Consider the following 144179-nt stretch of genomic DNA (forward strand, 5'->3'; position numbering starts at 1 on the left):
AGCTGACATGCACAATTGCTCGTGGATGAAGTTGGTGGTGGAATCCCCTTGTGTCTTTCCCCCTCTCTCACCCAGGGAAAAAGAAAACAGTGTTTTTGGAGTTCAAGCTAATGCCTTATTGAGTGCTAACTTGTTTCTTAAAATACTAGCCAGAAAACAAGAAATCTAGTATGCTAAGAGATTTGTTAGTAAGGAAGATGTTCAAACATAAAGAGAAATGCCTAAACTAGAGACTGGGGCGAACCCCTTAGTTAAACACTTATTTCCCAAGAGGAATAGGGTAATGTTGCTGAAAATTCCTCTTTTCTCTTCTTTGAGTTCTACATCAAGAAAGTGGGAGAAGAAGAATGTGAACTTAGGTAGGAAAATTTCAATGGATTTACAATCTGCACCACTTATCTTCTCTTTCCTTCGAGCTAAGACCCATCTCAGGGTTTTTATGTAAATATCACTCCCCAATAAGGAGGAGTATGGCACACATCTGTTAACTTGCACTAAGAAGGCCACACAGACTTTTCTACCTATTTCAATGCATACAGTTACATAACTATAACACGAACATTTGGAAAATGTATGACTAAAACTTATGGCTTAATAACCTCTTCATAGCGGAAACCAAAGATAGGATACATAGCCAAAACATAACATAAAACTGAATCATCATCATGAACACGAGGAAGCAATATAATGAATCCCTTTTTATGCATCTGTACCTCTCACAGGAAGTATCATGGAACCTTTATGAATATACATGAGCATTTGACATGAGACATGTCACTGCTCAACAAAAGAATAAGGATCTATACTAGCTCCCACAGATGATAGAGATAGGTTCATCAAAATAGAAAAACTAAAGAGATGGCACCTAGCTCGTACCGTCAGCTGTCACAGTATTTGCAACATACTACAAAAACAACAATGCCCGTGGGAGCTAGGTAAATTGTACCATCTAGATATTTTTTACTCTTCCTGATAAGGTTGAAATGATACTTTAAAACACGGTAATGCATTAATAGCAAAATAACTTAAAGCATTTCATAAAGATCCATTTATGGAAAGCAATAAACATTTGAAAGTTGTACTAATAAAATTCTAATATAACTAAACACAATATTTCTTTAACTGGGCAGTCATAGCATATATGCCACGTGGACATCATGACGGACGACTGACACCCGGTCGCAAGGCTGTCTCACCATAATGTCGTATTGGTTCAACGATAAGTGCAAGCACAAAAAATACTTCCTTTTAGAATAATGTGAGCAGCCGCCCTTAAAATGGCATGAATAGCATGAGTAGTTTCTAGATAAATGTTTCCACCCCAGGGAATGAATACCCTCTCAGTTTCTAATGTAACTTAAATATGTAACTTAAACATGTAACCATCTTAAGGTCCTGTAATCATTCAAATTTTGGCATGTTTAGCTCATGAGTCATTTAAGACTAGTTGTAATATAAAACTTCAATTTAGATATTTGAACTTGAAAATAAATCACATATTTGAAATCAAGTAAAGCATGCAAGCACGAGTCTTTAACATAAACATGTTCATCATGTTCATAAGGAAATCACAAGTCATGTAGAAACTTGTTATAAATGCTATTTTCCGTAAGTCATTTCTAGCCAGCATAAGGTATAAAATGTACATAACATATAAGCTAGCATAAGTCACTCAAAGCATGGTTAGTATGCCTCGCTTGCGCCTATGAACTCATACTAACCGGTCAAACATTTTTCATGAATTTGGAAGTCATGCATTTTTAATAAAATGCCTTAAAGGGAGGTACATCTTAAATTACCTCGTCTATGTGAATAAATAAAAATACCCATGTAGGGTTCATATATTTCTTCTTCTATTATTCTGTTAGTTCATATTTAAATGATCTACCATATGATAGTTCCTAATCATTGGGGTTAATGGGATACTCAATTCATTCCCTAGCCCTGATTTACTATTTATTTATTTTCTCCCCTGGATATTATCTTTTCAAGAATACCTGTTTCCAGAGTTCACTTAATCCACAATTCAAATGGTGTTTCCAACTTCTAAATAGCTTCATTATATGATATATTTATCATGGTGGAAGGAAAAAAGCAAGAAATTATCTCTTGAAGAAACCCTAGAAATTTTCAAGTTCTTGATGAACCTTGAGTTTTTGGTGAATTTTAATCCATATAAGTGTTACATGTAATAAATAGACGAGATCTATCATAAATGAATTAATGCCGTACCTTGATGTAGCATTAATGGTGAAGCCCTTCCTCTTCAAAAATCTGTCAAAACTTCAATAAATGAGTTCCCATAATGAATTCTCAATCTTTTCCCTCACCGAAGTCCTGCCGGGCAAGACCCTTTTCTTTGGCGAAGGCCAGCTTCTAGTCACTTCCTCTCCTTGCAAGAATCCAATTTTTACTAGCTTCTTGCTAAATTTCACCATTAGCTTCTCGTTACTGGTTGTCAATGTTTTGGCTCCTGAATTTTCTTTCACAAAATTTCTCCTCACCTGACATGGGAAAGGTGAGGCCCTCCTTGGATTCTCTCTCTCCTCGCTAAGCAAGCTAACAGGTAGACCTTTCCTTGACACTAGAAATCCTCCTCGCCTGGTGAGCTATGTTGCTTAGACTGTTAAACATGTTGACAATATTGTTGGGTGCATGTCAGATCCTCAAAAGTAGTGCATTTTTGGAGCATCCGACACAGGTTTGGCAAAATTTTGTGAGAGTCCGAGCAACATAGCTGGTGAGCTTGTGGCTTGGATAGTCTCTACTTCTCCCTTCGCTATAGTTTCCCGTTTCCATTTCATTCATGATACCACTTCTCAATTTATCCAAAAAAAATTCTAGCCTTGCTACGTATGAGATATATAATTCCAGCATTCCAGTCTCACTCTGTAGCTTTGTTAACACTTCAAATATATTTTAAACACAACATTAGGGTTGTAATTAACCTGGATTATATGTTAGAAACACACATGACTTTACAATGAAGAAGGGACAACATTTTTTGCTAATTAAAGCTTATTGACTTAATTGAATAGAATATAGACAGTTAGGTCTTAGTGTTTAGAGAGAATTTAAACAATATTTTTTTAATCACTGAGAACTCCTGGTCCAATATCGGTCCACAGATCAAGTGCTTTGGAGTATGACCCAGCCCTCTATCCTGCTTTGACTTAAATAATACCCTCTTTTGTCAGCGAGGCAAAGGCAACTTGTCTGGTCTTGCGCTGCAGTAATTCTGTTATCAGAATGAAATGACCCTATCAAAAGCAGCTTTGAGTGGCTGAAGATTGGTTGAAATGCAGGCCCAAAGCTTTTAGCCTGTTCCATTGGAACATGTTTCAAAAATTTAACCATTTCCTATCAAATGGTCTCTTCCTTTTCATTTGCTTGATCGATGACCCAAATTATAGAGACGAGAACCATTAAAAACTGTGGAATTTACAGAGGAAAAAACTTATCAATTAGAAGATCAGAAAACTAATTACAATCTGAAGTAGACAAAAAAATGATGTAGGAAATTTACGTCATACCATCCACACGCTATCAATTTTCAAATCATAATCAAGCCATAAAATTAACAAGATAACAGCATCCACCATTTAATAGTACAAGCAAACACCATGAAGTCCACAACACATTACGATGTATTACCTTATCTTGCTTTTGTAGTTACCATCCATTAAATAGAAACTATAAATGACGTAGGTGGGGTTGAAAGGCGGCAGTTTTATTAGCTTCTAACTGTGGACAAGTTGAATTTCATTGGTGCACATCTGTCAAATGATAAACATTGATAATTATTAAACCTAGGGTTTGATTTGGTTTTGGTTGGCTAGGAGAATTTAACCATGGGTTTGGTCTGGTAAAGGTCAGTTTCAATTGTTTGGTGATTCTTTTAGGAACTTAGTTAATGAGAAGAACAATTGGGATCTATAAGATTTGAGGGAAAATTGAAATAATTTTGTTTTCCCCTTATTATAACTTTCCTCTGTTGGTCCAGCAAATGCATTTTCCATTATGTTCTTTCCATTAATTTTATGAGGGAACATGTTTTCTCTTGGTTCAATTTGGATAATTGGAAAGTAGTTAAAGAATTTCTTTCTTGAAAGATATGACGTGAAGTGAAGCAAGAAAGGAAAATAATTTTATTGCACGTTTTTTAAAACCAAGGTTGAGAAGAATGTGGTTGTTTAACTTTTTTTTATTAGATCTCTTTTTTCAACACTTACTATTGACAAGTACTTCCCTATAATAAAGTTTTGAGTGAGAGCTTTTCCTTTTTCAAATTTTACGGCAGTGGCATCTGTTCTAGTTTGAGTGCACCTCAACTTTATCTAGCAGGCACCATGTTATAAGCCTATAACCCACAAGGACATCTTCCAGATGATCTTGCTTACTAAGGTTGGAGATAGACGTACATCAATTGTTGTAGCTAGAATTTGGACCATGATTTTCCAGGTTGTTTGTTGCTCGTATATCTCAAACACTCAAGCCATCCCTGTGGACTGGAATAGGAGAAAATTCTCCCTAACCAATGAACGTTTCTTCTCTTTTTTCCATCAATCAAGCAAAATTCCTTACACTACATTATTGGATGGGTAACAGCCATTGTCTTTGGAGCACTATCTTCACTTCTGAAAAATTATTGCATCCCTTCCCAACGAATCCTGAAAGGAGAAAAAAACTGATTTGATTATCACCGTGAGGAACTTTTATCATCTAATTGCCAACAGTCCCAGATGACAAATCTTACTGCTGTTCGCTGCACTATGTATGCCTTCAGCTTATCCATTCTTCTGATGTTGCTTAAATTCTGCCCTCTATGCAGGAATGGAGATGGCTCAACTGATATGTGGAGGCTGTCGCACCTTATTGATGCATCCACGTGGGGCAACTAGCGTGAGATGTGCCTGCTGTCATACAGTGAACCTTGTGCCAGGTACAAATATTGGGACTTCTTCTCTTTAGAAATTATGAAATCACAGTCTAATTAACAGTTTTTTTTGATGAGGTTAGTAATTTTGTGCATTTAGTATCCAGAGCATACTTGCGAAGTACAGCAAAAAGGTATTATCTTCCCTTTCATAAGGAAAATAAAAATAAAGATACAGACTGCATGCAATGAAGTCTTCCGTTTCTGAATTGGAGTGGAAATCCCTTTGAAACATCTGCGTCCTGTCTCCATTATGTCAGTTGGATATAATAGGGATGGTATTCCATATATTCTTACTTTCCTTTCCTGTCTTCAGTTTTTCCAACGTTTGTTTTTTCTTTTACAACATCTATTTTCATATCTTCAATGTCGTTTGGTTTAAGGGATTAGGAAAAATATCTCAGCATAAAATTCACATAAAAATAGTACGGTGTTTGGTTGGAGAGATTAAGAAAATAATCCCAACATAACTAATGCAACTTGGCCCTATAAGAATATCTAATTCACACACAACTAATGCTACATTTAGTTGACAGTATTAAATAATATCTGCAATAAGTTATGCAGGAATCTTTGCTTATTTTACACATGATAGAATATAGAAAAAGAATATGTTTTACACAGGATAGAATATGGAAAAAGAATATGTATTAGCAATACGAGGGTAAAATTACTTAAAGACAAACATGCACTAAAAATAAGTTCTCCCTTCATAAATTCCATGTATTATTGTTCAACATATAAGAATTACTACATTATTATTCACTGCTTAACAATCCCTTCATTATTGTTCACCCCATAACAGTCACTTTGTCATTATTGACCGAATAAACAATGGATTGATTATAATCTCCATATAATTAGTATGTGAATAAAATGAGTTATTTTTTCTGGTACAAGAACCAAACGATCGTAAGTATATTAGTTTATTGACAACTAGTTAAGTGGGTATACTACATGATCTAAAATATATTTCATATGTTAAATAGTCAGTTTATTGGAAACTAGTTAATTGGGTGCACTACATAAAATAAACTTATATTTGATGCTGATAAAGATAAAAACATAAAATGGGAGCAAATTAAATACACTTCTCAGTATCCTCGGATATACTTCCGTACACCTCATGTGTGGGGTTATTTTACTTGACGTCCACAGTCCATCTTCTCCCCAATTAACTGTTACTAGAGGTTTATATGTTGTACTTGTCTCTACCAAATCTTTATAAGCATTTTCCAACAAGTAGACTTTGTCGAAGTTTCTACCACCTAACTCCTTTCATTCACCAGTTCCCCCTCGTTTTATTACTTTTATTTGTGGATATTTGCATATTTCTCTTTACAACAACAATAATTATACTTAAGTCCTAAACACGTTGAGGTCGGCTATATGAATTGTTACAACATATGAACTCATCGCAAGGCAATATTATCCAAAAATAAAATAGTAATAAAAATAAATTAAAAAGTAATAGTCCATTATATTTTCTAGTGACGTATGAATATCTGAAAGGCTAAACAATCCTTGGAAAAACATTGGACGTAAAGTAAAAGTGCTAACATGACTAAAACATATATTCAACTAATAGGTATCACCTATAAATCTTTTCTTTTATTGTGCCCTATCTTTCACTTAGTTTGTAGGAATCCAATTCCCAAGAGATTGTAGATCCTTTGAGACAACTTATTTCCCAGTGATTTTAGGTCTACCTCGTCCCATTTAACGCCTTCACTTACTATTGTTTTGTGCATCTGGTGGTCGACATAAAACATGATCAAACCATTTCAAGAGACCTTTTATTTTGTCCTTGATGTATCCTACTAGAAATTTTTTCGTTAATCTGGTCATTTATGATCTTGTCCATTCTTGTTTGAAAGAACCTCCATCTTAGCATCCACATTTTTGTGACACTCATTTTGTGGATGTGTTGGACTTCAGCTACCCAACGTCACTTCCATATAACATTGTTGGTCTACATATTTTCTCTTTACATAAGATAGTTAAAAATAATAGGAAATGAAGATCTATAAGATTTACATGTCTTCCCGAAAACAATTATAAGATGTCAAATCTATTAGTATAAAGAACTACTGAAAAAACAAAACAAGTTTAATGTACATAATATTGTACAAGTAATCTAGACAACATACTGCTATATGCTTAGGAAATGTGTATTCTATAAATATGTTCTGTCTTCTGTGTTTTTAAATATGTGTTCGTATGTGTGTAATCAATGAATAGATGTTCCAATGTTACACTGTATATGAAGAATTGTTATAAAGATGTAAATAGTGCTTTTATTGAATTCATAGGTGACTAGCACTTAAAGTTTGCAATTCTTATCATTTACTACAATAACAGGATTTAGCGAGCTAAATTAGTTGCGTCATTTCTGCTCGAGGTTTCGTGTCCGTATCTTCATTTTCTTAATTTGTCTTTGTTTTGGTTTTATGCACTTCTGGAGCAAATATAATTTTCTCTTGATCTTCAGGTCCTAATCAATTTGCTCATGTCAACTGTGGAAACTGTCGTACTATGCTGATGTATCCATGTGGAGCTCCATCAGTTAAATGTGCCATATGCCACTATATCACACACGTTAATGTGAGAATCAGTCCCTTTTTTATTTTGTTGGTGAATGTTTTTTGATGGTTTAATGTTTCTGTATGTACGTTTTAGTGGGCCTGAGCGAGAAAAGAGAGAGAGAATAAGAAAGAGGACAGAGAGAAACAGAGAAGTGAGATAGAAAGAGGGGCAGAGGGAAACAGAAGGAAGAAATGAGGAAGTAGAAAGAGAATAAGATACAATTTATATCCTAATCAAACTTTCACGAGTTTTTGAAGTGTCTCCGAAATAAGGGATAAGGCACAAGTACCCCCTTAGACTATGACCGTAATCCCAACGACACACCTTAACTAAACTAAGGTCCTGGACTCATTTTTTTTTTTTGTAATTTTGTACACCTTTGGGCTTACGTGGCACACTCCGTGACTCCACGCAATTGAGGCGCGTGAGAGTTATTTGGATGCCACGTAAGCCAAATAGGTGTACAAAATTACAAAACAAATGGGTTTGGGGGGGGGGGGGGAGGTAATAGGAACTTAGTTTAGTTAAGATGTGTCTCTGAGATTTCGGTCATAGTCTAGGAGGGTACTTGTACTTTTTCCCCCGAAATAATAATAGTCATTTACATATGAAAAGCTGGGAACAAGTCAAAACTCTTTAGACAATTTAAATTTTATCTCTAAAACTCTAACCAAAAGAGAAGAATAAAATTAAATTAGACACGTGATAATATTAAGGGATAAAATAGAGATCTATAGCTATAGTTAAGAGAGCTCATAATTGCTTGAAGGTTTTGAGTTGAATTCTTGCTTGATGCAGACTTTTTGCACCCAAGGGTGTGGCCTAGTAGTCTATGAAGTGGTTGAGAACTTTGATGTCTTGGGTTCAATACTATGTGGAGGGACCAAATAAAACACTAGGTGATTCTTCCCGTCTATTGGACAGAGTTACATGGTACATGTTGTTGGTGAGAGGTGATAGGTATCTGTGGAATTAGTCGAGGTGCATGAAAGTTGGTCAGGACACCACGGTCATAAAAAAAAAACTACATGTTAGAAAGGGGAGACAGGCGAGCGAGATTGTGAAGAGGTAGGGGAGAGGTGAGAAAGAGGTTGAATACATGTTGTATTAGGTCGTATCACGAACACAATTGATACACTTGATTTGTATCAATGAATATAATTGTATAAAAAATTATTGTATTTAGCTACATGTCAGAAGGAGGAGAGAGGGCGAGCGAGATTGGGAGAAGGAGGTGAGCAAGATATGGAAGAGGGGGGGATGAATACATGTTGTATTCATTGTATCAAGATCACGAATACAAATTATCGTAATACCATATTACCATTGACAGAGGATACAGACATGTTTGCCATATTATGTGGAACATTGTTTGGGCGGGGGGGGGGGGGGGATGTGAGTGAGAGAGGGCGGCAGGGAGGAGATAGCTGCGGGATAGAGGAGAGAGAAATTTGCTATAAAACCCTAACTAAAGCTATGAATTATTAATTCTTATTAAATTATAGTTGTGTATAGTGAATGCATATCACATGTTTGCCACATTACATAACTTTCCCTAAAATCTAGCCTTAAAAATCTAAGGAATAATCTATCTAAAAGATGAATATGAAAATAAATGTAAAATAACTCAAAAATCTATAAGAAAATCTCAAAACATACAATAGTTGATCTTTTTTCAATATAGAATCTTTTTCCAGTAGGATATTCCAATATAAAATCCCCCCTCCCCAGGAGAGAGAAAATTTGTCTTTCGAAAGTAGGTTTCTTCTTGGATCCACTCAAAAAGATCAGGATGTATTGCCACCCATCACTAATCATGTAGCATCTTGTGGTGGTTGATCCTTTAAGAAACAACGTGCACGTGCGAGCTATCCGTTTATAATGGTCCGGATTCACATTTGTATTAGGGTCTTACAAAACTTCAACATTGTCTCCAACTTTCTCAGGTTATCAGTCTTTTGTTTTATCATTTACCCTGCTTGAAGAAAAAGAGGGCCAGTTGAAAGGTATAAAATATTATCTAAAAGATCCAAGTATAGTTCAGTTGGTGCCTGGGATAGCTTGCGTGCACCTTGATCAATTCTACTGGAAACATGCTACCTCCCACTAGCACAAGTATCGGGTAACTATGTTTATTGAGGCTTGGATAGATGGGATGAAATCACCTAGTGTTTTTTCTCCTCCGCTGGGATTTGAACCTAAGACCTCATGTTGACATTTTATGACACATGTTAAGGTCTTACATAAAGAAGGGTAGGAAGTGGTTTCTCTGTCAAAATTTGGTCTTTATCGAAGTTATGGTTGGAGAGGAAAATTAAATCCTGTTTGCTGTTTGAGACCCCCTGCTTTTGGGAGTATACTGGGTTTTTGTTGTTGTTGTTTGCTTTTTGAGACCCATAATTTTGAGGTTCGGATACCAGTTACTGCAAAACCAGAGAAATTATACATCTGCTGATTGATTTCGTACTTCTCTTGGCATAAGTTCAGAGGCTATGTCACAGACTCGCAGGAAACTATTTCTGTAAAGCATTACTCATCTAATTCTCCTTGCTATGCTCATCTGTGTTAGAAACCTGTTTGGTTCAGTTACTATTCATCACTTAGGCTATTACCTTTCACATCCTGTTGTGATGATTCATTTTCAGTTTTAATGTGTCCATGTATCTCCATGCAGTCCGTAGATGGAAGAATCCCAGTTCCTGTGCACACCTCTAATAGCGGTGCTACATCCTCCGCAGGACCTGCTTCTTCAACAGTGAGTTCTTAATCTGCTAGACCTTACTATACATTTGCAGCTTGTGAATAACCAACGAGGATTCACTTCTGAAACATTGTTTATCTGTTATAGGCCACGGGCCGTTCACAGAACCAAACCGTGGTTGTTCAGAACCCTATGTCTTTAGATGAAAGTGGCAAGTTGGTGAGTTTCTTTAATTTCAACCTCTGTTTCTTCTATTTATCTTTTACTGTTCACATCTGATTCATTTCTTTCTTGTGCTTTATTAGAGGTAAGTATTTCTGACACACAATTTTACATCTGCTAGGTGAGCAATGTTGTTGTTGGTGTGACAACGACGACTTAGGAATTATCTGTAAGGATTAAGATTCCTATGTCTGTGAAATGCACCTAACTGAAGGCAGTAAGGTTTTTGCTTGCTTCCATTGGATCGATGAATATAAATGTGGTGCTATATAGATATGGTAATATTTAGTCCTATAGTATTAAAGCATTTCTAGATTGAAGAAGTGTACCAAAGGTCTGACCATTTGTGGTAACATTGCCAAAGTGATTGAACATTTAGGCTTTAGTAATGTTGATTTTCTGGAGTCAGTAAATGTTGCCAAATTAGATTCTGTGGTGTGAATACGCCTGATGATCCAAGTACAGAATGTTGATATGTACCATTTGTCCTGATGTCAATAAAATTTAATCAACTTGGTGGGTGTGATCTTGACGTAACTGCTCTTGCGACTACTTTTGAAAATAGAATGTCTTGGAGATGTGTGTAACTTTAGATAGTTGGGAATGAATCATCTATTCTTTTTTTCCCTCTACTTTGATTCAATCCCTCGTTTGATATAGTTTTTGTTTCAGGCTTCCTCAGGGGCGGGTCGATAGCCTTATAAAAAAAGGCACCTTTAAGCCCTCAAATTTGAAGTGTCTCATTTTCTTTTAGCGATAATAGATTATAGATAAAAAAAATATTGAGCAAGTACTATTTATAACTAAGATTATTTTTTGGAAAAATTATTTGGATGTGTATCTTTTAATAAATAATTACTGATTTTAGCGATACTTTTTATTTATTACCATTTAGAGCAATACTATGATAAATCTGCAATATGTATTAAAAGTGATTATGCATGCAATTGTAACTGTTTTAAAATATATTATGCTTGTTTGATAAGAAATTGACACATTGTGTTAAAATGTGTGATAAGTGTATTATCCATCAATAAAATTTGTATTATATGTGTTTTATAAATCGTTCTTTGTAATAAGTATTAAAAGTGATCAAGTGAAAAAAAAATGTTATTGTTATAAATGGTAACTATTTTCTTAATATAGGATATTTATGTAAGTCTGCCTTTTTTCATATAAAAGGAGAGAATTATTAGAAGAAGTTTAACATATTTGGAGTAAAGATTACTATTAAAAGAAATCAATTGTAATTTATTTTTTTAACAATTATGCATCTCAAAGAGCAGGACAAAATTCATAAGCAAATATATTGATTTATTTTTTATAGTTTAAGCCTTAGGTCATGTGCTTGAGCCCCCCCCCCCCCCCCCCCAACCCCACCTCGAGCTTCGTGGATTATTCGGCTACATTGATGAGTGTTTGGTTGATGTTTGTTAATCTCTTTCGCTTTTTTTTATTTTTTTTGGCAAGTTCTCCCATTTATTATTTTTGAAGTCTTTTATTATTGTTTTTTGTCTCGACCTTTCTTTATTGACATCATCATATGCTAATTATATTTTTGAGCTAAAAACTTTACTAGTTTTTAGTGTTTTCTATAGCTTTAAACGACTTATACTCATCAATTGTTCAATTATTATGAAACTCTTTTTAATTTGTCTTTTCACTATAAAGAATAAGGCTGTGCCGCCTTTAAATTTGTATCAATATTTGGAAGTCTAAGAATAAGGGACAAGGGGATTGATCAACAAATATCTTTTGTTCTTTTTCTATGTAAGATCTCCATTAAAATAAGGTATGCTACAAGTGAATATTGCAACAAGAAATGAATTTGAATTAATCCGGATATGCATGATCGAAAGATGGGGCAACTCTGTCTTCGCCTTTACTCGTGCACTCGTTTAAGATAGGATGAAAGATATACCGTGTTAATTTTATATAGTGTTGTTCATGGTATGATTTGGTCGATTATTTTATAAAATCTATATCTTACAATTTTTTGATTATTTTATTTTCTATAATTAAAATTAGAATTTTTGAAATTGTTTTGTCTCGATTTCTCTTTAGTATTGGTACGATTTGATAAATCTGTGGTATTTTTAAATTAAAAAGTAAGGTAAGAGTCGCAAGTAAGAATTAGGACATAATATCATTGTATACTTCTGTTTGGCCATGCTGTATGGAATCATGATATGGATTCATGATATAATATCATAATATGAAATCATGAGATGAAAATGAAGGTTTGTTTGGATATGCGATATGAAATTTGTGTGTTGTATATATTCTCATAAACATAAGAATCCTATAAGTTGTAAAACTATTAAAATAGCCCCAATTGTTTATTCAATCTTGCCAGATAAACAAAAATTTATAAATCGCACAATAAGTTATTACAAAGCTATTTGTTCTCCATTTAAGTAACTGTTTTGTCTAATTTTAATTGATCAAACTTTAATCAATAAAAAAAAATTGAACATAAAATTGTAGTGTACTAGTTTTTATATATAGTACGGACAATCTCCTCACGTTGAACTTGCATTTCTCGATCATATGACCAAGAAGACGAACCAATATTATTACTTTGAGCCATTTGTTGGTCAAAATCATCTGCAACTGTATTTTCATGCTCATAGACCATAAATATTTCATCACTTCTTTGGTATTCTCGCAAATAATCATGTGACACTGTACAAGCTTTGACAATTTTCACTTGTGTGTCAATATCATAGTGGTTCATGCGTTGTTTTACTTGTGTGCAATTACACATTTTCAGTGCATTATTCGTGCTAAAATCAAACATACTGGAAGTAATAATTATCAAACATACATCAACGATTTTGTCCTTTTTCATATTAAATTGTTTTAAACATTTTCATATGTAGCCGAAAAATAAGTTTTCTGTTATCATGAAAAAATAAAAAATTACTCCCTTGGTTCTTATTTGTATTCACCAAATCAATTCCTACTTTATCATTTATATTCACCAAATTTAAAGTGATAATGAATTTTATGTTGGTGAGAATAATAAATTTTAAAAAGTAATGATGTGATTATAAATTTTATTTACATATGAAATAAATGGTTAGTAGATATAATGTGGGGTTGTTTTAACGAAATATAAACTTGTGAGTCAATTTTTGTATTTAAAAAATCTCAAATCATGATATGGAATCTCAAATCATGATTTTTGGAGAATATGAGATTCTATCTCATGATACGAAATCATGAGATGGAATCATCATAAAATCGCATGTCCAAACGCTGATTCCATCTCACAATTTCATATTGTGATATGATATCGCATGCCAAATGCCTACTTAGGATATTGGCAAAATTCTCTAGACATTTAACTATTTATAAAGTGAGAATCAAGAGAATAAATATGACAAGAATAGAGATGCATCATCACTATTTTAATGTCATGTAAACAAAGTTAACCAATAAATAAATAAAAATTACACGAATAGAAAAATAAATCAAGATGGAACTCGAGAAGTAAGTATGTGAAAGATAAGTATTCAATAACATAAATTAATATCTGTAACACCCCAAAAATTTCTAAGTTAAGCCCAAATCATTCTTGAATTGTGTATAAGGTCGTATTGAGTGGCTCTTAATTTTTCTTAGGTGTTAAGGTAATTTTTTAGTGTGAGAATGACTTTGGATATCAATTAAGGTCACTAGAAACTCATAGCACAAAGTAGAGTTGAAAGTTTCCTTACCGATTAAGTTTTGACATAAGCTTTTACTTAGATCAAATTAAAAAGACCATATCTCTTACAATATAAAGAGTTACATGGCTCATAACTGATCAAATTCAAGATATTTGAATACTCTTTCCAACACCACCAATTTCGCGCCAATCCAATTTTTGAGTAAAAAGTTATGAACATTTTAGTAACTGGTGTAGTGCAGTTTCGTTTTAGCCGCGGGAAAATTCTAAATAAGGTAATTTTCTTCTCCTTATATCACTTGGAAAACCTTAAAAAATGATTTCTTAACTCCTATAAAGCCCTAAACAAGCCTATTTCCATCTTTTAATCCATCATTGTCTTCTAGGGGTGGGCATAAATATCGAAAAACCAAAAAATCGAACCGAACCGAAAAAATTCGGTTCTTCGGTGTTTCGGTTCGGTGTCGGTTTTTTTTTTTCGGTTCTTCGGTTCGGAGTTCGGTGTAAGGGTCCCGAAACTACAGTGCACCGAAGAACCGAAGTTTTATTAAATAAATTTAAAAGTATTTATTATATTACTTAATTTTTAACTTTACTTGGCCCATTTCAATTTTTATATTTAGATCCTAAACTTAAATAGCAAAAATCTTAATAACAAAATAGTAAACCCTAAAGACCTAAAGTCTAAACTAAACAAAACTCAATTTAATTCAAGTTTGAGCAGCAACTTGGTGTTTCTACTTTCTACTTTTTTTTATCATTTTATGTTGTTACTTTGAAGTGAGAACAACAAATTGATGTTCTTACCTTTTATTGTTAGACGGTTAGTTGTTACTTTGAAGTTTGAAGTGTGAAGTGAATAACAATTGTTACTTTATTATATTCTCTCTTTATTTTTGTTGACACCGAAAAACTGATTTTAAAACACCGAAGTAGAAAAAATCGAACCGAACCGATCTAGTTTGGTTTGAAATATGGTGCACACTTTTCTAAAATCGAATACTGAAGAACCGAACCAAAATTTGATTAAACCGAACCGAACGCCCACCCCTAAATGTCTTCTCTCTCAAACCCTAAGGCAAAACACTAAAGAAAAATCAAAGTAAAAGACTCCATTCAAGATTCTTTCCATCTTTTTCAAGATTCTTCTTCAAGGTAAGTTTTTCTCCAAGAATTCCATTATTTCCAACTCAAATTCCTCCATACAGTTATGAATCACTAATGAAAATCATAAGTCTTGGCAATAGAGATTTCAAGAAACTAATTCAAAAATTTCAAGAAATGTTTTCTTGATTGTTTACCTTCAAGGTAGGGTTTCAAGTCTTCTAATTAAGTTCTTCTTCAAGAAACTTGTTCTTTCAGGTACAAAAGACTATCATAGTGTTGGACTAGTTCTTCATCATGCCCTACATCTACTTTCAAATCAGTAAAAGAGAAATCTAGGATTCTACCCCTAGATTTGAGTATTCTTGAGATAAGTTGATTTTGAGTTTTTGAATTCCTGATTCTTTTGAAATTCTATTCCTAAGTATTGAGTTTCTATATTTTTATTGAGATTCTTGAGTTGAATTGTTCATGTCTATAATTCCGCATGAACCCTTTGAATTGAGTTATAAGTCTTGAGAGTCTTTGAAGGCCAATCATTGTGTTTCAAACTGAGTTTTGAGAAAAAGCTTAAAGGTTCTATTTCATAAAGACTTAAGAGTTTCTAATATTTTATTCATATATATATATATGTGTGTGTGTGTGTGTACCTATGTTAATTATTGGACTTGAAAGATAAGTTCATAAGTGTATGTTTTCAAGAAGGTAAACATGTCTCATGTTTTTGAAAAGTATTTCAAGTAATGTAAGAAGTCCATTCTTTGTAATGGGTGAATTGAGCACAAAGTTATATTATTTATTTTGGGAGTAGTATTGAGCACCGAGTTGGGTTAATGTCTTTTATGATTCGAAAGTGTAACAACCCGAAAATCTAGTAAGACCAAGCTAGAGTCTAATGGAAACTAGTAGGTGAAACTAGAGCCTAACGTGTGAGCTTTTGAGTTTGATGTTTGATTTTAGGTTGTATATTTAGTTCTCGAGCTTAGGTTGAGAAGTCTAGGGGTTAAACGTCAAAGTACAACCCTCCAAAGACCAACCAAGGTTCCTTGGGGAGGACCCTAAAGTCTAACCCCCAAGGCTGCCTAAGTTCACCAAAGTTGCCAGAATCTTGTGATCTACGGATGCAATCCACGGCTCGTGGTCTTGTCCATAGGTCAAGGCCACCAAGTCCATGCTGTATACCCAAACCACAAACCCACAATACGAGGAGTGGTCCCATCCACGGTCCGTGGATGGGGTCTCGTGGGTTGCACCTGTAAGTTGTCCAAACATCTCGACCAAGGTAATAATTTCCAACTAATTCCTTTTTAATTAGTTTCCATTAGGGGTCGTTTATTATGGTAATTATACATGTATATAAAGTATTTTAAGTCCATAAACACCTCATTAATTTATTATAACCCAAGACCCTAAATCAAAACCCAACTACTTTCCTCTCTAAGAATCTTCTCTCTAGAACCTCCATTGAAGAACAAAGAAAAAGATCAAGGAAAGCTTGAAGGAAGGAGCTTTTCAATACGAATTTGGAAGGATTCTACACCTAAGGTATAGGAGTTCTTCATCCTCGAGAAGCTATCACCCAATGAGCCCTTTCAAAAGCTTTTAACTCAATTCTAGAAAACTCAATTAGCTAGGGTTTCAACTCAACTCCATGGATTCCTTTTAAAGTTGCTTTTAAAGGTTGAATGACGTTTGTTTATGAATGTATGATTGATTTTATATGGACTTTAACTCGAAATCCTTCAAGAATCTATGAGACCCCCAACCCTAGTTATGGTTTTTCTTTACATTATGTGATGGTTTTGCAAGTTGGTCCAATTGATTGGATGTGAGTTAATTATGATGTAATTACATGATCTAAGTATTATATTACATGTATACTTGATTAACCTAGGATTTCTAGGGTGAATTTATAAAGTCTAGGGTTGTGCCATGAAAGAGACTAGTTGAGGGTTTAAAGGTAATCCTCCAAGAATGATGAATTTCTTCATGTAATGCCTTAAATTAGATCACCTAGACTTGAATTGGTTTTGGGTAATGCTTCTAAACATAAATTGACTTGATCATGATACTATATGCATGTTTATGAATATTTGGAGTATAAAGTGCCAATCATGATGTGACTAAGGTATTGATGAGTTGTTGGATCATGGTATTCCCTTATCTAATGTGCTATTGCTATATGTTTGGGATGAGTTGGTCCATAGCCCTTGAAGGGCATATTATGAAGGTTTGTGCATGTTGACAAGATTGTGTGTGAAGTTATGATTTATTTAGAAAGTGAAGGTCCTATGACTATTGTGTATATTGTGGTATTGTTGAAAGACCATTCTTCCCTTACCCTTTCACTTGATATTGTATGAATTGTCTAGGATGATGATAATGTTGTTGTTGTGTCATTGCAAGGACAATTACACACACTCTCCATGCATAAACATGATTATGATGTATCAATGGTGTTACTTGAAAGTATAATTCTCATATGCACCTTTACATATTATTATGCATGAAATGTACATGACCATGATGATCCTATTGTGTTGATTGAAAGTCCATTCTCATGAGAACACATGATCTTGGTGTAAAAGTTGTTCTCACATACTAATTATGATTCTAAAGTTGAAAGTACATTCTCACTTTAATGAATCTATGAGCTATTTTGATGAATTGTATTGAATGAAAGGTAGAGCACTCCTTCACACATGTAAATACAATTCAAGACTAATGATGTCTAAATTGGGAAATAATACTTAGTACCGATTGGATATGGAAATTGAGGTAAAAGCCCTTCCGCCAATGCAAGAGGTTGGGTCATCTAAAGTAAAATCATGAGATGGAAACTCCTCCGCCAATGCAATAGGTCAGGTTTCTAGAAGCAATCTCCCTGTCACATAGTTATGTGCCAACATAGGACTTAGCTAGTGGATCCACCTTATAGCTATACATTTAGTTCTACCTTAGGCAAGTAGGACACCTTCTTTCGGTGTGGGGTTACACGACACCAGATTCCGTGTAGCTCACATGGTCTATGTCGGTTATGACTATTTTTCCCTATATAATAAAGATAATGAATGAGACATGAATGATACTATGACTTCTTGGTGAGTTTTTACTTAGTAGGAGTGGGGGTGTTGACATCCAATTTTGGACCTCTATAATATAAATTAATCATCGAGCCTCTTAAATTCCGAACGATTTGAAATAATTGACTTTATAAAATTCAAAATATTTTCAAGTAAGTTTTATGTAATTTTGTCATTTTTTGGAACTTTTAATATATATATATATATATATTATATTATTAATTAGCATATTTTATAAATATTCGAAAATCATCTAAAAAAGAATTTGTTTTAATTAAATATTTGGTTAATTAGTTTAGTTATATAATAGTTTATATTTTTAAATCATTCGATTTATAATTAAGTTAATTATTTAATTTCGTTAAGTTTAAGAAGCTCCTTAATTAATCTTATTTAAATTCATCTTAGATTTTAGCCGAATTTGCAAATTAAATTCAATTCGGCTATATTGTGAATTCTATATGGCTATAATTGCAATTCATTTAGCCATTTTGTATTTGCAAATCTAACCCTTTCTATTATAAATTTTCACTACCATTCTGCCCCACCCTTAAACCCATTTGAAACTAAATTTTGGGCCAAAATTCATTCCCCACACCAGCCCAACTTCGATTAGCCCAACCTCAATTCATTAATCACAACAGCATACCAAATCCAGCCATTCCTATACATTTGTAGCGACCCTAAAATTGAACTAGTGAAACTAGAGCCTAATGTGTGTGCGTTTGTGGCTGTCATGAGGTTTAATGGTGTTTGATATTGCCCCGAGTCATGGTTGAGGGGTTTAGGGGTCAAATGCCAAGGTACGACTCCCCCAAGTACCACCCTAAGGGTCCTTGAGGAGGACCCCGAGTCTAACCCCCAAGACCCCTTGAAACTAGAAAGTTGGCCAAAAGGGGGTGACCTACGGAAGGGGTCCACGCCCCGTGGATGGCCTCCGTAGGTCAAGACCCCAAATGAGGGTCTCTGATCCAAACCACGAAGGGACAATATGGTCCCTTCAATCCATCCACGGTCCGTGGATGGTGACTCGTGGATTAGACCTGCAATCTAGTTTTTTGGCTTGGCCAAGTGAGAGGTGAATTGTTAAATTCACCCCAAGTCTTTTAAAGTTCATGGACGATTATTTTAAGTGTATTAAGGTATTTTAAGAGTATTAAAACATTAATATACTATTTTTAGATTCATTATTCATATTTCCCCAAATCAAAACCCTTCCCTCATAAAAAGTTCTCTCTAGAAACTCCATTGGAGATCAAGGTCAAGTTCAAGCTAGAGTTGGGGATTTCAAGGTGTTTCTTCTTCAATTTCGTGGGATTTTTCAAGTATAAGGTATGGTGATCCTTCATCTAGGGTTAATTTTCACCCTAGAGTCAATTTCAAAAATGTTTTCAAGGTTTTCAAGTTTCACAAAAACCCCAAGTTTCACTCAATCTCATAGGTTCTTGCATCAAATGTTTTCAAATGATAAATTATGATTACGTTGATGTTTAATTGATGATTTAAGATGAAAATACTCTATGAACCCATGATTTCTCTCAATTCCTAAATTTGGCCTTATGAAGTGGGTATATTGATTATGAATGAATAATGGTGGATTTATGCTTAGATTGATTTAGATTATTGAATTTTATCATCATCTATAACTAATTGTGGTGAATTGTTGGTGAATTGAGGATTTGTGATCATAGCCTTGAAAGTGCAAGTTTGACCTATTTACTTGTTACAGTAGAATTGTATTAGAGATGTTGATCCACTTGAAAGGCGGAGGTGTGTAATTGTTTTGTATGTGGTGATCATGGCCTTGAAGGCATAGTGTGAGGAATTGAAGTGTTATTATGATGGTGTATATATGAATGTGATATGATACATGTGTGTGTTCTAAATGAATGAGTGATGATCATGTCTAGAAGCTAATTGTGTTAGGATTGAATGTTATCTCTCTATTAACACTTTTGAATGATGATGATTATGTGAAAAGCTATTTTCATATACACACTTGTATAAATAATGAATGAGGTTCAATGATAATGTTAATGATGAAGTACTTATTGAAAATTTATTCTCAATTGTACTCTAATGAATGATAATGATGTGTTGATTGAAAGGATATTCTTGATCTTACACTAATGAACAATAATGGGATTATTAGATGAAAGGTTATTCTTATCTTTGAATCTACGAGCTATCCAATGAATGAATGTTGGGTTGAGATGCATGCCCTCACATGAGTTGAGGCGGGGTGTCTAGTAACAATCTCTTATCCCTTAATGTGATGAATGGTAAAATACTCTATATGAATGTAGGCTAAGCACCGAGAGGACATTGAATGAGATGGAAGTTCTCACGTGAGTTGATGCGGGGTTTCTAGTACTAATCTCTTGAAATAGATGCCCTCACGTGAGTTGAGGCGGGGTATCTAGTACCAATCTCATTGTCCCTTAACTATATACCCACATAGGTCTAGCTAGTGGATCCACTTAAGCTAATTACCGATTTACCTTAGGCAAGTAGACCAACTCTTACGATGTGGGATAGTACATCGAATTTCATGATCTAGCTCTCATGGTCTATGTCGGTTAAATGCGTATTCCCATCATGTGAGATATGCAGTATAGTTTAGGAGTTCTATGAAGTATGGGTAGTAGTATGGGATATCCATACATGGCATGAGTATGCTTCAAGATGAGTTCTCTAAGTCTTAATGACTATTGTATGAAAGTCCTTTAAATGCATGAATGTGTCCTAAATGAACCTAATGAAGAATGTTGGCTTAAATGCTTAAATGTAAAGATGCATTCTATAATTGAATTGTATTATGAGTTACTTCATTGTTATGACTTATTGTATTTGAATGTGCCTTGCCTATGGTGACTTCAAATGAGTACTTAGTGTGAGTAGTAGTATGAGATGCTACTTGCACATTGCACAAGTATGACTTAGAGTTGTCTTAGGTGATGGTCCCTTTGATGATATGGCTTGTGTAATGTTTAGCTCTTATGAGTGAGTATTGTTGAAAATGGAAAGGCAAAATGGTAAGTTCACTTTTGGTGACCTTAAAGTGGTACCTTGGTGTGAATGGTGGTATGGGACGCTATCCATACATTGCATAAGGTATAGTATGAGGGTTAGTTGAGGTGAAGGCTAAATGTAAAGGTAAAGAATCACATGTTGGTATTGTTCAAATGTGATGTTATGACTTGTATGATGATTATATTTGTATTTGATGTCTCTTATGCTATTGTTCATGATATTTCTAAAAAGTGGCATCATGCATGATTTCTAACCAAAATGTCCCCTTTTAAAACATGTTTTTGCATGGTGATCATACTTAGTACATTTGTGTGTGCTAACCCATATTTTCTCATTTTTACTACAAGTGTAGGTTCCGGCAAGTGATTGCATTCTCTAGGGAAGCTTGGGATTAGAGTTCTCTCAAGACCTCTATTGGTATGTCCTCATATGTCGAGGACAAGGACTTTATGTTTCTAGTTTTTATGTTTAAGACTTTGCTAAGACTTCGATTGCAAAGGGCTGTGACCCTATCTTGTTAAAGTTTGTCTAAGATGGCAATGTGAGACTTAGTATTCCGTTGTTTTATCAATGTCTTTAGATTGTATGGTTTTTAAATAAAAAGTTTTAATTCCGTACTATTTCTATTACCTATGCAATGAATGAGCTATGAGACTTGTATCAAACCCCTTTGGGGTCGAGTATAACGTGTTACGACTGGGGGTGCTCTCGGGTCGTGACAACATTACAACCTACAACAATCCCAACCAGCATACCAACGCAATACCCGACCCCGCTTCTTCCTCCCAGCAAGAACAACGAAACCCAGAACCTCAAATCGTGACCGGCAACCCGTGTGTAGCCTAGAATCACAACCCAACCCAGTCGCGTCGTCCTCTTTGTACGAGAATCTTCCAAATGTCTTCATCTCCGCGCTTCAATCGTCCTTGGCTCAAATCGGACGGCCTTCATTATTGTTCCGTTGAGGATGGTATAATTTCAGGATGGCAACCTTATCCTCGATGGAATTCAAATTTCGAATTCAAACATTCATCCAAAATCTGCCTGTTTCCCCCCCAATTCATCTCCTCTACTCTCTCCTATATAATCTCTTTCCTTATTCATTGTCTAGGTTAGAGGAATTTGAGTCAATTTAAGAAAAAAAAAGAAGTCAAAATTAGTACAAACAGAGAGTGAAAAAGCAATGGAAGATTAAATATTCTTGACGTTCGAAGCCATAGGTTTTCGAGTCTAGATCGTAGCCTCTTTCTCGTTTGTTATTCGTCAGAATCCGGTGAGGTCGAGATCGAGGTCGATGGTTGAAGCGTTTTCTCACTCGAAGTCCTAGCTCGCTGCCCTCAAAAAGGTACATTCATTTTTCTGTCTTTAGTTTCTTTTGTCGTGAATTAATGGTTGCTTAGTTTAATGGTTATGTGTCGCGATCTTTCTATTCAAATTGATGTGATGACTATTTGATTTCGTTCCTCGTCTTAAACATGATTGTTTTTCATTTAGTTGCGAGGTTTTATTTCTTCATGTTAGGCCCTCTCTATTTCTAATGCTACTCCCATTAAGCTCGTTCTGTTTCCTGCTGGATTTCTGAAATATTTTTGTGTTCCCCTGGTAACATGATTTATGTTTCTTTTCTATGTTTTTCATAGTCACAACACGTCTCGTTTCTAAAGTTGTCCATTGATCACATGAGTTGGTTATTTTTTTATGGTGTCTTGATCATTGTTTGTCATTTCAGATCGCTTCATGTATTTTCTTGGCTTGCTTTAAACTAGCTCTCCTCTAATTGAGTTTAATTTAATTTCTTACTAGCTTTATGGTTGAGTTTAGTTTATCAAAGAATTGATCATGAGTTGTGTTTCTCATTCCTTTATTGCTAAATTGCCCTGTAGAAGTAATATTTTGTTCTTGATTTACAGATTGGTAGTATCTTGGTGTGCATTAGCTTAGTGAAATGAACCTTTGGTTTTTCATTGTCTCATCCATAAAATATGGCCTAATATGATTATTATCTAGTTTGTTTGAGTTAATTAATTTTCCTTGAAAATTATGCTTCAAAGTTGGTTAAGCTTTTATCAGTGTTATTGCTATGTTTCTTGGATCAGAGTTATTAGCTTTGGATATTATCTGTTCGATCCTAAATCTGTTTGATTATGTGGTCAAGTAGCTTAGGGTGGTATTAAAATTTTCCTTCTCTTCTTTTGTAGTGAGAATAAGGAAGTATTACTACTACTTTTATTTCAATTGTCTCTGGTTTAAGGTTGAAAAATGCTAAATTTGATAGAAAATTGTTACTGCTTGTATTTTGTGTCACAAATAGATCCTAATCCTTCTTCCTTTATCTTGATACATGTGACATCAATTCGAGTCCACTTTGGACTCCATCCTTGCATTTCGTCTAGTTGAATTCTGTCGAATTAGCCTTCGGTGTTCGAAGAAGAAAGGAAAGCTAAATTAAAAGTCTCAAAGAGCCCAAAAATGGGTTATATACCGGTTGTATACAGTAGTATACACTGGTATACATTGTGGTATACGCTAATATACAAGTCAGAATACAACATATGGGTCAAAATGTGGAAATACAGGTTGAAAAGGGGGGAAATATAAAGTTCCAATAAAAATACAGGTTCCAAAAAGCCCAAAATGGGTTGGATATATGTCATATACAATAGTAGACACCCGATATACGCAGGATATACAGCGAAGTGGGCCAAGAGTCTTAAGGAAATTTCAGGAGCAGATCCAGGCGAGACCCATTATGGGCCCAATAAAATGAGTATCAGTAGCCCCTTTTGAATTAAATGGGCCAAACCCATTATTTTGGCATTTCTCCTTTGTTAGACTTAGGACAAGTTGGGCAAAATCCCAAATTTCCTTTATTATTCTCCTTTGTTATTATTTGTTTTGTATTAACTCTCTAACATTGTTTTCTTTTGGTTTGACTTAATTAAATCCCCAAGAATCGTATTTCTCCTTTTATGTTGTTTAGAATGTTTAAGTTCTTATTTTAGTTATTTATTTATTTAGTTGCTTGTGGTTAAAAAATTATTTTCTCAACAAATTGATTCTCTTTAAAGTTTTATAATAAATCTTTTCTATACTTAGTCAATATTTTCAAAGTTGGTCAAAAGTCATTTTAGTCAAATCGTTGGTCAACCGCAAGTTAGCAGACATTTCGAGGGCCTAACACTTTATCGGAATGTAAATTGAACCCCGAATCCTTTTTGGATTCCAAATAAATTTTTTTGTTTAAATGTTTTGAAAAATTATAAGTTTTCTTAAGTTCTTTCAAAATTAAGTGGCGACTCTCTTTGAAAAGTCGATTTTTTTTCAAAACATAAGTTAAGTCAATTCTTTGAAAACAAGTCATTTTTATTATTTTTTTAAAAATAAAACAGAAATGACGACTCTACTGGGGACTTAATTAAGTTCTAACCATAAAATTTGACTATTTGACTAATTGTTATTAATTGTTGAATTGTTTATCTGTATTTAATGTGTTTGAATTGCTATAACTGCCATTTCATTCATGGCATTTTCATATGTATGTATAGTATATTAAAGAACAGTTTTGCGAAATCGCAGGAGGACTTTTTTATACTCAACCTTTTTTTGGAATGATCGACAATTTATTGGTTTGTCATGCATCCAATGGTTGTCGTGAGTTCCAACTTAAGTTGTCCGCTTGGGTTCCCGGTCTTCTAAAAGCCACTCTTAGTCAACTAGCGTAGAGCGAAACCAAATCCTGAATTTAACGCATTTTGAACTAAGTTGACCCAACACCCAAAGCATGTTGGGCCCATTAGAAGCCCACCTTGTGTTTATTTAGCCCATTGGTCAATAAAAAGACAATCATACTTATGTGTTTTAATTTGAAGGATGTATACGTTTTTTAAAGAAAAAAAACATTGTCTCTTGGGGTAAGGAGAAGATTATAGCTTATTCTAATTGAAGAAGGAGTTTTACAAGCTATTAGTCCATTCAAGAGTGATTGGCACCCAAAGACGACAAGAAGTGCAAAAACGAAGGACCTTGCATGGAGGCATAGTTTAGGATTGTACCCCTACGCGGAACTAATTATTATGTATCTCATTTTTCCTATTATGTATTCTCATTCAGTTTATTCGTAAAACCTGTAAAAAATTGGGTTTTGGGGCAATGAAATGTTTCAAACGACGTATATATCCCTCAAATCATTAAGCCTACCCTTGGCACAAAAGGGTCACGTATCTGTTTAAAGCGTGCAATAACTGTTTATGTGTTATAACTGCTTGTATGATTATGTTGCTTTATTTGGAGATGTTCTAGCCTACTCTTTTTGGAATTTTTTTAGAAACCTCTAAGCACAAATATTAAGTCACTATCGAAAGTATGTCCAAATACTCTTTGTGTCTTTAGTTTCTTAACAAAATTCGAACTTCACTTTCAAATCTTTACTCTCCCATCTCAGAAAAGGTCAATTTTTTTTGCAAGTAAAAAAGGAAGGTCGAACTACGCAGGACCTGAACTCTCCTTCATGAGATATGTAGGCAGCCTTCCAAGGCTCGGTCCCCATTTTTGAGAAATTTTATCTTTTCCAACTCTTACAAAGAAATTAGAGCTACGTCTCAATCAAAATAAGAAGTACGATACAATCGACTTTGTCTCAATGCAAGTCGACTTTTCTTATTCACTAATTCCAAAATTAAATAGATAAACTTATGTCTATTTAGTCATCTCCAATATCCGTGGGCTAGTTTATCTTTGAATGAAACAACTCTTGTGTGTTGACAACTCTGTGTGTGATATCTTGTATTACCTATTACCTACAAAAACTAACACATTTATCTTTTGAGTTATTAACTATGTACATTTTTGTTCAATGTCAACATAATTTAAGGAACCCTCCAGAAACAAGAAGGCTCACCAAAGCAAATCTAGAATTGCAAGTGGTACTAACGGAGCGCTAGTTGATGACACGGAATACCTGTATTTGCATCATGAAAAGATGCAGGCCAAATGACGTCAGTACATTGAATGTACGAGTATGCAAGGGGAACTTTAAAGCACATACGTAAGCTTGAACTGATAAAAAAAAAGGAAGGACATACTCACCTCATCTGATATCAACTTAACTCAAGAAATACTCAACTCAATTCAATATAAAAGCAACAGTTAGGATGCAGTATAAAGAAAGCTTTTAAAACAGTAGATAATAACTTAATGTATATAAAAATACGATAATAAACTCTTTACTCTTATTTGAGAGATTCTGTAACTGACAATCATCACTATGAGTTATGTGATGATGCAACGTCTCACCCATGATGTCAAAACTGTCATATACCTTGCTGGAGTATAAGATATCGTCAACTAAGTGGATCCACTTAGCTATGCTTAAAAACAATAAGGAATCATTTAAAAAGTATGATCCTTTACCCATGTTGACGTACATGGTTTATGAGAATTTTGAGTTGTCTGAACCCATCTCATATCGATGCTCAATACTACTCCCAATAATATATATAACTCATGCTCATATGTTTTAAATAAAACATAACTCCTCCTCAATTTGAGATAATTACTCAAAAGCTCTCTTAAAAGAGATAATGCTCAAAAACTCCCCATGAACTCATTAGAAAATAAGATTTCTTCTCATTTTAATTGTAAAAGTTTTACATGCTTGAGAATACTTAGTCCCCTCATACTCATTTAAAAAAAATGAAATCAACTCTCATCACCCTCATACTCAAGTACTCAAGTCTTAATCCAAGTTTCAAAAGATTGAAAAAGACTTCTCAAAGTGACTCAAAACGATTTCTCGAACCTTACTCTTAATTTTTACTTTAATTTGAAAAGTGAAGTTAAGAGACATGATTAGGATATATGAATAATCTCTCGATGATTTACGAAGGCTTAGATAGTTGGTATCGAGAAGGGAATGAAAGCTCAGCTCAAATGAATAAGTACGAAATAAGAACAGAGAAATAAAGTGTCCTGACTCTTCGGGTGCACTGTTGGCGCATCGTGCTAGGCCTCCATTTACTAGGGGTCTAATTGGGTGTACAGATGGTGCATGACCTCCATTTACTAGGGGTCTAATTGGGTGAACTGCTGGCACATCGTGATAGGCCTCCATTTACTGGTGGTCTGATTGGTCTCGCTCCAGGAAAAAATAAATTGTAGAAAAGGATCTTAAAGGTCTGGTGGTAGGTGTTGTTCACTACCGAGCAAATCAACTCATTCATTTCGGCCAAAAGAGTGGTAGGAGAAGGTAGTTGGGAAGACCGTGTATGAAGGGGTCATTGGGGGTTTATCTGGAGTTTTTAGTGATTTGAATGGAAAACAGTTATTGTTAAGGTGGGAAGCCATTTCTGTGAGGAAATTGAATTTTCTATTGATGATGATCCCTTTTATCTTAGTTAACAAATAATAACATTAGATTTTGTGACAAATTGATAAAAATATTATTCTTCTTATAATATTAATGAGCTTAAATAAAAATCTATAAATATCCAAATAAAGAAAAATAAATATTATATATAATATAAATAGATATTACATAGATGGAAAATTGAAAATGTTAAGGGTAAAATAGACATCGCATGGAATAAAGGGGGAAGAATGACTATTGCTTATAGTTAACGGGGGAGTTTGATTTGTAAAGCAAAATTGGGGGTGCAAATGATTTTAATCCTCAAGTAATAATAGGGACATTCTAGATTAAATTATTAGTGAGAGAGACAAGTTTGGACAAACAAAATATTGACTATAGAAGCATTTTTTACTAAATTATTAACTAAGAAATTTTTTGTTCAATTTTGCATAGTTCAAGGACATTTTAAAAGATTTTTCATTGTTTAAATAAGAATATGATTTATTTAAGACACAATTTTAATTAATTTGAAAGTCTTAAATAGTTGTAAATAAAAAATAATTTAATAAACAAAATTTTAGTTGATTTTTGATATCTTAATTATTAAAAAAATCTAAATATATAATTTACTCTTTACAAGTAATTTTAATGTCTGTATTTGTATGGATAAAAATACAATTGCCCTTCAAAATATTTTCACATAATTTTCATTATATATGTGAAAGATATTTTAAAAATAATTAAATTGTTTTAAAAATAGTCAATGAATATCAATCTTAATACACTAAATTAATCATTTTATTAGTAATATTTTTTATACAGTTAATATTAGCATAACTAATTATATTATTATTGCATCAATATTATCAATATATCATATTTATAAAAAACATGGTGATGACAAAAAACGTATAAAATACCAAGAAGCTGGCAGTGTCGGTGCCTAGTGAGCATCGAGCTGAATAACATAAAAGGTATCAATAATGTCGAATATGCCCTCAACATTCACAATATATATGCACACACTCTTTCCTACTGATTTTTTAACCCTTTTTCTTCCCTTCGTCCCTTTTTCGCTACTGAGTATTTTTTTGTTGTTTATATTAATAATTTTCTATTAAATGTTTTATGGTAGTTGAAGGTGATGGTGATTATATATTGTCCACCCTTCATATTTTATCACTCCTCAACCTCAGAAATTTTGCTACTCCAAATACTCCCTACCTCTCCGATTAATTCTATTTATCTCTAGTTATGTCAACTACTGCATACCAGTGTCCCTTCCTTCCGTAATCTTCGTTGATAGATCTGAAATTTCATTTTCGTATTTGGCAAAGGAATATGACATATCAGTGTCCCTCCCTTCTAAGATATACACTGATAGCTTTGAAATTTCTCACTTAGATGATTTACCATCTAAGGAACGAGTTGAGGAACTATCTTTGACTTCTATCCGATCGGCAGATGAGCCCTCAGTTGCTATCCCAATCCGTGTGACCAGATCAATTCAAAGAGTTCTAGATGAAGCTCTTCTCAAATACTCATTCATAAGAAAAAAATCCTTAAAAGGCCCGTACGTCCCTCTCGTCGACCCTATTGAAATTGATGATGATTAGTAGGAATCAACCAAGAACTTTTGTGTATGTTTTTTAGTTTTTTTATATTCTTTATGTTGTGATGCATGTAACTTTATTTCCTTCGTTTTGTGCTTATACTATTGTGGTTTGTTCCAGTAAAATAATTTTTTTAAAAAGAGTGTTTTTTTTGTTGTCTCAACAATGGCTTCTTCAAGCTCTTTCATGGTAGACATTTTTTTTTAATTTTGGGATAACTTTCTCAAGAAAAGAAAAAGATATTCTAATAGTTAGTTCTAGCGCTTAATGAGTTTTGATTTTTTTGATGATATTACTGTATTTTATGGTTTATATTACTTTTAAGTTGTAGTCATATTGTTGAAATGCGTTTGTGTTAGTACATTCAATTCAATATAAAAGCAACAATAATGATGCAATATAAAGAAAGCTTTTAAAACAGTAGATAATAACTCAATGTATATAAAAATACAATAGTAAACTTTTTACTTTTATTTGGGAGATTCTCTAACCGACAATCATCACTATGAGCTATGTGATGATACAACGTCTCACCCACGCTGTCAGAATTGTCTTATACCTTGCCGGAGTATAAGACATCCTCAACTAAGTGGATCCACTAAGTTATGCTTAAAAGCAATAAGGAATCATTTAAAAAGTATGATCCTTTTACCATGTTGGCATACATGGTTTATGAGAATTTTGAGTTGTTTGAACTCATCCCCATATCGGTGCTCAATACTACTCCCAATAATATATATAACTCATGCCAGGGGTCTGATTGGGCATACTATTGCGCCAGACCTCCATTTACTGGGGTCTAATTGGGCAAACTGCTGGCACATCGTGCTAGACCTCCATTTACTGGCGGTCTGATTGGGCTCGCTGAAGGAAAAAAGAAATTGCAGGAAAATGATCTTAAAGTCGAGCCAAAAATCCGTATGTTACGTTATATCCTTTGTGTTAGTTTTTTAAAATTTAAAATAATATATTATTATTAATATTTTTGTACATGTACGGTGAAAATAGTGGTACGGGTGAAGGTGATATTGTTCACTATCAAACAAATCAACTCATTCATTCCGGCCAAAAGGGTGGTAGGAGCAGGTAGTTGAGGGAATCGTGTATGAAGGGGTCATTGGGGGAGTTTTTAGTGATTTGAATGGAAAAAAGTTGTAGTCAAGGTGGGAAGCCATTTCTGTGAGAAAACTGAATTTTCTACTGATAATGACCCCTTTTATCTTAGTTGACAAATTAACATTATATTTTGTGACAAATTGATAAAAGAATTATTATGCTTATAATATTAATGAGCTTAAATAAAAATCTATAAATATCTACTAGATAAAGAAAAATATATATTATATATAATATAAATAGATATTACATAGATGGAAAATTGAAAATGTCAAGGGAAAAATAGACATCGCATGGAGTAAAGGGGGAAGAATGACTATTGCTCATAGTTAACGGGGAGTTTGATTTGTAAAGCAAAATGGGGAATGAGGTAAGAATGCCTCACAAGTCTCCAATTAAAAAAAAGGGACAAGTGGGGCCTCTTCATCTCTTCCTCAATTTAATTTAACTCTTAATTAATATATTGGATCAAATTAGTATTTTTAAAACTTAGGAGACTTTATTTTAAATTGTGAAGCATATTAAGAATGGAAAAAACCTGAAGTTACAGGGGAACGTTGGAATCCACAGGACTTTTTTTTTCAAAAAAAAAAATTTCTTCTTCATCTTCAAAATCATCAAATCTTCTTTGAGTTTGTTGTGTTTTTCTTTTCAATCAGTAGCTTCTAATACAAGGTAAATTTTCTTCTATTTTCTATTTCAAAGGATAAGATTAGGGTTTAATAAAGAAGAAAATCATCATCATCTTGCTATTATATTTTTTTGTTTTTTTACATTATATTTATTCCGTTTGAACTTGAAATTAACTCAAAAGAGCATTTTTGATAAGTATAAAAAATATTTTGTGTCCATTCTTCAGCTGGGTTTAGTGAATTCAATTTAGTTGTTTCAGCCAACAACTTAAGTAGTTGTTTGGACAACTACAAAAGTTGTTTATAGAAATAACTTTATACTTTTGTTAATACAGAAATTGTCCAACAACTTTCTGTAGTTGTCCAACGATTCAGAAGTTGTCCCAACAACTATTGCAGTTGTTAGACAATTGTGTTTAATTGTTGGTCAACTGATTAGTTGTAGGACAAATAATTTAATTATTGATCTATAATGTACCACTATTGCTCCTTTTCTGTTGATCCTATTTAGCTAATTCTTACTATTTACTAACTTTTAACTATTTTAGTGTAGTTATAATGCTTCAATATAAGAGGAAGAGAACTGGAACATCTTCATCCAATCCAAATGCTAAAGAAAATGCTGAGAGCTTAACTGCTACTAGAAAAAGAGGTACCACAACACTTCAAAGTATCGGTGGATAACCATCTGGAGAAGAAAAAAGTGATCAAAGTAGCGACGATCAATCTAGAGAAATGGAAAAAAATGGTAAGAATAACAATGACCTATCAGGTGAAGAAAAAAGTGATGAAAATAGCAACGAAATTTCAAGTGAAGAGAAAAAAGATGGTGAGAGTCATGGAGATGAATCAAGTAGAGAGGAACAAAGTGAAGAAAGTGAAAGTGAACAATCGGATGAAAAAGAAGAAGAAGGTATTGAATCCTCTCCAAATTATGTTAAAATCATTTCCAATGATAAGTATAAGTTTAAGACCCACTTGAGTGTGTCTGGGTCTTATGATTCAAAAATCAATGCGAGAGTTGGTTTTGGAGCTCAATTTGTTGAGTTTAGAAAGATTTTAATCGCACAAAAAATTGAAAATGATTTTAAAAAATCTTGTTTTGGTCACTTTTTGAAGTTGGATCAATCTGTAGCAGTACAGTTTCCAATGAAGTTAGTACATGGCCTTTGTCTTCGTCGTATATTTTCTGAAAAGAAAAAAGAGGTTTGGATTGATTATAATGGTTTGCCTCTTTGTTTTGGCATTAATGAATTCGCTATTATGACTGGACTTCGGTGTCATTCTCTACCTCCTCTAAGTCAACAATTAGCGAAAATTGGAAAAGAAGGTGAAATTCTGGTTGATCTGGTGGGTCAATCTGCAAATGCTGTTGTACTCATAGAAAAGATGAGTGATCCATGCTTAACCAAAAAGCAAAAGCTTGCTATTAGTATGGTTTGGTTTTTGCATTGTGTATTGTGTTCAAAAAGTGCAGAAAAGAAGATAGAAACTCATTGGCTAAAGATGGCGTCCAAAAAAAGTGTGTTCAATTCATATCCATGGGGTCGAGTTAGCTTTGATCTTACCATTAGCTTTCTTTTGAAAGAGCTAGATTCAACCAAATCTCAGTATAATCTTCATGGATGTCCGTGGGCGTTCGCCGTAAGTAATTAAATTGATGTTTTTATTTTATAATTTTTAGTTAAATTATTATTTGACTTTATTATCTATACTAAGCTATTTTTAATATTATATTGTAGGTTTGGCGTTTGAAGCTATTCCGGCACTTCAACGATTGGCCAAGGATTCTTCACCTGAAAAATCAATTTCAAGAATGATTAAATGGATGGCTGGAACACCTGCTTACAAGACAAATATTGATCCTATTTATCAGACAAAAGAACAAGTAAGATTATATCTACATAATATTAGTAGTTGTGTTATGCAAAAGTTAAACAAGTAGTGTAATTATTGGACAACTGAACTTGTTGTTCCGTCAACTATTCAAGTTGTCCAACAACAGTAAAAGTTGTAAACATACAACTTAGCTATTATTGTACAACTAACTTAGTTATTTCAAAAATATTATATATCTACATAATATTAATTGTGTTATGCAATATTGAAATACTACTGTAATTATAAGACAACTAAACTTGTTTCCACAACTACTTTAGTTGTCCAACAACAATAAAAGTGATTTCCACAATCACATATTACTGAAGTTGTAATTGGACAACTGATTCAGTTGTTTTTAAATTATGAATAACTTTTTTTTTAAAATGCAGATGCAAAATCAGGTTGTTCACCCTTTTCTTTTTCCAACAAACATAGAGAAGGAACAAATTTATATTCAAGATATTGAGTCATATGAAGATAGTTTGGATCCAAAAATTGATGTTTTAAAAGAAGAGTTGGTACTTGTAACAGCTATAAAATTGAATATAACTGCTGTTGAAGAAGGTCTTGAGATAACTGGTGGAGAGAATAGTGTTGCGAGAAATTATGGAGTTGAGAGAGACGGTGATGGCCAGATTGCTTTAGATGCTTGTAGATCTTTTGGTGGAGTAGGAAGAGATGAATCATATTTAGCTGATCTTGGTAGGGGAAAAGATACCCCTGATGTGATAAAAACAACAAATGTGAATGCCTTCAATATTGATTGTTGCTGTAAATGTGAAACATGTTGTGATAAGTATGAAACTCTTTTGAATGAAGTAAAATCTTTGTCAACAAAGTTAGATGGGCAGCAATAAAAAAGGACTATATATCCGAGCTATGCAAGAAAATCTCCTTATACTCCTGCGTTAAAAAGAAGGTTGGCCATGAATTCCAAAGCCAAAAATGCAATGAAGAGTAGATTGGAAGTGAATTTGTACAAACCTCTTGATGTGGAGAAAAGAGAGATCTTTAGTGTCTTCATTAGCAAAAAGGAAGAGGAAAGAAAAATGTATTTGAATGGTAAATTTAATTATCAGGACTTGGTGAGCATGACTGATCCATATTTTTTGTTCGAGTGCAAGGTAAATACTACTATATTTTTAATTTATACAATAATTTATTGATATTGAATTGACTCTCAACTTTATTTTGGCAGCATGTTGATGAGATCTTGTCCCTTATGCGCAAGAGACAGATTTGGTATCACAAGCACTATGACCAAACAGATCTTATTTTAGATCTAAATTTCTACAACACCTTGTATGATCAGTACAACAACTTGAGAGAGAAGAGTTTAGTGGATGGTGCTCCATCAATGCATGAGCACTCACATCGTTTGAGATGGACGGTGACATACTCAAGTACTGTAAGGGTGAAATGCCCTATCCATATGGCCGAAAGTGGAATGGAGCAAAAAGAATTTACACCGTGATGAACATAAAGAATACACACTTTATTGCACTTGAATTTTTGATGGAGAAGGGCTTGATTCAAGTTTATGATTGCAATATTCATGTGTGATGAGCCGACTTTTCTTACATTGATTCAACCCATTCTCGAATTGTGGCCCAAACTACTCAAGCAGAGCGAGATGTTCAATCATTTGTCTGAAATTTTTTTGAATGATGCATGGTCATATGAGCGTCGAAAGAATGTGCCAAGTAACAATTCTCGTGCGGCATGTGGACCATATGCCTGTGTTTTTATTGATCACTTGCTTACTAGGACAGATGTGAACTGCCTTAACGACAATGAGGTGGATAATTTTAGGATGAAATATGTTGTTGTTGTGCTTGAGAAGGAATTAATTCCTTGAGAGAGTAGTTGTGTACAAAGTTGATTTTTGTACTTCATTGACAAAACATTTGGATCAATGAAATTATTGTGTTAGTTTTTGATGTAATTATTTCAGTATTTTGTGTTTTTGTTATCAACTACTTTAATTGTCTCTACAACTGCTTCAATCGTCCCTGTAAGTGCTTCAGTTGTTCGTACAACTGGTTCAATTGTTCCTATAACTACTTCAGTTGTTCGTACAACTGGTTCAATTGTTTCTACAACTAGTTTAGTTGTTCCTGCAACTGGTTTAGTTGTTCCTTCAATCCTTTAGTTGTTTTGCACAAAATTACGTAGTTTATACTTAATAATTCACAAAATAACTCGATCGATCTTTAATTTTTACTAAATTACTTAGTTTATACTTAATAATCCACAAAATAACTCGATCGATCTTTAATTTTTACTAAACGACTTAGTTTATACTTAATAATCCACAAAATAACTCGATCGATCTTTAATTTTTACTAAACGACTTAGTTTATACTTAATAATCCACAAAATAACTCGATCGATCTTTAATTTTTACTAAACGACTTAGTTTATACTTAATAATCCACAAAATAACTCGATCAATCATTAATTTTTACTAAACAACTTAGTTTATACTTAAGAATTTACAAAATAACTCAATTGATCTTTAATTTTTACTAAACGACTTAGTTTATACTAATAATTCACAAAATAACTCGATCGATCTTCAATTATTGTTAAACGACTTAGTTTATACTTAATAATTCACAAAATAACTCGATCGATCTTCAATTATTGTTAAATTACTTAGTTTATACTTAATAATCCACAAAATAACTCGATTGTTCTTTAATTTTTACTAAACGACTTAATTTATACTAATAATTCACAAAATAACTCGATCGATCTTCAATTATTGTTAAACGACTTAGTTTATACTTAATAATTCACAAAACAACTTGATCGATCTTCAATTATTGTTAAATTACTTAGTTTATACTTAATAATTCACAAAATAACTCGATTGATCTTTAATTTTTACTAAACGACTTAGTTTATACTAATAATTCACAAAATAACTCGATCGATCTTCAATTATTGTTAAACAACTTAGTTTATACTTAATAATTCACAAAATAACTCCATTGATCTTCAATATCAATGCGAAGTAATCTTAATAATTATAAAAATTGTCCCAACAACTATTAGAGTTGTTAGACAACTATGCGAAGTTGTTGGACAACTGTGAGAAGACGTTGGACAATTAAAAAGTTGTTGGAAAAACTAAAGCAGTTATTTAATAATGTGCAGTTAATTGAAAAACTTGACCCCTTCAACTGTATCCGTTGTCCAACAACTTTTGAAGTTGTTGGTATACATCTAATAAAAATCTTAACTACATAATTGTTTGAACTAATCATAGCATCTATAAATACATGTTATGCATACGATAATAACTCATGAAACTACACCATTACTTGTTCCTGCAACTTCATTCGATCTCGTAGGACATGAAGTTTTTTTGTGGCCAAATCTTTTACATAGAGAGCATTTATTTCTTTTCTTTGAAACCACTTCTCCTATAGTAGGTACTCGTTTCAGCCGCTTCCTTCCCAGTTTAGTTTTCTTTTCAGGTGGAGGTATTACTCTCTCTAAAATTTCCAGAGGAAGATTCCAAAATTCTTCAGCTGGCACTGGATAGATTGAATCTGCATATGCAAGTATATATGACTCTACCTTATAATACGGAGAAGAGTACTTATAAATCATCTTGCCATATTCATCTCCAAATTTGTGTCTGAGCGCAGCCATAGCAAGTTGACAAGGTATTTTATCCAAGTCAAACTCTTGACACGAACATATTTTACTTCGAAGATGGACCATTGCGATTTCATTGTCCGCGGTGACACTGAAGGTGTCTTCATCAATTTGATGGACCAATAATTTATTTCCCAGATTCTTATTAGCCATTATTTTAGTTTTGGTTGAAGGAACGAATGTGGTTTTTAACTTGGCGTATGTCATTCTTCTCTCATGAAATTTTTTCGACCATCTCTTGCTTATATCATTGAACAAGGCAATAATGGGAAATTCTCTTGCTTCATTGAACATTGCATAAACAGACTCAGCAATATTTGAGGTCAATACATCATATCTGAAATATAAAAATTCAAAAACATCAAAAATTAAAATACAAACTATTGCAGATTTTTAATAACTATTGTAGTTTTAAAAACAACTGTTTTTAATGTCCCACAACTTCTGCAGCTGTTGAAACAACTATGAAAGTTGTCCAACAACTATAATAATTGTTCCCACGATTATAATAATTGTCCCAACAACTACAATAATTGTTCGAACAACTATACTAATTATTCCAACAACTACAACAATTGTTAGAGACCTGCAATATTTATGTTTGAACTAGTAAGAAAGTTTGCCTGTTTCTTGGAAAATATGCTCTACTTCATTTGTGAAACCCAACATTCTCAAGATAATCAGCGACCTCTGCATTGATAATTCGGATTTGTTCAAAATGGTCATGGAACACATCTCTCCGATATGCTTTTGTTGCAAGGTAATAATGTCCAAGAAAAGCTCCACAATGAAAAATTTTACGGGCATTTTCACCAAGATGCCTCGTGCAACATCCATGGTATGCTTCAGAGTAAAATTTTGATAGTGTTTTTTCTATGCTTGGATGCCTATCAGAAATAATGCACAACTCTGAAGTATCAGGGACTATGTCCAACAATTTCTCAAAAAAGTACTCATATGCGGCATCACATTCCTTATCTACTACACAAAATGCAACAGGAAAAACATGATTTTCTGTATCCTGTGCGACAACAGACAATAAAACTCCATCGTAATGACCTCTTAAGAATGTTCCATCAACGGCTAAAACTTTTCTCATATGCACAAACCCCCTAATCCAAGCTCCATAAGATGCAAAAAAATATTTGAACCTTCCCTTGTCATCAAGCTTTAACGATGTCTTGCTTCCTTCATTTATAGTCATAAGCATATGACGATAACCATCTAGAACTGCATATTCGTGCTCCGGTGTCCCTCTTATCATAGCCTTTGCTATCTCACTGCTTTTCCAACACTTCCAGTAACTAATCTTGCAGCCCAAATCTGCTTGCACTATATTTTTTATGTCTTTTGAGGAGGGACCTTTTCCATTCAAGTAATTAGGTTGTATGTATTCTGCAATGACATCTGTTGAGGCATGTGGATGATGACTTGTAAGGTGTTATGCCCCACATGAGTGAATGTTGCGATCCTTTGTAATTTCAAATCTATTACAACTTTTAAGTTTTGTAGCTCGCAACCACCAATCACAATTCTGATCTACACATCTAGCACAATACACATCTTTAGAACTCTTCACAGATTTGAATCTTTGATCTTTCTTCACGGAAGCAAGCTTCAACAATTTAGTTAATTCTTGCTTGTCCTTGAAAATTTTACCCTAATAAAAATTTGTGCCGTCATCATCTGTGTAGCGGCTACCTTGTGTTGATATCGGATGTAGTGAAGCTTCCTCATTTATAGGAATATCCATTGTAACAGGATGCTCTTCATCATTTACAACTGAATTTGTAGCCTCTATAATCTTCTCAACCCATTCACCATGTAAATCAACTCCTATTATTATATGGTCTTCCATAGAGGGAAACAATACCTGGAGACATCACAAGTAAGACATTCATCAAAGAACTGCAAAATTGCAAAAGAACATTGATTACTTGTTTTACATCTATTTAGTTACCTCACAACTATCAACAATTGGCATAAAAGTTTAGTAGCTTTGGAGACTGCTATAATTCTTCAATTATTTATTTCAACAATTAATACTTTGCCCACAATTATATTACTTGTCCTAAAAACTAATCCGTTGACCAACAACTGAACACAACTGTCAAACAACTGCAGTAGTTGTTGGGACAACTTCTATAATCGTCCGATAGCTACAGACTATTGTTAGACAATTTCTATATATGACAGAGATGTTTATTTATTTCTACAAACAACTTCAGCAGTTGTCCAGACAACTACGAAAGTTGTTGGCTGAAATAATCAAATTAGATTTAATAAACCAGCTGAAGAATGGACACAAAGTAATTTTTATACTTATCAATAATGCTCTTTTGTGTTAATTTCAAGATCAAACGGAACCAATGCAATGCAAAATGTTTAAAAAAATTTGGTATCTATTTTCACAAAATTTTCTTGATAAATCTTCTCATAAACCACATATATGCTTACAAATTAAGAATGGTGAGAATGAAGAAAAAGAAGAAGAAGGGAATTGAGAAGCATACTTCAGCCTCGTTGAAGACTTGGTAGTTGTCCTTCAGGCTCGTTGTTGAAGACGCTGCAGGTGAGAAAAAGTACCGCCTTTTTTCTTCTCATATATTTTAGTGAAATTTTAGGTATTTTGAGATAAAAAATATAGGGTAAAAGTGTAAAAGTTAAAAGTTTGGGGCTGTTGAGGAAAGATTTTTTAATTTCATTAATATTAATTATATAATTGTCACTTCTACCTAAAATTTAAAACTTGGAGGACTCCTACCTAATTAACAAACTACTTTGTCACTTTTAATACACTTTAGTCCTTAAGTAATAATAGCGACATTCTAGATTAAATTATTAGTGAGAGAGACAATTTTGGACAAAAAATATATTGACTATAGAAACATTTTTTATCTAAATTATTAACTAAGAACATTTTTGTTCAATTTCACATAATTCAAGGACATTTTAAAATATTTTTCGTTGTTTAAATAAGGAAATGATTTACTTAAGATATAGTTTTAATTAATTTGAAAGTCTTAAATAGTTGTAAATAAAATAATAATTTAATAAACAAAATTTTAGTTGATTTTTGATATCTTAATTATTAAAAAGAAATATTTAAATATATAATTTACTCTATAAATACATTAAATAGTCGGGCTCTAATGTGGGTATTGGACACCGAGTAGGGAAACCAAAAAAGATGAAAAAAATAGTGTAATTGAAAATTTCAAAATATTTTTATTATTATTTAAAATATAAATCCTTTTTTTTACTTATAATTCTTGTTTTTCACCAAACTTGAATATTTTCTAATTGAGCAAAACCCCAAAATTTTGAAGGTTTAGCCTTCTCTTTAAGCCGCCCTGCCCCTTTGCTATTTCCCTCTTTTCAGCGCCACAGTCCGTTCAGCAGCTCTACCTTCTCCGTCGCCGGAAGGTCCAGTTTTCCACCGTCCGTTCAGCAGCTCTACCTTCTACGTCGCCGGAAGCTCCAGTTTTTACTCGAAGTTCCGTTTCAGCAATGGGCACAGCTAATATAAGGGATATTTTGACTTGTTTTAGTCCTTCGCTGGACTTCTTTGCTATAAGTTCTGGTGATGGCCGTATCAAGGTATAGTCCTTTAATCATTTGGAATTTTCTTGGAATTTTATTAAGTATATCATTTGGGAATTTTTCTTTCAGATATGGGATACTGTGAAGGGTCAGGTACAGACCGAGTTTGCAGATATTGTGTCAATGGAGACAGAAAGCTTGTTTAATAAGCCAGGAGGTCATCTTTCAATGGATTATACTTGCATGAAGTGGTTATCATGTGACAGAAAGGTACAATTTTGTTTGAGAAAAAAAAGGAATTATTTAGTATGACTCTTTTTTTAACTAGAGCTATTTTTACTGGTTGGTCAGAAAAAAAGGAAGATTGGAACTTCATTGTTGGTGTTAGGTACAGGAAGTGGTGATGTTTTGGCTCTAGATGTATCTGCAGGTCATCTGAAATGGAGATTTAGTGATTGCCATCCTGGGTAAGTTCTTTTGCGAAACTCATAACTAGAATTATCTCGACTTACAGAAAGAATGGTTTATTTACTGTAAAGCTTTCTTTTATGTTTCTACTTCATACTATGTGTTGGACAATGGACATTGGAATATAAACCTTATGTGTTGGACAATGGGCATAGGAATATAAATCTTTCAATGTGAGGTGTAGGACGTATTGTGAAGAAAATGTAAAATAGTTTTAGATTGCAATTCGACAAGTGTAAATATAGAGGCCCAGAAGTTGATGTCTAGCACATATGTCCAACTTTGAAGAAGGGAGATTTTGGATGATCTTTTGTCAGTTGTGCTATTTGTAATGAAAATAATTTTTAAGGTGGCTCAGATGGTTTGGCTTGGGACTCCCATAATGGAGGTCTCAAGTCGAAACCATTGCTTGTGTGTGACTACTGGGGATCAATTTTCTGGATCAAGCTCGTTGCACGGGGCTTGCCTAGTGCAGTTTACCTCTCCTATGTCGTTTGTGAGCTATTGCACAAGAGCAAGGTTTACCCTGTGCCTGCGGGTTCCCTTGTCAACAAAAAAATTAATAAATAATTTACCCCACGTTTTTCTCTTATTATTTTTCCGGTTGTCATTAGTTGCTCAGTGTTTTTTGTATCCTAATGCTGTAAAAGTAAAGCAGAACTCTGTGATAAAGTTGATCTCTGAAGTAGTAATGACCTGTAGATCATGCCACTTGTACTGTCTCCATCTTGGAGCTTGCCTCTGTTCCTTTTACATGTATCATTCTCACAGTTCAAAGGTGCATTTGTCTATATTATTTTATGGGACATTATCATATAGTAAGATGATGATATGACGTATCTCCCTTGCTTTTATTGAAATTTTGTATGTCCATGAGCAGCGGTGTTAACGCCATCTCATTCCCTTCACATGGTTCATTCATTTACACGGCTGGTGCTGATGGACTAGTTTGCAAAATTGACTCCATGTCCGGGAATTTACTGCATAAGTTTAAAGCTTCCACTAAAGCAATATCATCTTTATCCATTTCATCAGGTTTGTATCTGTAAATATTCATTGTCTTCATTGATGGCTACAGTTCAATTATCTTTTGTTTTAGTCAATCTGGTAGTAACTGAAAGCGTGGTCATCGAGTGACATATGAAACAAGGAGACATCTTTTATCTTTATGCATGCACAAAAGGCGATTAATCATATGATAGTGCATCTTTTATCCTTCTCTGTTTCATAATGCAAAATGGAGTACTCCCAACAATGATGCAAGATTCCCTGAGTCAAGAGTTATCAAAATTCTTCTAGTGTCATTGTGATCACTATAGTGTTTCTGGATACATGTATTGCTCCAGTTTTGTCCTCCTTCCTCCAGTATCTCGTGTTAGCATTCCTGTTGTTGTTTTCTTGTAGCAACCAACTTTCTATGCTTAATTTGGTTTCCTCTTGTGGCTTATGTCTAGCCAGATGGGAAAATATTAGCAACAGCAACTTCTCAGTTGAAGGTTTTCAATTGCTTGGATGACAAAAAGCTCCAGAAATTTACAGGCCACCCTGTGAGTATTATGATTTTTCCTTTTATTTTCCATATACTTACCTTTTGATGCATTTTCTTCGTGGTTAAGTGAAGTTAATACAGCCTGCAGAATACTTCTAATACAATCCTTGGGAGTCACCTTATTTCTTTTCTCCTTTTTGTATTAGGGGGCTGTCCGGTGTGTGGTTTTCTCTGAAGATGGGAGACATGTTCTTTCTTCTGCTGTTGGTGACCGACATGTAGCAGTTTGGAAGTTAGATGGTAGCAAAAAGAAATCAGCATGCTGCTCGCTGGCAATGGATCACCCTGCTGTCTTCTTGGATAGCTACAACATTAAATCTGGAGCTGAAAATGATGCAGGCTTGGGTGTTTTGGCCATTTCAGAAATTGGTGTTTGCTACTTTTGGCATGGAAAGAGCTTTGAGGAATTGCACAATAGGAAGCCCACAAAGATATGTGCATCTTTAGATGAGAAAATAATGAAGAAACATAAAGAAACCATGCATAGTATTTTTTCAGCAAAATTGCAATCTATTGGCACATCTGGTTCTGGCCATATGTTTGTTGCATATGGCTTGCTTATAAAACCATCATTTGAAAAAGTTATGGTGCAGCCTGGGGAGGATATCAGATTAAAAAGTTCACTTGACGGGATCCTTCTACCCTTCAGTCAATCTCGCAAATCTAAACAAGCATCCAACACCCAGAGTCAGGGTAACATTCTCTCCTCCTTCTTTTGCACTTGCCTCCCCTGTCTTCTCTAATTGCTATGTAAAAAAAAACATGTAATTATCGAACCCTGTATTTGATAATCAAACCGTGTTAAATAGGAAATACCATTGACATATTTGGCATGGCAATGTGTATGTTTCGGGAATTTTTTGCTCTTATATCTGCAAATTTGCTGTTCCCTTAATGCATTTTTCATTTCTTTCCACATGACTAATTTCCACCTGTTCTTTCCTCTCTTAACGTTTTCTCCAGATTAGAGAATTTTAACCTCCTAATCTATTGCCCTATATGTAGAGGAGCCCAATGTATCCTTGTGAATGGCCCGTCTAAATTTTATTAGTTGAAAATGTCTAGGAGGAAAGTAGGTCCAATACACCACTGTGTTCTTTTTTCTAGTCCCTTTTTGTATTCTTAGCTCCCATCTAATACAATCTTATGCCATATCACTTACAAAAGAAAATTGTTCAAAGCCTTGAGATGACAGTCATCCTGTGCCATTATGTACATTTAATATCTTTCCTCCTTTGTGTAATCTTTAAGCCATGTGTTTGATTTGGCGTTCAAGTTAATATGCATAAGTATGAGGTGATGTTTGACAGAGTTACGGAATTGCATTAATAAATGGTAATTGCAACATGTTTAGCTTTTCTACCATCTATTTCCTTAGGAAGGAAGGAAAAAGTGATATTATCTTTCAGTTTAATGGTAAAGAATCACAAAGATTTAAATGCGATGCTCAATTTGAAATTGTTACAGGTGTGTCCTAACATTTTTTTTTGCATTCAACAGTTACTGCTCTGGATCGTGCAAATGCAGAGGGTGCGTTACTTCCTTTGCCCATGATTCTTGATCAGGTTGGCGTGGAGACTGGAATTAAGCCCACAGTTAGCAAAGGTATCACCTAAATTGCCCTGCACATTTTTTTTGCGTCTGCGCAATATGTTAACACCTTTTTGGAACATGCGATGGTTGTGTATCTTGATTTCAAGTCTCATTGCCATTCCTTAAGGGGAAAAATCTTATAGACTAGAGCTGCTGACACAACTGGTTATTCCATATCTGATTGTAGGTTGAATTCCAAACAACAACAATATACCCTCACTTGTGGGGTAGTGTAGGTTGAATTCCCCAAGAGGAAAAATCTTATAGACTAGAACTGCTGATGAAACTGTTTACTCCATGCTGGAATTGTAGGTTGAAGTAAACAGAACTCTTTGAGATTCTCTACTGCATCTAGACTCCTGCTTTATTCGGGTTAATCGTCATTTTGAGACTTGTGATCCATGATCTGCCTATAGTGATTTTGTGCTGAATATTGTATTGTTCAACTCAAATGTGTGAGGGGAACTTTCTTCTCTTTTCATCAGTACTTTACTACTAGTGGAGAGTAAGTTATGTGACCTAAGATGAAATTTTGGTAGAATAACTCAGGAAGTGTTCCATCACTAACTATAGTTCTCTCGTCTTGATTCTATGGACTGTTAGAACATTGTCTTAATTAATTTCTGTGTTTATCCTTTTGTCTCCAGAATACATAAAGATGTCACCTAAGTGCTTACTTCTGAACATGGAAGCTTTTTCTTTATTGCTATTTACAGATGTCATTGGTAAACAAGCAGAAGATGAGGTCACAATTTGCATGGAGGACCAGTTAAGATCCTTGGGTATAATTAGCAGCGACAATGATCTCTTGCCTCCCTCAATTCTTGATGCTAAGATTTTGAAAAGAATAAGTGCTGATGCTAGTGTGCCACAAAAGAAGGTCCATATCTCTTGAAATACTGAGGATACTTTTGGGTCTGATTTGGTCACTTTTTATGTTAAAATATCTGGAATAATTTGTTTTTAACTGTATTCATTTAACGCAGATGAAAGCAGCTGTTTTATCCATGGAACCACATGATGCTTACAATTTTTTGAAAGCCTTGGTGGCTGCATGGCAGTCCAGGTGGGATCTTCAAACCCTTTAAGGAGATTGCACCCTTTGACTCCATATTGTACCTTTAAGAGTGGAGATGCACTGCATACCCCCACTTTAAGGAGCCAAAAAAGGGAAATCATGAACTACATTTCATGTAATGTAGTACACTTTAAAGAGAGTTAGAGTACTGCAGTGGATACAAATCTAAAATAACCTTAAGGAAATGGCGTATGTAAAATAAAGAGAAATTCAAAACAAGTTACATGCATATTGAGAATATTCATTGAATGAGCATTCTCAATAAGAGCTCGGATTGAATCGGTATATCAATACTGATTTGATCTGAGCTCTTGGAATGGGTATAAATTCAGCAGTGGGTCGCGAAATCTTGGTGATCTTCTTTATCTAATGAATGGGGAAAAATGGCTTGGCGGTGTATTAACGAATTGGTCTACTACAGAAACAAGTTTTCATAAGTTAAAGGGACTTGAGAATGGAACAAAAAACATGGAGATGTCTCCCGAAAAGAGATGCAGCTACGTTGAAAAGAAAATCATCTCACTTGCATGTACTTCAAAAGTTGGTACTCTTTTTTGAATTAAGTACCTAAAAGAATTGCCTGTTTCAATTCTTGTTGTTGAAACTAATTCCATTGAATGTTCTTTGACATAAATCATTTCAATTTGAGATAGAATTGGAAGTTTTAAACTACTTGAAAATACTACCAACAAATTGCCCCAGGGCTTTGATCTGGTGATAAGTGTGCAGCATGTGATGTGTAGTTAGGTGCTCATCACGTGCTTCAACCCGGCACTGACAAAATTCTGATGTTTAAGTGAAGAAGAGTAGATGGGTAGATCCAATTTCACTGAGTTTCGAACAGTTTGCACCTGCCTTGGGGTTTTTCTCGGTTGGGTTAAGAGTTTGGAATTCATATTGGAAAAGTTTATCCTCCTGAAACTCTCTACAAATAGCTAATTTTTTCTTTATGGACATCATGAAACACAATGTTGCAGAAGTAATGATTGCCACAATTTAAGATATAAATTTGGAGATTCATATCAGAATTTTGCACTCCTGTAACTCTTCAAAAGGGCTAGTTCTTGCTTTATTTGGCAGAATGAATTGTTCATCATTTAGTTATTGATGGCTAAATATTTATGCATATGATGATTCTCTTTTGGTTTTGCATGTATTTTCTTTTTTGCAGATCAAGCTTGGGAACACATGTTCTTCCATGGATATGCTGTATATTGGTGAACCACAATGAATTTGTTACATCGCAGGAACCACTGACGCCTCTTCTAGATTCCATGAACAAGGTAGATATTCTTCTACAATGCTACTGTTGCTGTGAAATTTATGGGATTACTTTTAGGGTCGCCAAGTGTCGATGGTTTCATGCTTTCTGTAGTCTTGTTTCTGATTGATCTTTTTGATAAATTACTTCTTTTTGGTTTCCCAAGTTAATGTGATGAGTGTTATTGTGAGGTATGTTCTGGAGGAGGCTGTGTTGTTAGAAACGAGTGCTTCGTCGCCATTGTTCTCAAAGGAGATCGCCTTTGCGCCTATTACTGGCAAGGGGAGGCGACCTCGAAAAGTCGAGGCAATGGCGAGTTGCGAGTGGCAGGCGAGGCGCTAAAGGCGTTGCCTTTTTTTCATTTTCTAAAAACAGGTCTGATTTAATAATTAAAAAGCAAAATTAGGGTTTATTTGAAGTTTTGGACAAACTCGACTTTCTTCTCCCTTTTTTCTCTCCTATTCGCAATCACGACTCTCTTCTCCAGCTTCACAACCTTCAATAGGTTTTTTCTTCTTCAGTTCTTCTTTCTCTGCTGCTTAGCGACCTCAGCAGGTACGTTTCTGCCTTTTTTCTTCTTCTCTTTGCGAACCCTAGCGACCAAGTTCAAATTCCAGTAGTGACAAATACTTGAAGTAATATCTTTCCATAGATTTTCTTTCAAAAACTTGACATAATATTTGGAGGTGATTTCAAATAACTATTTGTTCATCTATCTAACTGGCTCATTATTTCAACTTCAAACTTGAAATATGAAACATGAAGCTTGAAAAATAGGTTTTAGGAGTTCTATGCAATTTTTCAAGTTTTCCCACACAAGGCTTCAACTATGCTTTCATGTCCAAACAAAATTTCAACTTTCAAATATCCTTTTCAACTTCGAGGGTGTTTGGATTGGCCTATTTTAAGTAACTTTTGGCTTTTAAGATCTTTTTTTATTTTTTAGAGGTGTTTGGAAAAAACAAAAAGTGCTTGTAAGTTGTAAGCACCTACTTTTAGGCCCAAAAAAAAAACAAAAAGCTAAAAACCAAAAGTTGGGTATGACCAACTTATGGCTTTTAGTTTTTAGCTTACAAGCTACTTATAAAAAGTCAATCCAAACACCCCCTTAATTTTAAATCTCTATTTTTTTCTTCAAATATCAACCAATTCATGTCCAAACACCTATCAAGTGATTTTATTCCATGGGTGGATACTGCCATCACCTCTACGGGTGGTGGGAAGTAGCAGGTACCTTGTGGTATAGTGAGTTCACATGCCAGCCTGGATACCACCCATTTTTAAAAAAAAATTGAACTGTTCACACCCATATTACCCATCAGTATATCCAGGTAAACAAAGATTCCATGTATGATGTAACACTTCCTCATGGAGTGCCATTTTTTTCTGGATACTGCAGTTTGTTTTAGTACGGAGAACCTGCCTATTTGTTGCAAGGAACCATATTTTCTGTATTGATTAATGGAGAAAGTGCCTTTGTAAATTGATTATTTTACCTACATGTTGTAACCTAAGTGGAAGACTCATATTTGCAGTCACATTAAAAAGCTCCTTCCTTACTCCACAGGGGTGGTTGGCAGAGTCATCTGAAGTGTATTGCAGTGTCCCTTGAGTAGCTAAGCTGGGGCACATTGGGTGGACAAACACATTTTTATTGTTCTAGACTAGTAAAGTTTGTAACTGAAATTGCTTTGTAGAAGACTACAAGAAGATTAGCAATCATGAGACTTTAATCAAGTTTGATCACCTAACAAGTTAGAAAATGGCCAAAAATCAAAGGAAAATGGGAGTCATTTTACAGTATGCATAATTTGTTTGATATCTTAATCCGAGATTAGTTGGGGTTGTCTATATAAATAATCCATTCCGTTTCATTTGGACCTGTTCCATTTGAATATCCATTAGTTTGGGTTCTCATTGTTTGATAACTGAAGTCAATATCTGATTAAAATTGGTTAGTTTAACATATCTTGAGGGTCAGTCCATTTCCTATTATGCTTTAATTGTTTCAACTCCTTTGATGAAGTACTGGCCCTGATGTCTGTTGGTAGGCATATTCATTTCTAGGGAACTGCAATGAATAGAGTACTAAATCCCACCATCATGATATCATGCTTTATAGGTGCCACATTTTGTGTCAGTTTCCAAAGAATTGAATCTCCAATAGAACCCCTGTTTTCCTACTGCTTCGAAGAATTTGTCACCATAATTTGTTGTTTCTCATTAGTTGTTGATCTTCTTATTTGTTCATGATGACAAAAAACTCACTATTGCTCTGTTGTTAGAAACTGCAAAAGTTGAAAGCTATTAAGCACTTCAATCTTTTTTGTTTTTTCAGCTTACCAAGTCAAAGGGGGTAGCCCTTAACTCATTATTGCAGTTATCTGGCCGTTTGCAACTCGTAATGGCACAGGTTGGTTACTTCTATAGTAAATGAATCTTAGTCCATTACATTTTTTGCATGAACCCTTATCTATTCTTACTTTTTTATCAGATTGAGAAGGCTGATAATAAGAAAAGTCCGACATTAACACTCGAGGGGCAGATGAATGATAGTGAGGATGATGAGGTAGATGAAGTTATGTATGGCATAGATGAATCTCAAACGAGCAGTGACGGGGATGACTAGGACTTTTCGGTGAGTGACGTTTCATAAAGCTGAAAGTTGATTGGCAGGTGCTTTTAACAAGGGAATCTATATGGTCAATTTTGGTAGGAGCTGGGCCTTGGGGCCTTAAATGGCAAGTGCAAGGAGATATAATTTAGGTTGCTCTATCTAGTTTGGCATGGGTATATGGATAAAACCTATGTTCTCTCTTTCCCAGACCCCTTTCTGATTGTATGCATTAAGTTGATAATCTGTTGTGTGAGGTTCTTCCTAGGTTTGTGCCATTTATTTAATCTTTCATTGGTTTTGCTGTTAAAAGTTTGCTTAACTCGCTGCATTCATTGCATTGAACTTGTAAGCTAGGAAGAGAATGAAACAATTGGTGAAATGGGGACCCAGCAAGCTATTTGATCTGGGAGTTTCTTTGTGCATGTGTGTGTGTGTGTGGGGAAGGGGACAGTAGGTAATATAGAGGTAAGGTTAGACTGGGAATGAGTTGTGTTTTGATCCCCTAAGAAGTTACACACAAAATGGATTTACTGTTGTTTTTGAGTTATCTTACAGTGGCGGTGGTGCAATCAGACTCATTGTTCAAAGTCGCTTGCTTTGAGTGTTTTGTTTGTGCTGTGGCTTCGCTGAAGTCATTAATATATATCGTCGTCCATGGAACAATAGAATGAGAATATGATATGACCATTTCTTCCCCCCTTCTCTCTCTCTCTCTCTCACACACACACACACACACACAAAAATTGTTTCTGCTGATTCTGTTTGATATTTCTGCTTACTCTTGATTGTAGTTACACAAGTGAAATTGAAAAAGCTGCCACTATTGAGATTTGCTGACTAGATACGAGATCTCTGATTAACATAATATATGCAACATCTGCCGAAGGAACAATATACATGATATGAAATTATAGATTCAAAGTTCAAACATATAAATAAATAGAGAAAGAAAAAAATAAAGATTCAAAAATAAACATTTTCTCTAGCTATTGGACTTTGGATCTTTTTGTATGTGCGTGAGGAACGTCCCATCTAATCTGTTTTCAATTCATCAATTGCGAACCACTTAGAACCATCAAGTTGTATATGTTACCTTGAAATACTAGGTGCTCATAGATACTGAAAATCTTGCAGGGTTTTATGTTGCGGACTGTGTGTTCCCATCATTCTCCTGGGATTCAGTAACTTTGTGGCGCTAACAGAAGAGATTTAATACGAAATTCTGAATGAAGTCGCTACAGGTAGGCAGTTGCTGGGGAAGTCTATGTTCCAGCTGAGGAAATACCAGCTTTCCATTTTCACTGGCTGAGAGTTACCCTTATTTATTTTTGCTTGTTGAGAATATACATATGGTTAATTAGAGGCAAATAGCTTCCTGGGACCTTCTTGTATTTATCTTTTTTACCATTTACGTAGAAATGGTAGACTTTATTCTTCTTTATTCAGTCAATATTCAATTTAATGATTGATTACACAATTCTCTCACAATCCAACTTGGTGCCGTATAATTTCTGAATCTTGACATGTAACATTTAGCTCGGTTTTTGAAGAATCTATAATATGTGTTTTTGAATGTTTGTTAATTTGAGATATCTTGAAGTAGGGTCGACAATTTAGTTGGTTGTTGGCGCCTATGAATTAGAGTTTATAGTTCCTTAGGTTACATAAGTTTGTAATCTTTTGTTGAGGCTTAGAGTTAATGAAGTTGAGTTAAATCCCTACATAGGTGTAGGTCATGGTTTTTTTTACCCCTTTATAAGTTGAGGGTTCTTCATGATTAAGTAATTTGCCATTACTGTTTTTGCTTTACATAACATAGTTGTTGTAATCAGTAAGGAACAAATAGAATATACCCGTTCCTTGGGAAAATTTAGGGGTCAATATTCCAACAATATATTTTATACTCATATTATACTTTATTATTTTGGAAACATTAATTTACCATTTATTATAAAGAAACTAACATCTTGATAGTAACTCAACTAATTTATGGTAGTTTTAATCATGTCAAATTTATTAAAGTTTGAATTTGTGGCACTTGACATTTCTGGAAAGAACTATTTGTCATGGATATTTGATACTGAAATTTACCTTACCGCTAAGGGTCTTGGTGATACTATAATTGAAGAAAATGAAGTGTCAAGTTAGGATAAAGCAAAGGATGTGATTTTCCTTCGCTTTCATCATCTTGATGAAAGCGTGAAGGTCGAATACTTGACAATGAAAGATCTATTTAAATTGTGGGAAGGTAAAACCATCTTAAGGTAACGGTATTGCCAAGGGTTTGTTATGAGTTGATTCACTTCTGATTTCAAGATTTTAAAATCGTAGTTGAGTATAATACGACTTTATTTTAGAATCACTTCCCAATTGCAATTATTTGGAGAAACTATAAAAGATGAGGATATGTTGGAAAAGACACTTACTTTTCATGCTTCAATTGTCATATTACTCTAGCAATATTGTGAAAAGGATTTTCAGAAATACTTTGAAAGGATCTCATGTCTTCTCGTGATTGAACAACATAATGCTCTTTTAAAGAGAAATCGTGAAGTCCGTCCCACTGAAATTGCTCCATTACCGGAAGAAATGCGGTAGAAGCACACAACCAGTCTGAAATAAGATAAAATAATCAGAGCGATTATATTGTGTGTGAGCGTGAAAAGAACAAAGGACGATATAATAAGTGTGGAAGCAGTGATCATAACAAAAGGGAGAACAATATGGGTTCTCAAAATAATCCTTCAAGATGCAAAGTTGATCACTGTCATCGTTGTAGCCTGAAAGGTCAAATGGTGGCCCCCTGAGTATTTCGTCATGTTGTATCAAAATTCATAAAAAAAAAAAAAAAAAAGGAAATAAATATGGTGCCTCTATTTCTAATGTCCGGATGCAGTCACATTTGAGTCTTAAAAGATGATGATACCCCATATTTAATTAAGAACATCAACTTTTAAAAAAAGAAGAGAAAAATGGGGTTTAATCCATCACACGTGATGCTGAATCTTTTTCAGCTTTTCTCCAACCTTTTACGCAGCGGGTTTTAAAAGATTATGCGGAAGAAGAAGCAACATATATAATAGCTTCAAGTCCAAGATGATTGATAGTTTTAATTGGGTAATTAAAGAAGTACAATTTCAAGCAGCACAACATGAGTAGCGGATAACTACTTATAACATCATATTACGACAACTTTTGAACAAGTGCATTTGCTTCCGGTAAAGGCCTCATTCGGTCAATAAATTTTACTTGACTTATCTTTTTATGATCATGAATTTTTGTCTTGTTTTTGTGTACAAAGATATCGTTAGTAAACAATTGTCAATGGATTGTTTCTTCATCTTAAGCACTAGTTTAGTATACTTCTCCCTAAGGAATGGGATGAACAAATCGTATAAGTAGGACGTTGAAATAGCTAAGTATATATATGAACTACATTTATTATGAAGGAGTAATTTAAATGAGATTTTAACATGCATGAGATCGATATGATGTGATTATAGATTGATTGAAGGGAGGACATACATTTTGCTTGAGGTAACAATTATGGTATTTCAACACGAGTATTGTGAGTAGTAATCTTACCACAATTTGTATTTCATGATTTTTACATGGTTTATAAAGTAAATGTGTTATCGAATGTTTTGAACTTGCATGTGGGACAAGTCTTTTACTGGATATGATACTGAAAAGATTATTTGAGATGATCTCATTTTTATAAGATAGAACGAGTTTTACACTTTTTGAGAAATGGAATTTTTGACATGTGATTGTTAAACTTTGAAATAATATGATTTGATAAGACTTAAATGCTTTGTTCGATTTTGAAATGCTTCTACCGAGTACAAGAAAAGTATAAATGAGAATAAGGCTGGCAACGGAACCGGGAGGTACCGGTACCGGTTCTGTCTCGGTTCCGGATAGTACCGGCTCGATCCGGTATTGTGCCGGTCCGGGAGGGGTAATGGGACGGAAACCAGGATTTACCGGTCCGTCCCGATCCGGTTAGTCCCGGTTCCGATCCGGTTCAGAACAATTTTTTATTATTTTTTTTAAATCTGAAATTTCAAAATTTATAGCCGTTGAGAGCCGTTGGGCAATGTGTTTTGGGCCCCACCAACGGCTCTTTCACCCCCATAACTCCCATTTACACCTCCCTACCCCCCAAACTTTTTTTAATACCAAAACTACATTTTCATCCTTTTTTTAAACTATAAATACCCCTAATCTTTCATTCTTTTCACTCACAAAAATATCTTCTAATCTCTCTACTCTCTAAATTCTCTTATTCTCGTTAAAATTACGAATTTGGTCTTTGGAAATTGGAGCTTCAAAATTCAACTTTCAATTTTCTGCTTCCGCCTTCCGGTCATACACGTCTACTTTTTTAAGTAGACGTTTGGTACATTCGTTCCAACTCACTTTTCATTTAGTTATTTATTTGTTTGCATTTAATTATTTATTTTGTGAGTAATTAATCTCTAGTCTCTACTTATTTAGTTGTTTATTTGTTTAAAACTTTGCTAATCATTTTCGTATTATATATAATTTACTCACTTTTTATATTTGAATATGGATTTCGGAAAAAACATTATTGAAAAGGGTAAAACAACCATAGTTAATTCGTTCACTAATTTATCTAGCTCAAAATCCAAGAAAAATAAAAAAACCGGTAGTACTTCTCAATCTAAAACTAAAAAAACTTCTCAATTAAGAATAAATACGGATGATTATACGCATGTTGATGAACTGTTTTTAATATTGATAGTAATAGTGGATTAGATCCTTATCATGAACATTTACAAAGAAGATTTGGTAATTTTGAAGAGGAATTACCTGAAGATGATGAACATGATGATGTTAATGCTTATGTTGATAGTTTTGATAATAATGTTGATGAATATGATGATGATGAAACTGAGCCACCGTCGGCTACTAGTCCCACTCCCAATCCCTCTTCCCCGGCTTCCGCTCCCTTTCGTTGTCCTGCTCCCGTTCCCCCCGTGCATCCTAGGACTAAGGTAGAACGCGCTAAAAAATCAGTTGTGTGGCAATTTATGACTCAGAATGAAGATAAAACACAAGCTATTTGTAATAAATGTAAACATAGAATGAATCATAAAACTGTAGGAAAACAGGGTGGGACGGGACATTTGAGTAATCATTTAATGTCATGTTGTAAAAATGAATTTTTGCATGCTAAAGCTGTAGCCGAAGCTAAAAAAAATGGTACCACCCTTCCTCAAAATGTAGGAGTAGAGGGCTCTAATATGGTCCAAACACAATTAAATCCTTCTAATGTTTCTGGTTCTAGTATACAACGGTCATATAGTAGAGAAAAAGATCTTGAAGAATTAGCTAAAATGATTGTTGTTACGGGTTTGCCATTTAGTTTTGCTGAAAATCCCGATTTTATTCATTATATTCAAATTGTGTATAATCCACATTTTAAAGGTTTTACTAGAAATACAATTAAAAAGGCTATCTTAGATTATCAAGCTCAACATTTTCAATATCTTCGTTGTTTATTTTATTATAACAATTGTAAAATAGTTATTACTTCTTATATGGGCCGTAGTGTAAATGGTAATGATTATTTCACTATTACTGCGCATTGGATTGATGAAAATTGGACTTTGTAAAAAAGAATTTTAGGTTATAAATGTTGTGAAATGCATAAAACCGGTAGATATATAGCTCAAACAATTATAGATGTTTTGCAAAACTATGGAATTTGTGATAAAATAAGTAGTGTCACATTAGATAATGCTTCTAATAATAGAACTGCTGTTGAAATACTAAAACCGTCTCTTTGCCCTATTTATATTGATGATTTTCATATTAGGTGTGCTGCACACATATATAATTTGATTGTTAGAAATGGTATAGCAATGTATGATGATGGTTGCACAAAAGTTGAAACTGCATGTCATTTTATTTTTAAATGTCAAGTTAAGTCTAGACGTAGAGATTTTGAAAATCGTTGTCGTGAATTTAATCTTCCACCTAGAAAAATTCCAAAATCAGTGTGTACTAGATGAAATTCTTTATTTGAAATGCTTGAAGTTGCTTATGAATGTAGGAAACCTTTACAAATGGTTTGGAATGCTCATAATTCAAATATGACATATAGACTTGATGATAATGATTGGAATGACATAAAAGAACTTATAGAATTCTTAAAAGTTTTTTATTTAACTACAAAAAAAATATCTGCACTTTATTATCCAACTATTTGCTCTGTTTTACCTAATATTTGTGCTATTTCTAGTAAATTTTATAAATTCAAAAATAAACCAAGATTTGAAGAATCTGTTAAGAAAATGATTGAAAAATTTAAAAAATATTTTATTCCTGTTCCTCAAATTTATTTAACTGCTTGTTTGTTAAACCCACATTACAAAGATGAAGGTGCATCACGAATGGTTGATAAAATATATTTTAATTTGGGTATTGATAGTGAAGATGATGAAACACCTAGTTGTCAAGATGTTAAAGATAGTATAAAAATTGAAGCTAGAAAATTGTACGACTTGTATAATTCTAATATAAGGAATGTAGTACATAACGAAGAGCCTCAAAGTTCTAGGAGTAGATATAACTATGACTCCCTTCCTACGGCCCGTAGAACTTCTTACGATTCGTAGAAAGGACTCATAGTCACTGCCTCAGTGCTAAAATCTGAAAAAAAAAATCTTTTCAACTTTAAATTTCCAATTTTCGAGGTGTTACACATTTACAGTACAAAAATTTATTTGGTTAAAGAAATTCTTTTAGCATTTGAATATTGCAATGAATTCTAAGGGTCACATGATTATATATTGTGACAGTCAAGTGTCTATCACAATGAATCCTAAGTATTATAGTAAGGCCAAACATATTGACATCAAGTATTTTCCTACTTATGAATTGATAGTTGATCTTTTTACAAAAGCGATATCTAGAGACTTGTTTGAGAAACATGTTAAGACTCTAGGTTTGCGTAGGATATAATAACATTTATGTATTGTAAAATAACTTGGTTGTTATAATATTCTCATCAATATATAACTATTCTGAATCTATATTCATATCTCATATGCATGTGATAATGATTTTAGGAATAAAGAGTATCAAATAAGTCACGGGATTGACTCTCTCACACGAGCAATCACATCTTCATTGGAGAACGTGAAGAGATGATTTTCACTAGCATGTTATGACTTGTTCTATAAACAAGACAAGCGACGCTCTAAGAAAATGAGTTTAAGGATCACCAAAGAGAGAAACTGGGGTTAAACATTTAGAGGTGTTTAGACCAAGGTCTGTACGATGTTGGATAATCGAAAGAATGAGGCACATGCACCAATATGAGGTGAAAACATCGTAGTACGTGTTTTATACTACGTGTGTCAAGCAATCAATGGATTAATGAAAGAATGGTTCTCTGATTCTTCATTGTGTGAGATCCCGAAAAGTAAATTAATTTTATTGGAATACCCTTAGACATTTACTGATTCTTGAAGGTTCACTCAATGTTGGTACTTTAGCATGTTGCTAATAGTTATGAATGATTTGGCAATGTAGTGCATGTCTAAGAAAGCACTTGAATTGTAACAGATAGATTCAAGTAGAAAAGAAAGATGATTAATTTAATAATAATGTAATTTACATACACATGCTGACTATTACTCTAACCATATTGGTGTCTAGTGTAATTGTGTATATAAAGCTAAACATGAACTCGAGTTAACCTCTTTAAGAGGATGAGGGATCGAATAAGTAACTACTGAAGTAGTGAATGAAGTATGAGGTATTGTGAGTAATATATCCTTATATTAGTAGTGAATTATTTTCACGTGTGATTCGATTCCTATGTAGGGCTTGTAAAACCTTGAAGGCGAGCCTTGATGCTCACAGATCGCACGAACTATTTGTCGTATGAATTGTGTGTCTAGTTGATATCATATTGTCTTGGGTCTTGTCCGCCATATGTGAAGTGGGAGATATAAAAAAAATTGAGTCTTGAATCGCCCATGTGGAACGACCCGATCTGATCCGACCTTACCAACCCGATCTAATCTTATTTAATTTCTGAAAAAGAAATAATTAAGGATAATTCTATTTTGTTTCTTAAAGAAGAGGGAATAATTACTACTTAGTTACTCTTCAACCTCTCTTTATAAGAATAGTCTTCTTCTTTGGTTGAAAAAAGAGGTGACATAGAAAACAAAAACCGAAAAAGAAAAAACGTATCTTTTTTTCAGAATTCAATCAACATACTAAAAAGACACTTAGTTTGTGATAATTGCACTCCATTTTCTCGAGAGACGAAGTCCATTTGGGCTGTTTCAAATTGATGGCAAATTCAACTCATTCCGCTGCAAGTTTTAGGTACACATACCATCGTCTTTGCTTTGTTAACCACGAAAAGCATGAACATAACAAATTCGGACATTCCCCTCATATATATGCAAATTATTTCACAAAAAATAAATAAATACTTGCATACATATATTCAACTAAATTTTACTTGCAACATTTAAATTTAAAGGTCCCTACCATATAGTGGTCCCAATAGTTTTGACTTTTGGGTTTCATATGCACTGCAAATTCCCATGTCTCATTGATTTCACAGAGGGAAATTTTTTTATCAAACTTACAACAAACTCTTTCTCTGTCCTTTCACATTTCATCATGTTGCGGTCCTCACACAATAATGTTTTTACCAATTTTTTAATAAATATATGTATGTTCTTGAGATACAAATTGAAATCAGGTTTTCAAAGACGTGGTATTAATTTAAAATGGAAGGAAACAATTCCTAGATGTAGGTGAGGACATGGTAGGGTAGATACCAAATATTAGGGGTGAACAAAGTCGAAATGAAAATTACATTAAATCGTAAATCGAGTTAAGTCGAGAAAAAATCCGACTAGTGGTTTGATTTGACTTTAGTTTGGTATTGAAACAAACTCAATTATACTTGGATTGATTTGGTTTCAACTTTAAAAAGTCAACTCGAGATCAAACTAACTCGACATTATATATATAATTTTAATAATTTTATTTTATACATAAAAGTACTTTGATGTAATTTGTTGTAGTGACCCTCCAGGTCATTTCCGCTATTTTCCGATCTGTTTAGCAATTAGAGCTTTCATGTAGTGGCCCCAGGTTATTTATGACTTGCTGGGATTGATAGTTCGGTCGTCAGGTCGTTTGTTTGAGTTTTGTGCAAGTTTCCTTGTTTTGGAGCCTTTGAAACTTGAACGATTGACTTTGGTAAAAAATTGAGGAAGACGGTTTCAAAATGCAATTCTGACGGTTTCATCAGCTCTGAAAGCGCCACTTTAAGGCTAGGGGCATGATTGGTTTGGTCCCCGAGGCTTTCGATGTGAGTTGGTGTCGTTAGGCGTTTTAACTTTAAAGCTTAAGTCAAGGTTTGACTTCGTTCAATATTCTTGGTATTTGTCAGCGCGGTTTACTTTAGAATGTCAAGTTTGGTGTAGAATGACCTTTCGTGCGGTCTCTGAGGCTTCCAATCTCATTTTGAGTCTTCTTACAGATTTTAGTTTAAAATGGAACTTGGGTGAGAGACCCACTTTTCTTCGAGACGATCTCGTATGAAACTTCGATGGATCTATTGAGTCTCGAATGCCAAATTTGATGGGATAGCATATTTTGTTTGCGCGCACGGGATTCCGAAGAATTCCTGAGCACCCCGTCGAAGCTTTTTCAACTCTTAATGTTCAGTTGATACAGCCTTTGCTTGTGCATCTAGGTTTGGTCTCCGCATTCGCATTCGTGGAGAAAGGGTATGCTTCGCTCTGCATTCGTGGACCAATTCCTGTGTACACGGACCAGGTCCCGCGTTTGCAGAGGTGGTCAGTTGGATCCGGTCAAGATTGACCTCATTCATTTTTAATTTGTTTGTTTCCTCTATAATCTATTTCAAAAGAAATCTCTTTCGATTTATGACAACTCTTTAATTTCAATTTTTTATTTATATGTTAAAAGACCACAAAATTTAAAAAATATTTTGGTGCATTGTACCTATCTTAATTTAAGATCACAAGAATCAAAAGACTTTGTTACTTCTTAAAACTACATGCCAAATCAAAACCAGACAAAAAAATTAAAATGGATGGACTATGGAGTAGTAAATAGAAAAGAGGTTAAACAAGCTAGTCACGTCTCACTAGAAAATCAACATTTTCCTATTGAAGTTGACATTTGATAAACCATCTTTTAGAATGTACCATCTTCTTTGGCGAAATGACTCTCAAGAAACAAACTCAAGTGGTACCAACTGCAATACATCCAAATTTGCCTTAACCACTTAGGCAGACCACCTAATTAGTACACCTCACAAAAGGAGACATTCAGTTTCAAAACAATCTAACTCCCTAAAGACATCCAACATAATTGAATAGGCAGCAAAATAAGGATCCTGCAGATAACAGAAAGGGCATTTCCTACTACAATAGATATAGAGTTGGGATCCAACCACACAGTTTATGAACATAAAAGCTAGACAGTGATTGGAGTCATCATCGTTGAGAACCTTCCATGCTATGGCTTGCTCATATGATATTGGCCTCCCCATGCTAGATACACATATTCCTGCTGGCAGATTGGCAAATCCCTAAAAGCACAACAGAACAATTTGTCAAATTCTTCACTTACTACCTATACAACATTTTCTTGTATGAGTTGATAGCATGTAGTTGATGAGTGGTCTAGCACTTGTGAAGTCGAAACGAACTTGGTTGGTGCTAAATACTGCAGTATCAAATTTTGTTCTGGTATTTATTGGAACTAGTTTGTTTTTCATGTTTGCTAAGTTGAAGGATGTATAGAATCAAAATATGATGGTAGTAGTCTAACCTGCTGCATTATCTTGGAGAACTCCGATAGAAGGACCTTACAACCAGCTTCATCTAGAATCTTATCAAGCATTATATCCTGAAGAGCTAACAAAGTGGTTTCAAGCATGTCAAGACCGGCCTGGTTTGCAATGTAAAAACTGCAGATGCCTGCATGTCAAAGTTCACTAACTAGTTAGGTATTGTTTAATCTCTAGAAAGAATCTTGGAGAACTACTTAGTATTGAGATTAATTCATGGTTCAGAACAAATATAGAAGCAGTATACTGACATTCATTTTTACAGAACAACACATTATTGCATCACTATGGTGCCACAGTTGTTTCAGAACAGCATCACCGGCTTGAGAATCAACCTGGAACAGGTCTCCTCCTGTATGCACTCTGAAATATAATTGGGAAATAGTGAGACCAGGTAAAACACTCAATGTCACTGCAAGCTCCACGCAAATAATCAGATATCAGCTAGTCTTTGAAGTTCAAAGAACCAAGTATAAACGAGGTCAAAAGTAATTCTTTTTCCTACTTCACTGCAATGACAGGTTGATTAATGATATGAAGTTTTACACATAATGATGCAAAATGTCACAGCAATGACGTTTAAAACCCATACCTATAGCTCCGGGAAATCCACCTTGCCAAAGTGACAGCTTCAGGTGACCCAGGGAAGGATTTAGGTGTTAACTGAGAGCTGAGTCGAGGAGGTGCTTTGGCCTTTGCAACTCTCTGAACAGAGCCTATTATACTTCGTACATATTGGCGAGCCATTGCAGCTACATTATCCTGGTAGTGACTCTCAAAAGTAAACTGGAATGCAATTGTCAAGACTGAACGATGGTTGTAATTGCCTGCTTCAATTTCACCAGCTGGACGTGTCCCACTCCCACCAGTTCCAGCTTCTAGAGTCGAAGCTAAATCCAAGGTCCGAGTTGCTGCAGGGACATCCTGTACCATAAGATTAGAGAACTTTTAGGATAAACAATCCTCATGTTTTTGTTTGGATACTTTTCAAGCGTCAACAATGAATTTTCACTGTCTGGACCAGTTAAAATTTAGAAGTTAGTGACTGAACAGCTAGACGTTCTGTACACAAATTACTGAACTGATTTAGGTTCCAGTGGAATGACACGGAAGCCAGAAGGAAGCAATGGAGCATCATCACCAAAAGATTCATCAATTGGTGCAAAAACAAGCTGAGCACAGGCACCTGCAGCATTCTCATCAACTCCACTGCATAACTGAAACAGTACTTAGATAATTAGTGAACCGAAAATGTCAAAAAGCACATAAAATACAATTTGAGATGTGTATGAATTCTCAACCTGTAACAAATACATATCCCGTGATAAAGCAATGTCCTCTGGTGAGAAAGCAGGACCGTCTAGACGTACTACCTCAAGAAACCAGATAAAGGAAAAGTCAATCCACAAAATGATTCATCTGTTACGGAATATAGACAACTTCTACCAGGGTAATAATTATAAAGTAGAACATGTTAAGACTGTGCTACCTCCTTGTGCTCCACAGTCTGAGCTAGGGGTAAAATGACCTGGCTACTTGGGAAACCACCTGGTCTGGCACAAGGGACAGCATATGGACTGGCTTTAAGAGATGCAGAAGAATAAGCATCAACCCCATAATCTGCCCATTCGGAACGGTGCTCCCTAAGGAAACGTCCAAGCAAAGCAGGGGGAACATTCTACATAAAAGAAGTACCAGAAAGAGATTAATACATATCCACAAATTGGAAAACTGATGCTAATTCTGTTAGTTTACACTAATTCAAATATCAAAGCTAACATACCTGAAGAAGCATTGATGCCCTGGCACACAGAACACCTCCAAATGTAGGGAGTATTGACAAGGTGTTGTACTGTGAACCAAGGAATTTGCTTGAAGATGAGTTTATAGCAATTGTTACATCCTCTACACCATCACTATCCATAATAGTCCAACCATCATCAACAAATCCATTAACAGCATCATTAAATTCCCTGTAGTAAAAATATCATGGATTAAATTCTTAAAAGACTAGTCAAAACTGGCAGAAAGCATAGCATTGACAAAAGCTTTCATTTACAACTGTGACAGTGCAGTATATATTATTTTTAAGTCTCTAACTGAATAATTGGTTTGTCTTCTTACCTGCATAATCTCTGACTTAGTGCCCTCAAAACAGCAGGTTGGCGACCCCCTGTGTATTGGATCTCTCCGCTGGTTTCTTGTGCAATTTGTCGTATGTGTCGCAAGGCCTGCACAGAGTACTCCGCAACTTATTAACGATTAAATCAACTTGTCAGTCTGGAGATGAACATCCAACAAATTCAAAATTCCTTACAGCCATAGTCATCTTCTGAGCAAGGATCTTGGAAGACTCATAAAGTGGCCTCAAAACTTCAGGGACACTCCAAGCCTGAGCACAGATGGGGTATGTTCAACTACAGTAATCTAAAGAAATCAAAATATCAATCAACCAACATTTTTCAGTCTTACCTCTAGATCAATATGATCAACAATGTGAATCATTGAGCCCCCACCCTCACAAGGCCTTATGAGGTAACCACTGGTAGCATTTCAGGCCTGACAAAACTTGTAGCAGGAGGCCCTGTTGGGCCACCAGTTGCTGTCGTCAGAGATCGTTCACATATCTGCATGTTTTATGCCAGAAAAAATTCATCACAAAATGACAGGTTGTAGCTATAGGCCTATAGCCTGCTTTTGCAACAATAGGCCAGTAGAGTATAGAAACATTGGTCTCAAGGTTTTGAATTATGCCTAATACATACCACAAGACTGCCATCCTCCAAACTTGTAGTGTATCTCAATGTCCAAAAGTCACGAGAAGTTGCCAATGTAGTTGGAGCATAAGTCTAACAAAGAAACACATGGCAATTTATTGAGCACAAACCTAAACAAAATGTGAACGCATGGTATCAACCCAACAAAATGTGAACGCATGGTCCCACCATTGCCAGTAGGGATTACACTTAGTACATTAAGACAACGGCAGTCGCGATACCAAGAAGGACGATCTTTGAGTATCTCAGCAACCTGAAAAGTTTTCTACAGCTTACATAACAAGGGTAGAATAAGATAAAACTCATAGCAAGAAAGACAATTGAAGTACCTTCGTGGGCTCTAGACTCACAAGGCCGCAGGCTGTCACGACCCAACCCACTGGACCGTGCGAGCACCTACATACTACCACCTAAGTAGGAGAACCCTCATATCCCAATAATTAAAAACCTGCGGAAATTTAAATAAAACAGAAATAAAGTGTACTAACAATATTTTATAAATAGAATCTTTAACACACTTTGGTTAAGACTTGTAAAGTAATTAACACCCCAAGGATCTAAGTCTAAACAGGTACAAGAGCTACTAAGAGTACAAATTGGACATAAATAATAACTGACATAGCTCCCACCATGCGGAAGGAAAATTAGAAGCTGCTGGGGAATTCTTCATCTTCACCTAAGGAAACATCACCAACCTGCATCCAGACTATGTCAAAAGACATAGCAAGAGTAGTATCAGTACAACCACACGTACTATTAGGCATCATCGGTCAACCCGACGTCCACCGCATAACATAAGAAACCAACAAGTAGATCATGAATTAAAACCACTCGCTTCTCCACCTTTCCCTCTCTCGAGATACCAACAGATCACACTAGTAGTCTAACTACTAACCCCTTTCCAGTCAACCTACTTGCTAGGTTCTTGATCATAGCCTAACCATTCTAACACATAGATAATTCTCAAGTACAACTACAACACGTACACTAACCCCACTCCTTACCATTACAACACACGACTCCCTCACTTGGACATTAACAATTCTTGAGACGTTGACTCCCCACCTCCGTTTCAACTTCCATTAATATAATTACCAAGTCTACTCAACATAGAAGAACAATCAAGCATAATACCTCATAACCATAACACAACTCCGAGAAATACAACATCAATTATCATTATGATCTATGTTCAAATTCACATTCTCCATGTACACAATTATATCACACCATTGGTTCTCTCATGGAACCCAAACCCAAACTGTTAGCATACCGAAACGTGGTACCCGATCCAATAATTATGCCGAAACGTGGCACATATTTATGCCGGAACGTGGCAACCGATCCATTCAACACACCACAATCACAATCACAAGTATATCATCACAGTCATACAACAAGAGGTGATTTATAACATATAGTTCTTCGTTCATACTCATTCACATTAGGTATGATCAACATGTTTCTGTCACGCCCCGAGCCTATACCCTGGACGTGGCCAGCACTCGAGAACCATTGCTGGCCCCAAGCGAACCCTTGGTCTGGCTTACTTACTCAGCGGAAGACTTAAACATAAGAGATAAAGTTCATGCAATAACTTAAAAGATAATAACTTAGCCAAAATGGAAACTCAAATCTTAAACGGATACAACTAAAATGAATAAGACTAAAGAACTAATATTATTTGTCTGACTGTCTTTGAAACCTCTAAAACAACTGAGATGAATGTTGGGACAAACCCCACAACATCCTAATGAACTAATAATAAAACTGAAAGCAATAAAAAAGAGTCATCTGGAATGCAAGGAGGCTCACCAACTGACTCTGGAGTGCTCAACTGGATCAACGAGGCGCTGGATGTTGATCCTGATTACATGCATCTGCATCATAATAGGATGCAGGCCAACTGACATCAGTACATTGAATGTACGAGTATGCGAGTTGGAATGTTAAACATAACATAGGCTTGAAAAGATTCTGAAAGAAACACTTACCTTGGCTCTTCTCAACTCATGAATAACTTAACTCAATATAAAGCAATAAAACACATGCAATATATGTAAAACTTGTAAAACAGTGGAAAAACAACTTAGTTCGTTAAGGAAATGCAATAACAAACTCAACTTTACTTATATAATAAAGTAATATAGTTTCTGTGGGGAATTCTCTAACCGACAACCACCACTATGAGCCTAAGTGATGGTACATAGTTTTACCTCACGCTGCCAAGGACCGTCCTATACCTTGTCGGGGGTATAGAACTTAACTCACTAAGTGGATCCACTAGTCTATGCTAAAAGCATCTTAAGGAGTCATCTAAAAAGTATGATCATTTACTACCCATGATGGCTACATGGTTTATGGAGACTTGAGTTAATACGAACTCGCATCCCCATATCGGTGCTCAATACTACTCCCAAAATATACTTAGCTCATATGATTTAAAATCAAAACTTCTTTCTTTTGTTTGAGATAATTACTCAAAACTTTAGCTTAAAAGCTCTCTTGGAAATCGATGTTTCCCTTTCTTATTCAAATGTGAAAACATTTAAAACTGGGACTCACACAAGTGGCTTCATCTTAATTGGAGAGCATCGCAAGAAACTTGTAAGTATATATTTCACAAATTATATAAGTAACATCTTTAGGTTGTCTGATTTATACACTTGTATCTAAATACGCATTATGCAATAGATATTTTTGTATCTAAAAAGTACTTTTTGTTTTATAAAGGCTATTGAAAAGGGTCGAGATCTAACACCAAGCGAGTTACATTTACACGTCCATACACATGGTCATGATGGTAAATCTTTTGTTGGCGAACGCTCTCGAATTGTCCATGTAAGTCCAAAACTTTGAAACCTATCTGAATATATACATGTCATTTCTTATTAGAAGGGAAAACTTGGCTAAAAATGAATAGTAGTTTAGTTTCATGGTTGGATGTTGTTATCTTGCTGCTCAATTGATGTGTGGACTGTTTACTTTACTTCTTGATCTTTGTAATTCGTTCAGATGTTAGAAATTTCTTAGAGTGTTTCGACTTATTGTTAGACTGTAAATCAGTGGTGTAACTTGTTTGCTATTCATGTTGTTTGCTTGACTTTTGTCTCCTTGTAATCTTGATGATTTGGTTCAGTCTCGAGTTCGTTTCTCCTTAGTAAGGTCCTCTTATTTCACTGTTTTGGTTGGCTGTGAAAGTCGTGATTCAGTCATGAAGTCCAAAATCATTTTCTATAGGAAAACATAAATGGTCGTACATGCCTGTTATCCTACATTACGAGTTATTTTGTTTCAAGTTTGTTGTAGCTAAGAATTTGAGTTTAAACGAGTCGGAAAGCTATCTGTTTCAAGCTGATGAAGTATTCTTTTGTGTTGTTTTCTTTGTTAAAGTTCCTTCCATTCTAACTAGGCGACTGTTTGTTGTTTTCATCATCCTTACCCTTAAGTCGAGATGCGACAAAATTTTAGTGTTTACGTCTAAGTTAAGTTCGATTCAATTATATTTGGCTGCTTCTTTCTTCATGCTCCGACTTTGCTCTCCTTTCACTGCTCAACGTTGTGTTTGAATCGAATTTAAGTCTCCACTTTGTTTAGATTATAGTCAGTAAATGCCTACCATTTGTAGTTTTAAATATGAACTTCATAACATGTTTTCCTTATCTTTGTCTTGTTTTGGTTTTCATGAGGATTGTTTTAGTTCTCTTCACTACGGGCGTAAAAGCTGCCCGTACTGATGTTATTTTAGCATCTGTTCTATGGCCCTCTTCCCCCAGTCTAGTAGTTTCACTGAGTATCACAGAGGATTACAAAATGTGCATGTTAATAAAAAAATATGTTATGAGAGTAGAAATGTTTTGAGAATTCTGGATTGCAACATGTTCAACTATTGTGGTAGCCTTCACATGTTTCTTCTACTAAAATCCTAAAACAGGAAAACATAGAATAGAATAATAATAATAATTGAAAGTTGTCCATTTGCAGTTGCGTGTGTTGAGTCAGACAAACACAAACTAGATTTTAACCAAACAAATCCACATGAAAATTACGTTTTCTCAGTTGATTCTTTCTCAATTCAAGTTTGATTCTCCAAACTTAGATGCCCCAAATACTTGTACAATACTAATTTTAAAATTCCCTCTCTTTTTAGAAAGTTCCAAAATTCAACTCATTGTGATTTGGGGGTTTTAAATGGCTTATAAGGAAGAGGGAAACTTGTGTAATTTGTTGTACAAAGAGTTTTAAGATGATTGAGTTTTGCATTTACTGTTAGCAGAGGAATTGTGAGAGAAAAGACACAGTGTGAGAATTCTGGATTACAATTAAATGCAAGCTCAACATTTCAATAGGTATACACTATTGGTCTAATGTATACACTGCTGGTTTAAATGCAGGCTCAGCATTTCAAGCCAAATGTATTAAGCAGTTCAACCTAAATATTGTTGCCCATTTTATTAAGATACCTCATATAGACATGTCTCCAAGATGTTTTCACTATTAGAGTAGCCTAAAATAACCAGAAACTTGTGATGAATCCAATTGCCATGCTAATATAGAATGATGATTCATCAAATCAGTTGTCTTCCTCATGCTGATGAATGGCCTGCACATCTTTTTCTTTGCTAATATAGAATGACGTATGTCTTCCTCATACATCAAGTCAGTTACAATGCTAATGAATGGCCTGCAGAAATATAGAATGATGTTACAGTGAGTTATGTACTCACGAAAATGTCCTGGGCAGCTTTGGGTATTCCCAATATAAGAACTATTATCCAAGTTAAATTAGACATACAACATTTTTGCCTTTTCCTTCCATTATAATTTTATTCCTAATCTTTAATGTTTTCTCTTTATCTCAATTTATTACAGGAAAAATATGAAGAAATATTACGGGAAAAAACAACCTCTCAATTTGATATATTGATCAATGTGAAGCATACTATCAAGCTGCCGGGGGAGAAAAGAAGAAAATAATATTCGGTCTTGGATCTGAAGCAAAAACTTACTACAGGCAGAATCTTTGTGCCTCATCATCTATAGCACCTTCAGTTTCTCAATCAACATCGACAAGAAATATGGATGTGTTTGTGAAGGAAATGATTCCTGCCCTTACTAATCATTTTCTTCTGGTTATTATGGAGCGGGTACAACAAGTGGTTACTTCCATTGACAATCCATCACTTGTGATACCCATGGTGCCTCCTCCTGCTACTACTAATGAGGACGAGGTTGATTCCTTAGTTTCAAGTGATTAGGGTATCCCTTAATTAGTCTCCTTTAGCATTAATTTTTGGATGTTTGTGTTTTTGAAAAGTACAAATTGTGTGATAACAATAGTTGATGAATTCCTTTTGATGTTTTGCAGTGAAAATATGTGATTAGGATTTTGCTATCTACAGATTTTGAACCCTCTAAATATTATTTTATATGAATGTTTGTTATTTTAGAGGTATTTAGTAATTGTTATTAATTTATTTCAGCAATGTATATTTAAAATAAATAAATGAAATTATTTTTCAAGAAAATTTTTATTACAAATTTAATGGCGATTTGGTCGTTGCTATAAAAAAAATATTGGCGACGGATTAGCAACGGAACATTTTAGTGGCAAATATGTTGGCTTAAATAACATAATATTTTGTGACGGATTAGTGACAGAAATTCCGTCGCAACTTTATTTGAAATGACGAAATTAATTATGAAATTAGCAACAAATATTTTGTGACGGATTAGTGACGAAAATTCCTTCATGAATTTATTTGAAATGACGAAAGTAATTATGAAATTAGCAACGAACTATATAAGTATAACGATGGACCAGTCCGTCACTAAAGTTGCAACGGACTCATTTTTCATCGCTAAGAGATTACTAACGAGCAAAATACTAACAGCCAAAAATTCGTCGTAAATCCAGTTTAGCGACGGAATACCATAGATTAGCGACGGATTTCGTCAGTCGCTAAATGCTGTTTTTTTTGTAGTGGAATACTTAGTTCCCTTACAGCTTTTTGAGAAATGAACTCAACTATTTACTCTTTGCTTAACTTGAAACTTAAGTCTTAAAATAAGGTTAAAACGTTTGTTAAAGATTTTTGAAAACTTTATAAACTTTGATTTGACTTGCTTCTTAACTTCTAGACTTGACTCTTAACTTCTCTTGACTTTGATCTTAACTTTCCTTGAATTAGATTATGGATTCAAGGTTCTTGATCTCATGTTTATGGATGATTTCATGATGTTTAGATGTACCTTAGAATGTTGGAATCAACTAGAAAACATAGGTACATTGCTAAGGAACAAGTACTAAAAGGTGGGGAACGAATGGGGAGAACTGGCGTCCCTGGCGCTTTGAGAGGCACGGGGAGCCAGCCCTCAAACTTCAGAAAACATGTTGGGGCACTCTGGCTGGCGCATCGCCCCAAGGGGTAAACTTCAAAGACCCTTTTGGGGGGGGCTAGCTGGCGCGACACCCCACCCCCTTTCCCAGGTGTTTGACGACTTTTCTTGCTCGTTTTTCACCTCTAAACCTCAATGATTCTTTCCCCAAACACTTAGAATCATTAATACCCTAAATATACAATAGATTCAACTTGAAATTACACCCGAAAACATGAATCAAATCATCAAGAAACTTCAACAACATAACCCACAAGAATTCAACGAAACTTTCAACAATGTCATCAACTCAATTTCTAAACTTTCAAAGACTTAAATTCGTTGTATTGAATCATGGTTGGCGCATGGGCTAACTAACCCAACGCTATGTGATCTCACATACCTTGTAGGGATCACCCCCGATGAAATCCATAAGCTAACCTCGACGAAATCGACAAATCTTGAAAGTTCTTCTCCTTTCTCCTCTTCTCCAAGCCCTAGAGTAAAATTCACTTTTCTAAACTGACTAAAATTTGACTTTACCCCAATTAAACTCCTAAAAACTAATTAGAATAATTAGGTAAGGAAAGACTAAATTACCCTTCCAAAATCGGATTAGACTTTCCTTAATCCAACAGCCCAACTTCCAAAGGGAATAACTTACTCATAGAAGTTGGAAAGATCATTCCAACCAGATCTGGAAGTACACCTAAATCATCTTGAGCTAGGAGTTATGGCCGTTTGAAGTTGACCAAAACTCAACTTTTCCTAACTTAAACAAATTTCCAGATTTTCATTCTTTCCAAAAATGACTATTTCCAATTATTAGTTTTTTCCTAGTTATTTCAAATTGCGAGATGTTACAGTTTCGTTCATATACATGCACGATTTACATTAACGCAAGAACAAATATACCACTTTCAATGACAGAAACACAACCCTCACCACCGAACTACTTAACCATGTAAGCATTAATACAACCATACCTAACCCTAGATCATTATCTAAGGCTTCTTACTAGGATTTAACCATATTTCATTCGGTGCACAAGGGCCTATGTATAATTCTATCGTTGATTTACATATATTACACGGTGAACACAGATTTATAACTACTCAATTCATAAAACCTAGCCGACATGGGAGCCAAGCAGCTGCACGGAGGAATTGCAGATAATTTTTTGGTTTTCCGGACGACATGACTGTGAATTTGGCCAAGAATCCGCAAGATATCGCCATCCTCACGCTAGTAATCTCCTTCTCCTTCCTTCCCAAGCTTAGAGTAGTTTTATGAGGGTTTCTAGGGTGTTTTATGACTAATTTAGGTATTTTAGGAAGAAGGAGAAAATAAGATTTTGCGTTATTTGCATTTTGTCTCGCCTATCCCGCTCTGGCGCCAACTTACCCCTCCCTGGCGCCGCCGCCTTAGCGGCAACTGGCCTGCTTTGGTGGGAAAATGGCCCAGAATTTTCTCGAATTTTCATTTCTCCTAAATAACGACGGTTCAGGTCGTTACAATAGATATTAATTTACCCCTGTTCGTCCTCGAACGACTAGTGCATGGGACATTACACGCCTCATTTCGAGTTACTTCTAAATTAAAGAATTAGTCCACTACAGAATCACGACGAATGGCAACTTTTCAATAATTCGACACACGAAGGGTACGATACCTCAAAAGACTGAAAGAAATTGGAGGCAACATACAATAAAAGAACGTGTTTTAATATTACAAAGCCTGGCCCGTCAGGGCGACAGCCCTCCCGCTGAGGCGGGGCCGCTGTGGCGAGATCTCCCACTGAGGCGGGAGATTGGGAAACAGTAAAGGGGGAAAAGAGAAGCATTTTTCCCATTTCTCCCTTAAACTTCCAAAAACTCCCCCAAATCCTCTCGATCACTCTCTTCTGAACATCAAATACAAGGTAAATTTCTCACTCTTTACTCTCTTTACTTCATGTTTGATTAATAATGATTGCATGCTACTAACTGATCGAATTAAAAAAAATGGTTTTGGGGTAGTTTTTTTAAAATGCACATAAGTTGCTCAATTTGTTAGAAAACGTAGAATGGGTACTTCTTTTACGTCCCTAACGTTCCCACAATGTCCTGGGAGTAAGGATTCGTAAAAATATGGTTAAATCGATACAAAAATGGATAGGGAAAGTTGAAGGGTCTCTTGGTGTAAAACTCTAATTTAGGCCTCATTTAGGAGTTATTTTGCCAATATAGTTACTTACTTATGTTCTAGGGTAGTTAAAATACTCTGATCTGCTGAAATTTTGTTGAAAATGAGGGTTTTTGGGACGAAGAGGCGCCATTATCGCGCCTGGTGTTCGTTCCAAATGAAGGCCACTCTGGCGACATTCATCCCGCTATGGCAGCATTCATCTGGGATGATCTTTGAGTATCTCAACAACCTGAAAAGTTTTCTACAGCTTACATAACAAGGGTAGAATAAGATAAAACTCATAGCAAGAAAGACATTTGAAGTACCTTCGTGGGCTCTAGACTCACAAGGCCGCAGGCATGAAATTTTAAACGAGATCTATATGAAGTGATTATAGATTGATTGAAGGGAGGACATACAATTTGCTTGAGGTGACAATTTTGGTATTTCAACACGAGTACTGTGAGTAGTAATCTTACTACAATTTGTATTTCACAAATTTCATGATTTTTACATGGTTTATAAAGTAAATATGTTATCACATGTTTTGAACTTGCATGTGGGACAAGTCTTTTACTGGATATGATATTGAAAAGATTATCTGAGATGATCTGATATTTATAAGATATGATTACCATTATTGAAAGGGTTCTACACTTAATTGTGAAATGGTTTTTTGACTTGTGAGTGTTAAACTTTGAAATAATATGACTTGATAAGACTTAAATGCTCTGTTCAATTTTGAATGCTTATACTGATTACAAGAAAAATATAAATGGGAGTAGACCTTGATGAATCTCGTAGCTAACGGCAGGTTTGTTAGACCTTGTGCACCTTGTAATTACAGATTACCGATAAAGTCCTCGCTAATGGAAAGATTGAATTAGCATACCGTTACCGATATCCCTCGAGTAGAGATCTACCGATATGAATATTTAACTCTTTTATGAGGAGTTCATCGTTATTGGTTACTTCTTAAAGAGAAGGTCACACGGTTTACACGATTCATCCTTGGGAACCTCCCAAATATATAAGATTGATATGAGAGCGTTTTTCTGAGTTTGTTTCTAAAAGGTTACATTGATTTTGCTTACATGAGACAAATAAGATTGAATATTGTTATCGTTTCTGAAAGGGCATTGATTTCATTATGTTGGTTAACATACTAGCATGTTTTCTGACTTGTGCCTCATTAAAATGGTTGTGGTTTAGTATTATTACTTAGTGAGCTAGCATCTCACTCCTCGCTAAATGTTTTACAGAGAATTTAGGTGACATTGGAGAAGATTTCATTAATTAGAGAGTGGATATATAGTATCTGGTGAGCCTCGCATTGCTTCACATGGCAAGAGACTTATTGAATTGCTATGGTTTATTTAGTTCTTTAAAAACTCTTAGAGTCGCTCCATTTTTCATTCCTTTTAGTTGAGTCTTGATTATTCATTCGTATTATAGTCAAGTGACTAGTCTTCGTACTTGGTAATGAATTGGTATTATTGTGTGACAACTAGATCAACGATGGATATTATGTTATAATTTATGGTTGTTATTAGTTGTGTTGTGGATTTCTGAGATAGGAAAAATTCAAGATAGGCCCAAAAACAAAGGAAACTTTTCCTGATTTTCTGTAGAATTCTGGAAAGGCTTGCTTTGGGATTCTCTCCCTTAGCGCAGGTTACGTTCCTAAATTGGGTCGTGACACTTAGGCATGGACTTCTCAAAACTATGATAAGTATGTTGAGGTACATTTGACAAATTAATTGATTTAAAAGTGGAAATTGATTATATTTCTTTTCTCAATTTTAAATAAGATTATTATGCTTTTATAAAATAATTATTTTTAGTTGTGATAATTAGAAGCTCATTGATTAATTTGTACAACTATTTTATTAGGTATTTTAGTTAAGTTTAGGCAAATCCCCTGAATCTTAAATTTAGATTATGAAGGATTCGACTTCTAGATCCACACTCATATCAAAACCCGCACTAAAGTCTGAGAAAATCAGGTTTTATTAAGTAATTTGCAATATCTTTTGTTTGCACAAGCAAGATAATAATTGTGTCATTCAAATATCATGTGTAATAATCAAGAATAGGAAAATATAATTAAGAATAATACAAAATAAAGGGGAAAATGTAGAAGTACCTCCTAGACTATGACCCAAATCCCAGAGACACACCTTAATTAAACTAAGGTCTTATTACCCTTCTGAACTCATTTTTTTTTGTAATTTTGTACACCTTTTTGGCTTACGTGGCATCCAAATATCTCCCACACACCTCATTTGCGTGGAGTCACGGGGTGTGCCACATAAGTCAAAAGGTGAACAATATTATATATAAAATGTGTTCGGGGGAACGGGTAATAGGACATTAGTTTAATTAAGGCGTGTCTCTGAGATTTCAGTCATAGTCTAGGGGGTATACTTGTGCCTTACAAGTGTTGTTTTGCTCTACAAGTTTGATCAAATGAAAAAGTAATTAAGGAAAACTAACCTTTCAATGGCAGATGATTTGAGAAAAGGATAGAAGAAGTTGTTGAGTGGTTGAAATGATATCTGCAGACTTTTATCTTTAGGAAACATCTTAAATAGTCCCTTAACTTTAAATAGTAGGTTCACTTACATCCTTACTTTATAAAATATTGAACATATATGGTCCTTTATCTTTGAAAAAAGTTTTGCTCCAAACTAACCTTCTAAGATGACATGTTTGAATCTCGAAATTCAAAATTCGTCACATAAATTAAGACAAAAAGAGTATTATGTTATATTATTATTATCATTATTTATTTATTATATTTTATCCGACTCCCAAATCCAACCCTGACCCAAGGCCCAAATTTTGAGACCCGACCCAAAACCCATATTCTGACCTCGACTCGAGACCCAAATCCCAACAGTGAACTGAGACCCAAATACGACCTCGAATCGAGGTACAACTTCGGATCCCGACTTGGGACTTGACTCCTATCCCCAATTCCGGGACCTAACCCCAATTTAAGATCCAAATTTTGATCTCGACATTAAAATACAATCAAAACTAACTTTGAAGGTCGGTTATTAGAGAAAATTCTTAAAATCGTAGGTAAAAAAAATCCAACCCAAGCTCACAAAGAGGTGGATAATTTGATCTTGAAATAGGTCATTTTGGCTATTCCAATCTTTTATCTATTTATTTCGTCAGATATATGAAACATACGATTCTACTATTCACATTTATTTTACAGGACCAAAACGAGACATTTCCTCGCTAGTTGGAATAAAAACCTCAACATCAACCTTCATTGAACCCCTTCTTCCTATCATTGCTACCTATGAAACGAGTCCCTCTTTCATTCACTAAAGAAGACGTAGCTAATATTAGAGAAATCGACTTAAAATCGTTGGTCAGAAAAAAATCTGACCTTGGGAGGTCAATTTTCCAAAAATAAATTATTTTTTGAAAAAATTCGCCCTCAGGTGGTTGGTTTTTAAACAAAATAATAAAATGAACCATCCGGGGTTCAAGATGTTTATTGGTTATATATATTAAATTTGTACTCTTAAAATTTTATATTTATGTAAAAAAAATGATTTGCATTACTTGAAACTCTTGTCAAATTCTTACAATAAAATTCAAGCAATAAAAAGTACGACTTACATGTAAATAAAAATAATTATTATACCTTCCAACAATAATCTTGTTGGAGCCTGTTTAAATTTTTCTCACTAAATTGCTAGATTGAAATTCGATCCGTTTATCAAAAGATGAATGTCTGGAGAAGATAAATTTTTCCCATTCAACCAAAAAAGTACCTGCAATAAAATAATCAAATCTTGTATAAGTAAAAAAATCTGAAAGTAATATATAAGCAATAAAATACTATTTTGTAATTTTTTTTAAAAAAAAAATTGTGATTGTTGGTCAAAAGATGAGCAGGCCATATAAATTTGATCATTTTTTTTTGTAACAAAATTTTCTAATGTCTCTATCTATCTATAGGACATAAAATGGAATACCAAATGAATTAGGAGTTATAGTTATCAAAAGTCACGAGAGTAATGAAAATAAAGACAATTAAATTTTATACCAAATGATAACGATTTTAAATAAGAATATTAGGCTTTTATGAAATTGTGATAATTAGAAGCTCTTTGATTAATTTGTGGAACTAATTTGTTAGGTATTTCAGTTAATTTTAGCCAAATCCCCTGAATTTCAAAATTTAGATTACGAAGGATCCAACCTCTAGATCCAACCCATCTCAGACACCCGCATCAAAGTCTCAGCAAATCAGGTTTTATAAAGTAATCTGCAATATCTTTTGTTTACACAAGCAAGATGATAATTGTGTCATTTAAATGTTGTGTAATAATAACAATAGATAAGTATAATTAAGAATAGTACTACTGAATAAGGTGTATTAGTAATATTGAGATTAGTTATACTTGAATTAACTGTTTCCGCACCTGGATGGTATGATACGCACATCCACGGGGTCATTTCCGAGGTCTTGTTGTTCTTGTTGAATTCGTGCAGCAGATTCTGCAAGTATGGGAAGACAACTATCTAACTCAATCAGTTGTAATGTGTTGATATCTGCAAACTCAATGGGTATCTTTATCAAATGAGAGCAAGAACGAAGCATGAGGCGTTCAAGGACAGGAAAATTGTCATTTGTAGCTTTCCAGGACTTGAGAGAATTTGCATCAATTAGTAAAAGCTTCAATTGAGCAAATACACAAACATTTGGATCCCACTCTTCGCCACGACAAGCATTAGGCATCAGCTTCAACACCTCAAGGTTAGGCAACTCAGCTATGACGTCCAAGTACGACCAACTTAGATAAGTTCTGTACAACTTCAACTTCTTGAGCGTTGCTGGAAAGGTCACCGGATAAATGACTGAACTCCAATTATACATTTTTCTTACACTCAATGTTTCAAGTTGCTGCAGAATGACAAGATTGTTGAAATGTCCAGATTTCTGAAAACTTTCATAGTCATCTTGATCTCCATTGAATCCTATTTTTTTAACATTCTGAATCCCCGAAAGAACTTCCTTCGTGCAACAAAGTGGAGATAGGTAAGAAATAGATTGTATATTTGAAAAACTCATGTGTCTTGCTTTGTCAACAGATACACTTGGTTGATTTGGTAAATGAAATTTGTGCAGTTTCAGAAACCTTAATTGCATTAGTCCCCAAATTTGCTCTGGAAAAGTTATATACGATGGAGTATACCCTCGAACAATGAATGTCTGCAGATTCCATAACCTGCAAATTTCTGGAGGTATGTCGAAATTTGAAGGGCAGAGTAATGCTAGGTACCTCAACCAGATGAGGCTTAGTATCTGTAGAGGGAAACTATAAATCCTCATGTATGCCAAGTCCAAGATTTTGAGTAATTTGAAATGAATAAGCTCTGATTTGAAAATAAAATTTGAACAAAAAAAACCAGAAAAGAAAATAGAGCGAGTTCGTTTCAAAAGATTGTTGTTGTCATCATCTCTCAACTGATGATGTCCAGGGGTAAGAAGGGCCCTATAAAGACCATAGGTAAATTTATCAATTTCATTACCGGTCCAGTGCTTAAACGGCTGCATATTATGCCTACTGAGAGATTGGCATACTGAAGGAACATGATTTGGATCACAATCAAATACAAAATCATTGATTTGAGCTTTCTTTTCATCGGATTTTTCAAACAGAATGTCGTTCATGATAAATAGGTTTCCTCTTTGAACTTGTCTCAAGCACAAGTCGTATATTAGATCATGAACCTTACATGATATAATTTTTGTTTCATCTCGACTTTTCTTGCTGACATGAACTAGACATCTGTTGATAAGATCTTGTAAACACTTCTCAGCCTCTCCTTCCAAGTCATTTTCAAAATTCAGGAACCCTTCAGCCATCCATAATCTCATCAAATGCTTCACTGGAATCTCAGTGTCTTCTGGAAAAATTCCGAAATACAGAAGACATGTTTTTAGATCACTGGTCAAGTGATTGTAACTCAACCCGAGAACATGTGAACATTGTTCATCGGGATCATTATTGACAAATGACTTGACATCTTTAGCAACACTTTCCCAATCTTCTATTGTCATTTTGGACTTGAGAAGCCCCGCAACCACCACAATAGTTAGTGGTAACCCGTGGCTTTTCTCTACAATTTTCTTTCCAATATTCTCAAATTCAGATGGTAATGGTAATGCTTCATTTGCAAATGCTACACTTTAAAAAGGTTCCAACTCTCATCTTGATCCATGAAGCTCATGTGCAATGAAGGATTGTCTGAATTAGCATAACAGGCCACTTCATTGTTACGGGTAGTCAACAGTATTCGACTCCCCTTGTTCTGAATTGGAAAGCATCGTCTCACGTCATCCCACGCTTTACTACTCCAGATGTCATCCATGACAATTAAGTACCTCTTTCCATATAACCCTTTATGCAGCATGTCTGCTAACTCTGCCTCATCGTTCATGTCAAATGTGCCACCCTTTGTAGAGCGCAGAAGGCCCAACAAGATTTCCTTTACATTGTGCTGTTGAGAAAGAGTAGCCCAGGCACAAACATCAAAATGAGAACGAACGTGTGCATCATTGTAAACTTCCATTGCTAAAGTTGTTTTACCAATGCCCCCCATCCCAATGATTGGGATGACTTTGGGTTCACCAGAGTATCCTCTAGTCAGATCTTCTAACAACCGTTCCCTTTGATCATCGCGTCCAACCATATTGTTCTTAACCTTCAGAACATCATTTGCTGAACTTGAAAAATCTTGAACCAATGATGCTTGTTTCCCTTTATCTCGAATCTTTGTTGACTCTTTCCTAACACGATCGATATCCACTGCTACTTGTTGCAGGCTGTGATGAAAGTTTCGACGTGTCCTTTTGTTCTGACTCTTACTATTTGCCATTTCAATTTCTGTTAGTCTCAGTTGAATTGTGTATTCAACAGCACTTGCAATTTCTTTTACCTGTACTTCCAAATATGTCATTTCCCCGGAAACATTGTTTTTCTCAAAGTTGTTGAGAAATACTGCCAGGGAACTAACTTTTTCATGAATAGCCCAAAGTTCTTCTCTGTGATCGCATATTAGAGATTGCATTGGCGAATTGGATGTCATCAAGAGCGATTTTATCGTCGTCATAAGAGAAATTAAACTTGCATAAGCCATATTAACAATAATCCCCTTTTTTCCCTTTGCAATTATGACCTGAAAACTGCAGCTTAATGTATAAAAATAATTAAACCCCTAATAAGCAAAAAATGATTGTGATTCAAAGCTTATTGACTAAAAATGTTGTACTATATCTCTATGTTGCTCGGACTCTTTCAAAAAGTTGTCACATCCGTGTCAGATCCGATACACAACTAGCTATCACTATATATAGTGCAAGGAGCTAAATTATACTTTGATAATTAAGGTATTACAAGTATTGTTTTGCTCTAGAAGTTTAATCAAATGAAAAAGTAATTAAGGAAAACTAACCTTTCAATGGCAGAAAATTAAGAATATAGCTGCAAAAGAGACATTTGAGAAAAGGATTTGTTGAGTGGCCAGGATGAGATTAGAGTGCCTGAATTGATATCTGCAGAATTTATATTTAGGAAACATCTTAAATAGTCCCTTAACTTTAAATAGTAGGTTCACTTAGATCCTTATTATATAAAAAATGTTGAACATAAATGGTCCTTTACATTTGAGAAAAGTTTTGCTCCTTCAAATATTGAAATTTGAAATGTGTCACATAAATTAAGACAAAGGGAGTATTATGTTATTATTATTACTATTATTTATTTATTTATTTATTATATTTTATTCGAATCCCAAATCCAACCCTGACCCAAGGTCCAAATTTTGAGATTCGACCCAAAACCCATATTCTGATATTGACTCGAGTCCCAAATCCCAACAGTGAACTGAGACCCATATATGGCTTCGAATCGAGATACAACTTCGGATCCCGACTTGGGACTTGACTCTTATCCCCAATTCTGGGACCTGACCCTGATTTAAGATCCAAATTTTGACCTCAACATTAAAATACAGTCAAAACTAACTTTGAAGGTCGGTTATTAGAGAAAAATGACTTAAAATCGTAGGTCGAGAAAATCCGACTCAAGCCGACAAAGAGGTGGATAATCTGATCTTAATATAGGTCATTCCGGCTATTCCGTTTTTTTATCTATTCATTTCGTCATATATTTGAAACATACGAATCTGGTATTCACATTCATTTTACGGGATCAAAACGAGGCGTTTCCTCACTAGTTGGAATAAAATCCTCAACATCAACCTTCATTGAACCCCTTTTTCCTATCCTTGCTACCCATGAAACGAGTCCCTCTTTTTCATTCACTAAAGAAGGGGTAGCTAATATTAGAGAAATCGTTAAAATCGTTGGTCAGAAAGAAATCTAACCTTGGGAGGTCAATTTTTCAAAAATAAATTATTTTTCGAAAATTTCACCCTCAGGTGGTTGGTTTTTAAACAAAATAATAAAATGAAACATCCGGGGTTCAAGATGTTTATTGGTTAAAGATTATATATATATATAATTTATACTCTTACAAATTTATATTTTCGTAAAAAAAATGATTTGCTGAAGTCAGTTTTTGATTATTCTTACTATTATTATTTTTTACAAAAATCAACTCTAAAGGTTAGATTTGTTAAATAAAAAAAAAACTTCTTAAAAAAACTACCTTGACCTCTTTTGAAGTCGATTGTAAGGAGGTCTTTTTAGTAGTATAAAAAAAAAAAATTCTTCGTACCAAACACACCCTAAAAGAGAAGTAATGGTTGTAATTCGGGAGTACTTATTTGTTTACATAATAAGAAAATAGATAATATGAATATCCATATTATCTGTTAGATTAGGAGCGGCTCAAAGAAATCGGTGGAATTAAACCAAACCTTTAGAAGAAGCCTTAAATTTATCTACTAAATTTTATAGTTTTTTATTCTAGTAATTTTATTTTTTTTGTAAAGATGGTATACAATCATTTTGTACCTATCTTGATTATTCACTCTATTCTCTCAAATTTAAACAAACATTTATATAAGAAACATATACTAACGATTACGAGATGCTTTCATAAATTCATATATTAATAATCTCAATTTTGTTTCATTAAGTAGATGTCAAACTAATTTCATCCATTTGAAATATTCAAATTCATTTTGAAGTAAAAAAGAAATGCTATAATCAAATCTACATGAAACTTCATCGAAAAATCTTAATAATTCAATTGATTAGCTATTTGAACTTTTACCTTGTTAGTGAGTGTTTGATTCCCACCTTATAATCTCCATTCCCTTAGTAAAAACACACACAAGGGACTTCATCTTTTTAATATATTGCATAATGTTTATTGTTCTCTAATTCATGTGAAGGTATTTGATTAGATACATAATTTTATAGAAAAATAAAGATATTTGAAATTTGTGGGCTGAAATAAATTATAGAAATTTTGTAGAAATAAGTGAAAAATAAGACCCAAATGAAAAAGATAATTCAAATATATATGCATGTTTGGTCAACGACTAATAATTATAAGTATGAATAATAAATATATAGACAAAAAAATTGATTTTTTTTTTTATAATAAAGTAAAATAAAATTGTTTAGTATTGCCTCTTGAAGAACCTCTCAGTCACAAGGAAAAGTTGTCTTATATCTTTGATGACAATATTGAATCGTACATTAAGTGAGGCAATGCACTCAACATATTTTGAGCTTCACTTTTAGCTTAAGTAGCTATTGTAGTTGTGCTCATAGATCATGCTTTGACCATAGTTATATATACCTATAGCTAGGGGTGTTCACAAGTCGATTTGAATCGGTTATTGGTCAAAACTAAAACCAAATCAACTTAATCGGTTTTAAAATTATCAAAACCAAACCAAACCAAATATAATATACATTTATCGGTTTGGTGGTTATCGGTTTCGGTTTGGTTTGGTTCGGTTATTCGGTTATTAACCATACACAAAAATAAAAGAAGCAATTCATTCAAAATGTGAAAAAAGTGACAACAATCCATTCAAAACAAAAAATAGTTAGAATGACTTAAATTACCAAACTTTCGATCACTGAATTTACTATCAATAAAGCTTTAAAATTCAATATATTAGCCAAGAAGAAAGAGATAATAACATTTTCAGTCCCACAAAGAATTGGCATAGACACTCATATACATGAAATTAATAAGATAAATGTTTTCACCTTGGGCATTCTTGCTTTCAATAAGTAAAGTATAAAGAAATTTTAATGAAAACATATATAAGATCTTTAAAACTGTTTATAAAAACAATATATTAAGTATGCATATTAATAAAATATATGTATATAATTCATCGGTTCGGTTTGATTATTTCTTCGGTTTTTTCGAATAAAATCATAACCAAACCAAATACTGCCGGTTTTCAAAAATCTAAAACCAAACCCAAATAAAATCGGTTTTATTTTATCGGTTTGGTTTGATTTATTGGTTTGGATCGATTTTTATCCAAACCGTGAACACCCCTACCTATAGCCATGGTCTCTAGGTATCTCTTGCATCATACTCTATCCATCGTTGTATAGTCTCTCCGACCCATTTTATGTGGCACTTTTCGGATTTCGAGATTCAAATAAGTCTATCTTTGATCGTAAGTTTTTCATAGATCTTTTAAACATTTTGAATTATCAATTATTGTGACTTATAATACTTTTTACGTAGTTTACAATATATAAATTTCATTTCAAAAAAATTCAAGATTACACACGTAGATTCCCGGTCAAACTTAAACGATTTAACTCTCAAAAAATGAAAAATGTCACATAAATAGGGACAGAGGGAGTATGTTTTAACCATGATCCATTGGTTTCTCTTGGCTCATGCTCAATGAACGGGTTGGACCAATTTAGATAAGTTGAATAAATTTAGACGTTGAAAACAAGTAATTATAAAATGAATAATAATTCCATGAATTCATATTTTTTATGGGTAAAAATTGTTGGGTAACAAATGAGTTGAATAAAAGACAGATTAATCCATATTTACTCGTATTTTCATTAGTAAATGATACTTACTCTAGAATTCAATATTCAAAAATACTTTAGCTTCTTTGTTTTTTTTTGGATGAGAAATGTTGAAATAGTGATTCTAGTTTTGTTATCTTAAAAGTCATAAAATAATTCTATAACTTTTCCATATAAATGTTCTTACATAATAACAAGTGATACAAGTATTTTTTTCATAGTTTGAATTTCAAAGTAAATAAAAATTATTGCATTTTAGGAGTAAAATATGCTTAATGCAATTAAGCAATATTAATAATAATACAACATTTACTCTTAACAACATTGTATCATCTCTTTAATAATCAAATTCAATAGTCAGAGGTTTATTAACATGTTGAATTTGTCATATAAGCATAAAGAGGAACCAAAATATTCATTAGCACAACAAATATTAATTACTCTCTTTCAATTTCTATGAAGTCCTCCACATTTTATTTTATTTTTAAAAAACACTTTCTCTTAGTAAGTGTTGGGTCGTAAATTTGGAGTCCAAAATTTGAATGTTGATTAAAAATCAATGGTTCTCCAGTTTAAATCATAATTTCAAATTATCCTAAAAATAGGAACCTTACATCATTTAAATCGTAGATCATGTATGTCTTTCATAAATCAAATTCATAAGTTTAAAGCTTTCTTGATAAATTCTTAGTCAAAATCATGAATAATCTATGGGTCTTATATAAATTAATTGGAACCCATGTAGTCTAATCGAAACATGCATGGGAAGATTGAAATTAAACAATTTAATCAAAATCAACTAAGACCCATGGAGTTCACATGAAACCCTAAGCAATTTAGGTGAAATTGAATTTGGAGAATTGAAATCTTTTAGGTCTCAATGGGTGAATGAAACCCATTGATGAATTCCTACATATCTTGATGGTCAAAGCCCAAAAGCAATGGAGAAATAGGAGACTTGAAACCCTAGATTTCTTATTGAACTTAAGAGAGAATTGGAGAAGATGAATGTAGATGAGATTTGGGGTTTTGAGAGAATGAGAGAGTTGGGGTAGTTTTTGGAGTAGAAGGGTAGTTATACGACTTAAAATTATGGTCAAAATGACATATTATAGGCATTAAATGCATAGAAACAGACCCAAACACCCTTAGTAATTAACTGCTGGACTGACCTACATAGAAGTTTCTATGGTCCATATTGGTCAACCGTACTAGAACCAACTTTAGAAATCAAATTCACCTTTCTTCCCACGAGACCTTCCTACGAGTTGTCGACCTTCCTACGGTCCATAGACCCCATCAGTAGTTCTCAACTTTTTAGTTCAAAATTTCACCAAGTCTGGAACCTTTCTACAGAACCCATCTATGACCCGTCTAACTTCCTATGACCCGTCTTGTCTATCGGTAGGTCAAACTTCAGAAACTTGAGATTCCAAAAACTCATCTCCAAGTCTATGACTCCCTTTCTACGGCCTGTAGAACTTCCTACGGTCCGTAGAAATGACTCATAGTCACCATTTGCAGTACAAAAAGTTGTTTGGTTAAAGAGATTCTTTGAGCATTTGGATATTGCAACCAATTCTAAGGACCCCATGATTATATATTGTGACAGTCAAGTGACTATCACATATACGATGAATCCTAAGTATTATAGCAAGGCCAAACACATTGACATCAAGTATAACTTTGTGAGAGACATAGTAACAAATAGAGAAATAACTTTGCAATACATTCCTACTGGTGAAATGATAGATGATCTTTTAATAACATTTATGTATTGTAAAATGACTTGGTTGTTATAATATTCTCATCAATATATGACTATTTTGAATTTATATTCACATCGCATATGCATGTGATAATGATTTTAGAAATAAAGAGTATCAAATAAGTCACGGAATTGACTCTCTCACACGAGCAATCACCTCTTCATCGGAGAGCGTGAAGAGATGATTTTCACTAGCATGTTATGACTTGTTTTATAAACAAGACAAGCGACTCTCTAAGAAAATGAGTTTAAGGATCACCAAAGAGAGAAACTGGGGTTAAACATCTAGAGGTGTTTAGACCAAGGTATGTACGATGTTGGATAATCGAAAGAATGAGGCACATACGCACCAGTATAAGGTGAAAACATTATAGCACATGTTTTATACTACACGTGTCAAGCGATCAATGGGTTAATGAAAGAATGGTTCCATGCTTCTTCATTGTGTGAGATCCCAAAAGTAAATTAATTTTTCATTGGAATACCCTTAGACATTTACTGATTCTTGAAGTTTCAGTCAATGTTGGTACTTTAGCATGTTACTAATAGTCATGAATGATTTGGCAATGTAGTGCATGTCTAAGAAAGCAGTTGAATTGTAACAGATAGATTCGAGTAGAAAGGAAAGACGATTAATTTAATAATAATGTAATTTATATACACAAGCCGACTATTACACTAACCATATAGGTGTCTAGTGTAATTGTGTATATAAAGTTAAACATGAACTTGAGTTCGCCTCTTTAAGAGGATGAGGGATCGAATAAGTAACTATTGTAGTAGTGAATGAAGTATGGGGTATTGTGAGTAATATATCCTTATATTAGTAGTGAATTATCTCCACGTGTAATTTGATTCCTATGTAGGGCTTGTAAAACCTTGAAGGCGAGCCTTGATGCACACAGATCGCACGAAATATTTTTCGTATGAATTGTGCGTCTAGTTGATATCATATTGGTTTGGGTCTTGTTCACCATATGTGAAGTGGGACATATAAGTACTTTTTTGAGTCTTGAATTTCCCATGTGGACCGACCCGATTTGATCTGACCTAACCCAACCCGATCTAATCTTATTTAATTTCTGGAAAAAAAATTAAGGATAATTCTATTTTTTCTTAAAGAAGAGGGAACAATTACTACTTAGTTACTGTTCAACCTCTCTTTATAAGAGTAGTCCTCTTCTTTGGTTGAAAAAAGAGGTGAGATAGAAAACAAAAATCGAAAAAGAAAAACTTATCCTTTTTTCAGAATTCAATCAACACACTAAGAAGACACTTAGTTTGTGATAATTGCACTCCATTTTCTCGAGAGACGAAGTTGGTTTGGGATTGTTTCGAGTTGGTAGCAAATTTAACACATTCCGTTGCAAGTTTAAGGTACACATATAGTTGTCTTTGCTCCGAATTTCTTTCAATTATTAAAAGTCTAACAAATTTAGAATATAATGTTTCAAAAATATTATATCTCAAGAAACATTAAATAAATTAATTGTAATTAACTTCATAATTTAAAAAAAATAAAATTAAAGCTTCTATTCGAATTTGGCTTTAGACCATTGATGTATTTGAGTCGCCTCTAGAGTTGTTGACCACGAAAAGCACGAACATAACAAATTTGGACATTCCCCCTCATATATATGCAAATTATTTCACAAAAAAAATATTTTAGGGAAAAGACATAAATTCACCCTTGAACTTATCTCGAAAAGTCAGTTACACACTTAAACTATCATGACGATCTATTACACACATTTACTATTTAAAAATAAATATTTTTTACCCCCTAAAGCTGACGTGGCAAAAAATAAAAAAATAATAAAAGAAAAGCTCGTTTGACAGTAAATAAAGTAAAAAAATAAATTAAAATCTTTGTTTTTACTATCACCCTACCCCCCACCCAACGCCTCTTCTTCTTCTTCTTCTTCCAGACAACCATCTTCTTCTTCTTCTTCTTTTTCTTTATTATTTTTCATCATTTTTTCATACCCAATTTCCATCCACCCCACTATACCTCCACCAAAATCCTCTCCCCCACCCCCACCCCCCATCATATCCTATTTTAATGCTTATTCGATTTCACTATTTTCATTATATTTTATTTTTCTCTTCGGCGTTGTTGGTGGTTGATAAAATTGATGATTAAGTTTAAAAAATAAAATATAATGATGGATTTGTTGGTGTGGGGTGACAAAGAAGCAGGAATTGAAGGTGGTGGAGAAAGAAAAAATCGAAATTGACAATGGTGGTAGTGATATTTTGGGGGTGGGTTTGTACCTTTTGATGGTGATGATGTAATTTTGGTGATGAGTTTGTTTATGGGTGTCTAATTTTGTTATGGATCTTTCTAATTTTGGTGGGGATAATAGTGATAGTATGATTTCGATGGTGGATTTGATCGTAGGTGGTAAATTTATGGTGACTATTTTGATTTTCATGGTGAAATATATAGATTTGGTAGTAATATGGCGGCAAAGGTTGTGGTTTCATGATGGTGTTCATTGAAGAAGAAACAATTGAATGATATGGAAAATTTTAATCAAAATTTGACATGACATCCGATGGCAGTGACATGGCATTGATGTGGCGTAAGTGTGATATACCTCCCATTGTGAGAGTGGTGCTACACGCCTTAGGGATTAAAAAAATTCACTATTTAATAGCAGATGTGTGTAATAGGTCACTATATTAGCTTAAGCGTGTAACTGATTTTTCAAAACAAGTTCAGGGTGAATTTATGTCTTTTCCCAATATTTTACTTACATACATATAATTAACTAAATTTTACTGGCAACATTTAAATAAAGGTCCTTGCCACAGAGTGGTCCCAATAATTTTGACTTTTGGGTTTCATATGCACTGCAAATTCCCCTTTGTCTCATTGCTTTCACAGAGGGAAAAAGATTTGTCAAACTTACAACAAACTCTTTCTCTGTCCTTTCACCTTTCATCATGTTCTGGTCCTTACACAATTATGTTTTTACCAATTGTTTAATAAATATATGTATGTTCTTGAGATACAAATTGAAATCAGGTTTTCAAAGACGTGGTATCAATTTAAAATGGAAGTAAACAATTCCTAGATGTAGGTGAGGAACGGTAGATACTGAATATTAGGGGTGAGCAAGGCCAAATTGAAAATCGCATCAAATCATAAATCGAGTCAAACCAAAAAAAAAAAACTCGTTTAGTGGTTTGATTTGACTTAGTTTGGTATTGAAACAAACTCAACTAAACTTGGATTGATTTGGTTTTAACTCTAAAAGTCAATTCCAGATCAAACAAACTTGACATTATATATATAATTTTAATAATTTATTTTATACATAAAAGTACTTACTTTGATGTAATCTATTGTAGTGACCCTTCAGGTCATTTTCACTATTTTTGATTTGTTTAGCAATTAGAGCTTTCATGTAGCGGCCCCAGCTCATTTATGACTTGATGGGATTGATAGTTCGGTCGCCGGGTCGTCCATTTGAGTTTTGTGCAAGTTTCTGTGTTTTGAAGTCTTCGAAACTTGAACGATTGACTTCGGTCAAAAATTGAGGAAAATGGCCTCAGAATGCAATTCTGATGGTTTCATCAGCTCCGGAAGGGCCACTTTAGGCTAGGGGCATGGTTGATTTGGGCCCAGGCTTCCAATGTAAGTTGTTGTCGTTAGGCGTTCTAACTTTAAAGCTTAAGTCAAGGTTTGACTTCATTCAATATTCTTGATAAATGTGCTCAGATGAGAATTCCGTCAGCGCGATTAACTCCGAAATGTCGAGTTTGGTGTAAAATGACATTTCGCACGATTTCCGAGGCTTCCAATCTCATTTTGAGTCTTCTTACAGATTTTAGTTTAAAACGGAACTTGGGTGAGGAACCCATTTTTCTTCGAGACGATCTCGTATTAAAGTTTAATGGTTTCGTTTAGTTTGGAATGTCGAATTCGATGGGGTAGTATATTTTGTTTGCGCGCACGAGGTTCCGAACAAATCTCGAGCACCCCGTCAAAGCTTTTTCAACTCTTAATGTCAGCTGATACTGCCCCTGCTGGTGCATTTGGGTTTGGTCTCCATGTTCGCGGACCAGGTCCCGCGTTCGCAGAGAAGGAGCATGTTGCTCTCCGCATTTGCGGACCAAGTCCCCACATTCGTGGAGAAGGGGTATGCTTCCTTCCGCGTTCGTGGACCAGGTCCCGTATGCATAGACCAGGTCCCACGTTCGCGAACCAAGTCCCGTGTTCGCGGAAAAGGTCACTTGGACCCTGTAAATTAATGGAAAATCTCTTCACTTATTGCAGTAGTTTAGCAGTGAATAAATACAATACATTAGGTGCTAACTAAGGAAAGAAATTAAGATTGATTCCTATGAATCTGCAGTGATTCCTATAAATCTGCTACCTAAATATAGCTATGTATATTACTAGATTTAAGTCTATATACATTCTATAACACTCCCCCTCAAGCTGGAGCATATATATTGATCATGCCCAGCTTGTTACAAAGATAATCAACTCGAGTTCCATTCAATGCCTTAGTGAGTAAATCAGCTACTTGCTCTCCTGTCTTCACGTAGCCAGTGGAAATCAAGTTTTCCTGAATCTTCGCACGAATAAAATGACAATCAACCTCAATATGTTTAGTTCTTTCATGATACACCGGATTTGAGGCAATATGCAAGGCAGCTTGATTATCACACCAAAGTTTTGCTGGTGTATGATGTTCCAACCCAATTTCAGTTAGAAGATGATGTATCCACATAATCTCACACGTAGACTGTGACATAGCTCTATACTCAGATTCTGCACTAGATCGAGATACAACACTTTGCTTCTTACTTCTCCATGAAACTAGGTTCCCTCCAACAAAGACACAATAGCCTGTAGTCGATCTCCTGTCAATTTTGGATCCGGCATAGTCAGCATCTGCAAAACACTCAACACGAGTATGACCATGATTGCTATACAATATCCCAAGTCCAGGGGCTCCTTTCAAGTAACATAAAATCTGTTCCAAAGCTGCCCAATGTTTGATTGTAGGCGAGGACATAAACTAGCTGACAACACTTACTGCAAAAGCAATGTCTGGACGAGTCACACTGAGGTAGTTTAACTTCCCAACTAACCTCCTATATCTCTCGGGATCATCAAAGAGGTCGCCGTCATCTTTCATAAGCTGCACATTGGGAACCATTGGAGTACTGCAAGGTTTAGCTGCTAACTTTCCAGTGTCTGCAAGAAGATCAAGAATATACTTTCTCTGAGACAACAAAATTCCCTTCTTGTTTCTATTCACCTCTATACCCAAAAAGTATTTCAACTGACCCAAGTCTTTCGTATGAAACCTAGTATGCAGGAAAGATTTGAGGGAAGAGATCCCCGCATAATCACTTCCTGTGATGACAATGTCATCGACATACACAACCAGTAAGATAGTGCCAACTGCTGATTGTCGGTAAAAGACTGAGTGATCACATTTGCTCATCTTCATCCCAAACTCCAGGACTACCTCGCTGAACTTCCCAAACCAAGCTCGCGGACTCTGTTTCAAGCCATACAAAGACTTTTTCAAATAACACACTCTCCCATACTCCCCCTGAGCAACAAAACCAGGTGGTTGCTCCATATATACTTCCTCTTGAAGATCACCATGAAGGAATGCATTTTTGATATCCAACTGATGTAAAGGCCAATTCTCAGAAGCAGCTAGAGATATGAACAAGCGGACGGAAGTAAGTTTGGCAACTGGAGAGAAAGTGTCTGAATAATCCACCTCATAGGTCTGAGCATACCCTTTAGCCACAAGCCTGGCCTTAAGTCTTGCCACAGAACCATCTGGATTTACTTTAACCGTGAACACCCACTTACATCCCACTGGTTTCTTCCCACTAGGTAAATCCACCAAATCCCATGTGTGATTTTCCTCTAAGGCATGTATTTCCTCAAGCATCGCATCATACCATCCAGGATGAGTCAAAGCTTCCTTCATTGTTTTGGGTACAGAGATAGATTCTAAAGAAGCAACCAAGGACCTTGACGTAGAGGATAAGCGGTCATAAGAAACAAAATTAGCAATGGAATACGTCGATTGACAAGTCCTTTTACCTTTGCGAAGAGCAATAGGGAGATCAAGATCATCTGAAGGATCGGGTGAAGAAAGATTTGATAACAAAGGAGCTGGTGCAGAACATGTATCATCGATCTCTCGTCTTCTCGAATAAACTTGAACAATTGGTGGTCTTACCGGAGTAGAAGATGTGGGCCCAGTAGTCAAATTGTGTTCAATAGGGGAACTAAGAGAATGAAGGACATCATCTAATTGTTTTGTCACATCACGAGTAACTTGATAGACTAACCACTCATCTTCCTCCCCCTGAGTTGTCGAACTGGGAGGTGCATAGAAGAATGGTGTCGTCTCTGAAAATACCACATCATTTGACACCAAATATTTACCAAGCTCGGTAGAATAGCATCGATACCCCTTCTGAAGGCGAGAATAACCCAAGAAAACACACTTCAATGCTTTAGGGTCCAACTTGGTAACAGATGGCCGAACATCTCGAACATAACATGTGCTTCCAAACACCTTAGGCTCCACTGGAAATAGTGGCTTGTTTGGAAAAAGAACACTGTAAGGCATATTACCAACAAGAACAGTCGATGGCATGCGATTAATCAAGAAACAAGCTGTGGAGACTGCATCAGCCCAAAATTGTTTAGGGACCTTCATTTGGAACAAAAGTGCTCGAGCTGTCTCAAGCAGATGCCTATTCTTTCTCTCGGCAACTCCATTTTGAGAGGGTGTATCAACACATGAAGTTTGATGGAGAATACCGTGTTGTCTCATGTAGGATTGGAACAATTCTGACATATATTCTTTAGCATTATCACTCCTCAGAATACGCAACGAAGTATTGAATTGAGTTTTGACCTCCGCACAAAAGGCACAAAAGTGAGTAAACACTTCAGAACGACTCTTCATAAAATAAATCCAAGTCATTCGAGAGAAATCATCCACAAATGTGACAAAATACTTATATCCAGTTTTAGAAACAACAGGACATGGTCCCCAAACATCAGAATGAACTAACTCAAACATCGACTCCACCCGCTTATTAACCCTTGGATTTGTTGAGCTACGATGGTGTTTGGCAAATAGACATGACTCACAATCCACTGAAGAAATATTCTGAAATTGAGGACAAAGTTTCTTCAACGTAGGCAAAGAAGGATGTCCCAATTTACAATGTGCCTCGAATGGAGACATGACACTAGAGAAGGCAGCAAATCGAGGCTCCCAATATTCATCAAGAATGTAGAGATTATCAGATACATGTCCTTTTCCAATAACTTTATTTGTCTTCAGATCACGAAACAAACAATGATCAGGAAAGAACGAGATATAACAGTTTAGGTCCCTAGTAAGCTTGCTAACAGACATCAAATTAAAGGCTAACTTTGGTAGACCTAATACAGATGACAAGGTAATAGAGGATGTTGGTTTTACAATCCCAGATCCTATAATCTTACAGAGCGAACCATCAGCAACCGTCACAGGAGAGAGTGCTCCATGTGATCGAAAGCTAGAGTATATATTAGGATTACCTGTCATGTGATCTGTGGCACCTGAATCGATCACCCATTTATTCGAAGAGGATATAAGACATGCTTTTCCTGACTCAACAAGGGTAGTAACCGGAACAGATTTCTTTTGTAAGTTTTGATATTGCGAGAATTTTGCAAACTCTTCTGCTGAAACCAAAATTCCTTTATCCGAAGATGTAGGAGTCACAATTTCAGTCATTTTCTCCAAATATTTTAGTAGCATATGAACTTATCAACAGCAAGTATAACTAGAAGCATGTACGTCAGTTTGTGACCCCACAAACACAGATGAACAGAGTCAAATGATTTTATCAACCAAGAAACCAATTGTCGACGCAGAATAAAGAAATTGACTACTTGACCAGTAGATTCAGCAAGCAGTGAACAATAAAATACCCAAATAAGTAGTTCAGAAAAAAAGAAATCTTGAACCAGCAGTTTATCCACACAACACCAATTATCTGAACTGAAGTAGGAGCTAGCAGCCACGGAACCACAAATCACAGACCAGATTCAATGTCGCAGAACAGAAACAAACCTGGAAGTGAAGAACAGACTTTTTGAATCGTGTTTTAACACCAGAACATGCACCTTCACGTGCTGGTGTGTGATGAATAGGCGAACTGTATGAGCAGTGTGTGACTGCCACTGGCTTCACACCCAGATGATAGAGAAGACTGGTTTGGCCGGAAAATATACTCCACCTCCTTCTGTGGTGGCAGTACGCAGACTGACCACTCTAAATCAGTGGATTAGAAATCCAAACTCTTCCGTAACACAGCCAAAACGACACGAGCCAATAGGCTCTGATACCATGTAAATTAATGGAAAATCTCTTCACTTATTGCAGTAGTTTAGCAGTGAATAAATACAATACATTAGGTGCTAACTAAGGAAAGAAATTAAGATTGATTCCTATGAATCTGCAGTGATTCCTATGAATCTGCAGTGATTCCTATAAATCTGCTACCTAAATATAGCTATGTATATTACTAGATTTAAGTCTATATACATTCTATAACAGACCCGATCAAGATTGACCTCCTTCATTATTAATTTGTCTGTCTTTTCCTCTATAACATACTTCAAAAGAAATTTCTTTCGATTTCTTCCCAATTGTATGTTAAAGACCACAAAATTAAAAACTACATTCTACATATCTTAATTTAAGATCACAAGAATAAGAGACTTTTACTTTTTAAAACTACATGTCAAATCAAAATCAGGCAAAAAAAAAATTAGAACAGATGGACTATGTAGTAAATAGATAAGAGGTTAATCAAGCTAGTCACATCACACTTTCCATAGTCACTAGAAAATCAGCATTTTCCTATTGAAGTTGACATTTGATAAACCATCTGTTAGAATGTACTCTCCTTTGGTGAAATGACTCTTAAGAAACAAACTCAAGTGGTACCAACTGCAATTCATCCACATTGCCCTAACCAACTTAGGCTTGCCACCTAATTAGTACACCACACAAAAGGAGACATTCAGTTTCAAAACAACCTAACTTCCCTAAATACATCCAACATAATTGAATAGGCAGCAAAACAAGGATCCTGCAGATAACAGAAAGGGCATTTCCTACTACAATAGATATAGAGTTGAGATCCAACCACACAGCCTTGTCAACGTTGTCATACAAGCTTTAAATTAAAAACATTCAGAGTGCCGGCATAATTTAGAAGGTTGATATAGCTAATGCCAAAGTCTTATATAGATTATCTGTTTCGTAACTTAAACAAAAGACCAGTTTATGAACATGAACGCTAGACAGTGATTGGAGTCATCGTCGTTGAGAACCTTCCATGCTATGGCTTGCTCATATGATATTGGCCTCCCCATGCTAGATACACATATTCCTGCTGGTAGATAGGCAAATCCCTAAAAGCACAACATAACAATTTGTCAAATTCTTGTATGAGTTGATAGCATGTAGTTGATAAGTGGTCTAGCACTTGTGAAGTTGAAACGAATTTGCTTGGTGCTAAATACTGCAGTATCAAATTTTGTTCTGATATTTATTGAAACTAGTTTGCTTTACATGTTTGCTAAAAGGATGTATAGAATCAAAATATGATGGTAGTAGTCTAACCTGTTGCATGATCTTGGAGAACTCTGATAGGAGGACCTTACGACCAGCTTCATCTAGAATCTTGTCAAGCATTATATCCTGAAGAGCTAACAAAGTGGTTTCAAGCATGTCAAGACCAGCCTGGTTTGCAAATGTAAAAACTGCAGATGCCTGCATTACAAAAGTTCAGTAACTAATTATGTATTGTTTCATCTCTAGAAAGAATCTTGGATAAATACTTAGTATTGATTAATTCATGGTTCAGAACAAGTATAGAAGCAGTATACTGACATTCATTTTTACAGAACAACACATTATTGCATCACTATGGTGCCACAGTTGTTTCAGAACAGCATCACCAGCTTGAGAATCAACCTGGAACAGGTCTCCTCCTCCTGTATGCACCCTGAAATACAATCGAGAAATAGTTAGACCAGATTAAACATTCAACGTCACTGCAAGTTCCGCACAAATAATCAGATAGCAACTAGTCTTTGAAGTTCAAACAACTAAGTATAAACGAGGTCAAAAGTAATTCTATTTCCTACTTCATTCCAATGACGGGTTAATTAATGATATGAAGTTTTACACATAATGATGCAAAACATGTTAGTAAGAAAATGTCACAGCAACAACGTTTAAAACCCATACCTATAGCTCCGGGAAATCCACCTTGCCAAAGTGACAGCTTCAGGTGACCCAGGGAAGGATTTAGGTGTTAACTGAGAGCTGAGTTGAGAAGGTGCTATGGCCATTGCAACTCTCTGAACAGAGCCTACTATACTTTGTACATATTGGCGAGCCATTGCAGCTACATTATCCTGGTAGTGACTCTCAAAAGTAAACTGGAATGCAATTGTCAAGACTGAACGATGGTTGTAATTGCCTGCTTCAATTTCACCAGCTGGACGTGTCCCACTCCCACCAGTTCCAGCTTCTAGAGTCGAAGCTAAATCCAAGGTCCGAGTTGCTGCAGGGACATCCTGTACCATAAGATTAGAGAACTTTTAGAATAAACAATCCTCATATTTTTATTTAGATACTCTTCAAGCATCAACGATGAACTTGCTTTGCCTGGACCAGTTAAAATTTCGAAGTTAGTGACTGAAAAGCTTAAGGTTCTGTATGCGTATTACTGAACTGATTTAGGTTCCAGTGGAATGACACGGAAGCCAGATGGAAGCAATGGAGCATCATCACCAAAAGATTCATCAATAGGTGCAAAAACAAGCTGAGCACAGGCACCTGCAGCATTCTCATCAACTCCACTGCATAACTGCAGCGGAAAAAAGATAATAGTTAACCAAAAATGTCAAAAAGCACACAAATTATAATTTGACATGTGTATGAATTCTCAACCTGTAACAAGTACATATCCCGTGATAAAGCAATGTCCTCTGGTGAGAAAGCAGGACCCTCTAGACGTACAACCTCAAGAAACTAGATAAAAAGGAAAAGTCAATCCACAAAATGATTCATCTGTTATGGAATATAGACAACTTCTACCAGGGTAATAATTATAAAGTAGAACATGACAAGACTGTGCTACCTCCTCGTGCTCCACAGTCTGAGCTAGGGGTAAAATGACCTGGCTACTTGGGAAACCACCTGGTCTGGCACAAGGGACAGCATATGGACTGGCTTTAAGAGATGCAGAAGAATAAGCATCAACCCCATAATCTGCCCATTCGGAACGGTGCTCCCTAAGGAAACGTACAAGCAAAGCAGGGGGAACATTCTACATAAAAGAAGTACCAGAAAGAGATTAATACATATCCACAAATTGGAAAACTGATGCTAATTCTGTTAGTTTACACTAATTCAAATATCAAAGCTAACATACCTGAAGAAGCATTGATGCCCTGGCACACAAAACACCTCCAAATGTAGGGAGTATTGACAAGGTGTTGTACTGTGAACCAAGGAATTTGCTTGAAGATGAGTTTATAGCGATTGTTACATCCTCTACACCATCACTATCCATAATAGTCCAACCATCATCAACAAATCCATTAACAGCATCATTAAATCCCCTGTAGTAAAAATATCAAGGATTAAATTCTTAAAAGACTAGTCAAAACTGGCAGAAAGCGTAGCATTGCCAAAAGCTTCATTTACAACTGTGACAGTGCAGTATATATTATTTTAAAGTCTCTAACTGAATAATTGGTTTGTTTTCTTACCTGCATAATCTCTGACTTAGTGCCCTCAAAACAGCAGGTTGGCGACCCCCTGTGTATTGGATCTCTCCGCTGGTTTCTTGTGCAATTTGTCGTATGTGTCGCAAGGCCTGCACAGATTACTCCCCAACTTATTAATGATTAAATCAACTTGTCAGTCTGGAGATGAACATCCAACAAATTCAAAATTCCTTACAGCCATAGTCATCTTCTGAGCAAGGATCTTGGAAGACTCATAAAGTGGCCTCAAAACTTCAGGGACGCTCCAAGCCTGAGCACAGATGGGGTATGTTCAACTACAGTAATCTAAAGAAATCAAAATATCAATCAACCAACATTTTTCAGTCTTACGTCTAGATCAATATGATCAACAATGTGAATCATTGAGCCCCCACCCTCACAAGTCCTTATGAGGTAACCACTTGGTAGCATTTCAGCCCTGACAAAACTTGTAGCAGGAGGCCCTGTTGGGCCACCAGTTGCTGTCGTCAGAGATCGTTCACATATCTGCATGTTTTATGCCAGAAAAAATGTATCACAAAATGACAGGTTGTAGCTATAGGCCTATAGCCTGCTTTTGCAACACTAAGCAAGTAGAGTTTAGAAACATTGGGTCTCAAGGTTTTGAATTATGCCTAATACATACCACAAGACTGCCATCCTCCAAACTTGTAGTATATCTCAAAGTCCAAAAGTCACGAGCAGTTGCCAATGTAGTTGGAGCATAAGTCTAACAAAGAAACACATGGCAATTTATTGAGCACAAAACTAAACAAAATGTGATCACATGGTATCAAACCCAACAAACAAGTGATGCAGGTGACTGCAACAAACCTGCAAGTAAATAAGCTCTATTGTCCCACCATTGCCAGTAGGGATTACACTCAGTACATTAACGCAACGACAGTCACGATACCAAGAAGGACGATCTTTGAGTATCTCAGCGACCTGAAAAGTTTTCTACAGCTTACATAACAAGGGTAGAATAAGATAAAACTCATAGCAAGAAAGACAACTGAAGTACCTTCGTGGGCTCTAGACTCACGAGGCCGCAGGCACGTGCTGCTACCCCACTGCAGTTGCGGGAAACAGCAACAATACCAATAGAATCCGGACCAGGCTGAATGTCAAAGTCAAATGAGGGGGCAAAGTAAACAATTGAACACATGTAATGAACAAATCAGAAACTAGAGATGTACAATCAACTAAAGGAATTACCTTCATCCCAATCATCTGCACCCAGTCGACAGCAGTTCCAGTAGCCTTTCCAAGGAACTCTGCCAGGGTCTCCTCAGCTATTGCAAGAAGACTAAAAATACATGCAAAAATGCTTATTAGTTTTTTTAAACTAGACAACACCATAGATATGTTTTTTTTTTAAAAATAAAATAAAATACAAATTAGATTACCCAGCTGGGTTATTCGCATCCCTTTCTGGATGCTGAGGTATTGGGTTTTTTCTTTGCTGCTGACCACTCACGGCCACAGATTCACAGCTTGTATCTGTGGTCGTGCTGCTAACCTGCAACGATAATTATCTTCAGTTTCATCATACCAAAAGAAGCAAGATAGAATGTTAAATGCAGCTCATGTAACGCTTCAGGAAAACAACACTGCAAGTTATAGTGTCCTGAAAAATTATTTAAACTTTAGACAAATTGAGATACGGTTCAAGTGAAAACATACACAATTTATTTAAGTTATATTAATCAAAGAGGACCAATTGGTTTATGTAGAGGAAAAGGAACTGTAATCAGCAAGTATACAACTCACAGTATTGATTTGTTGTTTCATGTAGCCATTCTCATACACAAGTTGAGACACTTGCTTCTGTAATCGGTCATTTTCTTCCATCAGCAGCTTGTTCATAGCACTCAGCTTCCTGTTAACAGTCTGGAGACGAGAAGCTTCCTTCCTCTGTTTTTCACGGCATCTACAAAGGTTAAAAACAGTGATTTAAGGACTAGATTAAATCCTTGCAATGTTGAGAATTGGCATATTCACATGCTCCAAATGAAAAGGACAAGATATCAGGTAGTATTCTGAAAATAAAGAACTTCTGTTTCTGCTAACATACGTCGAGACTCGAGACAAATCCCTCAACACCTATCTTTGGACAAATAAGGGATACTTAACATAACATGCAACACAGATCACACTGAAATTTGAAGCATTTTTGTTTTCTCTTGGGGATACCTATGCTTGAATTGAATTATTCAATGGATTGATTCAATTACATGTTTGTAAGTTATATCAAAGGACAAATTAAGGTCACAAATCAATGTTGCAATGGAGATCTCCCAGTCCCCCATAGCTACAAAACTCAAGAGAAAGAAGCATTTTTACATTGACAGATAAAATTCTCAATATCTAACATTTCACTTCATTTTTTTTGTAAGCTGATCCAGATATACTCAAAAGCAGATATTTTTGTGATTAAAAGGGAAAATGCAAAGAGACTCAGCAACAAGTGATAATATAGGAGAAGTCCATAAGAGTTGAAAAGAAGAAAACAAAAATAAAATACAAGTATCTATAGAAAAGGAATACCATTTTCAGTAAAAGGGCAGAAAGAACCAAAACAACCCACATTTATCTTCTTCTAGTCATTCCATTAATAAACTTTTAAAAACATATAACCAAATCTACAAAGATACACTTTTTTCTGGAAAAAAATTGCATCCACAGAAATGAGAAGTGAGTAAAATTTAGCTAAGCAGAATTTTTGCATGAAAAGCCATAGAGAAATGAATACCTTCGATTCTGAAACCAAACTTTGATTTGTTTAGGTTCAATATTAGAGAGAATAGGACACTCCCTAATAAGCTGTTGTCTTCTCAAAGAAGTAGGTTTTGGACATTCAGCATAAACTCTCTCCAAAGCTTCAACTTGTTCTGGTGTATACCTCACATACTTACCATTATCCATATCGTTTTTGCTTCCACTTTCTCCTCCACCTCCACCTCCACCTCCCCTCTGCAAACACAAGGCCATCACAGGCTCTCTCCTCCAAGAGAACGAGAGCCTCCTCTTTCACTCATCAACTCAAAGAGAGAAATTAATAGTAAGTATAGTGACAAGAAACAAGAAAAGAGAAGAAACCAAAAGTTAAAAAGACTAGTTTTTTGTGTAGAGATAAAAGAGTGTATTAATCTACTCCTCCACATGGTACATACACTCTGTACTGTATCAATACTGGGTGGGTGGGTAAGGACTGAAAAGCAGTACAAGAAAAGAGGTGAAACAGTGAAAAGAGTAAGCTCTGTTTATTACAAACACTCCTGTTTTTGGCAACAAATGTGGTCACCTTCTTCTCTTCTTTTTTTTTTCCTTTTTGTTTCATTTGGTATTCGGAATCTACAATAAAGTCTCGATTAAATTTAAATTGTGCATTATCAAATTAGGGGATAACGCTTCCAACAAATTTAAAATAATGTATCTAACAAAATTTTCTACATATCTAAAATTAGAATTACCAACCTATAATTAATACTTCATCTGTCCCTAATTACTTGTCCACTTTTGAATTGACACATCTATTAAGAAAATAATTAATGACATAGTTTATCATTTTACCCCTATTAATTATGAAGTGGATGAAAAATTCTACATTTTTTAAAATAATTAATTATTTAATTGAGAGTATAACAGGTAAAAAAAATTATTTTGTTAAAATAGACAAATAATTAAAAATAACTATAAAATAAAAAATGAACAAGTAATTAGAGAGAGGGAGTAGTGAAAAAAAAAACACACACTCTCTCTCCAAACCCCATTTCCTACTTTTGTGTCCTAAGAAAAGAAAATACATAGGTGTGAACAGTGTCAAACTTTCTCTCTCCTCTCTCCAAGCTATAATGATGCATGCCTGGTTTTTTTTTTTTTTCCTTTTTTTTTATAAATAAGAAAATTTTCAATTGAACACCTTAATTAGTAAAAAAGTATATATTTTTTAATTAGGCATTTTTAATTTAAATCTATAAAAAACTGTGCATATTTATATTTATCTATTTTATAGTTGAGTTATTATATTATCGCTTAATAATATGTACCAACCTCAAACAAAAAGCATTTTAGAATTTTACAGCTTGTGTATAATTAAAAAATGGCATATTTATTATAATTAATTCAACTCTCTAATAAATGAATTAAAGTATATAGAAAGAAATTAAGGTGTTTAATTTAAATGGAATTTAGAAGGTGCATGTAAAGACAAAGCACATGCTGCATGGAAGGCGTGAGAAGAGAGAGAAAAATAATATGATTAGCTAAATTCTTAAAGGATTAATTTCTTCACTTCCTTTTTCAATGGAAAAATATATAAATTGCAAATTTTAATTTTCTTTAAAAAATTATTTGTATATTTTAAATTTTTCTAGTGACCTCAAATTCTCAGTATGTACTCAAATTAATAAGCCCTCATTTGTTCACGTGGTAGGGAAAGTGCGAATCATTTTTCAAAGATAGACTAATTTTTTTTATAAAAAAAAGGTTGAAGTAATATGCAATATTTAGTTAGTGTTTAATCATAGAAATTGAAATAATTTTTGATAAAATATTTGTGGGTAAAGTTTCATCATGTATTTGGTTATAATTTTTTTTAAATAATATTAATATATTCATAAATGCTAAAAACTATTAAATGCTTATAAATTTGTATTATAATAATTGTTAATGAACATGTTTCTTGATAAAAATTAAAACTCGTAAATTATAATCTTTAATTGGCTTATAATCAACTTCACAGATTATTATAAGAGCTACGGAAGTTTTTCAGCTCAAAAAGGAACTTTCAATTTTTATGTTTATATTTATTCTAAATACATCATAAACGCAGTGTGTTTCTCAAACTTATCAAGTTTTAACTAATAAATGGTGGGATATTTTTTTTTAAAAAAAATTGAGTTAAATTTTAAAATTTTAAATGTTTGCAGAAAAAAGAATTTGGCCCAAAACCTTGTATTTTCTAATTTTTGAAAATTTTAATTTTTTATCAAAAATATTTGTGATAAAATGACAAGTTATATGACCAAATACTTTTTGCCATATTTTCCCCCAAAAAACTACTTTTACTTTTATAGTCAAATAGATCCTTAAAATTGACATAAAATTTCACTTATATATTTAAATTAAAAAGTTTATCGTTTAAATATTTATAGTAACATTTAACTGTGTCTTGCTTGATCCCGTTTGCGATGATCAACTTGAATACGGAATAACTTAAATGGTCATTCAGTAATAAAAATTTTCTTTATCAAATTCACTTATGTTTATTTTGTGTTAAAAAATCAATTAGTTTGCCTACAAAGTCATTGTAGATAATTAGATAAATTTTTCCTCAAATTTAATTTTGTTTAGCTTACCTCCTTTGTGCTTATGCTCCCTTTTTTGTAGTAATAATTTTAAAACAAATCATTAGTAAAATAAAAATTAATATGTTTTAACTAATTTGTTCTTTATGGCATATTTTTTTGTTTAATTAAATTTATAATAAATTAAGAAAACATTCTTTAATTTCCATCACCATTGCTATTCACTTAACATATATAAATATATCAAGATTTAAAATATATATTTGCCTATGTAAATTTTAATGATTTTATCAGAAAATTTATTCTAGTTAATAACTGACTGATGATTATTGTAGTATAAATTTCACTTTCTTATAGTATATCAAATAGTGAAAAACCAAATTTTATACTATCAAACGCTTAAATTATTTTATCTTGAGTAATATGATCTCGGAAAAGGGGATAGAGGTAGATCAAACAAAAATTGTAATCATATCTAAACTATCTGCTCCAAGAATCGTAAAAGGTGTACAAAGCTTTTTGGGTCATGCGAGATTCTATAGGAGGTTTATCATGAACTTTTCAAAGGTCGTTCACCCCCCTTTGTTCCGTTGCATAAATAGGAAGCAAAATTTGTGTTTGATGCAGAATAAATCAATTTTATGTTAGACTTGATAAATTTGGATATAGTTTGATGTAGTAAACAATTATTTGACTTAGTTATAAGAGAATTGACTTGTGCAGTGTCAAAAAGAAAATAAAAGAAGAGATTTTTTTTGGACCAAAGTAGTGTAGGTAAAAATATTTTTGGATCAAAGTATTGTGAAAAAGTTAAAATTGATTTTTTGGAATATGATAGGTTGTTTTAGTAATGTCTCTAGAATACTCTAGGATAGTATCTAGGATAATTATTTTAAAGAAATATCCGGATATCTAGAAGATAAAGTTCACTAGATTTTTCTTGTAGATGTTCTAGAAGAATTAGATATTTATAGAGAATCATGGAATAATATAGATTTTGTAGTACTTAGAATCATCCATAGATAAATATAAATAGGGGATAGTATTATACATTTGTAACCCAACCCAAGAACAACTCAAATCAAATAGTCTTCTTCTATAACAAAGTTCTTTTATTCAAAATTCCATCTCCCTGTTGAGTTATGAAGGTGATTAGAGCGTCATGCAGAAGCTTACAATTACATATCATATGGTTGATAAATCAAATAACAAAAACTTACATTATATGAGCACAACTTAAGCTTTTATATATATATCATTTGTAGCCACATATGTCATGAGAAGACTAGCAACCTAAATTGTGTTTCAATTGGGATGCCATATTTTATTTTATTGGGAATAAACAATAAAACATTAAGATCAGTCTTCACCGTTACATTAATTTCTACACAAAACAAAGATTTTAAGTCTTCTAAAACACAATAATAACCTATTAGGTTTGATATTACACTTTAAAGCCTTGTTTTATTATTATTATATAAAGATCACTTAGCACATGATTAATTCGTCAACTCATTATTTTCATTTTTATTTCGAGATAGAATGGGATAAAATATTTCCTGTTGTATTCTATTGCATCTTCTTTTGTTATTAACCTCCCTAAGTATTTTTATTGTTCAGATAATTTTTTATTTAACTATTTGATATCTGGTTTTTCGATCTGACAATCCACTTAATTATGTTTCTTGTTGAATGAACATGCCAAAAGGTTCTTTATTCTCAAAATTTGTAATTTATATATTCTAGACCTGTAGTTAATACGTAAAATGATTGTAACGCCATTGTGATTGAATTTATTCTCCATTTATAAAATAAAAAATAAAAAAAATCTATATATGTCATGTCGAACATGTAGCTAACAACCACCACCAACTACTTCTACTACTAACACTACCTTTGTAACAATTGAGAGTGTTACCCACCACCATCCCTTCACCCAAAAAGATTCAATTAGAGAGAAAGGATAATTAGAAAAGCAATTGACTTTTAGATTTAACAAGGTTGACATTTTGGTATGAAGGGTTTACATATAATTGAAAGCATCCAAAGCATATGTACAAACTTTACCCTCTCTCACTTGTCTGCTTGTCTCCCTAGGAATCATGAACCTCTTTCTATCTCTCTCTCCTTAAAAATATTACCATTACATTTCAATATAATTTTCAAATGGTATACCCAAGTAAAGAAGAATTTTGAATTTCGTGTCAAATATATTAAAATATTTTTTAATTTTATGGTTTTAAACATACCACGTAGAAAGTTAGGATTAAAGAATCGTTAAAACAAAAAGATGAGTACTCCCTCTTTCCATCTTTACTTGTCTATTATAATATTTCAGAATGTCCAACAATATTTGTCCAGTTTAGAAAACCAATGAATAATTTATCACTTTGTATCTATTTTACTTTTGCTGTTAAATATTGTTCATTTTTTAATGTTTTAGATGACTTATATATTTAATAAGGGTGAATTGATAAAATTACTCATATTATTTACTTCTTCTTAATTTTCGGGGAAAAAAAGATAAATATATCTCAAACTATCGTAAATGGTATGTAGATACCCTCTGTAATACTTTTGGGACATTGATGTCCCCTGTCGTCCAAAAACTAGAGCATATCTACCCTTTATACTAACGGGCATACACTTGTCATAATCTTATCCACCAATCCGACATTTATTAAATATCGAATCGGCGAATAAGATTGTGACACGTGTCCTATTTAGTCTTCCATTAGAGTGAAAGGCATATATGCTCTAATTTTTTGACGGGAGACGCACCAATGTCCCAAAAGTATAACAGAGAGTACTTGCTTACCATTTACAATAGCTTAGGGGTATATTTATCATTTTTCCTTAATTTCTATGTTAAATTAATAGTGAACAATTATAATTGCAAGTATTTTTAGTTATCTTAGTTGTGAATTGGAAGGTTGGGGACAAAATGGGTGAGGTCCACTAAGGGATGTTCCCATACCCATAGGCCATATCGCATTGCGTGATTTTGCAAAAATTAAGACAAGTGGAAGTCGCTTTCTTTGGGTCCCCTCTCCTTCCCCTAAAAGGCTTTTGTTTTTGTCATGCACCAAAAGCAATTGTTGAGTCTCTTACAAGCCCCCACTCATATCACCATTTCTATCTCTTTGCTTCCATTTTACATCTCCCTCTTTCTTAAATACTAGTACTATACTATACTATTCAACTCTACTTCTATTTTTATTTCATTATTATTTCTAATATATATATTACTATACACTTTTGAGATAAATAAGTCGATCGAATACAATTTCAAAATGTATCCATATTTAATCATTCTCTCCATACCCCTTGCCTTTTCTTTCAATGTTGTCAATTCCTAGAATACTAATGTATTCTCGTGTATACAATTTTCCAACTACCTTCTTCCTCCGACTTCTTTAGCCACTTCCGTATCTGTCGTATTCGGAATGGCTAGAAATTTTACGTGGCATAATAAATGTGTGTTATATATTTACTATTCATAACTATATATTTAAAAATTATATTTTATATTTATACTACACTCTCTTTAGCATCTTTCCTCTCTCTCTCTTTCTTCCTCGCCTCTCTCCTCTCTGACTCCCCGTTCTCCCTCTCCCTCTCTCTCTCTCTCACACACACACACTTTGTTGTATTATTGTATCGGATTAAATGAATCAAGTGATACAAGAGGGCGAATGAATACAAATGAAATTAACGCGAATGAATAAAATTCCATGTATTTTTTTAATTTTTGTATCTATACAACCGGACTGTATCGTTGTTACAACCTAAATGAGCGCATAAATACAAGTAAAATTAAAGTGATTGAATACAAGTGATACAACAAATGAATACAAGTAAAATTAGAAAAAATGAATACAAATACAATTAGAACAAATTAATACAAGTAAAATTAGAACAAATGAATGTATTATCCTATATGTTTTGTTGTTTGTGTCTTTTTATACACAGAGAGTGTATTCGTCGATTTCGACATCTACATTTATGAATACAACTAATACTGTCGTTTGACACCTCTATTTTTTAATTATTTTTTCCTAATATCTCAAACAATTGCTATGAATAAAAAATACATAAACTATAGTTATAAATTACTAATAAGACCCAAATTACAGTCATTTTTAAAAATTCTTCTTTTATAATGAGTAAACTTTGGGCTTCAACCCATATTTGAACCGTAATAATGTAGATAAATATGGAAATTAAGTGAATATTCGAGGTGTGTTTGGTATAAAGGAAGATATTCTCCAACATGCTTACGTTTTTCAATTTTCTTTGACTTCAATATTAAAAAAATATTTTTCGAACGAATTTTTTCCCCTTCAATTTAAGAAAAAATGACTTCTTTATAAGGAAAAAAAATAATTCCAAAACTTCTCTTCCAACCTCATCACCCCATTCCACCACAAAACGTCAAATATAAGTCATTCACCCCTGACTCCAGGCCCCTCACCTACCCCCATCACGATACCCAGCACCACCCCTACCCCCACCTTTCGCTTACGCCCATACCCTTTCCCCTAACACACCACTCACTCCTCCACTCTATCGCCCCGTCCTCCACCTTTACTCACCCCACCCCTCTATTTAGGCCAACCTCTCTACTACAATCTCCATCGAGGCGTAAGCCTTTGACCATGAGCCAACTCCTCGCCTTGACCCCTACACAGACCTAGGACTCAACTTCAACATGGAAAATGACTTTTAACCCTAATCTAAAGCCGGACTCCCAACCTTGACCTCACACTTAACCTACCTTAACCTAAGACTTGACTTTCGACCCTAATTTGCTACACTAACTCAAGAATTGACTCTCAACCTTACTTACGACCCTAACCCAAATCAACCCACTAACTCTCAAACTCGACCTAGCTCGAGACTTGACTTGACTCTCGAATCTAACCATATCCCCCAACTTGGGATCCAGAACCTCAACTCGCAACCGACTAATTACCCCGACTCAAGATCTTATATACGACTCTTGGCACCAATCCGAGACCCAACTCCCAACCCCATCCGCTAAACAAAGACTCACAATCTTGACTCGACTCGAGCACCACCCTGTCCTTGACATGAGACCCAATTTGATACCCAACTCTCAATCTTGAGGTCAGTTCCTAGGGTCGGGGTTAGATAGGATCTTGGTAAATTGTCCTTTGACTTAAAATGTAATGCAGATAAACAAAAACATAAAATATCTCTCGCAAATTAAATCAGTAATAAATTTATTGGGTTTCTACTCGATATTGAATTATAAAGTAGAGAGTGTCATTTACTCATGAAAATATAAGTAAATATGGATCAACCCTTCTTTAACCAAGCTGACTTTGTAATCCAATCCACTTTTATGCATGTGAAATACTGTGAGCGGCTCAGATTATTATACATTTTATGTTGACCCATTTTCAGCCCACCATATTTGACTCAACCCATCCATTTTTCACATTAATTTTACAACCAATCGTCACAATGAATAATAACTCAATTAATTTGACTTGCAATTTGTATGAATTGAATGTCCTTAATAGTTTTAGTGTATTCACCGACTATACAAAGTTTGTATTTTCTAAATACTCTAGTTAAAAAAATAAAATTGCTTTGTCATTGTAATGAAACCTCTCATACTTTTTTATTACCTTTTGCAAAGATCATATTAGATTTAAAATTTGAACTTTATGAATTTTTATAACAATCTCAAATTAATATACACTACTAATTTCATATACAGCCAAATAGTCACAAATATTTAGTAAGCTTATATATACATATAGAGAGAAAGAGAATTTAAACATATATATTACAAAATTTACGTGAACCCATAAATTAGAATGTAAATGCACGCTAGCGTGCTACCACTACGTTCTCCTTTAGTCCCGTGGTAATATAAGATGTCGACGTTAATTTGTACATGTGCCAGCTAAAGGAAAAAAAAGGGTTGCATTATGTATACTTTTGTGTAGTATGAGTAGGTGTGTGTGTTTCTTTTTGGTTGGTTTGGGGTAGAGGTATCAAAGACATGGGTGGTCAGATGAACAACCTTCGTCAAAAAAGTTTTACGAGTATATATGTTAAATATCAATATCTTTTGATATATACTAATTGTTGAACATTCTTGACATATTAAAGAAAGATAGTCCAATGGGTAAGGTTACGTTGTTGAAAGTTGCCTCAAGTTCTTGCGTGTGAGCCCAGATTTAAGGCATTTTGTTTTTTTTTAAATTAATTTCATTTTTAAGAGAAAAAAAGTGACGTTCCAATCTTTATAATCTAGCTAACAAGTTTTATATTTTTACTTGTCCTAAAGTATGAACACCCTTGAAAAATCTTAACTCCGCTACTGGATAATATATATATGTATAGAGGGGGAGGGGGGGGGGGGGGTTGATTTAGCTTGTGTAATATGATGAGGTGGTAAATAGGGTCCATGAATGATAAGGATGGTAAAGGTAGGGTTGAAGAGAAAAAAGGAAAGAGCTTCACTTGCTTTTTCTTCTAATAATGACACAATATCATATTATATACAAAAATATTAAATACCATTACATGCTATGATTAAGAGTGGCACTAAAGAATCTCAATTTTATTCGTCAAACCCTTAGTAAATGAAATGGAAAGGAACATTTTAGATGGCTTGAGAGTGACTGTTCTCTTAATTAATCATTATATTAACCAAAAGATTTCCCTAATAATTCTTTTTCTTTTCTTCTCTTCACTTTCTAATTTATTGGTGTTTATTATATTTTATATATAAAAATTAAAGGGAAAATGATTGAATTTTTCTCCAAAATATTAACTGGAGAAATATTAATTGCTCTCCATTAGATTTTCAATCTAATTATACTATATATCCTATTGTTAAAAGAATATTGTCTTATTTTTGTGGTAAGGATCATATTATATCATAATTGAATGTTGAAAGGTAAATTTGGGTACGTGGATTTGACCCATTTTGTATTGGAGCTCCACTTATAATATAAAAAAATCTATGAAAGAAAAATAATGAAGATTTTGTACCTATATCATAAATATGTATATCATATTCGTTCATATGATATATCTTATGCTTTTATGGTAGGAACTTAATTTTACACTACGCCCTCCTACCTAGATAAGAATTTTCTATTTTACACGGTGATTAAAAAATCATTAATAGATTGATCAGTTTTATTATTATTTTTTTTGTTCATATTAATTAGGCTCTTGAAAACAGAAAATTTAGATCTTCAAAATTTGTTTAAACTTCCAAAGGTCATATTAATTGTAGGGATAAAATGAAAAAGAATAATTAATTTTATTCTAATTTAGCAAGTGATCAAATAATATGAGACAAATATTTTTAGTAAAATATTCATTTAATATGGAACGGAGAGAATATTAAATATGATATTTTAGGTTTTATGTAAGCACTTTACGTAGCACTAATGAATATATAGCTTATTCAACACTGTTAGTTTTGCAAGATGATATATATCTTGAAATACTTAATTACTCACATACTTTTAACAATAAACGTATAGGAAGTTAGGAATAACTTATTCAAATCTTCCAAGAATTAATAAACGTACACTTATTATTTGAGTTCAATTAACCTCATGTGCATAATTTTCATTATTCTTTTATAAGAAGATAATTTTCTTTAAAAGTGTTTTTAAATATAATGTAATAAATGTTAGGTTTTTGTCCTGGTTTTCTTATTATATTTGAGTTTTATATTTTCTTGAAAGAAAGTTGAAGCATTATCATAATTGTTTTTACTTTTCTCAAAGGAAAATATAATTCTCTTCCATATTTGGTTATTCTTTTTTAGAGGAAAAATTTGAAACTCTATAAATTGAAGACCCATTTTCTCATATCAAGAAAAATAAGAATATCCACAATGTAGTCATTTAAAGAGTTTTGTTTAGAATGAGATTTTCTCCAAACATATTTATACCTTTTCAATATTAATATTATAATATGTAGGTCGTTTGATCAAACCGTATTTTCTTGGTCTCCCCTGCTCTACTATCTATATTATGTTTGTGTAGATCTGTGGAGGAAGTTAAAAAGGCATACTCAAGAAATTGTGGATATTCCGAGACCTTTCCAATCATTTCATTCATATATATATATATATATATACTGATCCTAATTACTTGTTCATTTTTAAATTGTCACACTTCACTACAATAAATATGATATACAGCTACGAAATTATTAGCTACAACATCAAATTCGTCACTAATTGTTCGCTTTTAATGACAAAATTTACTTTTCGTGCTTAAATATATGAGACACATACTTTTAGTGACGAAACATAAAAATTCCTAGCAAAATTTCGTCTACTAAAGTTTCCCTCCAAAAAATTAATTGGCGCCATTTGTTAAGTAGTGTTAGTCACGAATTTAAAGTTATCGGTGACACGTTATTTCCTCACTAATAATGTATCTAATTCATGACAAATTATTTTTTGTCTTAAAATTTATTGATTTTTGGACCCAAAAAAATTTCATCTAAAAAAATATGTTGTTACAATATCGACAAATTAGAGTTCGTAGTTAAATATTATAAGTTTTATCTATAAGAATTTAGCTTTAATTATGATATTTATTTTCGTCACAATTAGTATAAATAATTGGTGATAAAGATTTTATTGTCTCTAATCAATTTGTGATTTAGTGACAACAAAAAAAATGTCACAAAATATTTAAGGTGTTAAATAGCGACGACTTAAAATTTGTAGTGAATAATTCAACTATTCGCTACGAAAAAAATTCATAGCTAAATACAATTTTTTTTTTGGCTACAATTATTCATAATTACAAGTGACAACTTACAAAAAGAATAATATAAGTGTTTCATAAGAAATAGACAGAGTCCTTTCGTTAATTGGCGAGGGAAAATATTAAAACCAATGAATTTGGCGATTTTGTAAAAATGAAAAAGTTCAATTCATGAATTTTCTTAAATTACACAATTATAAAATGCATCATTTCAAAAATACAATTCAGGTTAAAAGTATTGTAAGTGGGGTACGGTTTTGCCACTAGATCACTAATATTTGTTGGTTTAACACTTTTTTTTTTATTTGATACACTTTCATCGATAAAGACAATTTTAAAAAAAATAATTTCTCTAGTCTTGGTGCTAATTTTGGTGCGTGTCTATTGATTTGTGATTGGTAAACTGCATAGACTAAGTCGATATATTTGCTTCTGTCTAAAAAAATGTAGATATTTAATAGTAATTCCACAAACGCACGTAGATCAACTATACAGAGATAACATCGACTTACAAACTTAGACTTTACAAAGTTGCGAAATATTTCATGAATTTCTATTAACTTTTTCCATCAGTGTGAAAATTGAAATAAACTAAAAAATGAAAGCACAAATGAAAAAAATGAACAACCTAGGATTTCAAATATATTATGATGAAGTACTATAGTTATGGGTATCGATGTTTTTTTTTTTTCAAAACAATTGATTTACTGACCGAATTGAACCAATTATTCAATTTTTTAAATAAAATCGAAATTTTAATTTTATATAAATTTATAATTGTACTAAATAATTTTTAAAATTTATAAAAATAACTGAATAAAATGACAGAATCGTACTGAATATATTTAAAGATATGTTAAAAATTATACAATTTAATTAAAATATAATCTACATTTAAATGAATTGTGGGTGATAAATTTCACGCACTTGTGTATGTGTATAAATAAGCATATAATATATTATATCTACAAAAGTTAAATTTGAAAAAAGTGAATGAAGTAGAAAATAAATTAAAAATGAGAGACAAGAGAGAGTTGATCGGATGGTAAGCACTCCTCACTTTCAACCTTAAGGTTGTGAGTTTGAATCCCCAAGAAAGCATAATGTGGGAGCTTCTAGGGAGGAGTTTAAAATAAATTTGAGATGGGGGAGGATAATAGGAAAATTAACTTTTTTATATAATAATAAATTTGTCCCTAATTAATACATTTAATAACAAAATAATTTTTGGTATATAAAATATAGTCATTAGTGACGAAATTAAATTTTGTTCAACTACGAAATGCATATAACTTTAGAGACAACTGATATCGTCACTGATTGAAGTAAAATAATTAGCGACGATATAATTTTGTCGGTAGTAATAACCTTTTTAGTGACAAAACATACTATTATCACAAAAAAATATACTTTTTACTACAAATAAATTTGTCACAAATATTTAAGTATTTTGGGACGATTTTTCTTTCTGTAGTTAATATAATACTTTTAGCGATGAAGCACTAAATCATCTTTGTATACTTTTAGAGACACACATTTAGTGACGACTGAGTGACGAATTATTTTTCGTCTCACAAGTTTTTCAGTGACGAAATATGATTTATAAATGGCGAAATTATTTGTCACTGATAATCGAATTTGTTGTAGTGCTTACTAATAAAATAATGATTGCTATAGTGAGTTTACCATTTTATCCCTATTAATTATGAAGTGAATGAATTAAAAAACTTAAGATTTTCAAGAAGTTCTACTTTTTTCAAAATAATTTTGAGGGTATAATATGTAAATTTTTTTTATCCTTTCTTGATTTATCAAAATGGACACATAATTAGGGATAATTAAAAAATGAAAAATGGTTAAGTAATTAAGGACAAGGAGTATATATATTGAAATAAAAATATTAATTAATAATATGCCAAAAAAGCTCGTATATGTAAGGTTGGTGAGATAATAGAAATGAAGGATAGTCTTTATATACCTCACAATTAATGCTATGATGATGATATATAGAAATGTGAGCTCTATAATTAATAATCAAGATAAACTTGCACCATGTATATGATGAGTGTTTGAATTTTTTGCCAATGTCAAACTTTTTTTTAGTGCTCAATTTAGCTAAGTGATGTATTGATATAAAGATTTAAGTTAGAATGATTTACTGATACAAAATAAAATTTAATGATTGTATTAGATAAATTTTTAAAGTTAAATGATCTTTTGAGATATCAATTCTCTCGTATATATATTCATAAAGTTAAATGATCTTTGACAGTTTACAAGATCAAAGCGGGCTATACTTAATTACAACTAACAGGATTCATGTGTAAAATTCTCAAGTAAAGGAATAAGAGAAATCAATGATTATTTTGATGAGTAAATAGTCGAGTACCATTCTCATTATATAAGAGTGAATTGTAGAGTCCTAGGCTTGCTACACTTAGGACCCGTTTGGTAGGAGGTATTAATTAAAATAGTCCATGGATTAAAAGTTAGTCCAACAAAAACATTGTTTGGTTACTTTATTTAACCTAATCCATGGATTAGTTATACCTCATACAAGGTCTTATTTTATCCCTAGAAAAAGGAGGGGTAACTAATCCAAGGTTTAACAATCCTTGGATAACTTTAATGATCTCGGGACAATATTTTTTTCTTGCTCACCAAACACTAGAAATAAGTAAGAAAACACTTATTTGTTAGGAAAATATTTTTTTGTGAAAAACATTTTCCTTTCTTACCAAACACACCAAGTCCTATTTCCTATCCCATATATTAAGGATTAATTAGCCAACAACCCAAATTTAGATAAGGTTGAGAGAGGCTTAAAAGATTATGCAGACCCTAGTGGAGACACAATCCAAGAAGCATATAAGAATTTTAGGCAAACTCTGAAATGATTCAAGTATTGATTTTTTTTTCTCTTTTGAGGTAATTAGATAACATATTATAATAAAACAATTACCAGAAAAGTAAAGTAATTGTGTTTGTGTTGAAATTTTTTGTTGGTATATATTATCATCCTTCCTTTTGATAGATTATTGGCACATGATGTTTTTGAATAACACAATCCACTAAGAATCATTGACAATGGTCAATTTAACTTCTTCCATTGAGTAGGATGTTGAATCCTATGTTCTTCCCAGTATAGTATAGAAAAATAAACAAAAATAATAATGTCTTCATTTTCCTTTTTAGTACTACTTTTTTTACTTTTAAAATAGTATAGTTTGTGGTATTTCTTTTGATCGTTATGCTAATAAAAGTAGGCAAATAAAATAATGAGAATTGATATAAATAGTCGTTTATCAAAATAACATTCAACAAATATATTTTTTTTTGTATATTAAAGTATGATATACATAATATATATATATTTGATACAAAGTAGTATATGTTTTTTTATATTTAACTAAATAGTAAGTATACTGTTTTTCCACTTTCATTAAAATGCCTTTTGCTGGCCAAATAATACTTCTTGAACCAACAAGCAAAGAGTCAAAGATAAATAACTGACTGAAAAAAAAGAAGAAGAAAAATAAGCTGATTTTAGCCTAAGATGCTTCAGGTTCACGATAACCGATTTTAGCCCAAGATGCTTCAGGCCCATATATAAAAAGTTAAGGAAAAATTATCTACCATATTTATTGGGAAGAATTACGCAAAATGACAAACATCTAGGGTATATTATGTAATATAGTTATAGTTTCGATTACTTTTAATACGTGGCTACAGTTTCACGAAATTTTGCGATTCGGTTCCTAATTGTATAAATCCAGAATTTGTATAATTCAGTCTTGATTGTACAAATCCAAAATTTGGATAATTCGACCTACTTGTATAAATCCAGATTTGTATATGCTTACCCTAACTATTTGTATACGATTTGTTGATACATTTGATTTGGATAAGTTATGAAAAATTCATAATAAATTACCATGTTTGTATATTGGAAAACAAAATATACTAACGAAATTTTGAAAAATTTCTTAATATGTAAATAACGAATTTGTATATACTTACCATGTTTGTATATTGGCAAACAAAATATACAAACTGCAACCTCCATAGCAAATAATACTATAACTATGGACCACAATCTTATTATGTCTATTATTTTTGATATTTCTGAAATTTTCTCTATTTACTAATGGAGAAACTATCTAACTACACAAATATTTCTACCATATTTACTAATTTTCCCTGTAGTTTAAAATAATTATATTTTATATCACTAACTAATAATTTGATACCCGATTTCAAGTCAAATACATATTTTTTACTACCAGGTACGCTGAAATAAGGAGACAGGTGAGTGAGAATAAGAAAGAGGCAAGAAAAAAATTGTATATATATATCCTATATACACGTGAATCATATTAGATACACACTAGATATATGTACAAGTATGTATCTGGTGTGATTCACATGTATCTGATATACCATATACATAGGAGAGTGGCAAGCGAGATGGAAGACAAGCGAACGATATTTGTATATGCATTCTAGATACATGCGAATCTAGTTGGATACAATATATCTAGAACAAATTACATGACTTTGAATTCATGTATCTCGAGATACATGTATTTGGACGTTTACTGGACGAACCTGGACGTATGTGGTCATACCAAAATTTAGTAAGATCCTATGTAATTAGCTCCTAAACTAGTGAAATTTTGTAAGTTACCTGTCACGTCCCGAGCCCACATTGATAACACTCAACTACACTTCATCCGATTTTAAGTGTAAGTGGTCGTAATCAAATATAAACCCAACTAAGAGTTAAGGTCGATCCCACAGGGAGTGTTACGATAGAGAATTCAATTACGAAGTGAAATAAGTGTTCCAATCGTTTGTGGAAGTAGATATTTTTAAAACAATTAAAGAAAATGGAAGGGGTTTGACAATTAATGTCAATTAGGGAGATTAGAGTGAACAATTAACAATTACGAAAATACGAGAGTAATCAAGTAGAGAGGGATCCTTGGGGATGTGATCGATTAAATGCCAATTTCGTTGTATGGGTGATTATTATTTACTAAAAGTCGTTGAATCTTAGTGGGTAGGCTAGGCTTTAAGTGTAACAACTATTTCTCAATCAACTATTACTAATCAAGCGAGTTCTCTCGAACCTCGACAAAGCCAACAAATATGAACATCCCAAAACCTCAATTAATCTACTCCTTCGAGATAGATTAGTAGGATTGAATTCAGACCCACTTTCTCAAGCTGAATCCACAATAACCCAATCACTACAATCATCAATTGATAGTTTCAATTCTAAAACCTCTTTAGAATGCTAAACTAGAACTGTATTTGCAACTACAATTCATCAATTAAAACTCAACTATCAATTGAACCCACTTCAAATCAACAATTAAATTAGTAAATACTAACACCCATAAGCTAATTTAAACATTCAATCACATAATCACACCCCCAAGATGAGGTTTTTTAGACAAACATCATAAAAAGCAAGAAAATATTACCAACTATATTCTCATCAATTCGGGTAACAAATTGCAAGTCTTCACAATGCTCAAAATCAGTTTCAAATAAAAAATAACCCTAAATTCCTACTCAAAAAGACTTAAACAATGTTCAGGGTGTTGTAGATAAAAATATCTAGGATTAGAATGTGAGGGAACTTTTTTTCAAAATTCCATTTATACGTTCCCAGATTTTTTGTTTTGGAAGCCATTTGGTGGAAAAAGTTGAGCTCGCCGACACGTCAAATGCTCCTTTCCATCGCCTTCTTGTCTTGGATTTTCCACACTTTCCTTCAGTGACTTTAGGCGATCAGAACTTTCTTCGCAGATCCAGTCGGCGGTTCGCCGATTCACCCTTTCAATGGCCGAGTTGTCTTTGTCCAATGGATGGCCTGCTGTAACTTTTGGCAAGTTGAAGAGCTACTCGGTGACTCATCAAGTGGCTTTGGCAATCATCAGCCTTGCTTGTCTTCAACTTTTTCAATTTTTTCGCTTCTTTTTTCCCGGTAATGTCCCTGCCTTGCTCTTTTGCCTTCATTGATGCAAATTAGCACTTTCACATCAGTTTAGAGCATAAAATAGGCATTGAGGACACTAAAAATATAAATATTAAGCTCTAAATGAGTCGAAATCCCCAACTCATCAACACCCCAACTTAAATTTTTGCTTGTCCTTAAGTAAAACACAAGATCAACTAGTTCAACAAGGAGGTCTACAAATAGTGCTACTCAAGACTCAACATGAATGCACATGAGGTTCAATCTACCCATGCAATGTTCAATTGTGCACTACAAGTTTCAAACTGTGACTAGCCATCATCAAATAGAACTCAAGCTCACAATGCTTGCTTCAAATGTAAATTCAAGCTCAACAAAAGTATTTGAATGCCCTCACATAAAAAACGATTCCATATTCACACAAAACTCATCAAAATTTTAGAATTTAGGAATCAAAAGAAACTGTCACACTCTCAAAGATAAACATGTGCATGATTCTACCCATAGGCTTGCCCGTATTTTCCATTCAACATGACTATAAGCTCAATCAAGATCACAAAGGTCTTGGCTGAGGGTGATTGAATGATCATTTTGGCTTAGTGACTTATACCTTCATGAATCATGACCTGCATTTCACTTATTCTCCTTTTCTTTTACTCTTTTTGATTTTTACAATCCACCCTATGTTCTTTTAAGCATGCTTCATTGGACACCCCATTTCTTTTACCCATTGCACAAACTTTATTGCAACATTCTCTTTCTTTTTCAATCTTTTTTCTTCTTTTGCTTTTATTTTCTCTCTTTTTTTTTATATGGAGGAATTCCATCTTTTTCAATATAATCCATCAAGGGAATTTTTTTTACAAACTTCTTGACTTTCCTCCTTTTTCACCACACCCCCAACTTAGGGTTTTGGCCTAACTTGGCTATTCAAATGGACCAATGCTTCATAAAGATTATAGGTGATGGGACAAAGAGGTCAAAGTTGTTCATGTTTCATCCAAAGAAAATGTTAGGCTCAAATGGTGCCAAGCTAGGTTCACACTCTCACAAGGTGGTCACAAAGAGGTATACTAGCAATTTGGTTCACTCTCCACAAATTGTGCCTAAGATCATCTCTATCATTCGCTTATATTACCAAGCACACATTTCCAAACAATCTCACCACATATGACATTCAATACAATTATCAATCAAGATTCTACAATTTTAGCTCGCGTACAACAATCATAACATGAATCATTTCAACAACCGGCCAGTCACAATAAAATGCTAAGAGTTCACACATGACTTATGTAACTCAAATTTGCCTCATTGGAATTGCACACATACCGTTCAATCAAGAGCACTATTCAAGTCATCGGTATTGATCACAACCGATACTCAAATATGCAATAGAACAACCACATCCAGAAACATCAAGAGGTGAAATTTTAAATTTGGATAAAAAACCAACATTCACATTAAAAACCAATTTGGATCAAAACCACCATTCACATTAAAAACCAAAAGTCATAATCACACAAAGTAAGCATAACAAGCTATCAAGACTCAAACATTCACAAAACAACCCAAAAGAGGTAGGTATGAAGATACCTCACCCCGCCAAACAACACTAACAATTGTCCTTAATGTAATTAAATAAAAAGTCTAGAAATAAAGTTGAAAGAGAGTCAAGATCCCTTGTCAGGCTAAGCCTGAGGTGAACTCTGCATATCTGTGACTCCCTCAATCGGGGCATCAATGTCCGACTCATCTCCATCCTTCACTCCAGTGGGACCCACCATAGATGTATCCCGAATAGAGGCGTCCACAGCTGTCTGAACCATCTCTCTCTCTAAGTCCTCGAGGTCATCATACACTCTCTCCAAGTCCTCGCGTGTACCAATCTCCTACCCATCATTCTCGGGAGCATCCAACTTGGCATCCTCATCAGCCATAATAGCATCTTCGGTCGTAGTTGTCGGAGGGATCTCAGAAATGACTGGAAACTCTATACTCGGGACCTTGAGAAGGTCCACCGTGCCGAAGAACATAGACAAATCAATAGATTTCAGCTCATCCACATCACGTCTCAAACCAGTAATATCGGCCCTCAAAGCCATCATATCATTAGATTTGATCCTACTGTGCTCACATACCTCCACTCTCACCGTGAGGGCATCTAATGCTAAGATATGCACAATGATTAGCTCCCGGTGCTCTTTCAACTCAGCCTGGATAGGAGCTAAGGCGCAAACAATGACCCTCTCAGTCATCCCAACAAAGCAGCCTTCAGATGCCAGAGTATAGACTCGTTTTGTGAAGGCATCAAGGTGTTGCTAAGAAATTTGAACCAATACCGGGCAGCCACATTCAAATTCTTCTTCTCTATTTGATCCACCAAGAAGTGAATCACATTCATCATGCACCCTAGTACCTTATTGAAGTTGGTTCTACTACATTTCACCTTTCTACCACGCAACATCACATGATCAACTAGTGTGAACGAGCTTGCCTTCTTCTTTCCCTTGGGCACCAACTTCTCATACGCAACATAAAAGTGTGGGACCCAGAAAAGTATATATGCGCCTCGGGGCCGTGTAAAGATTGCAAACTTGTGGAACTTAATAGTGTTCCACACTTTAGGGTACCTGTCCACCACTCCGTCTGTAGATATCCCCTTCTCCTCCAAGATAGTCCTCAACCCGAAAAACTTTTAATTTGTTCAATGACTGAGGAGGGGGTCCCTGTACTGGGGGAACTGGAGGTACCTACTCTATCGTCTGTGCTGGAGGTGGATGAAGTGTAGGAGCCACCGGTATCCTGACTGGATCATGCAGTGCCTTAGAGCGCATTTCAGCTCTCCTCCTCTGCAAAGTTTGATTATCCGCTGGCTAAAAAATGGGGACTGGCGATCTAGACCCCGAGTTGACCTCACTATCAGACTCTGATGTGGTGAGGTGGGTGTCATAGATGCCCATGTTGTCGGAGATCCCCTTAGCCGAACTTGGCTCTCGGGCCCCTTGCCTTTTCACGTGTTATTCCCTCCCAGTCGGAGGAAGTTTAACTTGTGTGGCTGGTGAGGGGGAATCACCCTCATTGATAACTATGCCCCGTGCTCGCTTCCGGATGGTTGATTTCTTCCTGGCACATTGGGTCTGACCATCCCTGCAAAACAACATAGAATAAACCAATATGTGAGAAATAGTTAAAAAAATATCAAAGTATAAAAACTTGCAAGAAAACTCGCCGACTAGTTCGACGAGTCATCGAACACATTCAGCAAGCTAGATCGAGTACGCCGAAAGTTCCAGTACAAAATTACTCAGATATTAGCACAAGTCGGTGAGGTACAGGGCCTTTCGGCGAGTCGTCAACACCATTCAACAAACTAAAAGTACCTCGCTGAAAATTACAGAATATTTTTTAGAATTTGGGCTAAGAAAGGGCGATCTAAGAGACATTCATCGAGTCATCGAGTGAACTCAGTGAGATCAGGCATATCAACGAATGTTATAGAATAAACTTATCAAAATTGAACAATAAAAGGGTAATCCAGGAGTCACTTGGTGAACCGCCGAGCCATTCAGCGAGCGATAAGCTCGTCGATTGGTCCCTCATGCCATATTTTGACCCCAACCTTCAATTTTCAACCCACAGCCCACGATAATGTAATTAACCTACTATTCTATGCAAATAAGCCCAGACCCATACCAATAATGACCTCGGGGTAATCAGATTTTCCCCGATTTGTCCAAAATTGACCAATCGACGTCTTTTGCCCTTAAGAATGAAGTCACCCGCTCTATTATTAGTCAATCGGTACAATTCAGGTTACTCAGACTTCACCCACAACAGACCCAACACACAAATTACATACCCACGAATTCAATCAATTTAAAACACAGAACTCAACAACCAAGGTCTAACACAAACACAAAACAATAGTAGCCCATACTTATAATCAACAAATTACACAAGATTAAGCAATCCATTCAACAATGTTATGAGTATGCATCAAAAACTACTAATAACTAAACCAATTTTGGGACACCGACATCAAAAGTAGACAGAGTAATAATATGCAAGCGAGTACGAAAGTGAACGAGCAAGATTCCCCCCGAGTAATTGATCCTCACACAGAAACAACGAGCAAAAATATATTCGATAAATGGAGTTCAAGAGTGTAAAAGTTGGAAAATATGAAAAGAAATGGAAATTTGAATTTAAATAGGCTAAGATCCCTTTTTGACCCTTCAGTTCGCGCGCTAGTCGGCAATACCAACTTATCTCGCCGACTATTTGGCAATGCGTCGAATGGTGCTTTTGCCCATCGAATTTTACAAAAATTTAGCCTTTTGGTTGGTAAAAAATGACAATCCAGATCGGGCTCGCCAACCTGTTCGGCGAGTCACCGACCGGTACCTAAGCTTACCTAATTGTCTTTTTTACCCAAAACTTCAAATTTCAACCTGCACATCGAACAACCGTTATTTAAACAACAATATTAAAAACTAAAAACTTGGGTTGCCTCACAAGAATCACCTTATTTAACGTTGTGGCACGATGAAGGCACAGTTTCAATCTTCATTCTTTGGGTTAACCAGGGTATCACTCGGTAATCCTTTTTTTTGCCTTGTGTTCAAATGAGTTGAAATTTGACCCATCTGTGTTTCCAACTGCTTAATCGATACCAAATGTGAGGTAATAGTTTGGTTCAGGGATGGGACGTCATCTTTCATTTCCTTTAGCACCTTGTCAGATCCTTTCATTTTGTTGAGAATGCGTGCAAGCATATCTTCAGTGCGGAAATTTTCAGGATCAACCCTTTGCTCTTTTGGCTTATGACGCTCATGGGGAGGTACATATATCTCTTTGTCATCATCCCATTCTCTCCAATTTCTACCAAGGTCACGCCTTTCCGTATGACGGTCTCTCCAACCTTCATCATGCTCTCTATTCCATCCTTGGTTCCCGCCCGACCTTGGATAATTTTGGCGCAAACCTCCTCCCTGAGTTCTTAGAAAATGTACTTTTTCATTGTACATAACTTCAAAGTGCGCATCATAAGGATTTACTTCACTAACTTCAACTTCATTCACAGCCTTAAAGAACCACTACCCATGACATGTTTCGACAATAGATCCATTTTGGTCATCATTTTGTCCATGTTTTCATTCCGCTCTTGGTCCTTTTCTTTTTGTTTCTTTGTCATCCTGAAGTTCAAATGAGAGACTTGATCTTCCCTAGTGTACTAAGCGCGGTTAATCTTTGTCATCCCATCAAGAAGAGTAGATGCTGATTCAAACAGTTGTTGTATAATTCATCCTTGAATGAGATGGTCAGCCACACCCTTGTTAACTGAATCTAGACTCTGGTAGAAGTGTTGTAACTACACATTGTTCGGGAGCCCATGAGTTGGACATTTGAGCAACAACTTCTGACACCTCAACCATGTCTCATGAATTAGTTTACCATCCAATCGTTTGAAGTTCTGAATATTATCTCTCAATGCCATCATCTCTGAGGGAGGGAAAAATCTTACATAGAACACCTCAGTGAGCTCTTCCCAAGAAGTAATTGAGTCCCTTGGTAGGTCGGCTAACCACTTTGTTGCCTCCCCCATTAGAGAAAAAGGGAACAAACAAAGTCGGACTGACTCCTCAGAGATGTTCTTGAAAGAAAATGGCCCACACACGTCTACAAAGTTTCAGATGTAGTCATGGGGATCCTCATGAGCCAGCTCCCCAAATAAACCCTTCATTTGCAACAGTTGCAACATAGAGCTAGTCACATGAAATACTACATTGCCCACAACCAGAGGCAACTAAATAGTACCTGCACTTCCTAACTGAGCTTCATTGACATCGTACAAGTTACCGATGTCATCATTGTGTCCAAGTTGGCTAGCATTGCTCCCGTTAACACTCATCTTGTCACATGTTTAAGAGCAACCAACGACACACAAAAATAGTTGATTCATCTACAACCAGATTAGTTCACAACTAAACTTCACTAAAAGAATTCTAAACACCATTCCCCGGCAGTGGCATGGGCGTAGTTACATACTCTTTAGGGTGTCCAGTTGGACACCCTTCGTCGGGAATTATACCGTATATACAAGTAAAAATAATATACAAAATGGTTAAATAACATATTCTGGACACCCTTAACACAACAAGGTGTTGTAGCCTGGTGGTTTAAGGTGCCTTGGAAGAGCCAAGTCTTTTAGCGTTTGTGAGATCAAATCTCGCTAATAGCAGCTTTAAGCCTTTTTTTTCAAATGTTTTTCCTTTTTTATAATTTCTAGTGCACCTTTCATCGTTTTCCTCTTTTTTAAATTTTTTTTCATATATATTACATACTTTTTTTTTTCATTTTCTTTCATTATATTACATACTTTTTTTCAATTTTTTCATGTAGATTATGTATTTTAATTTTTAAAAATTTTCTAGTGCACTCATTCATCCAAAAGAAAAAAATGTATTTGTGTACAATTCTTAGATACCCTTTGTGAAATTTCTGGCTACACCACTGGGTAGCGGCATCATTTTTGATAACTCTCAACTAAACTCCATTCGATTCTAAGTATAGGCGGTCGTAATCAAGTATAAACCCAACTAAGAGTTGGGGTCGATCCCACATGAAGTGATATGTTAGAGAATTCAATTAGGAAGTGAAATAAGTGTTCCAATAATTTGTAGAAGTAGATATATGAAACAATTAAAGTAAATGGCAGGGGTTTGAAAATTGATGTCAATTGGGGGGATTAGAGTGAACAATTAACAACTACGAAAACACGAGAGTAATCAAGTAGAAAGGGATCCTTGGGGATGTGATCGATTAAATGTCAATTTCGCTATATGAGTGACTATTATTTACTAAAAGTCGTTGAATCGTAGTGGGTAGGTATAGGCTTTAAGTGTAACAACTATTTCTCAATCAACTATTACGAATCGAGTGAGTTCTCTCGAACCTCGACAAGCCCAGCAAATATGAACAACCCAAAACCTCAATTAATCTACTCTTGCAAGCTAGATTAGTAGGATTAAATTCAGACCTACTTTTTCAAGCTGAATCCACAATAACCCAATCACTACAATCATCAATTGATAGTTTGAATTCTAATACCTCTTTTTCAAGAAAGCCTAGAATGCTAAACTAAACTGTAATTGCAACTACAATTCATCAATTAAAACTCAACTATCAATTGAACCCACTTCAAATCAACAATTAAATCAGTAAATACTAACAACCATAAGTTAATTTAAACATTTAATCACATAATCACACCCCCAAGAATGGGGGTTTTAGCCAAACAACATAAAAAGTAAGAAAATATTACCAACTATGTTCTCCATCAATTTGGGTAACAAATTACTAGTCTTCACAATGCTCAAAATCTGTTCCAAATAAAAAACAACCCTAAATTCCTACTAAAAAAAGACTAAAAACAATGTTCAGAGTGTTTTAGATAAAAAAAAAACCAGGATTAGAATGTGAGGGAACTTCTTTTCTTTTTTTCAAAATTTCATTTATAGGTTCCTAGATTTTTGGCTTCGGAACCATTCAGCGAAATAAGTCGAGCTTTGCCAACCAGGTCGGTGACACGCCAAATTCTCCTTTCCATCACCTTCTTGGCTTGGCTTTTCCACACTTCCCTTATGTGACTTGTCCTGCTGTAACTTTTGGCGAGTTGATGAGCCACTCGGCGACTCACCGAGTGGCTTTAGCGATTATCAACCTTGTTTATCTTCAATGTTTTCCAGCTTTTTCGCTCCTTCTTTTCCCGGTAATGTCATTGCCTTGCTCTTTTGCCTTCATTGCTGCAAATTAGCACTTTCACATCAATTTAGAGCATAAAAAAATCATTGAGGACACTAAAAATCTAAATATTAAATCCTAAATGAGTCGAAATCCCTGACTCATCACACATCTAAGACATGATCGACACTCGAGAACTATTTTTGGTCTTCAAGTGTACCCTTATCCTGACTGATTACTACGCGAGAAACTAACTTAAGCAAAGACAAGCATCAAAACTGAAGAGTTGTTTAAAAATAGTTTATTAAATCTCAAAATTATTTGAAAATACCGAGTATTAAACATTAAGTTTTGAATAATCTGAAACTGAATACTGCAAGACTGACCAAGACTATCTATCTATGAAGTCTATATTGTATAAAGATAGGTATCGTGACAATATTCATGACACCTCAAAATGCTATTACTAACAAATCATAAAACTAGGGTCCTCTGAAAGTAAGGTGGCCTCATTGAAAGCTGACGAGCGGATGATGTGATCTCAATGAAACTTGTGTTGATGATCTTTAGTAGCTGAATTTGCATCATAAAATGATACAGGTCGAATGACATTAGTAAAAATAAAACAAATAACTGAACTGAAAGATTGAAAATAACTCAACTAAAATATAGTATAAATCATGATGAAAATCATTTAATCTCTTACTATAGGAATGCAATAATAGTAAATACTGAACTAAAATGTATATATAAAAATATGTCTTACTTTACTGGGGAGTTTCTATAAACGACAACCATTATGATGAGCCTTGTGATGATACAACATCTCGCACACGTTGCCAAAACTGTCATGTACTTTGTCGGGTTATAAAATAAACTAGGGTTGCGTATTGGTCGGTTCAGTTTTGAAGTTTATTGGTTATCAGTTTGTAGAGATGCTAAACCGTTATAGAACCATTATGATATTGAATTATCGGTTATTGGTTTATCGGTTATTGATCATTATCAGTCGGTTATCGGTTTAACCGTTAATATTTGACACAAAAAAATATTGAAAATCACTTTAAAACAAGGTGACAAACCAAATGAACCATGGATATGAGTTCACAAGTTACATCTTTCTCAAAAGCAACACTTTTACATTGTAGAATAACCAAGAGTTTGAGACAACCAGAAATAAAAGTAGGAAACCAAACTCTAAGTCAAGGACTTTATACACAAAATGATATAAATACAATTATTTAATTTACTATTGGGTTATCGGTTAACCCGCTAAGAAAAAACCTAAAACTATTAAGAATCGATAACCCGATAACAAAAAAAATTAAAACATTTATCAAAACCGCTAAAACAATAACTCGTTACAGATAAACTAATAATTTTTTTTGACTCAGGATATCGGTTTCGATTCGGTTTTGAACATCCCTAGAATAAACTCAACTCATGGATCCACTTTAAAGGTCTACTCAAAGACAGTGAGGAGTCGCCCAAAAGTTGGTGCGATCCTAACCTACGCTGGTATGTGGTTTATGGGGAATGCGAGTTGTTTGAACTCTTCTCCATATCATTGTTCAATACTACTCCCAAAATATATAACTCAATGCTCAAGTAAAAATACTCTCTCTGGGTTGAGATAAGTTCTCAAAATGGTCTCTTTAAGAGGTAACTACTATGTAATAACTCTATCTGAACACTCTTAGGGGCTGTTTGGTTTGAATACAAGGTATGCTTGGATTAGTTGGAATAAGTTATACTGAGATTAGTTATGCTGGGAGTAGTTTTTATTGCTTGTTTGGTTTGTCATATTCAAACTTATATTTATAATTTTTAAGAATAGGTGTTTGTTTACAAAAATACCCTCCACCTTATTTAGTTTTTTTTTTTTATATTCTTTGCAAGCTTTAGTTATTCATTCTTAAAAATAAAATTTCATGTTATTTAGCTTAAATATTTTTGTGTTGGCATTACCATGATTGTTCCGTGTGTTTTTAAAATTAAAATTTCATCTTATTTAACTTAAGAAATTAAACTTTCATCTTATTTAACTTAAAAAGGGAAAAGGCATAAATTCACCCTTGAATTTGTTTCGAAAAATCAGTTACACGCTTAAACTATTATGACGACCTATTACACACCTTTACTATTTAAAAATAATTTTTTTACCACCTAAAACGGACGTGGCAAAAAATTTAAAAAATAAAAAAAGAAAAGAGTGTTTGGCAGTTAGTAAAATTAAAAAATAATAATTAAAATCCTCTTTCTACTACCACCCTACCCTTCACCCCATACCTCTTCTTCTTCTTCACAGGCAACCGTCTTCTTCTTCTTCTTTATTTTTTTCATCATTTTTTCATACCCAATCACCCCACTATACCTCCACCAAAATCCTCTCCCCCACCTTCATCATATTCTATTTTAATACTTATTCGATTTCACCATTTTCATTATATTTGATTTTTCTCTTCGGCTTTGTTGGTGGTTGATAAAATTGATGATTAAGTTTAAAAAATAAAATATAATGATGGATTTGTTGATGAGGGGTGACAAAGAAGTGGGAATTGAAGGTGGTGGAGAAGAAAAAATCGATATTGACAATGGTGGTAGTGATATTTGGTTGTGGATTTGTACCTTTTGATGGTGATGATATAATTTTGGTGATGATTTTGTTTATGAGTGTCAAATTTTGTGGTGGATCTTTATAATTTTTGTGGGGATAATGGTGATAGTATGTTTTGATGATAGATTTGATTGTAGGTGGTGAAATTTATGGTGACTATTTTGATTTTCATGGTGATATATATATATATTTGGTAGTAATATGACAACAATGGTAGTGGTTTCATAGTGGTGTTCATTGAGGAAGAAATAATTGAATGAGATGGAGAATTTTAGTCAAAATTTGACATGACATCTGATGTGACAATGACATGACATTGATGTGGCGCAAGTGTCATCCACCTCCCATTGTGAGAGTGGTGCTACACGTCCCATGGGGTAAAAAAATTCACTATTCAGTAGAAGAGGTGTGTAACAAGTCACCATATTAGTGTAAGTGTGTAACTGACTTTTCAGTCCAAGTTTTGGGAGTGAATTTATGTGTTTTTCCACTTAAAAATAAAACTTCCATCTTATTTAGCTTAAAAATAAAATTGTCATCTTATTTAGCTTAAAAATAAAATTTCCAACTTATTTAGCTTAAAAATAAAACTTTCATTTTAAGTTTATCAAAGTTTTTTTTTTTTTTATTAAAGTTGTGTACATTTAAATTGATACATAAAATATAATTTAAAAGTGAGTAATAATCTACTTAATTAAAAAATATGTAATTTAGTAGTTGAGTGAATATTTTAAGAGAAATCAATATATATATAAACATAAGAATCAGGCAAATAAATTCAACTTCTAATATATTCATAAATAAAAATTGTATTTATAAGATGTAATTTTTTAATAGAAAAATATATTTCATAAAAATATCGATTAATTAAGGTTGTGAATGTTATTATAGTTATTAAAAAATATGTTAATATACATGCGAAAATAGTGTATAAAAGAGAGTTTAAGGGGGTATTTTTGTTTTTACCCATACTTTATCCCAGGATAAGCTATCCTGGGATTACTATTCCACCCCATGGAGGGATAACTTATCCCAGTCCTGGGATAAGTTATCACATCCTATGTAACCAAACAAGGGATTAAGAGACACTAAAATTTTATCCCATGACAACTTTCTGTTATCCATCACACCAAACGACCCCTTATATTTTTTTCTGAAAATAGTGCTCTCTTTCTTTATGTAAAAATGATACATTTGAGAATCATTTAGTTCCCTTAAACTCTACTAAAAAATTATACTTTAAATTTTTACTCTTGAACTCACTTTTAACTTCTCAAAATCAATTTAAGAAAAAATGTTTAATCAAAAGATTCTCAACGAAAACTCAATAAATGGGGTTCATGTGGGAATATAAGCATGAACAACAAATCAAATATCTCAATGCATAATATATAGGAACTGATAATCAACAATTCAATAATTGGAATCAATAATATAAGTCATCTCAGGAATCCTCGAAACTAAGGGTATAACCCTAGATTAAACTCTTAGTGACTGAATTTGGATGTAGGGCGTGAGGACGAACTCAGTCCATCGCTATGATTAACCTTACATACCTAGAAGAACAAAGTTCTTGAAGAAGAACTCACTAGGAATCCTTGAAACCCTAGCTTTGATGTTTCTTGAAGTTCATGAACATAGATTTTTTTGAGAATGATAGGGTTGAAATAATGAAAACTTACTGACTTCGGTCTTTGGGGAAATTAATAATCGTGGGTTAGGGTTTTGGGATGAGAAAAAGGCATAAACACCCTTCCTAAAACGTGAAAAGAAGAGAAAACTAAAAGAATTTCGAAGTAACACGTGTGGTCACGCAATTGAAGCTTAGTTTTCGCGACACTTCGCACAATCTGAACAATAACACTGACCTTGCCATGCGGCGGACGTTCACTTCGCTCAGACTATGTAGTACCCATGAAAATTGACATAACTTGCATTGGTTAACGGTTAAAACTGTTGAAAGAAGACTTCAAGGCCTTTCATTTGGTTGGTATAAACCACAAAACTCTTCATATGTTCGAAAGTATGATTGATTGAAGTTGACCCTGGAATGAACTTGCACGAAAAACTTAATCGTTAGGGAACCTCTTAACTCGACTTTGTGCTAAAGGTTCATTATGACCTTAACTCATTTCCAAAGAACTTCTAATACTTAGGAATAAACCTTAACATATATGAACAACTAGTATATGACTCAACCCAAGTTGACACAGTTACGACAACTGATTCGAATTCTAAGAGTAGAGTTGCGAGGTGTTACATTACCCTTTACTAATTCAATTTATACTTTCAAATAATTATTTATTATTCCACTAAATCTTAATTTTGTAACAGTTTTTGAGTCAAATACATTCGAGATACCTCACTCCTTAAAATTAGCCTAAAATAGAGTCTTACTCACTTAATTATCTGCCTAATTTACTCTTACACTCCAAATCAACCCCCCTCTCCTAATTCTTTCCTTCTCATGTATTTTTACGACAACAACAACCATGACCGACAGAATAACCCAAGTAACAAGGTCCACCAAATTTCAATCAGTCAACGCCATGGGTGGCAGAATGCACCCTTGCTGATTTGGTGGAGTTTTCGCCGAAGTTAGTGGTCTCTGGTCGGAGAGGAGAGAGAGAGAGTGATGAAGGGGAGAATAGGAAGACAGTGGTCAAAATATGTTTATGACAAAATGTACACATATATCTAATTAAGAGTTCATGTATCTCGATAAAGTGTACATGTATTTGAGTTAAGATTATATGTATTTATGGGAAAATATTTTTGATGCTAAAAAAATGGGAAGAATTTTTTTTTTTTTTTTAATTTTTTGGGAAGAAATTCAAAAATTCAAGAAAGAAGGCTTGATTTGCTCCTAAATTGATGCATTTCTGTTATATTCCATATTTAGATACACACAATTTTATGTATCTGCTTAGCATATATCTAATATACATATATATGGACGCGCTAGAGAAGAAATATATTAAGAATTATAAGATTGAAAACTCACGAAAAACATGTAATTAGTCCCTAAACTAGTGGAATTTTGTTGTTTTGCCAAAAAGAGTATACATAAACCACGAACACACATATACAATCAACTTTTCTATAACTGTCATCCGTTATAATAACATTTCATTATAACAGTCTAAATTTCTTAAGAATCGGTTTTTCACGTTATATTTTACTTTTTTATAACACCATTTTACCTATACAATGATATTTTGCCATAATTATAAGAAATATATCATGTATAAAATAAAATATTAAAATATAAATGGTAATTATCATTAATTTGTACATAGTAAATTTCAAGTACGCATATCAAAAAGAAAAGAAAATTGTATTTAAATGATTCCCATCAGTTATAGTCAAACGTCCACGAGGAAAGACTACCGATGTTTGCCGTTTTGACATTCATACTTCTTTTTTTTATTTTGATAAAATTTGTAAACAAATACATTACTTCTTCTTCGTACACAAATCATTAAATTAAAAAAAAAAAAAAGAGTAGCACACACATCACTATCAACATGTGAGCTTCCCCGTAATTAATATTGAATTGTGGGAAATTATGTCATTTAATGATTTTTCACTTTATTATTTTATTCATCTTTCTTAAAAAATAAAGACAAATTTATTATTTTCATTTCTACTACTTTGATGATTAAATAAATGTATAAAGTAATAGTAAGCAAGTTTAAAATGAGGTAGCATAAGAGTTTTTTTTCAAGAAATTCGATCAACAAAGAATTTTGCCTCTACTGCTGGAGCAATCTCTTTGTCCCGACGCGTTGGTGGGAGACCCTCTGACGGCTCCATGAGATGGAGTGTGGGGGATACCCATAGTTCACTACAGTCGTTAGGTTACCATTGTTAGTAGAGAGTGTAGAGAGATAATTTTGTTGTTTGTCAAATTTGTATATAGTAGAATGCTTATATACATAAATACTTGTATTGGAATATTAACACAAGTTCAAATTGTGATTTGTGAACACAAGTATATCTGAATACACAAGTAATCTATCAAATTTGAAAGGTTGATTAGGCAATACACGTATAGTTGGATACATTAATACAATATTTTTATAAATAAGTACTTAAGTCAACACCAAGCCTCAGGTATTACATGAAAAACTTGTCCAAAAAGATATTAACGTTTGTTGGCTTTTTTAATTTTTTATACAGCCAAATAGTTACACACTACACATTCTATTGTTTTCCATTTTTCTTATTTAACAACGGTGTATGTATTCGTATGTATACTATTTTGATGTATTCATTTTTTGTTTAACAATAGTGTATATTATCGTTTTCATATGTTAAATTGATGTACTTCACCTTCTTTGATGTATTAATACATTAAGTATTTATAAATACTTGTATCCTTGATATATTAATGCTTTAAATTTTATAATAGAGATACCCAATTTGAATTCAAAGTATTCATATGCTAATTGCACAAGTAATACATTTTCCTTATTTAGTTATCATAATTACAATTGTATCAGTGTATAAATAAACAAATAAAAAAACATATGCAAAAATACAGTGGAAAAGGACATGAATTTATTTTTTATCAAATGTATATAAGTATCCGGACAATTTTTTGTTAGAGGGAGCGAGTTGCTCAATTATTGTAACGACCTGATTCCATCGTTAGGAAAAAGCCAATGGGGAAATAATTTGGGCCAAAAAACTTTTGAGTAGTAATTTGGAAATTCCTAGTCTAGTCTAGATGTGGACGAAATCTAAGTCATGTGAGATATAGAAAAATCTGGTAATGAATGAGAGCTCTAATTATGATTTTGATCATATGAGTAGATATCTAAGACGTTAAGGAATCCGTACGACTTTACTTCTGAAACTGATCTTAGTGTGAACGGGTAGTTTTTGAATGTCATGGGTTGAAGGTGTGTTGTGAAATGAGGGTTTGAAACTCTAATTCTGCCGTTTTGTCTCCGCGCAAGCCGCCAGGGTGGGATGTATCCCTCCATGGCATGGCCACTATGGAGGAACGGGTCCGCTGTAGCGGGCCAGTCGCGACTTAAGTCGGGATTAAACCCCAAAAATGTTATTTTTCTGCAAGTTTCGTTCTTGAGAGCTAAAAGACGACCCATGGCTATTTCTTAAAGGTTTTCCACCTCTGCTAGCACTAAAAGTAAGAATTTTACTCCCCCAATCCATTTTTCGATCCATAGAACTTAGATTCTTTGATAATTATTATTGGGGGAAGGTTTTGATCTGAAGCTAATAGTGAAAAAAACCCTAAATTGGGTATTGGGATCATGGGTTGGTCTTGGGTTATTGGGTTTGTTATAATCTGGATAATTAGACTTTAATTTATTGATCCTTGCATGTATTAATTGTTTGTAGACCTAGAACAAGCGAAAAGAATCCAGAAAAAAAAGAATCAAGTTTCTTAGGAGGATTCAAGCTTGGGTTTGAGGTAGGTGAGGTTTGATTTCATGTTTTGCGTTTCATTATAATGCATATATGTATTTTAATGAAGCCTATTGATCAAACCTAATGTAAATGAGTATGAATGAACGATTGTATGCCATGAATCAACAGCTGATTGTATGATTATGAAAATGTACATTGTGATTGTGGTATGATGATTGGATCGGGTGTCACGTTTCGACATACTAACTAGGATTGGGTGCCATGTTTCGGCACATATATTGGATCGGGTGTCACGTTCCGACACACTAACTTAGATTGGGTGCCACGTTCCGGTGCACATATGGGATCTGGTGTCTCGTCTGGCACACTAATTAAGATCGGGTGTCACGTTCCGACACACTAACAGTTTGGGTATGGGTTCCATGAGAGGACCATTGGATTGTTATATCTACTTGTATTTAGAATGTGGATTTGTACATTGCTCCTGAAATGATAATCAATGTGTATATCTATTTTGTACATGTCATTTTTACCATGTTGTGACTGCTTATATATGTTTCGCTTACTGGAATAGTCGTGTGATCCTACCAGTACATTGTGGTTGTGTACTGATACTACACTTGCTCGTTCTTTGTTGAGTATATGCTCTCTTCAGGCAGCTATTGATATACCTCAGCTAGGAGATTAGTGATCGAGACCGTATTTCAAGGGTGAGCCAGTTCTTTCAGGATGCCATGGAGTCCTTCTATTGTTTAGTCCATTTCCTTCGGACTTAGACTATTTATTTATTTCTTATGTTAGTTGGGGAATGCACCCCTTTTTCTTAGACTGGTTGCACTCTAGATGTTTTGTTACAATGACTTTCAGGTTCTAGGGGTGGTTTTTCCATAATAGTTTTTAGTCGTTTATTAAACTTTCAGAGTTTATGGGAACTCTGTATTTCTTAGGTCATTTAAACTTGCTTCCGTATCTTTAAATGCATAATTTTTTATTAAGTTGCTTAGTTGGGTTATAGTATCGGTTCTCTCACTGGAGGGTTAGTGTGGGTGACAATCACGACGGTCTGGGTCATGACAAAGTTGGTATCAGAGCCCTATGTTCGGTGATCTCATTGTACTTTTCTTCCAGAGGCCATAAGACTTTAGAAAAAAAAATCATTTATTTCTACTCCTTTCATGCTATGACTTGAATCCAATTGGTATCCAAGTGATTCAAATTGGTATGTGAATTTCTTCACTCTCTTTCGCGTCTGGTTAGTAATTGAGTTGTAAAAGTGGAAACAACAACACCAGTAATAGAAAATGTGTCCTTGGAAATAGGTATGTTTCCATGACTCACTGTGGACATGCATTGACTAGAGACAAACATGAGGTTTTCATTGTATTCTTAAGGTTGAAACCTTCATTCTTCGTGGGTATTGAATCTAAGGATGCTTATAATTTACTTGTTGATTGTCATGAGTTGCTTCATAAGATGGATAAGGTAGAGTGATTTGACGTTGAGTTTATAATATACCAGTTCAAGGGAGACACCAAAATGTGGTGGTGGTCCCATGTTGAGTGCCGACTAGTAAATGCAATACTCATAACTTGGGAAACATTTTATAGCTTTATGAATGGAAAAGTATATACCCTGAACTTTGAGGGATATGAGGAGAGACGAGTTCCTGAATATAGAGTAACATAATATATTTGTTGCAGCCTTTAAGGCAAAAGTTTGTGTTTTATCCAAATATGGTACTCCACTTTGCTGCAGTCTAAAAGAGCAAATTCATCGCTTGTGAAGGGATTAAGGTCAGAGTTGCAGTTTCAAGCTTATAGGTGACAACATTCAAGAAGTTTTGTAAGGGACGACTAGATAATGAACACCATTACTTTGGAAAATTCATTTAGTATTATTGTCATAACATGTATGGGTTGCTTAGTAAATGATAAAATTATGTTGCGACCATTGAAGTTAGAATCTCTATTGCGATTTCCTAGATTGAATGTATATGAAAGATGGTCTTGATACAACTACTACAATAACAACGATGTCTACTTGGTTAAGTTATTAAGTGTGTTACAATTGTGGAGAACCTGAGCATATAAAGAGGAAATCAACGAGGCCATGTAGGCTAGGGAAATGGTAATGCAGGTAGGGGAGCAGTTCCGTCAGGCAAGGAGGTTGCTCGTCAAGATGACAAGGCTCAATTTTATGCCTTTCTGGGTAAGATCGAGGCTGAGGTGTTTGATGTAGTGATCACAAGTGCTATTCTTGTCTGTGACTAAATGGCTACTGTTTTGTTTGATCCAGGTTCTACTTATTCATATGCGCTAGTTTAGTTTTCCTTGGATTTGATGCGGTTTATGAGGTGCTTGATGCCCCCATCCATGTTTCTACCCCAATTGGAGAGTCAGTCATAGTCACCCAGGTATATCGTGCTTGTCCTGTTCTATTTATGGATTTTCAGACTTGGGTTGATTTGGCTATTTTGGATATGACTGACTTCGGTATAATCTTAGGGATGACTTGGTTGTCCCCTATTATGTTGTGCTTAATTATAATGCTAAGTCTGTGACACTAGAGATCATGGGTAGGGAAATGTTAGAATGGGAAGATGGTGTACAAGCCTAAGCCAGCTAAGGTCATATCTTTCGTGCGGGCTAGGAAACTGGTAGGGCAGGGGTGTTTGGCGTATTTGGCTCATATTCGGGAGGTTGATGCTGAGCCCTCTCTATTGAGTCTATTGCTGTAGTGTCTGAATTTAAGGAAGCGTTTCCTACCGATTTGCCTGGTATGCTTCCGAATAGAGATATAAATTTTTGCATTGACTTGGAACTTGACACTCGTCCCATCTCCATTCCTCCTTATCGCATGGCTCCGACATAATTGAGAGAGCTTAAAGCTCAAATCCAGGAGCTTCTTGATAAAGGTTTTATCCGTCCAAGTGTTTCCCCGTGGGGTGCTCCTGTCTTGTTTGTTAAGAAGAATGAGGGTAGTATGAGGACTGGTGATTTTATCTTAAGCCATAAAAGAGTGGATTGATATTGGAATGACAAACTTATAGATAAAGAAATTCCCATTGAGTATACTTGGGTGAAGGAAATTGAAGATCTTAGTAAGAAAGGGCGTATAAAATTGGGTTAGTCCTTTGAATTTGATGAGTATACCTGAGTTTGAGGTGTCATGTTGATGAAAAGGTTAGCTTCGTAGTAATAGCCAGGGATAATTGAGCATAATGGTAATAAGAGTTTATGATAGTTGTGATGGGATGCAACTATATAATAAGATTGTTGGTTGAGCGAATTTTGTATAGTAATTACGACTTGCGAGTATCTAAGGTTGTGGTTTTCTAATATTTGGTGAGTAACGTGGTTGTATGGAAAATTTTAAGAGATGGTGGGACACCACTCGAATAGAATTTAAAAGAGCTAGAGTCATAATGAAGAAAAAATAACGGGATGTGGTACAACCTTTAGAGAGAGGCGAGAGCAAGAATATTTTATTGGATTGCAAAGGCTAAAGAAGTATCTTCAGAGGGATAGATAATTGGGTTCAGAGATGCGTGATTTCATTCATTTTGGGGTGGCAATGGTAATAATGTCACGGGTCTATCAGATTGGTTAAAAACTATTGGAAAAGACTTCAGAAATGAGTGTACATATATTAGCTCGAGTGTGATGATACGTGCTTTTGTGTTTGCTTAAGTTTAGTAATGAGTACGATTGAGTTTTTAGCAAAAGATATTGTAAGATCGATGGAGAGGCGATCAATGATAAGTGAAGATCTATGAATTAATAAAAATCTTCAAGGTATAAGCTAATGTTGATAGATAGGGGAATTGTGTTATACGGTTGAATTTACAATTCCAATTTTTCATTGTTAGTCTATATTCGTGGTGATATATTTTGTCAAGGTACGAATTTGCAAGGTGAAAGGACTTACACCTGGTTTGAGTCGTAAAGTTTATTACTTTTGATTGTCAAAGTACCTAAGAAAGGTTTTCATTTCAAAGTGTTGGTTTAGAGTAAGGTAAATGGTCGGAGTGTTCATGATGGTTGTTAGTATTGAGAGTGTGGACTTCAGTGGAATGATGTGAAGAGTATGTGGAGTCAACTCAATGGAAATGACTGGTATCGACTCTTCAGAGGAAAACCTTTAGTGTTATTCTGTAAAATTCTTATGTGACCATCTATTTCATTTTGCACATGGTGGTGAGTGTGTTTCACTATCTATGCTCACATGTGTTTTCACTTTTGTGGATAAATCCCTAGTGGTGGATCAGGGGTACCAATCCTGTGATGTTCTCTTGGTTGAGTGGGATGATTGGAAGATTTGGCTATTTCAAATGACATATTTGGTGTTGTCCTGGAGTTGTTAAAATATTTAAGTGGTTCTATATGTACCACATTGCTTATGAAAAATTATAGAAGAGCTACCATGTGTATTTATGGTTGTTTCACAATCTTAATATTCATCTAGTCGTCGAGGTCATGTATTGATTATGTGTGATTGAATGTGGGGATCATTGGGTTAAATTCCACTATTCTTAAGGGTAATCTACAATCACAATTACTAAATCTAGCATTTCGATAGTGTTGTTAAAGGGTTTATATGCTTGGACATATCCCTCGATGAGTATCTGATGTCTAAAGATCAAAATTTTATAACTTAAGCTCATGGGAACTTATGTTGTGAGATGGAGATGTTGATAAGAACTATGATGGTTTGGGTATTATGAGTGTGTTGGTTGGTTCAGGTTCACCTCTAATTGTAGCGAGTATTAATTTAGAATTTTATCATGCTTATGTGAGAAAAGATTCGCCATGGTGATTGTGTCTAGGTCCTTGATAACATGTTGTAGACGTGTGTACGATCAACTTTGGTGGTTATTGGGAATCACTTTTGTTGTTAGTTAAGTTCACATACAACAATAATTATTACTCGAGTATTGAGATGACTTCATTGAGGCATTGTATGAAAGGATGTGTAGGTATTCAATTGGTTGATTTGGAGGATGGAGATTACATCATAAAGTGGGATTCAGTTTTGTTAAACAAAGACCTTCAGTATAAGGAAGAACCGGTTGCAATTCTTGATCACGATGTCCAGAAGTTGAGGGCCAAGGAGATAAGTCCGTGAAAGTTCAATTGAAGCATCGTCCGATTGAGGAAGCTACTTGGAAAACCAAAAAGGACATGCGAGACAAGTATCCCCAACTATTCGACGATTCAGATACTACTCTACACTTACTTTAGCCAGTCTTTCCTAGTTGATCACTCGGGGACGAGTGATGGGTAAATTACTATCTATTGTAAAGACCTTATTTCGTTGTTAGGGAAAATCCAATGGGGAAAGAATTCGGGCCAAAAAACTTTTGAGTAGTAACTTGGAAATTGCTAGCCTAGTCTAGATGTGGACGAAATCTACGTCATGTGAGGTCTAGGGAAATTTGATAATGAATGAGTGCTCTAATTATGATTTTGATCACTTGAGTAGATAGCTAAATGTTAAGGAACCCGTACGACTTTACGAAATTGAATTCAGGTGAGTATAACTCCCGAAACTGATCTTAGCGTGAATGGGTAGTTTTTGAATCTCATGGGTTGAAGGTGTGTTGTGAAATGAAGGTTTGAAACTCTAATTTCAATGTTCTGTATCCGCGCATGCCGCCAGGGCGGTATTTATCCTGCCAGGGTAGGGACGCTGTGGTGGCACGGGGTCCGCTGTAACGGGCCAGTCGCGACTTAAGTCAGATTAAACCCCAAAAATGTTATTTTTCTGCAAGTTTTGTTCTTGAGAGCTAAGAGATGACCGAAGGCTATTTCTTAAAGGTTTTCCACCTCTTCTAGCACTAAAGGTAAGGATTTTACTCCCCTAATCCAGTTTTTGATCCGTAGAACTTAGATTCATGGGTAATTATCATTGGGAGAAGATTTTGATCTGAAGTTAATGGTGGAAAAAACCCTAAATTGGGTATTGGGATCTTGGGTTTGTTATAATTCGGATAATTAGACCTTAATTTATTGATTCTTGCGTATATTAATTGTTTGTAGACCTAGAACAAGTGGAAAGAATCCGGAAAAGGAAGAATCAAGTTTCTTAGGATGATTCAAGCTTGGGTTCGAGGTAGGTGATGGTTTGATTTCATGTTTTGCATGATATATGCTAGTAATTGCTTCATTGTAATGCATGTATGTATGTGAATGAAGCATATTGATCAAACCTACTGTAAATGAATATGAATGAACGATCGTATGCCATGAATCAACCTTTGATTGTATGATTATGAGAATGTACATTGTGATTGTGATTGTGCTTGTGGTATGATGATTGGACCGGGTGTCACGTTCCGACACACTAACTGGGATCGGGTGCCACGTTGTGCGCGCATATATTGGATCGGGTGTCACATTCCGACACACTAACTTGGATTTGGTGCCACATTACGGCACACATATGGGATCGAGTGTCACGTCCGGCACACTGAGGACCATTGAATTGTTATATCTACTTGTATTGAGACTGTGGAACTGTACATTGCTCCTGAAATGATAATCAATGTGTATATATATTCTGTACATGTCATGTTTACTATGTTTTGATTGCTTATATATGTTTCGCTTACTGGAATAGCCACGTGATTCTACCAGTACACTGTGGTTGTGTACTGATATTGCACTTGCTCGTTCTTTGTTAAGTACAGTGCATCTTCAGGAGGCTATTTATAGACCTCAACTAGGAGATCAGTGATCGAGACTGGATTTCAAGGGTGAGACAGTTCTTTCAGGCTGCCATGACGTCCTTATTGTTTAGTCAATTTCCTTCAGACTTAGACTATCTAATTATTTCTTATGTTAGTTGGGGTTGTACCCCTTTTTCTTAGACTTGTTGCACTTTTGGTACAATGACTTTCAAGTTCTAGGGGTGGTTTTTCCGCAATAGTTGTTAGTCGTTCATTAAACTTCCGGAGTTTATGGAAACTCTGTATTTCTTAGGTCATTTAAATCTGCTTTTGTATCTTTAAATGCATAATTTTTGGTTAAGTTGCTTAGTTGAGTTATAGTATCCGTTCTCCCACTGGAGGGTTAGTGTGGATGTCAATCACGACGGTCTGGGTTGTGACAATTATTGATTCCAATGCCATTTTTTTGCTCGTCATGCCAACTGGTAGTTAATATCAACACCCAAGTCCAATTTCATGTCGACCATGATATTATTGGGAGTGTATTTCCTTATGACCCATCAATTTAGGAGCTATAATGCCTCCAACAAATCCATATTGGTATGCTTGCCATGTAGTTCACCTATTTCACATTGAGATACATAAAGATTTATTCACAAATACAATAATTTCCTTAGATATAATAAATCAACTTAACAAAATAAAATTTTATGAAAACCTTACTTGTTTACTCTGAATCTGAGGATTTTTTTTATGAATACCTTTATAATTAGTATTTTGTGAATATATTGTATTTAGGAATATAAATACAACTTATTGTATTATGTGAATGAATCGGGATATGCATTCAATATGTAACTATTGGTTGGTAATTTAACAATAGATATTTGAGTGATTTAGGGACATAATAAAAGGCTGTCAATTATGATAATGATAATAATAATAATAATAATAATAATAATAATAATAATAATAATAATAATAATAATAATAATACCAACGATACAGGATCACTGATCTGGCGGTAGTCCGCCAGGTCATAGATCAAGCAAGTCAATATCCTTAGAGGTAGTCCAACTACATAAGAATCGAAATACACAAGAATTTTAACGTAGTTTCTCAGACTGCATGGTTTAATTATTTTACCCAAGCAAAGGGTCTGTCAAGAAGCTAATACATACTTTTATTAAGCCTATTATCTGATAGTTCTAACCGGGTATGAGGCGCCCTACTTATCAAACTCAATTTCAGGCTAAAAACCACGGCTCATCAGACGGAGTCATAAAGACAAAGCCAATAAAAGTAGTACTAGATCTGACTGTACCTCAATCTCGGAACCAAGTCGAGAAGCCATACTAAAATTCTTCTATATTTAAATAAAGCTTAGATCCATTCATGGTCTATATAAAAGAGAAGTTAGTTATCCGGCATAGATATAATTTTTTAGCCGGACATAGTCACGGCTTAACTCAGAAATAAAAACTTGAAAATAAAAGGAAGTACCTTGTAGCAAACAACACACTTCACTATTCCGGCCAAAGTCCGGTAAGGTTACAATACTTGAAAATATTTTACAAGTGGGGAGAGAAAGAAAGAAAGAAAGTAAGAAGTAGAGAGGGTTTCTAAAACCCGCTCTTCTTTAAAGAAAAACAAACCTATTTATAGAAAAAAGAAAGCATCTATGTACAGGATACTGGGCCCCTATCTGGGTCCTGGTAACAGTGTATTTACTGTTGGTGAACAGTGTTGCTACAGTAGTGCAGGCCCGCTACCGACGCGCCTAAGCTTTACACTTTGTCTTTTAATTTTGCCAAAAAATCTTCGGCTTTCTTCAGTGCATCCACTGGACTTTCTTCTTCATATTGTTGGGCTTCGTGCATATCTTCACTTGTTTCACTACGCATTGAAGAATCTGATTTTGTGTAATGACTTATATTTAGAAGAATCTTCTTCTTGACTTCTTCTAGATATCTCATAATCATTTCATTTTGCTCTCATTCATGATGATTAGAAATTTTTCTAGCTATATGTTTTACGGAGGTCGAGTCATCAGTCATGATTCCTTTATTAGGAATTGATTTATAATTGTGTACGGTTTTCGTAATTAGATCCAACAGTTCTTGTCCGTATATGGACTTTGTTTGAGGTTCTTTTTTCATCAACTTGTCCCAAAAATTATTATAATAAGTTCTGTATAGACAAGGGATTTGTTCCTCAGTAAAATCTACTTCCGGAACCCATTTATGAATCCATGGAACAGAGAATTCTATAAAAAAGTATATATGTTCAATTTGTTGAAAATAACAAATATGTTCTTGATGATATAATTTGTTGAGATCTGGGGAAATCTTGACCCATTCTTTGTATAACTTGTGAAATGGTTCGGGCAATATTTTTATTGTTGGCCCGTGGTATGACCACCAGTTTAAAAACCAATTTGGTATAGGATTCGCAAATATCTTGGCACATACTTTTATAAACCAAGTATGTTTATGCCTCTCATTGTTATAACAGAGAACTTTATTAAATGCCTGAATATAATCCCAATAGGTAAAGCTTACCATGACTTTGTTTAGACTGAATTGTCTTTCAGTCATAGAGGAAATACCCCAATCTTCAATATGAATGATGTGTTTTATAATCATTTTAGAGAAGTTATAAACATTCTCACTTGTATTATATCCTGAAAAATGTTGAAATTCAACACCTGTGCTTATTAGCAGAGTCTCATAATATTTTCGAGTTTTGTATGACTCACCCGGGAAATAAAGTACATTAACTAAATACCTCTGGAATATCTTCCAAGGTTCTTCTCTTCTCTGTATGTCAGAGTTTTCTAAGAGAAATATCATTTCTCTTTTTTCTACCTTTTCATATGTTTTGATATCATCAACTTCTTCTTTGGCGATTGAAGCAAAAGAATCACCCTGCTTTTGAGTTATAAACTCCTGTAGTTTAGCATATAATGGATCACTTTCTGGAATATCTTCCAGATGTATTGATGATGAAGCTCTTTCTTGTGCTCTAGAGTTTAAGTTATATAAACTCATTCCTCCCTTTTGTATGATTGGAGTACTAGATGATGAAGATCCGTATGATGATCTTGATGAACTTGGGGATGATCTTCCCCTTCCGCGAGTATAACTGCCTTTTCCTCTAGCCTTGGTTATCCAAGGAGGATCCATCCTGCAAACATAGCATTTAGTTTTAATCATTCAAGAAGTTATATTTTTAATCATGCAAGAGGTTATAAACTTCATCACAATAAAATCTTTCATAAAACTCTTGTTCAATCATGTAATTATTGACAATATCAATCACCGTTCCGTCTATAATTTTCCATAATATAAGTTCCTTTAAATCTCTAATAAGAGGAACTGCCTTCAAAATCGTAACCAAATCTTTATCAGGAAAGAAGTCAAGAAAACCCATCAGAAGAAAGATATTCCCTTGATAAGAAGTCTGGGAGGGAGTTATCATTTCCCTTTTTATACTGAATTTCGAAATCAAAAGAGGCTATTTATGCCTGCCACCTAGCAAAAATTAATTTAGACGCATCATGTTTAAAATCTTTATCAAACATATACTTGACTGACTGAGCATCAATTTTTATCAAAATTTTTTGATTATATAAATCATCTTGAAATTTTAAAACGCACTTAACGATAGTTAACATTTCATGGGCTACCGTCGCATATTTTTTCTGAGCATCGCTCCATTTTCCTTAATGAAATCGAATAAGATATTCATTTTTATCATGCAGATTAATTTGTTTTAATATACCTCCATACCCAATATTAGACGCATCCGTCTCTACAATCTTTGGCCAAGCAGGATTAGCAAGGGTTAAACAAGGTAAATATTTAACTCTTTCTTTAATAGTCTTTACAAGATCTGTGAGACTATTGGTCCAAGGCTTTTTATGATCCTTTTTTAGCCTGTCTTATAACGGAACTAAATCTCGAGATAAATTCTTGTAGAATGGGGAAATGTAGTTTAAACTTCCCAGAAACCGCTGCAATTGCGTCTTATCTGTAATAATATCAGGGAATTTCGATGCAAATTCAATAGATCGCTGAATAGGAGTCATTTTTCCTTGACAAATCAAATGCCCCAAAAATCTAACTTATGTTTGAAAAAGACTCATTTTAGGTTTAGTTATGACCAAACCATTTTGAATAACTATTTTCTTAAAAATGTCTAAATGCTTAATATGCATTTCAAGAGTCTTTGAGTATACCAAAATATCATCAATATAAACTATGATGAAATCCAAATAGGGATTGAAAATATCATTCATTATCTTTTGAAATTCTGAGGGAGCATTTTTTAACCCAAAAGGCATTACATTCCATTCGTACTGTCCAAACGGAACATTAAATGCCGTTCTATAAGAATAGTCTCTAAATATTTGGATTTGCCAATATCCAGATTTTAAATCAAATTTTGAAAAGATATTAGCATCATATAATCTGGTCAATAAATCTCTTTTATTAGGAATAGGATATCTAATCCATTTTAAAAATTTATTTAAAGGTTTATAATTTATAACTAACCTGGGAACACCTCGTTCTTTTTCTGCTGCGTTATTAACATAAAAAGCAGTACACGACCATGGTGATTTGGAAGGCTTTATCAATCCCTTTTGTAATAAATTATCAATTTCCTTTTTGCAAAATTCAACCAATTCGGTATTCATCTAACAAGGACGAGATTTGGTAGGAATATTTTCCTCAGAGAAATCATCTTCATATGGAAGAGTTACAATATGCTTTTTCCGATTCCAAAAGGCACTAGGATGATTAGCACAAATATTAATGGCCATTTTTTCAGAAATGAGTTTAATTTTTTCCTGTATTTTAGCAGATTTTAAAGTATCGAATATATTCATACTAAATATCTCAAGTTGTAAATAATCAACATGCTTTTGTTTCATTTCAATTAGAGCATTAATATCTCTAGAAATAGGCTCGGTGATAAAAGTATAACTAATATCTTGATTTTTATAAGTAGCAGAAAATCCTTTAGCATTTATATTAGTAAAAGGATAAATTGCATTTATAAAAGGAGTTTCTAGAATAATAGGAGGGTATAACTGATTTTTTACTAAGAAAAAGAAGTGAGGAATACAAACTTTATTCTGGCAAATCCGAGTATTAGATAATTTATACTTTATATCTAAAGCATGACCAGATGCAAATTTAACCATATGAGTTGTTTTTTCAAAATATTTAGTAGGTACAAGACCTTCTTGAATGCAACTCACATCAGCGCCACTATCAATCATAGCAATGTTAGTTATAGAAAAAATATTATCAATTAATATAGTACATTTAACATACCATTTATGAGCTGTAACAATTTGCATCATTCCTAAAAACATATTTTGTTTCGGATCAATATTCAAAGTGTTGGCAAGAATATTTTCTTCAGCAGTAGATTCATCATCAACCTTATTTTTTCCTTTGCTATTAGCAGACTCAATCTGAGTAAGACGGTGATCATAAATAATATGATTTTGTTTAAGAAATTTAATTTCTTCCTTCAAATGTTCAATTTCTCCTTTTAAATCATCAAAAGCGGTATCACGAATAACCATGGTTTGTTTAGAAGAGAGTCTATTATGAACTTCAGACAAGGAGTAAGGAGCAGAATAATTAAAATCATCTTTAACCTTTTTATCACTAGGAATACTATTTGAAGAGCTAGTTTTACTAGCAGCCAATTGAATGATCTTTTCACGAAGAGTATTATCGGTAACTTCTTTTAGAAGTTCTATCACATTGTCTGCAGTGATAGTGAACATATTCATATCTTCAAACTGAGATTGCAATTTGTAAAATTCATCATGTTCGCAGTGACAAGTATCACCATGACATTTGCAAGCATCATTCGAATCTGGTTGAACCTTACTAGATGACTCAGGTTGCTCATCCTCCGTTGCATAACTTGCTTCAGAATCATCATAATCTGATTCGGAACCTGAAGTATATAGAAAACTATAAATCTTCTCTTGAATATCATCATCAAGTTCTAGAGTCTTAAGCTTTTCTAGCTTACAATTTGGAGCTATATGCCAAATTTTCCACATTTATAACACTTAATCTTATCAAGAT

At 34.2% G+C, this 144179-nt stretch overlaps 4 protein-coding genes and 1 pseudogene across 6 annotated transcripts in view; 2 read left to right on the top strand and 3 right to left on the bottom strand.

The window, feature by feature from the left end:
• The window catches only part of LOC125840834 (protein LSD1-like), an 11926-nt gene extending 960 nt beyond the window's left edge, over positions 1-10966 (top strand). The window contains exons 3-7 of the mRNA XM_049519806.1: positions 4832-4942; positions 7428-7540; positions 10197-10277; positions 10371-10442; positions 10567-10966. Of these exons, the coding sequence (XP_049375763.1) occupies positions 4832-4942; positions 7428-7540; positions 10197-10277; positions 10371-10442; positions 10567-10605 (416 nt within the window). The 3' untranslated portion in view covers positions 10606-10966. The remainder of the gene's footprint in view (positions 1-4831; positions 4943-7427; positions 7541-10196; positions 10278-10370; positions 10443-10566) is intronic.
• Positions 10967-15443: 4477 nt separating this feature from the next.
• On the bottom strand, positions 15444-62441 carry LOC125840836 (homeobox-leucine zipper protein ATHB-9-like). Its single transcript, XM_049519807.1, has 7 exons — positions 62358-62441; positions 62065-62219; positions 61910-61984; positions 61717-61823; positions 61376-61565; positions 61082-61270; positions 15444-15467 (listed from the first exon to the last, which is right to left on the bottom strand). Exons 2-7 carry the CDS (start codon positions 62095-62097, stop codon positions 15444-15446), a joined length of 618 nt encoding a protein of 205 aa, XP_049375764.1. The 5' UTR covers positions 62098-62219; positions 62358-62441.
• Positions 39901-48985, top strand: LOC125840883 (uncharacterized). The gene is made up of 12 exons (XM_049519858.1): positions 39901-40195; positions 40268-40408; positions 40490-40605; positions 41487-41641; positions 42065-42153; positions 42302-42848; positions 43656-43760; positions 44465-44628; positions 44735-44814; positions 45998-46109; positions 48426-48500; positions 48582-48985. Exons 1-12 carry the CDS (start codon positions 40106-40108, stop codon positions 48714-48716), a joined length of 1809 nt encoding a protein of 602 aa, XP_049375815.1. The 5' UTR covers positions 39901-40105; the 3' UTR covers positions 48717-48985.
• Positions 59198-98597, bottom strand: LOC125840877 (homeobox-leucine zipper protein ATHB-14-like). Of its 3 annotated transcripts, none has more exons than XR_007443766.1 (18): positions 98308-98597; positions 97326-97485; positions 96962-97074; positions 96771-96861; positions 96577-96672; positions 96387-96500; positions 96199-96282; positions 95904-96059; positions 95749-95823; positions 95556-95662; positions 95216-95405; positions 94922-95110; positions 94732-94812; positions 94514-94648; positions 94024-94355; positions 93430-93543; positions 59574-59609; positions 59198-59331 (listed from the first exon to the last, which is right to left on the bottom strand). XR_007443766.1 is itself a non-coding variant. In XM_049519850.1 (18 exons), exons 1-18 carry the CDS (start codon positions 98544-98546, stop codon positions 93036-93038), a joined length of 2574 nt encoding a protein of 857 aa, XP_049375807.1. In that variant the 5' UTR covers positions 98547-98597; the 3' UTR covers positions 93033-93035. The 3 variants fall into 3 exon arrangements, 1 of the variants encoding a protein (XP_049375807.1); XM_049519850.1 differs by lacking the exons at positions 59198-59331; positions 59574-59609 and adding exons at positions 93033-93182; positions 93664-93778 and having other exon boundaries at positions 93394-93543; XR_007443765.1 differs by lacking the exons at positions 59198-59331; positions 59574-59609 and adding an exon at positions 93033-93182 and having other exon boundaries at positions 93394-93543.
• LOC125840837 (putative late blight resistance protein homolog R1B-16) lies at positions 62121-78086 on the bottom strand (annotated as a pseudogene).
• Positions 98598-144179: the final 45582 nt, after the last annotated feature.

The sequence above is a fragment of the Solanum verrucosum genome, unplaced genomic scaffold (assembly GCF_900185275.1).
Source record: "Solanum verrucosum unplaced genomic scaffold, falcon-dt-bn FXZP01000194.1, whole genome shotgun sequence".
NCBI classification, from domain to species: Eukaryota; Viridiplantae; Streptophyta; class Magnoliopsida; order Solanales; family Solanaceae; genus Solanum; species Solanum verrucosum.

What these genes read in the sequence shown, in the direction of transcription:
- LOC125840883 (XM_049519858.1), top strand. Translation starts at nt 40,106, where the DNA reads ATGGGCACAGCTAATATAAGGGATATTTTGACTTGTTTTAGTCCTTCG. An exon ending in ATCTTTATCCATTTCATCAG is followed by an intron (nt 41,642 to 42,064) that starts GTTTGTATCTGT and finishes ATGTCTAGCCAG; the next exon opens with ATGGGAAAATATTAGCAACA. An exon ending in ATCCAACACCCAGAGTCAGG is followed by an intron (nt 42,849 to 43,655) that starts GTAACATTCTCT and finishes TGCATTCAACAG; the next exon opens with TTACTGCTCTGGATCGTGCA.
- LOC125840836 (XM_049519807.1), bottom strand. Translation starts at nt 62,097, where the DNA reads ATGATTCACATTGTTGATCATATTGATCTAGAG. An exon ending in TTGATCATATTGATCTAGAG is followed by an intron (nt 61,985 to 62,064) that starts GTAAGACTGAAA and finishes ATCTGTGCTCAG; the next exon opens with GCTTGGAGTGTCCCTGAAGT. An exon ending in CTAAGTCAGAGATTATGCAG is followed by an intron (nt 61,566 to 61,716) that starts GTAAGAAGACAA and finishes TTTTTACTACAG; the next exon opens with GGAATTTAATGATGCTGTTA.
- LOC125840877 (XM_049519850.1), bottom strand. Translation starts at nt 98,546, where the DNA reads ATGGCCTTGTGTTTGCAGAGGGGAGGTGGAGGTGGAGGTGGAGGAGAA. An exon ending in GATGCGAATAACCCAGCTGG is followed by an intron (nt 96,862 to 96,961) that starts GTAATCTAATTT and finishes ATGTATTTTTAG; the next exon opens with TCTTCTTGCAATAGCTGAGG. An exon ending in AGACTGTGGAGCACGAGGAG is followed by an intron (nt 94,813 to 94,921) that starts GTAGCACAGTCT and finishes CTTTTTATCTAG; the next exon opens with TTTCTTGAGGTTGTACGTCT.